Source organism: Epinephelus moara, chromosome 11 (genome assembly GCF_006386435.1).
Source record: "Epinephelus moara isolate mb chromosome 11, YSFRI_EMoa_1.0, whole genome shotgun sequence".
In the NCBI taxonomy this organism is placed as follows: Eukaryota; Metazoa; Chordata; class Actinopteri; order Perciformes; family Serranidae; genus Epinephelus; species Epinephelus moara.
The window spans coordinates 26,183,829-26,318,309 of NC_065516.1; the positions used below are offsets into that span (position 1 = coordinate 26,183,829).

The 134,481-nt window shown below is 40.6% G+C and overlaps 12 protein-coding genes and 1 long non-coding RNA gene across 22 annotated transcripts in view; 5 read left to right on the forward strand and 8 right to left on the reverse strand.

The window, feature by feature from the left end:
* Window positions 1-1,782: 1,782 nt before the first annotated feature.
* slc22a17 (solute carrier family 22 member 17) lies at window positions 1,783-22,302 on the reverse strand. The gene is made up of 10 exons (XM_050056359.1): window positions 21,808-22,302; window positions 18,780-19,334; window positions 13,336-13,439; window positions 11,549-11,703; window positions 10,426-10,591; window positions 9,682-9,806; window positions 7,210-7,315; window positions 6,775-6,998; window positions 5,928-6,039; window positions 1,783-3,981 (listed from the first exon to the last, which is right to left on the reverse strand). Exons 2-10 carry the CDS (start codon window positions 19,254-19,256, stop codon window positions 3,705-3,707), a joined length of 1,746 nt encoding a protein of 581 aa, XP_049912316.1. The 5' UTR covers window positions 19,257-19,334; window positions 21,808-22,302; the 3' UTR covers window positions 1,783-3,704.
* Window positions 22,303-28,936: 6,634 nt separating this feature from the next.
* On the reverse strand, window positions 28,937-33,221 carry cebp1 (CCAAT/enhancer binding protein (C/EBP) 1). The gene is made up of 3 exons (XM_050056391.1): window positions 33,092-33,221; window positions 30,880-31,164; window positions 28,937-30,749 (listed from the first exon to the last, which is right to left on the reverse strand). Exons 1-3 carry the CDS (start codon window positions 33,092-33,094, stop codon window positions 30,444-30,446), a joined length of 594 nt encoding a protein of 197 aa, XP_049912348.1. The 5' UTR covers window positions 33,095-33,221; the 3' UTR covers window positions 28,937-30,443.
* Window positions 33,222-33,550: 329 nt separating this feature from the next.
* On the forward strand, window positions 33,551-38,909 carry ngdn (neuroguidin, EIF4E binding protein). Its single transcript, XM_050056377.1, has 11 exons — window positions 33,551-33,607; window positions 33,871-33,930; window positions 34,232-34,303; window positions 34,986-35,123; window positions 35,214-35,298; window positions 35,401-35,453; window positions 35,642-35,753; window positions 35,984-36,158; window positions 36,354-36,507; window positions 38,279-38,342; window positions 38,686-38,909. The coding sequence occupies exons 1-11, from the start codon at window positions 33,587-33,589 to the stop codon at window positions 38,703-38,705; spliced, it is 954 nt and encodes a 317-aa protein (XP_049912334.1). The 5' UTR covers window positions 33,551-33,586; the 3' UTR covers window positions 38,706-38,909.
* Window positions 38,910-40,275: 1,366 nt separating this feature from the next.
* Window positions 40,276-54,630, reverse strand: pabpn1 (poly(A) binding protein, nuclear 1). 3 transcript variants are annotated; one of them, XM_050056379.1, is made up of 7 exons: window positions 54,159-54,630; window positions 50,601-50,709; window positions 49,913-49,980; window positions 48,600-48,706; window positions 47,186-47,273; window positions 45,544-45,695; window positions 40,276-40,552 (listed from the first exon to the last, which is right to left on the reverse strand). In XM_050056379.1, exons 1-7 carry the CDS (start codon window positions 54,291-54,293, stop codon window positions 40,357-40,359), a joined length of 855 nt encoding a protein of 284 aa, XP_049912336.1. In that variant the 5' UTR covers window positions 54,294-54,630; the 3' UTR covers window positions 40,276-40,356. The 3 variants fall into 3 exon arrangements, with proteins under 3 accessions (XP_049912336.1, XP_049912338.1, XP_049912337.1); XM_050056381.1 differs by lacking the exon at window positions 54,159-54,630 and adding an exon at window positions 53,738-53,889; XM_050056380.1 differs by lacking the exon at window positions 40,276-40,552 and adding an exon at window positions 41,336-41,700.
* Window positions 54,631-57,590: 2,960 nt separating this feature from the next.
* Window positions 57,591-68,255, reverse strand: zfhx2 (zinc finger homeobox 2). 2 transcript variants are annotated; one of them, XM_050056357.1, is made up of 5 exons: window positions 68,121-68,255; window positions 65,814-65,972; window positions 64,523-64,586; window positions 59,990-64,203; window positions 57,591-59,314 (listed from the first exon to the last, which is right to left on the reverse strand). In XM_050056357.1, exons 1-5 carry the CDS (start codon window positions 68,124-68,126, stop codon window positions 58,889-58,891), a joined length of 4,869 nt encoding a protein of 1,622 aa, XP_049912314.1. In that variant the 5' UTR covers window positions 68,127-68,255; the 3' UTR covers window positions 57,591-58,888. The 2 variants fall into 2 exon arrangements, with proteins under 2 accessions (XP_049912314.1, XP_049912313.1); XM_050056356.1 differs by lacking the exon at window positions 68,121-68,255 and adding an exon at window positions 67,553-68,062.
* Window positions 68,256-68,828: 573 nt separating this feature from the next.
* Window positions 68,829-73,185, forward strand: thtpa (thiamine triphosphatase). 6 transcript variants are annotated; one of them, XM_050056388.1, is made up of 5 exons: window positions 68,829-68,939; window positions 70,804-70,869; window positions 71,259-71,328; window positions 71,602-72,096; window positions 72,252-73,185. In XM_050056388.1, the coding sequence occupies exons 2-5, from the start codon at window positions 70,819-70,821 to the stop codon at window positions 72,350-72,352; spliced, it is 717 nt and encodes a 238-aa protein (XP_049912345.1). In that variant the 5' UTR covers window positions 68,829-68,939; window positions 70,804-70,818; the 3' UTR covers window positions 72,353-73,185. The 6 variants fall into 6 exon arrangements, with proteins under 6 accessions (XP_049912345.1, XP_049912346.1, XP_049912347.1 ...); XM_050056384.1 differs by having other exon boundaries at window positions 68,836-68,939; window positions 71,599-72,096; XM_050056385.1 differs by having other exon boundaries at window positions 68,840-68,939; window positions 70,809-70,869; window positions 71,599-72,096.
* Window positions 73,186-74,109: 924 nt separating this feature from the next.
* Window positions 74,110-78,129, reverse strand: LOC126397535 (uncharacterized). The gene is made up of 3 exons (XR_007570669.1): window positions 77,991-78,129; window positions 74,746-74,905; window positions 74,110-74,637 (listed from the first exon to the last, which is right to left on the reverse strand). It is a non-coding gene; the product is annotated as an uncharacterized LOC126397535 (long non-coding RNA).
* On the forward strand, window positions 77,568-90,577 carry dcaf11 (ddb1 and cul4 associated factor 11). The gene is made up of 15 exons (XM_050056361.1): window positions 77,568-77,787; window positions 78,114-78,330; window positions 79,879-80,006; window positions 81,546-81,664; window positions 81,941-82,005; window positions 82,234-82,334; window positions 82,535-82,681; window positions 83,664-83,718; window positions 84,144-84,212; window positions 84,486-84,543; window positions 86,654-86,839; window positions 87,070-87,223; window positions 87,665-87,817; window positions 88,023-88,129; window positions 89,352-90,577. Exons 2-15 carry the CDS (start codon window positions 78,128-78,130, stop codon window positions 89,427-89,429), a joined length of 1,623 nt encoding a protein of 540 aa, XP_049912318.1. The 5' UTR covers window positions 77,568-77,787; window positions 78,114-78,127; the 3' UTR covers window positions 89,430-90,577.
* Window positions 90,578-91,975: 1,398 nt separating this feature from the next.
* LOC126397527 (fat storage-inducing transmembrane protein 1) lies at window positions 91,976-94,797 on the forward strand. The gene is made up of 2 exons (XM_050056378.1): window positions 91,976-92,448; window positions 94,035-94,797. The coding sequence occupies exons 1-2, from the start codon at window positions 92,162-92,164 to the stop codon at window positions 94,696-94,698; spliced, it is 951 nt and encodes a 316-aa protein (XP_049912335.1). The 5' UTR covers window positions 91,976-92,161; the 3' UTR covers window positions 94,699-94,797.
* A 144-nt stretch (window positions 94,798-94,941) lies between these two features.
* On the reverse strand, window positions 94,942-105,205 carry psme1 (proteasome activator subunit 1). Its single transcript, XM_050056383.1, has 11 exons — window positions 104,999-105,205; window positions 104,669-104,701; window positions 104,509-104,571; window positions 103,117-103,218; window positions 99,808-99,865; window positions 97,922-98,019; window positions 97,561-97,629; window positions 97,363-97,430; window positions 96,172-96,226; window positions 95,801-95,887; window positions 94,942-95,172 (listed from the first exon to the last, which is right to left on the reverse strand). Exons 1-11 carry the CDS (start codon window positions 105,029-105,031, stop codon window positions 95,092-95,094), a joined length of 747 nt encoding a protein of 248 aa, XP_049912340.1. The 5' UTR covers window positions 105,032-105,205; the 3' UTR covers window positions 94,942-95,091.
* Window positions 105,206-114,115: 8,910 nt separating this feature from the next.
* Window positions 114,116-128,366, forward strand: pck2 (phosphoenolpyruvate carboxykinase 2 (mitochondrial)). Its single transcript, XM_050056358.1, has 11 exons — window positions 114,116-114,630; window positions 121,169-121,381; window positions 121,535-121,719; window positions 123,111-123,181; window positions 123,406-123,541; window positions 123,639-123,826; window positions 124,787-124,949; window positions 125,046-125,261; window positions 125,757-125,894; window positions 126,606-126,701; window positions 126,865-128,366. The coding sequence occupies exons 1-11, from the start codon at window positions 114,599-114,601 to the stop codon at window positions 127,329-127,331; spliced, it is 1,905 nt and encodes a 634-aa protein (XP_049912315.1). The 5' UTR covers window positions 114,116-114,598; the 3' UTR covers window positions 127,332-128,366.
* On the reverse strand, window positions 128,127-131,399 carry LOC126397534 (B-cell receptor CD22-like). Its single transcript, XM_050056392.1, has 2 exons — window positions 131,342-131,399; window positions 128,127-129,725 (listed from the first exon to the last, which is right to left on the reverse strand). The coding sequence occupies exons 1-2, from the start codon at window positions 131,382-131,384 to the stop codon at window positions 129,487-129,489; spliced, it is 282 nt and encodes a 93-aa protein (XP_049912349.1). The 5' UTR covers window positions 131,385-131,399; the 3' UTR covers window positions 128,127-129,486.
* A 1,559-nt stretch (window positions 131,400-132,958) lies between these two features.
* LOC126397524 (vascular cell adhesion protein 1-like) overlaps window positions 132,959-134,481 on the reverse strand; it is a 60,203-nt gene continuing 58,680 nt past the window's right edge. The window contains exons 5-8 of one of the 2 annotated variants that reach the window (XM_050056375.1): window positions 134,073-134,333; window positions 133,725-133,812; window positions 133,571-133,607; window positions 132,959-133,438 (exon numbers count right to left, since the gene is read on the reverse strand). In XM_050056375.1, coding sequence (XP_049912332.1) covers window positions 133,385-133,438; window positions 133,571-133,607; window positions 133,725-133,812; window positions 134,073-134,333 — 440 coding nt within the window. In that variant the 3' untranslated portion in view covers window positions 132,959-133,384. The remainder of the gene's footprint in view (window positions 133,439-133,570; window positions 133,608-133,724; window positions 133,813-134,072; window positions 134,334-134,481) is intronic. The other variant, XM_050056374.1, reaches the window with a different exon arrangement.

Below are 134,481 nucleotides of genomic sequence, written 5' to 3' on the forward strand. Positions count from 1 at the left end.
CTCCCAGTTATTATTTTATCAGTGTTCACTGATTAAGAGGTTTTAGCGTTAGCTGAATTATCCGCAGAGGTCCCCTCATCTCCTAAACAAAGTGACTCAGTGATTTAGACCAGTATAAACACTGAATAAAGCAGTTTCAGGTTACAAGTCAGTGTTTCTCTGACACCGTTTGGCGTGTGGCAGACATGACACTAGCCAATAAATAGGATCCAGACGTTCAGGTAGTGTGAATGCTGATGCCAGTCCCTGCAGGTGCTGGGCCCACAAGGTGGTGGCTCCATGTCATTCATTCAGGTATGGCTCCACAGGGGGGGCCCCATACTCTTTCCCCAAATGTGCTGTTTCATCGTGGTCTTCTTGAACCGCTCTTAGTCTGGCCCCTCAGCTGGGAGCACTTTATCTTGGGAGACCCTACCAGGGGCTATTAGCCCCATACATATGGAACGCCGAATGGAGCAAAACATCTAATTTGACATCCGTCTGAAGATGTTAAATTTGTACCTCTTAAGATGACAGAAAATGCCGTGTTAAAACGTCAGTTTTTAACGTCTTAAGATGTTGTACTTCTTAAGACTACAGAAAATGCTGTGTTAATATGTCAGTTTAATTGGGTGCTACCACTTCGTCCAGGGAGACCCATCTGAGGGCCTAAATAGTCAGTTAGCTAAGTAACTTTGCTTGTTCACGCTGCTAACTGATAGCCAGTTGTTGGTCATCCGATGGTACATTCAGTAAATGTACGACCACAGTTGTTGACAAAGATTCTGGACGCCACTCCTTGCTCTCCTCAGCCACCAGAGTTCAAAATTACAGGCACACCACCCTCATAGAAATGGACTGTCCCAAATACTAATCATAAGACATGTCACAGGTATGTAGGCAAAACGCACTCTCTACCAAGAGACCACGTGACCACAACAAAGGCATACGTACAGCTCAATGCAGCCGCTACGTCAAAAGGAGGATGAAGCATGGAAGCCTTACGTCAAAAGGGGGTGGGTACGTTGATGCAAACCAATAGGAACTGACCAAACATCCTAAGACGTTAAAAACTGCCGTTTTAACTCGGCATTTTCTGTCGTCTTAAGAGGTACAAAATTTGACGTTTTAAGATTGATGTCGAATTAGACGTTTTGGTCCATTCGGCGTTCCACACATACAACACAGCTCCCAGGACCCGGGGACACGCACACCCCTCCGCCAGGTAAACGTGGCAATTCTTGGAGGGGAATAAATAAATAAATAAATAAATAAAGCAGTCTGCGCTTTGCCAATGCTCTCATCGAGGAGGGGCTTCTTACTACGGTGGCTGACATGAAAATGCGAACGGCCCTATCTAGAGCCAGTATTTGGTTTGTCTATTCTGGGCTACTGTAGAAACATGGCGTAGCAACATAGCAACCTCCTTGAAGCTTATTCTAAGATAATGATTCTTATTTTCAGGTGAATAAACACTAAAGAAAACATACTTGTTATATTATATTTCCTTTCTGCCAATATATCCCCCTAAAGCCGACACACTGAACCTTTAATATTAAATACAGGTCTCATGTAGATAAACTTACCTGCTGTTTCTGAGGTTAAGTTTTACTCCACATCTAAAAGTAAATCCATCTTAAAACCTAAAAAACACACACACAAAAAACACATAAATTACAACTAATGAAGCTGAAATTATGTTTCATTACGCTGAAACATGCATGTCAAAGTCCACGTCAGCACCTCACAATAATTCATACCATGACAACTTAAAAAAAAACCTGCACATGTCTTGGTAATTTAACCAGTTTTATTTTACATTAAATCAGGGTATAGAGTTAACTGCATCACACTCATCATTGAACAGATCATCAGTGTTGTCAGACATAATACTACTCGAGCCAAGTTAACCATAGTGATAATAATTGTCAGTGTACAAGTGTTAGGACTTGTTGAGTGCAACATACAGAGGAAAGAACAGAGGAAGTAGCTGTCGACAAAACTGAGTGTCATAATTTCTTTAGTGAATCCTCAACGTCAGAGTCCAAATTAAACACCTCCCACTTCCTCTTAATATCACGCACCCACAAATACATGAGAAAAAGAATTACTGAGCATGTAAACAAACACTGGGTTTTTTTAAGCACTGAAACTGACATGCTTTGGTAATTCTCCATCAAGATTTAACCGTATGCAACATGGAACACTCAAAATAAAACAGCCATGGATAAAAATAATATCCTTGGTGCGTGGTTGAGGAAGTCGGGGGTTAATTTGGAGCTCTGGGGCCCTCTTCAGCTCCCATACAAACCTCATGGAGCATAATCACCGGGCCCTTTCCTCCAGCATCAATAATAACATTCAGGCAAAATAACAAATGACCTCTTTCAAAACCTCCACATTTAACTGCTGACAAAAAATATATGTGCCTGGTTATACAAGTCACCATTTAAAATTCTACTGTAGTTTGTTCGTACCCGTCTATTCTCATACAGCTGAGACTGGTCTTCTAGAGAGGTATTGAGTAACTATAAGCTTCTGAGGAAATACAGAAAAAACAAGCCCTTCAGTGCTTCCAAACATGCAGATAGGAATGTTGTGACAGTTATTCAAGAGTCAGAGTCATCTCCAATTTAACAATATTTAGCTTCATACTTAAAAAATGCTAGGCCTCTGAGTAATTCTCTGATTATGCTTAATAACAACATAAATAAGACATAAATATTGCTGGCTCCAGGCCAGAGTCAGTAACTGGATTTAAACAGTTTGAACGTGAACACATTTTTGTTTGTTTCCTTTTTAGCCTCTGATCCCATTATCATTAATGGTAGATAAAACTGTCCCTTACTTTTTAAGATCTTGGTCAAATTAATCTCCATCATCTTTACAAAAGAATGTTTCAAAGTGCTCTGCATCTGCTTCTCCACTGCATAGCGTAACTAAACCGTACAATTTCCAGCCACAGGGTCTGCTTTAGCAAAACTCAGATGCCCCAAAAAAGTTAAAGAAACTAAGTCTAGATTATTTACAAGGCACCCACACTCCATGGAGTCTTACAATATGTGTTCAAGAGCTGTGGTCCATCCCTGTTTGGAGTGCCACATGGGAGAGTTTTACCACAGGTGTCACAGAAAAGTATACAAAGCTGAGTTTGCTTTGATTTTGCACACCTCTGAGCACTTCTAGTGTTGTCGCACACAGCAAACACGACAAAAAACGTTCTATGCAGGTTAAGACAAATGCTAGGAATAACTTTGCAACTACTCTCTGAGCCACATCTGGTCTGGAGTGTCAGTAGTAAGCAGCTAACATCTCTACGACAGACGCACGGGAGGACGGCGTGCAGCAGTGTATGCTGGTGTGTCACATGGTGGGGATCACCTGCCTTCTGGTCAGGAGGAAATGGAGTTGAAGACGTGTCTGTGAACACTGTGTGTCAGATCTACACACAACTGAATGGCAGGAAATGGAGGATGGTGGAGAAACATGATAGCTCGACCAAACCGCCTGCGTTTGGAATGACTAGAGGATGATATGTTAGGAAGCTTAGAGTGTCCAATCACGTTTATCACCGCCCTTCATCGTCCGTCCACAATCATCCGTGCAGCCCTTGTCTCTATATTGTTCTGTCTTTCTCCTCCTCTGCATGAACATGATGGGTGTAAATGTTCTGGCTGCAAAGAGGGTGATTTGAGCACAGTCCATCCAACGCTTTCAGGGCTCTTTTAGGTCTCTGGGTTGGGCGTGGCGAGCAGCGGCACATTGTCCCTCCTCCTCCTGCCCAGTGGGGGGCGTCTGTACTGCTCCCCGTCGGCCAAAGTCTGGGGCAGCGGCTTTCTCTTGCTCTCTGGCAGCAGCAGGATGGACAGCACAGCCAGCAGGGCCAGAGAGGAGTAGACCACGTGGTGCAGGAAGTAACCGTAGTGGTTCCTCAGATCCATGAGTGGGGAGCTGAGGCGGCCCACGCAGCCCAGGGCCAACACTGCGCCCACAACACTGCCCCTGAAGACACAAAAAAAACCTCAGATTTCACACAAACACAACTTTCACACATATATGGGACTCAGTTTTTCCGATTTAAATCCCCATCTCTCAAAAACAATACTCCCATTAATTGGCGCCTTGCTCATATGTGATTACCACTGATAACACCGTAGTGACCCATGATGTGGAAGCATAGCACCCACAATGTGGCTCCCGTCAGGCTATCACCATTAGACTGTCAGCACTGTTGCTATTGTTAGCACTGTTCCCTCTGTCAGCAACATTAGCTGCTAGCTTTTTTTCTTAAGTGTAAAAATGCCTTCTGTTGCTTTGTCCAAATGTAAAAAAACAAAAAAAAAACAAGCAAACAACACGCTATTATCACGATGCTTTTGTCATAATACAATATTATTGCAGTTTTAAATGTGTTACGATACGTTGAGCATTGCTATAACATATCCTGCGATACACTGCAATTTATCACCTTTTGACAACTGCAAATTATGTCCAAAAACTGTTCAGTCTGTGTATCTCGCTTAATGTCAATTTGTCTATGTACTATGTCGTATGTTGTATTTCTAAGGCTGCAGTATGGGTGTAGGGCCCAAGACAAATGTCTCACTCTGTAGGACAATAAATAAATAAATAATCTTGATCTCAATTGAATCATTTTTTATACAGCAAATTGTACCAAGTGGACTGAAAAAGCCATTGATTTTATTATTAGTTTAATTTGTATTTGTTATATTAACAATTTATGTGGTAAAAAATTGACACAATCCGTGTATCAATACGATACTGCCACACAAAATATATCGCGATACTATGCTGTATCGATCCCCCCACCCCCTACAGCCTACCTTCACCTCCAAAGCTGACTAATTAAAAGGCGTTGTGTCTCAGGATTTTCCCTTAAAAATAATGTAGAGACTCATACAACAGTAATCCCTCTCAATCATCACTCATAACCCACTAGAAGTGTGTGGCAGTGCATTTATCTGCAGAAACCCCTCCCTCTGCCTCTACTTTCTTATTTTTTGCTTGGCGTGTAGCCACCAGGCAATAACAACATGCAGATGATGTCGAGACCTTCTAAAAAAGGTAGCAACCAGGTGGTAGCAGCACACAGTTAAAAGGAAACTACGAAAACGTGCCCAAAACAAGAGTGAATCTGGGATTCAATTTTACTAGCAGACACACACAGATGGCCTGTTTTCTGTTAGATAAATAGATGTCGATGGTTAGCTTAGTTAGCTTGCTCGATTGTCACCTTTTCCAATACAACAAATGTAACATTCCTGCAATAGTACAGTAGACTGCAGTGTACATACAAGCTGTGTGGAGAGGAGGGGCCAAGTTTAAATGCTGTGTTTACAAAACTAACCGACCATTCCTCCACAGTACACCTTCAACATGTTATATCTCAAGTGTAAACCTTTCTTTACCTTTAGTCAAAGCCAGGCTAGCTGCTTCTCTGTTAACAGACTTTATGCTAAGCTACGCAAACTGTCCACATATTTATTGTGCAGACATGAGTGGCATCGATCATGATCTTGATCTCATGCGTATTTCCAAAAGTGTTGAACTATTCCTTTAAGTATAAATTAATAACATTTGTTTGAGAAACATTAGGTGTTACATAGAACTGTAAATAACCTGAAATTCCCTCAACATGAGGCTTTTTATTCCTTCATCTCCAAAAGAATATAAGCTGAGCTGTCATGTAATTTTAAGAGTGATCCCAGTTATTCAGGATTTTTTTCAGATGTCAGGAAACGTCTCTTCATTACTAATAGATATTGATGGAAATGTCCTCTCTCTTCCCTCCTGATTCACTGCATTTTTCATGTCCTGATTCATTTCATCAAATATTGACACATCTTACAGTTTAATATATGAGCACAAAGATAAATAAATAAAGACCTCTTTAACTTTTTAAATCAGTGCTGCTGTGTTAGTGTTACCTGATGATGGTGGGCATGATCTCTGCAGTGAAGAGGATGCAGAGAGAGGCGGTGGCCTGGGAGGAGAAGAGACCCAGCACTGAGAAAACTGTGATGGCCGTCTCACTGAGATCTAAAGAGACAGAGGAAGGAAGGACAAGCATCAGAATCACATTTTCTGATGATATATCATGATGCCCTATTGATATAAACTGATTTCCAATGTAGATTTCTGAATAATCCTTTCTCTGAAACTTCCAGACTTGTGTCATGAACAGTGAACACAGAGAGCAGTGCCTTTAAGAGGTCAGCAGGAACACCATCACCCCCCAGTGATACTGCCCCCTCAGCCTTTGATGCATGATTAAAGCACAGCACCTGACACAGCTTTGACTTTGCTGCCACTGCAGTGTCCTACATAAACCTAGTGTCATACTTAATTTCAGCCACAAGGGGGAGACTGAGACTGAGGCAACTGTGTGTTTCTACACCATGCTGTGGAGAGACAAAGACACCTGAAACATGGTTTGTCATCAACACCGCTGCTTTTAATCTGTTTCATATTGCATGATGCACAAGCCAAACATGAGGTCATAGGTGTATAGATGATCTAATATGACCAAAACTGAGCTTAAAATCACATAAACTAACTTTTACTTCCATTCCAGTTGGGATTTGAGGAAGCAAGGCCTTTAATCCTCATACAAGCCTCACATAATGGTTCTGTACAACAACAGGGGGTGACCTCTGGGGAGATGAAGGGAGACTGTTTCCACCTTGTTGGCAAAGTCTATTAATAGCTTTCTTGATTTGACTCTAGATTTACTCGGAGAGAAAAAAACATATCCCGCAAGTAAAGCCTGCTTACACTCCATGAGTCCCAGGAGGATCAAAGAGGCCAGCCCCGTCATCGTCATGGAGAGGAGCAGGATGCCACGGCGACCGCACCTGTCCACAGTCGCCCAGAGTAACAGCCAGGCACCGCCCCCCGCGCACACTGACAGCAGGTACGTCCAGTAGAAGCTGGGGGCCGTGCCTCTGACATCACCTCGGAAAGAGCTGTAACAGTGACTAATGCCGTGCGAGATGAATCTGAAGGAGGGGGGACAGAATAACAAAGAGTCCGGTTTTAAATAGCGAAGTAGTTCAGCGTAGAACAACGAGTAAGAATCAGTCAGAGCACTCTGAGGATGAAATATGAGACTGCAGCAGCGACCGGTTCCTGTAAATAAAGTGCAAATGAAAGGGCTGACTCAAAACTGCAGCGTTGCTAAATTAATGCCAAGAGTGTGGGATGACTTACGAGGTGAAGCCGAGCACACACATGTTCTTCCAGATGTTCCTGCTGTGGAAGAGCTCGGGGAAGGACAGGTGGGGGCGTGAAGAGGGGGCCGGCTCTGAATCCAGCTCTGCAGAAGGCAAAGAGGACAAAACAGGCTCTTTAATTCACAGCTCCACAGCACAGAGAGTGATGACCTGGTTGTTCCTTTAATCAATAGCTCACTAACTATTTTTTTTATCTGAAAAAAGACATATACAGGAGGACTCCAGTTAAATCGATGATATTGCAGGTCCTATTGGTCAAAGAGAAGATGTTTAACAGGCACTCATAATACTGCAGCTGTACCAGGATTAATAAAAATAGATTTTACGATAACATTTTTGGTTAACCTTCCAATTTAGCATTTATTAGCAGTTCATGGGCAATTAATAAATTACCAGTGACCACCATATATGAAGGTCATAATTACTATGGATAGGTGCAACCTGCTGACCTGCGAACATGGAGCAAACAAAAGTTATTTTAGGTGAAGTGGGGTCGAGAAAAACATTTTACTTTTTCAGTTAGTAGTAGTGTGACAGGGACAGGTAAATAAAAGGCCTGGAAGGAGGTAACGGATGCTGTGTCTTCTGTTGTAAGGACCATTCAAAGAAGTCAACAAAAATGGTTCGATATGAAATGTGATGCAAAATAAAAACACTTAGGTACACACAAAAACCACAACAGCTACAGGAGGCCCTTCCCAGTCTCAGCTCTCTGCTGCAGACGAGCGCATTGCTTGTATCATCAGAGAGACTTCTCTGTCAGGGGAGACAGCGACATGCCTCAACTGGACCAGTCAACAGCAAACTCAGAAGGTTAAGTGATGTACGTGTTATATTAAATGTTAAATGACTGTACATTCTGACAGCCATCACTGATAGTGTTTGGTCAGTAACGTGGGTCTCACAGTCTCACCTCTCAAACAGAAGATACATTTGTAGAGTTCTCTGTCCTGATTCAATTAAGTGAGAATGGGATGCAAGAAATGTAGGAAACGCATGTATTAAGTCGATTTAAAAAGGCATCTGTGTATTGTGAAGATGACAGAGTGTATATCCGAGCTAGTAACATATTGATGAATGCCAAAATACATGTAAATTTCCTTCTGAGAACAGTTTATATACAAATTTGAGACGAATGAGACGATGCAAACAACCTTAACTTAAGGTGTAGAGAACAGAGATTTTAATAAATAACCGTTAACTGAGAATAAGAATTTCAACATATTAACACTATCCGTTAAAGAGTTAAAAATAATTATTAAATAGAATGGCTGGAGTCGTACGCAGCCACCTGGGCAGTGCTATGATGTTGCTACTGTCTTGGGAGACGACTACAGCATGTCAGAGCAGTTAGTCCAAAGTCTGCTGGGTTAGCACGAGCTAACAAAGCAGCAGCAGCTAACATTCAACACTGAGCTGTTAAAGGGCCCCAACAAAGTCGCACTGACACCGATACGGCTTGACTCTGTGTTACACCCATTAGGTAACATAAGCTGTATGATGCCAACGTCACTGAGTGTGTGCAGGACTCTTAACGTCCCTGGTGCAGAGCTTACACTCCCACAGCAGTAGTGTCAAGATGGAGAGAGACAGAGCAGGGCATAGAGGGGTGAAGCAATACACTATGCGCAGCTCTACAGAGAAATAATATTCTACTCATCTTAAAAGTTACAAACAAAAGTAATGTTCAGTCCAGGCCCTCAACTTGTCAGTTAACTGTTAATGATCAGTTAACGAGGGTCAGCTATTGCTCCCAAAAAAAATTCTAAATTAGCATCCCTATTAGAGTGGCAATGACATCACTACACTTAAATTTAATGACTTTTAAGACCTTATCAAGATTTTAAACCAAATTTAAGGCTGATTTTTGGACAAATTCTTACTCAAGCATTGCAGGTAAGTTTATCTGTGGTCACAAGCATTCGTAGGTTTTATGTAGGAATATGGTTATTAGAGTAAGTTAGGTTAATCTACATTTTGCGATTTAATGCGAAATACCTCGACTCATTTTGACAAAAAGGAATTAACAGATGGATTCATTAAATTAGATAAAACGTTTGTGGCAATTAAGACGTCACAAATTCAAATTGAAGACCATTTAATGACTTTTAAGGCCTGATATTTATAAACTCCTCTCTACCTGGGAAACACGTTGAGTGTCAACTTATCCAGCTCAGATGATTTTGTAGCTGCAGGTCGTTATGCTTTATTATAATTTGATGTGTCTTTAATAAATCATGAATCATAATTGAGCATTATTACCTGCTCTTGGTAGAGGTGAGTGATACGTACTCCTGTTTTGAAATGCATTGCTATGAGTAACCCATAAATAATGCAGACTTCAGGAACTGAACCCAGCAGCAGTGATGCAGAAAAACCTGAGCTGTTCTCATCTTGAGGGAGACAATAAGTATCTACAATATGCACACACATGCTCGTAGGCACACACCTGTGAAGCTCTCGTCATCCCTCACGTCTCTGTTGGAGTTTCTTCTCTCGGTGAAGGAGTTCATGTCTGCGGATCTCTCTGACAGAAGGAGCCAGCGAGGAGACTCTGGAAACACCCCGGGAATGCTGCAGAACAGACAAAACATAAGTCCGGCTCACTCTTTGATCTTTGCTGACCTTTACCCAGCACCAAAACTACGAAGCCCATATTTGATCCTTCAGCATGGAAAATAACCCATGTGGGTCACAAGGTAGCACATTTCTTTATTTCTTAATCCAGCTTTTCTTCCAAACCTGCAACTCACTGCTGGTAATCATACTTTAATCTCTGTTAATTTGGCTTTGAAACTGCAATGAAAGCTTATCTTGTAACAGAGGTCTTACAGGGACTGGGGACCTTAAACAAAGTGGTCCTAATGCATCCTGACATGAACTAAAAGGCTCAGTGTGACGAGGGGATTGGAATCAATACGATCCAACAAAGCTTTCAGCAAGTCAGTTGGCATCAAGACACTTTATCAAAAGACTATCAGGTTCCTTCACTCTCGTGTCCCTGCAGTTCCGCAGAAAAATAAACACATGTTCATACTCGTGACCGTACAGGAAGAATATCTAAACAAAAAGAAAATGCCAATGATGAAGTCCTTAAATGGAAATCAAGCTGAAAATTAAATTAAAAAAATAAAAACCATACGAACAAATAAACACACTGTGGCTGTGCAACCAAATACACACACACTCATACCCGTAACTGAGGAAGAGTGTCAGCGGGGCAGCGCCGGCTCCCAGCAGGCCCCTCCAGGACTGGCAGCCCAGTGCGACGGCCAGCAGCAGGAGTTCTCCAGCTACAGTCATCAGCCCAGCTAGCATGGTCACCACCAGCCTCAGAGACGGTTCACACAGCTCCAGACCTGACAGTCAAACACAACATCAATCCTGACAAATCTGGTTTCATCAGCCTCAGCTGTACTTTGTGTTTAGTGCCAGTTAGCAGCATGCTAACACGCTAAACTAAGAGGGTGAACATCGTGAACATAATGCTTTTTATTGTGAAGCATGCTGACGTTAGCATGAAGTTCAAAGTATTGCTGCGCCTAACTACATTCTTTAAGGGACAGTTCACCCCAAAATTGAAAATTCATATTTTCCCTCTTACCAGTGTTGCGTTTTATCAGTCTAGACTGTTTTGGTGCGAGTTGTGGAGTGTTGGGGACATCGGCCATAGATACATCTGCCTTCTTTCTAGCATTATGGAACCAGATGGCACTTGACTCGTGGTGCCCAATGCGCCAAAAATCATGACCCAGTTACTTCATCATGTAGGAACTATTTTCTGTCAACCGAACTACATCTGCCAACCATATCACTGCCCAGAAGGAAGCGTTCATCTACTCATGGATGAAAGGCTCATGAGATGTAAACATTAATGGAATCCTCTTCGGGTGAGCTGTGACCTTAGCTAGCTCAGTGGTGCTAGGTGAGCTAGCAGGAGATGCACACTTCCTTCTGTGCAGTGATATGGTTGGCGGGTGTAGTTCGGTAGAGAGAAAATAGTTCCTACATGAAACTGCTGACAACAAGGTCTGTGGATTATCTTGAGTAACCGGGTCATGATTTCTGAAAGGAGACATTGCTGTTGAGTTTTTCAAATGTATTTTTTGGCCACAAACTGAGTGCCATCTAGTGCCATTGTTTAACAGAGAAGACAGACATCTCTACAGCTGATATCTCAGACACTCGGCAACTTGCACCAAATCAATCTTGTTTGATAAATGGCACTACAGGTAAGAGAAAAAATATGTTTTTGATTTTGGGTGAACTGTTCCTTTAAAAGCAAAAACAAACATGGCAACAAAAAAAATACTCACGAGTGATGTACAGAGTGAGGTAGACTCCCGCACTAGCTGCCGCCAAACAGAAGCGCATGACGATGAAGATGGAGGGGTACGGAGAGACACACACCAGCACCCCAAACACCACGGACAGGGTCAGAGAGGTCAGCAAAGTCTTGAACCTGCCCAGCCTGCAGAGAAACAGAGACATGTACTGTAAACCCCCTGACTGGCACATCATCACACCTGTGTTATTACATCCCCCAAAAAGATCACTTGCACTTTCAGCTTTTAATAAAACTACTACAATATACAGAGAAATAAATTGGGGATATCATTGAGCTACTATTCCAAAACTCTCTTTAGTCATTTTTATCATACATAAACATCAAATTAAATGTAAATCCAAATCAAGATAAAAACATAAAACCACAATGTATAACAGCAATAAATGATAAAGTAAGTGCTGATAATGCAAGAGCAAAAAAAAAACACTACTTCACATCTTTAAATATTAACAGCAAGAGAGTCGAGAACAGAAAATAGGACAATGGTCTACTGTGAATATAGAGAGATAAGATACAACACAGAACCACAGTGGGACCTCTGCACTTTTACAGCACTGTGAACTACTAATGTTGCTCCTACATCACTGGTTTCATGCAATTTACAAATAATTCAAAATTACTAATTAAATTTAATGAAACAAGAGCCCATCACTTCGAAGTTGACACAATTTTAAGGCCTGATTTCACTGATTTACATTTTTAAGAAGGACATGTAGACACTGTTCAAATATATAACTGAAATGTATTATCAAAACCTTGAAAATGAAATGTTTTAATCACAAAGAAAGAAATATAAATAGAACATATAAATGCACCCTGGAAGCAGCTCAAGGCTGAAGCATCACTGATCACTAAATGTGATGATTAGCCAATATTCAGCTGTGTGCGGGTGAAGCACTTTTGTTTCCAACCTGCAGATTAGCACTGTTCCCTTTTCTTTTTGCACATTCCCAGGAGGCAGCACTAATTCACTAGTCTTAACAAACAGATGCTATGCTCAATTGGTCAGCAAATTAATGAAGGCTGTTAGCTGATTAAACTGGCATCATCTCCCTCACAATTCTCCCCAAAACTACTGCTCCCCCTGTGTGATTTCCAATCCGACAACAGAGCACACGCAGGCTGGATCCATTATGCCAATTACTGGAGGTGCTTGGGTTGTGCCTAATGCAGTCTGCTTAGCATGAGGTCCTGAGATCCAGTAGAATAAATGCACACGCAAAAAAGGCGTACACTCTCTAATGTTGATGTCATGCATTGTTGATGTGTGGAAAACTGTAGATTGTGACACAGTCTCTGGTTTATCTTGCAGATCTGTATGTCTTACTGTGATAGAGAGTACTATGAAATGACATTTAGGCTGCCTGGTGTTAAATATTTCCTCCTTTCTGACTGAACTTTGCATTTTTTGTGTTTAAGTGTTTACGTCTCTGTGTGTGGCATGGGAGGGTGTGAGGTAGTGAAACTGCAATGTAAGGATAAAAGACTGAAGATTGAGGAACACAGTGATTTAACAGCACAGATGTCTGCTGATGGATGGACTACTTGTACTGGCAGACGTTAACGCGTGCGTCTGTGTCCTGCATGACACATAAGTTATTTGTGGCATGCCATGACAGGAAAACCTCAAACAAGCTTTCCATATTGGCAGAGTAACCATTTAACAGAATTTGTTGGGTTGCGTGTTTCATCTGTTCTGCAGATGACTGTCTCAGCCATTTCAGCCTGCAAGAAACACATGCGTACATGCTTTACCTGTCAGCAGCATAGCCCAGGCCGAGACAGCCAGTCAGGACTCCCAGGATGAAACACACCTCCTCCACTGGGACCAACCAGTACTGACCACACACCAGATCCCACTGGACAGCACAGACACAAGAGAAAGAGGGAGGGGGGCAGACCTGTTAGTTGTTATCTGTTAAGGTTAGTATAATAACATAAATGTTAGAGAACAGGAAATCATCAGGCAGACATCGCCACATATATGAAGCAACGGGAGGGTTAGGAAGTGATAGACAGGTTGGCGGATACAAGGCACAGAGGGAACACCTTACCAAACAGATTCAGATGTGGACACACTGGAATATTGTTTCAATTATAAAATGTTAACCAACCTACACTTAAACAATAACTTTTGGACCCCAGTGTCTACCCAAATTACATATTAGGGCTGCATCTTAACAACATTATGAATTCTTCTGGCCATTATCTTTTTTTTTTAATTCATCGATTTGTCAGTTAAAGGTGAGGAAAACATAAAAAGAAAAACTACAGGATAGGTCAGTGAGACACTGGGAACGTGTCTGCTGAATGTGCTGAAGCTACGCCCACTTGTGAGAAAGCTGCACCCACTTTTAATTGTAGCACTACAATGGATGCTCCATCTAACAGCTTTATTGGATTTGTAAAGCCAGACATGTTTGAGCCACCAGAGGCAGAATCACATTTGGAGCCAGAGGACACTGACCTGCCCGAAAATACACCTCATTCTTCTAAGTCTGCAGGTAATTTTTATTGAGTTTTTCAAATAACTGAAAAACTAAATGGATTAAGATTTTATATAATGAAGGGAGAGGGCTCATGCTTTGCGTTGCTCAAATGCATCATTAGCAGGTTTTTAGCCCCGCCCCAAAAATCCTGGACACAGAAATACGGTCTCCATAATTCAGTATTATATAGTCCCCAGTCTTTTCACGTTTTCAACAAGTATTTTCTAACATGTATAATGTGTTTAGATGTAAATCTCAGGTTTTACTTTACCCAACTTTAACTGGGATCAGTATGACTATCACTATCAGTAATAAGATATGTCACAAGTGGCACATATATTACAGTTTTCTAAACTCTAAATGAAAAGTGTTTAAAAAAAATCACATTATTTTTACCCTGACTGAAGAGCAGACCATGTGACAAACTGGTTCACTGTAAATAAACTCATTAATGATATTAGTGTACACAAAAGAAAGTGGAAAGCTCACACCTCACTAACACCTGGCTGCCAGGACTTCAGATGTATCTAGTTCTGAAGATGACAAAAAGACAAAAGGCTCTTTGCTTACAAAGAGAGCTTCAAAGAGAGAGTTTGAAATGTGTTGCCTTCCCGTCTGCATCTCTTAAAGCCCTGAGGAAAAATTTATAACATCACTGAGCATTCACATTGATTGCTAGTTTGACTTACTCATGAAGAAAGATGCCTTTGGCAAATTAAAGTGCTTACTTAATTAATTAATTACTTGCTTGGATTCAAGAGGCAGCCCAGTTTTATTTATTCACAGAACAAATTATTATTATTATTATTCAGTTACTTCACAGAGATGGTGCCAGAGAATCAGCTTCTGGTCCTCGGTGGATGTAATAACAGTCGTGCTTTTATTAATGTGAACACCTGGATTACAAAACAGGTGCAGTACAGAGACTATAGGATCATTTAGACTCACAGTGCAAACACAGGAGGATGTACCCTCATAATACTACCATGTATGTGGTGATAACGATGCATTACTTTTATTAGTAGTGAACATCGTGCTCGCATGTATTTACTGTGTGAAGGTACATAACAGTGCATCCACATGGAAAGTCAGCACATCTGTTAAAAAACAACAGATATCTGCTCTCAGATCTGAGTTTTAATCACATTAAGCCGACCCACTGATTTGCATTAACAGCTGAGCTCTGCTAACGTCGCTGTCTGCTGGCCGCTGAAAGCAAAAATGATTTTAATGATCTAGAGAGGGAGAGCAGAGGGCCGGTGATAAAAAGAGCCTTACATAATTGGAGCCCGTGCGCAGAAACATAAAAGCCTGTCACATAACATCAGCTGTCCTGTTGCTGAGGCACAGAGCCACAACAGTGCACACCAGTCGAGTAAAGGGCAGCATAGCAACCCATAGTGCTCATACGGGTGGAATGCTTTGGACAACACAAGGAGGGTAAAATGCAAACAAACGAGTTCCTAAACTCCCCTGACTGGTTTTAGGAATGACTCTCAGACAACAATCAGATATGTTCCTGTTGCAAACATTCCCTCCTTTTACACGTCTGACTGAACAAAGCCTCACTGCTGCTGTGTGATGAACTCAACTGAGACTTTGCTTTTTCAGGTTTTCTCAGTTTTACTGTCAGTCAGACCCAGGACAAGACATAACGCTGCTGCCACTACTAATAAAAATGCAAACTAACTTTAATATTGACAGTTTAATTGCATGAAAACAATGTGGGGAAACACAAAATATTTGAGGATGTCATCATGGTTTTTGGGGAACTCTAAATTACATTTTTCACCATTTCCTGACATCACAAAGAAAAATAATCAACAGATTAATTTTAAAATGAAATCATCTTAGAATTTGGATATCATAACATGGCACAAGTGTTGCCTTTTCTTGGTTTTAAAGGCTGCATTAGAGTAACGTGATGTAATTTTCTGAACGATGAAGAGGTACTTGAGTTCATCTGATAGGGCTGCGGGAAAACCACTGGCCTAACACACTCAGATATTTTAAAAGTATAGCTACTACTTTATCAATGCTATGACAACATGGTTGACAAATGTATGAACTCTGATGACATATTATCACCATATAGCCCAACCCTGGTAACAACAGGAAGTGTCTGTGCATTAGGCCGCAGATAGCCCACCACAAGCATAGAGATGTTAAGTGGAGTTTGCCTCTGGTGAAGTGACACAGTATTTATTGATTGGTGGCAGAGGCGAAGCTGATCAGAGGCCCTCCTGCTTCCTGCTCACCCGACTGCCAGCTCAGCAAAGCGAGGCTGCCTGCAGGAACAGATCATCATGACAGCAAAAAATACTCTCTGAGCTAAACCTGACCTAAAGGGACAAAATACGTCCGTCTCTGTGTGTAAAACGAGCGCCGGAGGTGGAGGAGACTTGAAGCATGCTACTTAGTGCATGTCTATAAGAATGCATTTGCACACATGCTCCTGCTAAATGCTTCCCTTGGCAGCGTTTATGTATCCTCAGCTCGCTGCAGTGGTGTGGGTGGATTACCAGCGAACTGCCCTAATGCCACGGACTGGAGGGCTGGGTGTGGTTCCCACAGTCAGTAGGCACCAGAAATGAAAACAGACACACACGCCACAGAGTGACCAGCCTGAGTGGAAAGCTGAGAGCAGCTGGCTGGGCTCTGTTAAAGACATTAACAGGAGCAGCTCAGTGTTTTCTAGATGACATCCAGCTCTGAGAGGACATGCATGTTCCTCCCCATTGATCATGCATGTCAAACAAGCAGTGTATATAGTGACACATTAACGCATTGACACAGCATTTACCTGCTGCTTTGGCCACCTGTTAAAACATGTTTAACACTGACGCTGGTTGCTTTCATAAATATGAGCAGCATGGAAGAGCCAGGAGCAGGTTTTTCATACAGACCTAAAATCTATAATTTCATTGACAGACACGAGCTCCACTGGCAACCTGAATAGATTGTTCTTCTCTCTTTTGGTGTAATCCTCTAAGAGCATTGATTGTGCAGTTATGAGCATAACAGGAAAAGAAACCACCTGAAACTATTGATACAGGGCTATTTTTCAAACCTGTCAATATTACTGGTGTTTTTGGGAGAGATAATGCGATTTAAAGGCGAGCTAATATCATGGTGACAAAATATTCCCTCCTCCACTGTAGCTTATCGTCAACCTGCCTGTCTGTTGTTTAAATACAGTGATCAAGGCAAGAAGTGTGTTACGGTTTAAAGGTTACAGATGCAAAGTTGTGGCAAGCAGGTTTAAATCCTCTGAGCAGAGAGACAGATTATTTAAGTTTTCAAATTCCTGCTTTGCTGTCCTGTGGTGCCCATTAGCAAGGATTTGAGGGAACCATTTTCATATTTGTGCATGTTTTATCCCATTAACAACAAATTGCTGCCAATCATATCAAAAATATGTCTTGTAAAATAAAGATATTTATGTCTGTGGTAATCTGGTTGTGAGCAGGGAGTGATGTATGTAAGGAAACTCTGAACTCTGACGTTAGTAGATCACATATTTCTGAATGAGTCACCGCACATTATCTAGCCTGGCCTCACCTCCTGTCATGGTTGAATGGAAGTCTAATGAACAACTTACAGGAGTAGTGCAAGAGTCACAGTGGACAGTTTAAAAAAAAGGAGCAAAACTGATGCAGCAGAATCAAAAATATCATGTTCTTCTTGTCAAAACCTGATGCGAGTGTAGTGGCTAGTCTTTGAACAATGGTATGATATTTGCTGATATCACAGAGCCTGCCAGGATAAAATCTTGATTCAATTCAGTTCAGGGTCCTGCAATCAATTCGAGACGATATCAGTAAATATTCTTATTGTCTTTCTCATGGCTGCCTACCATTATCTGCCTGCTGCTCAGCCGCTAGCACTGTTTGAGTGCTTAGAAAGAAGGTGTGCTCAGATGGAAATGGTGACACAGACGTGCCATGGAAATTTCAAAATACAGGTGTATGTTAAAGATGCTGATGTCAATGATATTGGATCATTGAATTGATTTATCTATCTAGATCAATGTATTGTTACACCTCTAGTGGCAACCAATGTAGCCTCGAGCCTGAAGCAGAGATGAGGAGCAGATTACAGAGGTCAGGTAAACGTACTTGCTAACACCGCATGAAGACACAGAGAGTGAGTGGGTGAACATGAGTAAAACACTAAACTTAAACTTAACAGAACTTTGTTTGTTGTTTTATCGGATCATGTGTAACTCTGTGGTTTAGCAGAGGTGTGTATGGAACAACTGCATCAGACTGTCTTGAGATTAACCTCATCATCAGTCTCATGTGACAACCTTCTACGTACGTACTGCGCACGCTCATTATCTACATCAAACAGGTTTGTGTAGGAAAACGGTATCAGGATCTCTGACGTTGGGAGATTTCTTGATTGCGCCAACAAGGAAGTGTTTTCACAACAACTCCTGTCCAACACACTGTTTATCCACCTCACAGGTATAAATATGTGCAGCTGTATTATAGTTTAGCATGGCATTGCAGAAAGCGAGGCTGCATGCTCAGCAAGACCCTCCTGTGGATGAATACAGGATGAAAAAAGAAACAAACGTTTCAGCATTTTAAGGCCCTAAATCCATACATAAACAAAAAAAGTAGCACTCGCATAGAAAGCCAAAACAATGAAGTAGGCAGGGACCGTAATTAGAGAGCTCAGGAGGATCCTGGACCGGAGCTTTACCTCAGTAACGATGTTGTTCCTCAACCCCTCTGTTACGTTGTAGTCCCAGCCGGCCTCGCAGTCCACCACTGCTGACTGGCTGCCGTTGGCGTACTGCTTACACTGGGACAAGTCCCCGTTGTCCCCGGCCCTCTCCCCCTTCTCCCACGGCAGGGAGGCGTTCAGCACCTCGGGCGACGGTAAGGGCCCCGGCAGGTGGCAGTGATGGGGTGGGGAGAGGGTGATGAGGGGGTCGGAAGAGAGTAGGAAGGCCAGGAAGAGGTTGGGCAGGATGGAGAGAGCGATCAGCACCCTCTGTTTCTTCCTGCCCAGAGCCAGCACCATCACCTCTCCCGTGGGAGGCAGCGACGGCGGGGCGGGGAGGGAGGAGGAAGACGGGGCTGGGGAGGAGGGAACCGGGGAGGAGGGGAGGGATGGAGGGGGTGCAGGGCATGGGGAAGGGGAGACAAGAGGAGGGGAGTCTGGGGATGTCATCATTGGGAGGTTAAAGGTGGAGGTGGAGGTGGGGGGAGGTTGTCGTGATGGTGGGAAGAAGGGAAGAGATGTGGGAGAGCTCTGTGGAAGAGAAGACATACAGAGCATTATTCCACAGTTTAAACACCCAACACAGGACTGACAGGGAGCAGCCTAAACCTTTAAGAAGACAACAGAAAACAGTTTGACATGTCACTGGAGGAAAAGTGGGTGTAAATAATCAAATTAACAAAGGCTGAATTCCATTTTGCTGCTTCAGTATCAGGGTCCTGGTATTGTGAGCACTAGACACGTGAGTTCACCACACATATCATCTATGTGGTGCCTGCTGGACCACATGTTGACACTGATGTGAAAGTTCACAGTAAAGGTGCACTTTGTCCAGCAGCTCCACAGTAGGCGGGGACACAGTGGGACATTTCACAGTGAGACTACACTATTTTAAATACTGAGCAAATATCTGTCCAGAGAGTATTTACATACTCGGCATACAGGCTTATACCTCTACACTTATGTATGGATCCACAAGAAAGAGTGACCTAATTCAGACTAGAGAACGAGAGCTTAAAGTATTAATTAAAATATTTGATAGCCTTATTCATATTCCCTGATTATAGCCTTTCAAATGTGAGGATGTGCTGCTTTTCTTTGCCTTATGTGAAGTTAAAGGAATCTTTGGGTTTTGGACAGTTGTCTGGACAAATTTGATGACATCACCACCGACATTTTTCACCATATCCTGATCATTTCATAGACCAAGCAATCCATAAAGATTATTTTTAGTTTTAGCCCTACTTCAGACCCACTGATCTTTTATAACACTGTTTATAAAGCACAAGCTGTCGGTTATAGGCCTAACACAATGCTTTATTAGAGGCTTTGTCATGTAAAGACCCCCAACACAGAGAAGAGTCTCAGTAACTCCAGTCAAAGGAGGATTTGGTATTCTCTTGTTTACACAGCACATTTATGTGTGTACAATAAACAAAAATGAAAAAAATCGCCTGTCTCAATTGGATGCCTGGTCTGGTTGCCAAGGAGTTCGTTTTTTTGATAGAAGTTCTGAAATAATAAAATGATAAAAAATAAATAAATCAGCGTGGTTGGCTACCTCAGATTATGTGTGCATTCCTTGATTACTCTGTAAGTTATTCATATTCCTTTGGTCTGTGTTTTGAATAAGAATTAATCCAAGTTGTGAGTATTGTTTTACCAAGATAAAGTGGTGTTGTGCCAGGTGCCGTAATCCTCAAGCGCCATAACTCTCTCTTTATCTGATGTGTTGTCCGTCAGAGGTAGATAAAATGACTTATTCAGTCATTCATTCATTTTCCGTGACCGCTTATCCTGTTAGGGGTCGCGGGGGGGCTGGAGCCTAACCCAGCTGACACTGGGGGAGAGGTGGGGTACACCCTGGACAGGTCACCAGACTATCACTGACACATGAAGACAGACAACCATTCACACCTACGGGCAATTTAGAGTCACCAGCTAACCTGACCTGCATGTCTTTGGACTGTGGGAGGAAGCCGGAGTACCCAGAGGAAACCCACGCTGACTTAGGGCCAATATGCAAACTCTGCACAGAAGGCCTCCCCCACCCTGGATTCAAACCAGGAACCCTCTTGCTGTGAGGCAACAATGCTAACCACTGCACCACCGTACCATGCTAGTCTAATCAATATGTTATCTGACACCTAATTTTGCAGCAAGGGATATTCATACTGGTTTAAATAAACAATTTGATTGTATTTCCTGATCTTTGCTGAGCGAAGGTTTTGTGTGAAAGGAATTAAAGGCCTGTCCCAAATATAGGCCTGTTGATTTCAATGATTTAAGCAAATGAATGCCCGGGCTATTAAATTAAGTTTTACAGTATGTTGCTGCCTGTGTCGGCCAGGACACTCTTCAAAAATTTTTCTGGTTAAATAAAGGTTATATTTTGTTGTCAAGTGTGTAGCGGTCAGTAGCCTTGCGGGCACATGGGGAGGTGGAAAAATGTTATAAATAACAGGAAAAGTTAAAAAAAGGTTGTGGGTTGAAATCCAAACATTAGAGCCTGAAATGATGGGTGTTTTTGGAGAAGAGGGAGCCATTCCCTCTCTGTATTACAGACTGCTCTCTGTGTGTTCCCAGTTGAGGGCTGGAATGTGAACAGCCTGTGCTTTCCTCAGCAGCCTCCTCTCTGTGTCGGTGCACATGGTGCTCCTCTAGCAGCCTGTATTGCCGTGTTTTCCTTACACAGGGCCAGGAAGTCTTGCACAAAAAAAGGAATCCCACAGGGTTACATAAGAGCGTTTACACGAGAGGGGAAAGGACGTGGAGGGAATGTTACACACGGGAGCTGAGTGGCCTCTGTGGAAGTACTGACACAATGAAAGAGGGAGCAGTGTGAGGAGAATAAAATGACAGTGTTGGGGTGAAGCAGCAGCAGCTGGGCCAGGCGGGTCCTACAGGACTGACAGGACTCACACCTGCCCCGGCACACTGGCTACACACAGCTGCTATCACAACATCTGCATGGCTTCAAAACCACATGCACACTGTTACTTACCTTTTTAATATGTAGTTAAATGTGAGTCTCAGTCCTACAGTCTGGTGTCTCTCCCAAACATCCAAAACATGACGGGGTGAGAGGGGGGACAGAGTACAGAGTACTTTCACCGCATTCACCGTGTCTCTTCTGCGCCTCGATGCCTGTCTCCTTTGTCTGCTCCAGAAAAAGACATGTCTGTCCCGGAGAAGTGTTGCAGCCTCTGATAAACACCAGTCCTGCCTTTGACACAGGCAAGGACACCGGACTCGTGTTAGTCCTGAGCACAGCTAGCCCTCCGCCACTTTGAGATGAGATGATGCTACACTCCTCTCCTACCGTCGCTGACTGTTAACGTTACTGTTCAGTCCGTGTTTGTGCCTGCCGACATTACACAAAATAATTAAATAAGGCATAATTGTGTCCGACATCATCTTAAAGGGAAACGCGTCGTCACACAGCCGGTGACGGACAAAGAGCGGGTGGAAAGCTGCATTGGGAGAAGCCTGTTTATAGAGACGAGCAGCTCCACCGGCGGCGGCTCACTTCGGCACAACTCGGCTAACATCGTCAAAGAGACGTCCCCTCGTCTCACTGCTGTCAGAGATCGTGTATGATGACAGGATACATCACTCACCTGTAAATTCAATTATTTATTGTCTGTTCCAACAGGGCTACATTGATCATTCTCATTTATATTATTAAAACAAAATATTGTTGATTTGCATGATATTGGATAAAGACGCTAAATGTTAATTTAACTTTTATGCTCCCCAAATTATGAAAGCAATAATGACTCTGCTCATGGGCGATTATGAGACAATGGAGCCCTGGTCACAGATATGCAAAAGGCCCCACCACCTTTCCCACAAGGGTGCAAGACCAGCAGACTTTGAGGTGAGATTGCATGTCTTTGTCATCATTATGCAGCTTTTTGTGGTTTCCTGTCTCTGTTTAATCATTATGTGTCTCTGTTTAGTCATTATGTGCCACCCTGTGGTCATTGTTTGTCGCTTTGTGGTAATATTGTGTCTCCTTGTCATTGTTTTGTCTTTCTTTAAAGGTATTTTGTGTCTTATTGAGGACATTTTGTGTCTCTTTAAGATATTCTTGTGTCTTTTTGGTCATTTTTGTCTCCTTGTGGTTGTTTTGTGTTTCTTTGGTTTTGTTTTGTGTTTCCTTTTGGTCATTTTGTGTCGCTTAATGGTCATTTTGGGTTCTCTTCCTGGTGGGTGCATGTTAATTTGAGTGACATATCGCAGGTAACCTGTGCAGGCCTGTTCAGTAATCCATCCATGACTCTGTTGACTCTGCTTCAAAGTCAGGGGTGAAGCGAGTGGTTTGACTCTGGGGCTCCTGTGAATGTTCTTCTGTTGGGCTAATATTCATTTCAGAGTATTGAAGACCATATTAACTTGGCATTTTCAGGGATCCTTTGCATTAGAGCGGCCAAGATTTTTATGGCATGGATTCAAATGTAGCAGATTTGTGAGCAAAACATTAATTCTGTGAACTCTACTCCAGCAGAAACATGTTTCAAGATTACGAATGCTGTTTCTGCCAAATTCCTACCCTACCTGTATTATATAACTTAAAAATAATAACATCAGACAATTTTTGCATCCTTCCACATGTCAGGAGTGAAAATTATATTTTTAGACACTATCTCAAATGTCTGTAAAAGAAAAAGTCTATACAGCTGCCGCGAATGGGAAAAAATCTCACTGGGGGAACATGCCCCTGGACCCCTCCGTCCCCTCAACATCTGGCTCCACCCCTGTACAGAGTTAACTGAAAGTAGTGACATGCAGTATGAATTATTGTATGAACAAGTAGTACATTTTTACCAAAACACTATGTACATTCAGCTATCTCTCCTCTTTCCATTGTCTTAAATGAAATTTAAAAGCTATATTCACAGATTCGCACATTTAATTTTATTTCATAAGCCTTGGCAAATTCTAGCTATAACATACATTATTTTACTATTATTTCCTGCTAGTGTCTGGCTATATATCATTAGATATAAAGATCATTATTAGATTAGTATTAAAAACGTATTCTAAATGATTAAATCCCACCACTTTCACAATATTTTGGCTTACACTATGACCTACCATATGATATGTATATATGATATGTTAATTATTTAGGTTTAACTCACATTTTATGTTGGTCAAGCATTTGATTTTATACTCTTAAGAGTCCTAATTCAGCAGGCCTTACAAGGGTTTTTGAGAGCTTTTGCTAAAATAAACAAAAAAACATTTTATTTCTCTGCCAATCTAAGAAGAAAAACTATTTGCAGTTATAGTTTTGTACAAGCTTAAATATGTCACAGACACAAACTGAAAATTGCACAGCGAACAAAGTGATGCAGCAGAAGAAGTACACTAAATCAAGGGTGGAGTGAGACATCTGTTCAGTATCAAATATCTTTACAGAAGGCCTACATGTAGTTGTCTGCCGCATGGTGGAGCCATAAATCACAGGCCACCACAAGAGACAGGTTTCGGATACTGTACTTCCATGATCCAGGCTGATACTGGCTTGTTCTTTTGATTGAATATGTAGAAATTAAAATGTCATTATCACAGATAAGACATGTCACATGTCATCTGCTTGGACAACATCACCAGCCCTTTGTTTATCCTCTAACATACTTATTCTATCCTCCTCTGTATACATTCACAAGCTTTGCCAGGACCATCAATACTAATTCTGCACTAAAGGTTTTTTGATATACTTTTTCTCTTCCAGTACACCAGTCCTGAGCATAACAAGCATATCCACCTTGTTCTTAGGGTGGAAAACAACAAGAGATTTGATGGACACAATATAATGTCCATTATCATCGTAAAAGACCTGACCACTGGTTTCAGCCGACCAGTTGGCAATGACTCCTAAGCTACACTTGATGGCACTAACACGGATGTAACAGCAGCCATAGTGAAAAGCTTCAGCCAGACAACATAGACACTGCAGCAAATTTGAATGTTGTTAGTGATCAAGCATTTTAACATTAAGAGGCCTAAAAAATAAATGTTTTAAAGGGAAAATCACCACTGCATTGTGTTTTTAATGGTAATGTCTGCTGCTATGACAGTTTGTTTGTGTTACTCACACAGTGTGACCATGATGGCTGCCACTTCCCCTCTAAACACCAAGATAATATCTTTCTATTACAGCTAATGAACATCTGTGGTAAATTATCTGTTGCATCAGACAGTTGGATTTTTAAAGTTTCTACCCGCAAAAAAAAAAGAAAAGAAAAATGAATAATGCCAAGCTTTTAAGACGAAGAATTACCCTCAGTTTGTCGAGCGTGCCATGAAAAGCACTTTACAGCACTGCAGATTTTCTGTCACTGCAAGACTCTTTCTTATTTATTATGCTGGTGCGATCAGTGGAAAGTTTTATGAAGGTGTGGTGGGAACATGTTGAAAAGAAAGCCAGGCGTCTGACCGCAGAGTTGTATCTCTAGCTGTGAGCATGTGAGTGCGGAAGTGCTGTAATAGAGGTAAAAAGTTTATGTTTCCCATATTTGGTCTGTGTTGTTTGTTGATATGTTGTTCGCTGCTCTGAAGATAAAAGTCAAATTAACCTCTGCCATAAAAAAAAAACCTTCAATGAGCAGGGGCTCTAAGGTTGGTGCAGCTTCACTGGGGCCATGGTGGGGTTCATATGGTCTGCTGCTATTGAGTAACTCGGTAGGGATTAGGTGAAATACAGTCTTTCTTCACTCTGTGGAGATGTTGCAGTCCTGGGACCACAGATTGCCCCACACGACGCTGCGGGACATTTCAACAGACATGGTCACACAAGAAGTCAACACATGACAAGCTCTAAGTAGCCTGTGTCACACTTTCACTCTCCTTTGTAAATGAGTTTGTTAACAAAATCACAAAATCAATATTTAGATCAACTCATCATGAAAACAGGTGATCAAAATGTTCATGTTTAGCTTAAGTCTTTTAGGAGGAATTTAAGTTTGACTACTAATGAATAATGAATGATTTTACCTCCTATAGGCCTAAGAAACAAACAAGGGAAAAACATTAACATGAAATACCTCTGGGGAAGTAAAACAGGAGAAAAAGACGTTTGTATATCTCATCTGTTCAGTTCCATTGATGATTTTTGACTTAAAGGGGCAGTATGCCTATTTTCATTTGTTGTTCACATGGTCTAAAACAGTCTGAAAACATTAGTAAACATAAACAACTCCTCCCAAATCCAAAAAACTAGAGCACTAGAGTTCTAGATGACACTGAGAGCCTCTTATATCTTATATTAAAATGCAGTTTGGTGACAAGCGGACATCTGAGAAACATTACTGTCCACACCTGTGTCTATCACGCGTCTCCAGCTGACCACTTTTGCTATATTTCATTCCTGCCTGCGTCACTTACACTAGGAAGTCATGGTCACCACACATAGTTAGTACATCTACTCTATTGTTAGCTGCAGCTGTTGTGTCGGTGACGTTGGAGATATCGCTAACTAGCAGAATTCAACATGCCACCTTCCATGGGCCAGAATGGGGGATGGTCATGCAACACTTTGTCCAACATGTTGTAAAGTTATATAGCGCTTTTCTAGACTTCCAACCACTCAAAGCACTACATGTCACATTCATCCACACAGTCACACACTGTTCGCCGAGGCTACCATACACCGATGGTACAGCCATCTGGTGCAATTTGGGGTTCAGTATCTTGCCCAAGGATCCTTCAACATGTAGACTGAAGGAGCCAGGGATTGAAACTATGATCTTGCAATTAATGGACAACCTGCTTTACCTCTGAGCCACAGCTGCCTGTAAAATTGGGCAGGCTATAGAGTGTTAATGCAAAGTCACCAAAAAACCACCACATCCTGCACTGATGACACAGTCCTTGTCAGGGACACATCAGGACACATTAGTGTTTAGACTACAGAAGATGTGTGGTTAAATGCATCTCAGACCACCTCGGCAAGTGGTTTGAGTGATCGGATCACACTGCACCTTGGTGGTCGTTTATACTTGTATTTAGTGTTGTCCATTTGTGATCGGGTCACCCAAGATGCACGATGATACCAGGTGTAAACAGGCTCTGAGAGCACCCAGGGGAATGTTCTGAGTACTAAGAACACTACAATAGAATAAAGCTCATTTGGGTATAAAGAAGAAAACACACAGTCTGTTGGTCCACTTAATCAAGCTCCTATTTCCCAGCCAACATTTGTATGTGTGGCCCATGGGGGTTGTAAATAGACATAAAAATGGACCCTATATGGGTTTGTCCACAGGTTCCACATTGGCTCCATGCTAGTTGCCCACATGGGTTTACCCAAGTGAGCTCCAGATAAGATGCTCATTTTGGGCCAATACCCACTATGTGGGCAACTGGCATGGGGCTATTATGGAACCATTGGACGCCCATGTGTGTAGCCCATTTACTACCTACAGGGGCCCCACATACAGATGTTGGCTGGGTAATTTACTTTAGAGCAGCTCCAGACTCTATTCCTCATGACATCTCAAGTTTGAGACTGACTTCTCTGGTTTCTGGCTTTGAGAGAGAGTAGCTCATGTTCACTAATATTGATTGAAATATACAGGCCATGGAAATAACATACTGGAGTTCTTAATTTAGGTGGTGTGACCTTTAATACACATTTTGTGGCTCTGGACAAGTAGAGTGTAAAGTGACACAATCAAAACTGAGTTACTGCCCAGTCCCACACTCTCATTCATACAATACACAAACAAACAATACCATAAATAAACTACAGATATTCTTAGCTAATATGTGTCAATGTCTTGAAATGGCTTTCTGTCAAACATGTTACTATAATCTGTCTTCCCATCATAACACTGGTATGACTCAAACATGCTACAGCAGATTTGTGGTCCTCTAACACAAAAATGAGCCCAACTTTCCCATCTTTCTGTACATACTGAGTATTGTGTTTTCTGATGTTTTTGAGCATCCTCATTCCCCCTGTGTTTGTAGCATCTAACATTACAGACACTGATTATATGTGCAGAGCTACACTGCCTAATGAAAGCTAATGAAACCCTCAGTGACTGGATGTGATTAGTTTTAGGTCCTGTTGGATTAATCAAACTGCACAGTTAACAGTGTATGTGTGGATCAAAGTAGTGTTGTAATTATTATCAGTTCAGGTTAGTGAGTTGGAAAATTGAATACTTACATAATTTAACAACACAGACAGCCCTAAAGGAATTTAATATAATTTTTAATCACTTGTATGTTTCTAGTAAAACCAGGAAGTGTTGAGTTTTGGTTTGTGTGTATAATGATAACAAATGACAAAAAGGTGAACATCTGTATCTACGTACATTGCCTCGCTTGGTCTTTGTTGCCATACCAGCAATAAAATAAAGCTAGGATTAAATCCCTGAAAGACTTTATGAACTAATTTACTTGTTATATTTTTTGACATTTTAGTCAACAAAGAAAATAGACATGGAAAAGAACTGCACATGTGCTTTCTTTATTTTTAATATTGTACCAAGACCAGATGCAAAGAATCCAGTACTGCTTTTGCTTATCTAATAGTGTTGAAAATATTTTTACCAAATGTTATAACTATTGTTCTGGACAAAGGTTTAAAGAAAAAAAATGTCTGGCTTGTTGCCCCAGACCCCCTCCTCTCTGTCTCCCTATCTCTATATCCCTTCACTACCATCACAGCCACAGGAAGGCCCTGGCAGCCCGAAACACTGATACTATCTCTGCGCTCCTCATCTCCGTCCTCCGCTGTGTCGAAATCTTGCCCATCCCACAAAGGGAAACCGCTGGTGTACAACGGTCCACGGCATGACGTCCGTTTCTGTGGGTAGACAACTTATGGTAAATGATGTGGCAGGTGCACGCCATGTTCCCTGATGAAGGATGTTATGGAGAATTAATGAGAGTACAACTGGGGGTTGTATCACACCATTTTCTGTGAGAAAGATGTGTTGTTTAGAGGTGCAGTGCACTCTAATCAAGGCTTGTAAAGGCCATTTGAGGACACACTGATGCTGCTCTAATGTCCAAAGGCATATCTTTTATATATTTTGATATCAAATTAGGATAATTTCTCAGAATTTTAAAACATCAGTGATTGGAGGATATAAAACATGTTTCATTCAAGCTTAAGCAATTATTTGTTTATTTCAAGAAATTATTTGACAAAGGATTGCTTTAACAGTGCATTGCTATCATAAAACAAACATAACAAGAATGCGTATAATTTAAAACTGCATCAACATTATTTCAAGTAATCCCACACTCACTTAGTGACAAAAGAGTAATACACAGAGAGAGACACTTAGATTTCATTGAATCCCCTGCAAAAACCACACGAGCTTGTGTAACGTTGTTGGGCAACAACACTTACAATCATCTCTGACAATGACAAGAAGTGTCAGGTAGATGATTAAGCAATGTTTGTAAAATCAAATCAAATCTGTCTAATGCACAGTGGTCTTATTTTTGAAGGGTTTAGGAGAATTACACATGCACGTGAAGATGCTGTCTTCAGAAATTTTCAGGAAAGTTCATTTAGAATTGGTTAAATTTAAGCATATACAGATTTAAACCTTTGGGACTTTTTGTTTCTGCATCCATTTGTGCAGTGTTTAGGATCTTTAAATCTACGGTACAACAAGTTCTCCTTAAAATCCTTTTCCCGTCTCACAAAGCTGAGTGCAAATCTTATTATGCACAGGCTTGCTTAAGGTTTCTGTGTGCGCTTCAGTCTATTCACTCACAGTTTAGACTATACAATGACTTCAGAGCATCTACATTCAAACCCACTACACGTCTTCTGACTTTATATTGAGTTTTCAAGATCTCTTTTTCAGGTGTTAAGTACATTTATTCAAAGGTCCAGTGAGCAGAGCCGTAGCCACAACTTTAGAAATACTGAAGCCATAAGTAAGTCCCCCCTCACCCAGAAAAGTCTGACCACATAGGCCTACCAAAAATTAAGTCTCAAATTTGAAATTAACTATCCTCAGCCCCCCAACAGTGATTGTTCAATACAGCTTCACAACTGTTATAGCAACCTGTCAAGCTTTGGATGTCACTACATGCTGAAGATGCGCATATGGGGCTATAGTGATACAGCTGCAAACATTAGCATAGCTAGCTGACTAGCTGACTACCAACAGTAGAAACTTTGCACTATCTTCAAAGACATGGGGTTAACGACATTCTTCAGTGGGGTCAAAGGTTAGGTCAAAAAATCTGCTGTAGACAGGGGTTAGCAGTAACATTAGCTTGCACCAACTAGTTACAGCTGATAAAAAGTGGTAGAGACAGTTGTTATTTCAGCCGGCTAAAGTCCCAAGATGTCTGCCAGAGGTGAGAAGCTGCTTTTTAGGAGAAACCAAGAGGATATGACCTCAGTGTCCTCAAAGGTAGCTACAGCCCTGCCAGTGTTTTATACTTTCCCCCTTCACAATTTTACAGTGTGAAACTATAAAAAAAAAACCCTAACACTTCATTTGCAAATGTTCTAAATGTGACTTTTTTCACAAATGGTAACCTTTTTAGCCAATTTTTGAATCAACAAGGAGGCATTTGACTTTGTGTATTTAAGGCCCGCCTAGATGCTGATAATGAATCTGATGCCCAAAATGAGACACAAACGTGGTTCTAGATACTGGACTCCCCAGGTGCTCCCTCCTCAGCTCCCTGCAGGTGCCGCTGTGACAGGATGTGTTTGAGAGTGTCTAACTCCTGTGTCAGCTGCCCTATCCTCATCTGCAGCTTCTGGTTTTCCTCCTGCAGCTGCATGGCCCTCTGCTGGGTCAGCAGGATCCTCCTGCGGGCCTTGTCTCGGCTCTTTCTCACAGCGATGTTGTTCCTCTCACGTCGCTGGCGGTACTCATCACTGTCCTTGCTGATGCTCCTCTTGTTTACCGGGGCACGCAGAGTTGGCAGGAGGAAGGAGGAGAAGTCCTGAAGGTCAGACACACAAGTGTGTTTAGGTTGTGGGGAAGCAGGATGAGAGGGGTGTCAGAAAATGTTGAAGAATTACTTATAATCTAACCACAAATGAAAGATGGATCACAAACACATTAACACACACCTGCTGAGTGTTGGCGTGGCTCTGATGGTGGTTTGTGCTCCCAGCACTGGAGGTGTTGCTGAGACAGGAAGACGTGTACGGCAGGTAAGGCAGACCCATCATCTGCTCAGCCACTCTGTCGTCACTGCCCCCTCTCATCATTCCCTGAGACTGGCTGTACAGTATCATGTCCATCTGAGACATCTGATTGGTCGATGTGGTAGGGTTCAGGGTCTGGGTGTGGGCCTGACCCGGGTATGAGGTTGCCCACTCCTGGATGACAGACGACACCCTGGAATCAGACATCTGGAGGGGTTCGGATACAGAAAAAGATAAGGTTTATATTAAGTTTAATTTTGTTGTTTTAAATTGAAAAGGTGCACACAAAGAACCACACATACAACACGCAAACAAACAACTCTGACGGCTACAAAAGTAACATACAGGGAAAAGAAATATATAAAGAACAACCAGTGTTGGAAAGGTTTTTTTGAAATGTAATAGGCTACAGATGAATAGTTTCCCTGTTAAAAATATAATATGTAACTATTATATTTACTTCATCACAGTAAGGTGAATTATTACATTTAATAGTTTTAGATTTTTTTTATTACTTTTCTAACAAATGTTTTAAACTGGGCTAAAAAATGTCACAAAAAGCCACAAAACCACAGAATGAATGTTCAGTCTACATGCAAGCATTTTACTGAAATAATATATTTGGATGTAACCTCTTTGTAATCACCAATGTTTTATTTAGTTACTGTAACTTATTACATATTATTTTTCAGTAACTTTAACCAATTACAATTACATTATTAAGCAATTTAATTACATGTAACTAGTAACTTCCCAATATTGAGAACAACAGCAGTGAAGAAGTACTTTGATCCTATACTTCAGTAAAAGTAGAAATACTGTTACAAATAAAAGTCCTTCATTCAAAAGCTTACTCAAGTAAAAGTTCATAAGTATTCGCAACAACATATACTTGAAGTACCACAAGTAAAAGTACTCATCATGCAGAATGCCTCATTTCAGAATAAAATAAGATAGTTATTATATGACTGGATCATAATCAGTGATGCATTGATGTGTAAATGTCACTAATGGTGCAGCTGGTAAAGATATGTACTGCTGGGTATCTTAATTCATAAAAGTAAATTATAATTTATTAATTGATTTATATTTTGTACTAATAATCTGATGCTGCAATGTAACAAGTAACTAATACTGTCAAATAAATGCAGTGGAGTAAAAAGTACAATATTAACCTCCAAAATGTAAATGTAGTAGAGTAACAGTATAAAACAGCTTTAAATGGAAATACTAGAAAAAGTATCTCAAAGTCATAACTGAGTACAATACTTAAGTAAATGTATTTAGTTACATTCTACCACTAAGTAAACAAGACACAAAAGGCCAACATATTAAACTAACAACATAATTAGTGCTAATTCCACCACTAACAACAACAGTAAAAGGCTGTTTACATGTTATTGTCCTGGTAATTATAATTAAAAATCATATATCCTAATTTAACCTCCTGAAAAACCTCATTATATTGTATAGTGTGTACTTTTACTTTTCTAACTTCTACTTGAGTAAGAATGCAGGACTTTTATTCATAACAGAGTATTGTTAATTGAAATAACACAAAATGAAACGTTACAATTTAAGTGACGAGCATAGTAACAGCACATTAGAGCTGAGACAATTAGACGATTCATCAATCAGTCAGTTGAGAGAAATTGAATCAGCAACATTTTTGTTTATTAATTAATCGCTGAAGTCGTTTCATGATGAAAAATAAAAATATTTACTGGCTCCAGCCTCACAAATGTCAATATTTGCTGGTTTTGTTAGTCTCCTCTGATAGTAAACTTCAGGTTTTTAGGTTTTGGACTGTTGCTCAAACAAAACAAGCTATCCAAAATCAAACAAGCATGCCTGGAGTGTGAGGTACATTTTTATTACTTTCTGACATTTTACAGACCATACAATTAATTAATTGAGACAATAATCAGCAGATTAATCGACTATTAACGTAATTGTTAGATGTAGCCCCAAGATAACACAAAATATACCATGTACAGCAAAGTTAAAAAATAAATTGCAGGCTACTGGAAAATGATTTCTAATGATCTGCAGTTTCACACACACACACACACGCGCGCGCGCGCACACACACACACACACACACACACAAAAATTAAGTTATGATGTGACTCACCATTATTTAGCTCTACTCAAACTCTCTGAATATTCTTCAGGTTCCTCTGAAAGTTTGACTGAAAATGGTCTGAGAGACAGGAGACAGACAGGTACCACCTCTGTCTGATCTCACCATCACTTCTTCTTCCTCTCTCTCTCTCACCCACACACACACACACACACACACACACACAGAAAAGACAGAAAAGTGACAAAGAAAGCTCAAGGAAAATGAGATAGAGTTAATAAATCTACGGATTATGTGTGGTTTCACAACTATAAAATTGTCATCTTAATTATTTTTAAGACTAATTCTGGGACAAGAAAAGTTATTAGTATCATGTCACATTAGATAATAAAGTATTTAATTATTTAATAGCTTCCCGTCTTTTCTTTTAGCTCTTTTTATTAGTTTAACCATTGACTGAATTTAACGCTGCTACATTGTCGCAAACTGAACAAGCTGTATGCCGTTTGTCCCTCTGCGACTTCCGTACGTTACACTGAAATCGAAATGGCTGCCCCTGTTGACAACGTGAGTTTAGCTTCGCTAGCTGCTAGTTAATATAACAGTTATTAAATCTTTCTGCATTGTATTTTAATATAAACAAACTATTCCGTCGAATTAACGTGTATTCTGAAACTGTGTTTTATAAGTGAAATTGATGAAAGCGAGTAATAATAGTATGTTTTTAATTACTTAAGCTAGCCTGTTAGCCACTAGCTAACTTTACTTATTTTACTGTAGGTGAATGGTGTTAGCAGTTTTGCAATGTATTTATGTTTCTTTTCCGACAGGATTTAATTGAAAGGGATTTGCCCACAGCTGTACAGCTGCTGAGTAATCTCACAGAGCAGGTAAGAAATATGTGTCATATATTATTGTTGTATTTGTATTGTAAATGTATAGTTGTATTGTAATAATATTAAGCTACTTCTGTAGATATGACTATGCAGAAATATTCATAAGAGCACTTACATCTCATGGTGACATATTACAGAATAATATCATAATCCTGTTGTTGTATTATGTATCTTTGGTGATTGATCATCAAATGATTATGTTTCTCGTGTTGGTGAATGTGTCATGCTCACTTTAATCACAGCTTGTGTGGATGTGAGTCTTCACAGCTGAAACCTTTTGTGCTCTTCTGTTCAGGTGGCCTCTGTTACAAGTCATGTCCATGAGCTGATAACAAAAGTCAAAGATGGAGCATTCAAGACATCAAAGGTGAGTCAGGACTTGATTATGGTTGTTATTAAAAAGGCTGAGTTAAGAAAACGTTGGGGAAGCACATGTTCACTGCATGTCTGCAGATTTCGGTCCTTTGATTAACTACAAATTTAATAGTGAATTTCCACAACTCAAGAACAAAATTCACCAAGGCAGGTCCTGGCTACTACTTAAATTCCTTGCCCCTGTTTTGTTTCACTATTTCAGATAGTAGCTGAACCTTTCATTGTCTGCTAAACGTCCCAGTCTGCCTGTCATTACTGATAAATATCGAGCACAGTATGAGTTTGCAAAGAAGGTGTTTGTTAAAGGCTTTTAAACAACATATGAGAGTGTTGTTATCTGTCAATCTATGTTCTGACACATATGGATGCAGCACAATGTGTTGCTTGCTTTGCACTTTTCTCCTGCCTCTGTGTAACATAAATTGTGGCCAGGTGATCCAGATTTCTAATTTTTATGATATTTCATGTTTTATTTTGTGCATTTGTTACATTAAGATGGGCTACTTGAAACTAAATAACAGAAGGCATGTATAACTGACAACTTGAAATTAATAAAAATGTCTAATGTAAAAAAAAATCTTTTCTAGTTTGAAACAAACTAAGGAATCATTGTTCCAGGTGTGGTTTAGACAAACAGCCCTTTCTGAATCACTCTCCATCTTCTCTCCTTGCAGGGTTTGTCTTTCCTGGATCTTCGCTATCACCTGCTGCTCTTCTACCTTCAAGACCTCACTCACCTGATCAGCATTAAAACAGAAGGAGGCAAAATAAAAGACAGTGAAGCCTTGAACAGACTGGTCACAATCAGGACGGTGAGATGATTACAGAAACAGGCCACTAATAATAAACCTTTTTATCCCACATGAGGTAACATCTCATTGCTTTTTTCTTCCTGTTTTAAGGTCTTGGAGAAAATGCGACCGCTAGACCACAAACTGAAGTACCAGATTGATAAACTGGTGCGCACAGCTGTCACCGGCAGTTTAGGTAAAACTGGTTTTGTGTTGATTGCGATGAATGCATCCACCAATGGTCTGACTTCCTACCCGTCATGTCTCAGTGTATAACAATGTCTTTTGTTGATTTCAGCTGAGAATGATCCACTGCAGCTGCGTCCTAATCCTGAGAATCTCATCAGCAAAGTAATGTTGTCATTTTAACCACTTTTTTATGTGGGTGGTACAGTTTATCATGATTTATCCTTACTGATTGCTGTAAGACATTTAATAAGTGAGGTCATCTTTGATTTTATTCATGAAGGGTAAAAAATACTGCACATGCAGTATTTATAACTGTCTGACTGACTTTCCTTCTTTGCTTCATCAACCAGTTGAGTGAATCTGAGGAGTCTGAGGGTGAAGCTGACAAACAGACAGAAAAGAAAGCAGCCCACTCTAGTGGCAGGAAATATGTACCGCCAAAGATTGCCCCAGTGCATTATGGTAATGTCATTTGTCTTTTTAATCAGGTTTTGTTTCATTGCCTGTCCTGAACATACTGAACAAGTCCACCATTAGTCATTTGATTAAACAGAATAGATTTTCTTTTTTGGTGTTTTTGTGAAAGTTAATTACAACAGTTTATTTTGGTGCAGGTAGTTGCTTCCCATGTGGCTCATGTGTATCAAAATAAAGATCCCCACATATTCCCATCTCACCCCTGTGTCCTCCAGACGGTGACATGACAGAAGCAGACAGGAAGAAGGCTCAGTCAGAGCGTCAGCGGCGAGCTGCCCTCAGAAGCTCTGTGATCCAGGAGCTGAGACAGCAGTACAGCGACGCTCCAGAGGAGATCAGGGACAGACGAGACTTCCAGAGCGAGCGGGAGAGCCGCGAAGAGCTACACAGGTGTTTACTTTGTTTGAACAGGGAGACACATGAAGGCTGATTGGATGATATGCAGGATGATAAGATGTAGTGAAAGACTGGGATTACATCCATTGCTTAAATATCTGATGAGGATATAAAGGAGTGTGTAACATGCTGCGTGGGATAAGTTTTACAGATATCAGTTTCCATCAACAACTTTATTCGTCTTTATAGGAAAAACTATGAGGAGTCGATGATGGTGCGTCTTAACATGCCACAACGTCAGAAGAACTCAAAGAAAAGAGGCATGATGTCCATGTCCAACCAGCTGAGCGGTATCACACACTTCAGTGACATCTCAGCACTGACAGGCGGCGAGGGTGGACAGGTGAGCTTATAGTGACATCTTTTCAACAGGACCCCATCTCAACCAAATTAGCTCTGGATCTTGAACCAGTTTCTTTCAGGATACTTGGATTTCCACTAGTTTTAAGCAGACTTATTGTAATCAAGGATGTGTCATTCATGGAGGTGTTGCACAGTTCACACCAGAATTAAACAATCATAGCATAGTCAAAGTTTTTAAGTTGTGCCATATATTTATGCAGGCAACAAAATGTTAACATGGAGGCTCTGTAGTCTGAATCAGTATGAACCAAGATGGCAGCACACTTTATTATTTTTTATTTTGTCCATGGCAGTGCATCACAGCTTTATACATTCCATTTTTACCTTTCACAATAAATGCACAACTTGAATTTACTCAGAGCACCTTACTAAGAGGCAAGATGGCAGATTGCACTGATTGTATTGAAGAGGCTTTGGCACACCAGGATAATCAGCTTCTGTCACCAGGTGCGTTGGCACAGCAGAAAGTGCCTAACATGGAAAGAAGGATTGCCCGCACACTGACTTGCACCTACACAGCAATGGTTTTTAAGGAAGCAACCTTTCAGCCCACTGGACCTTTATCAAGCATGAAGCAGTAGTCAAAATGACTTACTTAAATAGGGGGAGTAGGTCAGAGTTGACCAATCGCAGTTTAGTATGTGTCATTAACAGAAAGAGGTTACAGCTTGTGACAATTAGTAAATGAACACACCCCAATGGAGCAGTACAAGCACCTCGAACACCTAAGTCATCATTGTAGGTGTAAGATAAGAATACAAAATTGAACTGATTACCTGAGAGCAGGGTTTTTTTAGTCCAAAAATGGACCAACAGTTAATGATAAGAGGATGTAGAAAACTATTATGTACAAGATATCCTCTCTTTGCAACTTATAGAATATCACACACCCACTGATGTCGTCATGGTTCACACTTAAGGTCCAGGAAAACTTGCAATTTTTTGGTTCCAGCAGGGAAGCAACAATTTGTGGTGGAAATGCTCTGAAAGGTTCAAAATTAGATGTAAAAATTGGAATGGGACCTGTTCCATGTCGGTGGAAAGGGGGTATCACTGAGTTACAGGAGAGGCCGAGGTTGAAACACTGCTGTTGGCAGAAATCTGAGTTTCTAGTCCAGATATGAAGATCTATGTAAATCCCCCTTCAGAATGTCTTTGGAGATTAATCTGGTTCAGATAAAGCAGGAATTTGGACTCTAATCAAGCAATAGACACTAGCAGAGTCTGGACTCAACAGAACACAGTGATTTATATTGACTATTATTCAATTTGGGCTGCCACCAGCACCTAATTAATGTTGCACACAACACTTCTGTTGAGTTTTGAAGGCGTCTGGCATGTTGCACCTGAAGTGCTCATACGTTTGTGTATCTTGGTGACTCATTTGTCTGGTCCTGCGCTGCAGTGCTGTTGGCGACAGCTATACTTATATTAATGTCTACACAGGTTTGGCATGTCATCCCTCTCTGTTTCCTGTCTCAATTCACTGCTGTCATAAAGAGTACTAATGAGTTTGAGTAATGACCGGCCAACCTCACGCTGCTCGCAGATGTGGAAAATTCATTCAGCTCCATGTATTTGGAAAATCCATGTGCTATGTTTAGATTTTGAACTGGACAACATGAGAAGCCACTAAGCGGTGTGGCTAACACGCTCATCTCTGTCAGCTGTGAATGGGAGCATTGTGTTGTTTTTATTTAGATCACATTCATGTGGTCTCTGGTTCTGACACATTGTTTTTATTGGTGCAGGACGGGGATCACTCTCGCCCCAAGAAAAAGAAGAAACTCATGAAGAAGAAAACCAAAAGAAGAGGTGAGGACATCCAAATACACCTAACAGTACAAATTAATTTCCTGACATGTCTTAAAAAAGCAAACAGAAAAACACATTAGGGTCAATTAACTTAAAGTCCTACTTTGTCATAAAACTACTTCAGTATTAACTGTGTCTTGAATGTGCGCTTGGCGTGACGCAACTGTGTAATTGATGTAGATTTGTCAGTTTGCAGAAAACTTTTTCGAACCATATGTTCATAAAATATAATTCAGTTGTGATTTTAAAAAAAAATCACCTATATGTTGTGAAATTGAAAAGCAGCAGTCGGTGTATTTGAATCCTGTTTCATATGAATAATCGTTCATATTCTTCTCTGCAGCTTTTAAGAAGCACAGATAGACCTCAAACTTGACGTGCCCCAATGTGAGACCAGATGATGACATAACGAGGATTTCTCACCAACAGCCATCTTTGTTTTCATTTTTACTTCAATGTTATGAGGATTTTGTCACCAGTTGTACTACAGTAATAAATCCACCACCGTGTCTGCATCGTACTGTGTAACTTTGTCATTCAGTTTGTGGAATAAACATTTATTGTTGACTCATGTCAAGTTTTATTTATCTCCATTAGAGGGCAGTCACAATGCCTCCTCGCCAAACAGACCATAAATTTTGAATGAGTTTCAAAATTCCCCGTGCCATCTAATGAACCCTCTGCTGGCAGAGGCTTGGAAATGTAGAGGACATTTAAGGACACACTAACAGATATTAGTAGATGACAAACAGTTGCTTGAGAAGCAGCCAGATGCTGATTCAGGGCCTAATCACAACCTCATGCACAATGCAAATGAATGTTTAGGTAGTGTGACTGGCTTAGATACATACAGTATGTTGCACATGTATTCCTATAGACCTTTTTCACATCACAGTAGGAAAAATGAGTGGCTGACTTTTACTTACCTAGAAACCTAAGTGATTATACAGTTTGATCAGTATGTCATACAGCATTAAACCTGAGTTTACCTCCCAGAAAGAAGTTCTCGTGTCAAGACATTAAAATATTAACAGCTTGGCCAGTGTTACAGATCAATACAATTTGCTCTGGAGCATTTATTCCATTAGGATAGTCAGTGATTGACTACTTTGCTGATATATGATTCATTCTGAAATTATAAACCCCAACCACATGATACTGCCACTTAGGCATACAGTACATTTTTTGATTTTATTAGACCATCACTTAACCTGTATAATAAATAAATATAAATATCACTCGATGCATATAATAAATATGTGAAATATCACTTAGCCTTTATTATAAATAATCACTTAACTTGTATTAAAAAAAACATCACTTTAGCTGTACGTTAAGTAAATATAACCTGTATAGTAAATAAACAAAAAATAAACATCACTTGGCCAGATCAGAGGGAGCAGGACAGGATAAGCCAGAACAAACTCACACAGACACCGTCTCATTTTTACACAATGTCTTTATTTTTTTTTTTTCTCTAATTACAGACTCATGGGTTAAAAATAAAAATAAAAAAAGCAAAACATTTGATCAAACCCACTCCCCCTTTCAAAAAAAAAAAAAAAAAAAAAAAAAAAAAAAAAAAAAAAAGTCTCCACACAAACCCCACCCTTGACTTTCCCCACCCTAAAATAACAGCTCCGGCCCACTCCATTTATTAAATTAATAATCAATGCCGTTAGCTCATCAGCCTTCCTCAGACAAGCCGTGACTGCACTGCGCGTAGTCAGAGAAAGGGGGCGCATTAAGGTCCGCACTGTACACCCCAAAAAACACCCTCATCTCTGGTCCTGCCTTCCTCACTCTCACGCAAACTTGCCTGCCTGCCACTCAGCTATGTTGGCTTCAGCTCTCTGTATATAAATCATGTGTTGGATTGGCTGCCTGTTAAGTGCCGTGTGTACTGCAGTGTGCTGTGGTGTATGTTGAACAGGTGTGTGTGTGTGTGTGTGTGTGTATGTGTCGTACATGTGTGTGTGAGTGAGTTGAAGTGTGAAAGGGACTAAAAGCATCATCAGCGTTTGCTGTTGTAGTAAATGCCCCCTGTGGCGGGCCTGTGGTCACCCTGCCCCCCTCCCCCGCCCCCCCACACGGACAGGATGGGGTGAGTGTGCATAGCGGGAGCAGAGAGAGAGAGAGACGCTGCGGAGACAGTGGGGGGGGCCGGCGCCACCTGGGGAGGGGTCGTCAGCCTCCACTGGTCCTGAAACCTGAAACGACAAGAAGTGGTCTAATATACAGAGAGAGGACGGGGGAGGGGAGGGGGAGAGACGGGAGACAAGGAGCACAGAGGAAGAGAGGGGAGGGAGGGGGGTTAAGGGGGTGGGAGGGAGGGGGGTAAAGGGGGGTGGGAGGGGAAGGGGGTATGGAGGGGTTGCACGAAATAAAAACATTGATGCCTGTCAAAAGAACAAAACGAGCTGTGGCCATGCCTGAGTTGGAGGTGACAGGTATGGACGAGCGGCGGGGAGGTGGCAGCAGGAAGAACCCCGCCCACGAGAAACAAAAAGAAAAATCTATGCATGTACAATCCCACTGAACACTGAAGGTCCATCACTGTCCAGAAAAAAAGAAACACAATCCATGGTGTGATGAGCCAAAGAGGAGGAGGGGAGGGGAGAAAAAGCATGAGTTATAAAATGCAGCGAGGGTAGGGGTGGGAGGCAGAGAACGGCGGACACAAAAGGGGTTGAGGGAGGGGTGGGGAGGTAATGATATACTCCAAACCACAAACTTAAAACACAACAAATACTCTGGCTAGTGGAAGTTTCACATATGTACGGTACATTAAAAACAAAACAAAAAAATTAAACAGTATCTTTTCTTGTTGCCGTTTCCCCTCACGTTTTTTTTTTCTTGTTTAGGTGGTGGTGGAGGGTGAGTGGGTGGGCTGTGTTGGTGATGGTGTGAAAGCAGGAGGTCACAGCCAGACCAAAGGAGACACATCTGCAGCCTGAGATACCACCATCCTTTCTCTTTTTTTTTTTTGCCCCCTTCCCGCCCTCAGAACCAACAAAAAAACAAATCTGCCACCGTATTCTTTCCCCAATGGCCAACTTATACCTTACCAGGGGTGACCGCATCAACCTCCGCACACGCACGCTCACACACACACTGCGGCCAGTCAGTCTCTCTGTCCAGGAGAAGTTTTTTTTTTTTTTTTTTTCCTTTTTTGTCTTTTTTCTCTCTTCTGGGGTTCTCTTCTTTTATTGTTGGGGAAGGGGAGGACTTTTTTCATTGTGTGTTTTTTTTTTTTTAAAATGGGAACAGAGAGGGGAGAGGGTTGATAGTAAGGGAGTGTTGGGGAGGGAGGGGTGTTTAGTAAGGGGAATACCACGATGTTGTTCGCCCTCGGCCCCTGGAAAAGAGAGAGAAAAAGAGGGTGAGTTTTTTTTCTGGTTGGCTTAAGAAGACACCAATTTCCTGGTGTGATATAATATATGTGTGTGATTGTGGCCACTGAGAAAGGGTCTGCAAACTGAAGGGGAAAGAATGTGTTTATATATATATATATATATATATCAAAATGAATGACAGTGCGTTTAGGACAGTGTTCACAGATAACTAAATCGACATACCATCTTAACGGTATTGGGCCTTTGATCTCACAAGGTGTTGTGTTGCAACAAATCAATCTGGAAGAATAGACTACAGTGCTGAAAGAAGCTGAAAGCAGCTTTGTCAAGACAGGAAAAGTGTTTCATTTCCAGATATTGGAATAATGATTAGTGTGTGGGTGTGAGGGGACAGCAAAGGCACTCTCTCTCCCTCTTTCTCTCTCTCTGTCTCTCTCTGTGAGAGCCGCCTCTGGGGTCACTGTGGGGAAAGACCTTGAGGACAAACAGCACCACACATATACCCCCAGCAAGACAGTGCAATGACACACACACACACACTTGACAGTTTGGGGGACAGGACTCACAACTGCACCGTTATTATACACTCAAACACTGCCTGACAAATACACAAAGCCAGACAGCAGCAAACCTTCCACACATCATCGTCTCCTCTTCCTCACATACACACATCGTTCAGTGGCAACAAACACAAAAAAAAAATGTCACACTGGGACTGAAGCCAGTGGTTGTCAGGCTAGATGCTGAGGTCAGGCTGCAGTAATGAACCCTCGTTTCTGGGAGTGAGCGCTGTAGAGGCGAATCTGGGTTGGAGTATGTTTGTGTGTGTTTGTGGGAGTTCATGTACATGCAAGGACATACACTCTACGTAAGCACAGAAAAGCAAAAAGGTTCTTCCACATCACGAGTACAGTGTGTGTGTGTGTGTGTGTGTGTCTTCTGGCTCACATCAAAATCTTGGCTTTTCACCATGCCAACTTGGGAAGATGATGATAACAATGTTAATGGATGCAATACCAGAGAAAATACTTTCTGCAGCCAGAGGCCAATTTCTTAAGTGCATGTAAACATGAATGACTCTTTGTTCACAGGCTTTCAGTCAGGGTGCAAGGATTTGAGTGCAAGACAAATGCCACTGTTTGGCTGTGTTGTCCTTTAATACTATTAAATCCTGGCAGACGGCGTACTGTAGCCTGCACAGAAAACACTCGCTGTGGCCTTGATGAATCTTAACTTCTTATAAACAAAGCCAAGCAACACTTTTAATGAAACATATCTCTTGGACTGTGATTGCATGGCCACAGCCAAGCGTGGAAATCTTCCCAAGCACACAACGGGTCAATGCAAAGATCTTGTGTTTTTCTTCACCATGGATGTGTTCCAACGACAAGACAAGGCACGAGTGAAAAGTGTTTTTTGGTTCAGATCTGAGCCTGATTCTGTTCAACTGTAGCAGACTTAAGTATACTAGTGATGAATTCCTGATGTAGCAGCCCTTCTGCTCTCCTCTGTGAGAAGTGATCAAGGCTGTTTCATGTGGAACAACTCTCTGCAGGCTATTCTCTGTGGCTGATTAGAACATATTAACCAATGCTGTTAGATAATGGGAAGATACACTATGCGGATATCAGGAATACTCAAGAGGGTGTTTTCTATGATTACAAGCAGTCAGAGTGAAATTACTATTGGCAACAAAAATAAATTTCATGACCTTGGAACAGGCAGGTTCAGTCCGACTGACTGCAAATTACATTCACTACATGTAACTGGTACTTTGTGTGTGTGTGTGTGGGGGGGGGGGGTGTGTGTGTGTTTTTTGCTATTGTGTTGAATGGGGTGTCAACAGAATTCATTATCGCCACATCACTGCAAATCAGTCAGAGAACTTAAAAGTTAAAGGATCACAACAAGTCTTACCTACGCACACAAACAACTTAAAGGCTTTAAAGTCAAATGCAAATAATGTTCAGTCTTTAAGCTAATAAACTACCCATTACTATATTTTCAGCTTCTGCAGGCTTTATTTAATGTCAACAACCCCTCAGCTTCTCCCCAAGTCTTTGTGTGCCTTGTCCTGCAGCTCAGGCCAAAACCCAGTGAGTAAACTGGCAGGGTTAGGGTTTCTTGGTATGTGTGGGAGTGGCTGGGGTAAGCACACAGAGTGATTAGAGAGATTCTGACCTTGAGGTTCAGACACTTTCTCACACAAAGGAATGAATAGAGATGTAACCCTTTCTTGTGGTTATTTAAAGGGAGCCTTGATGAAATGGGAATTCACTGCACAAATACTCTAGTCAAGAGCAAGGGCAAAAATGAAACAAGAGAAACACACAAGATAAAATGGAAAAAATGGGGGCTTGTCAGAGAAACTTGGCAAACTGTTGAATCGCTGAAATAGAGGCCTCTGTATGAAGGTTTTTAGACTCTTTCCAAAATAAGTTCTGCAACATCTTTCTTCTGAAAAATGTTCTTTGTTGAACATTAAGTATTAAGCAACAGTCGAGGCCTAAAGGTTCCAGATGCTTTGCGGGGATGATCAAATCAGAATCTCTCGTACTCAAAGCTCAGTGCGTGTGTGGGGAAGTTGGCATGCTGATCAACACGTTTGGCACCACACCTCCTTTGTCAGTCTCAACAGAAAAAAAACCAAGATGGCTCCACGGGGCTTATATGGAGTTACCAGTGAGATTCTTTGTAGCCTTGATGTCTCACTGCCTACAAGAGCTAGCCACAGTTTACACAAAGGGACAGTAGACTCGGTTGTTCAATTATGCTCAAATCAACCTCTCAGGTTGTTTTGTTGCATCATCTTATTTATTTATAAAAACTGTGCAGCTTTTCTTAATAATGAACTGCCTAGAGCATTTAACATTTTAATTTATAGTGACAAACCCCATGTGGCCTTGCAGTAGAAACTAGACTACAAAAGACTCACTGGGCCCCACTGCAGAGCTCCGAATTAAAGCCCATCAAAACACCGTATGTAGAAAGCCACCACAATCCCAGTGCACAACACTCTGATCAACACCAGGCTTATTCTCTTTCTTAATATGGGTTACAGTAATAAGACAGGAGATGGAGCATCAAACACAACTGCCACAATGCCGCAGTAGAGCGACGCAATGCTCCAGGTCACTGTACTGACCACCAAAAAGCCCATAACACTACGTTATGCAAAGTGGTTTGCACTTTCCCCCCGCCATAAGAGGTCCAATTAAAAATGACACCCCAATCTTTCCAATGAACAACATTTAGAACAGATGCTGGAGCTTTGCACCAGTACCGTTCTGTTATCATTAAGTTGCAGGAGAGTGCATTGGCACTGACCTTAACATGGGTCTAATTAATGCCTGGGAAGAACAAACTGATGTGCACCAAGTATGTCTGCCCCAGTTGAAATGGTTATATGTGATGTGGCATGCAATGAGCCCCTCAGTCCAACAACTGATGTGATTTCTGACCCAACAACATGGCTTGTTTGAGTGACATGTACCTGAGGTTCTAATACAGTTTCTAAATCTTAATAAAGTAAATAGCAGGATGCAATATAATTTGAGTTCTAACAAATTTCAAATTCATTGTTTATATCATGATTTAAGGAACTGGCTGTACCATTTTCACTGCACACAAAATTCACTCCAATACAACAAAGACCGATAAAATTTATAACAACTGGAGGACTACGTAATTCTTTAAGAACAGCTGCTAAGTCTGGCTGGTCATCACAGTCTGCCTTGTTTGTCCTGTCCTTTCCATTTCAGAGCAAACACTGAGTGAGGTGCAGTGCATGCAGGTGCAGTGTTCTCCCACGGTGTCAGAAATGAGGCGTCTTGGCGTCAGCTCACCTGAAGGCCCGTCCTCTGCCTCTGGGTGGTGTGTAGCCACTGTAGTAGCGTGCACGCGATGAGAAGCTTCCTCCCCGTGACCGGAACCGAGCCCGTGGAAAGCCGCGGTCTGTGGTGCTGATGCCTGGTCTGTTTGTTCTCTTAGCGCCCACCTGAGGAGCGGGAATCACACAAGGGACACGTACATAAACTAACACCCAGTCTTGTGGCACTCCTCTAAAAAGCTTTTGTGTTTTAAAGAAAACTGCTTAAATTCTTAGTTTTAAGTCTGAGATTTTGTGAACTCATCCATCCCATATCTGTAACCTCTTATCCTATTCAAGGTCGTGGGGGGTGGAGCCTATTCCGCAGACTATCACAGGGCGGACAAATCAAGTGCATTCCATTTGCACTGGGGAGTCTGAACTTCTGATTTCCCAGTCAGCCCTTTTGTCTTACTTTTATCTCATTAAAACAGTCATAAGGCCAAGACGCCTCACAGTTCAACATCTATCTGTAGACATGTTGCCAGTGTTTGTATGCACAAATTACAGCTTAACACGTTATCAACTGGTATTGCTAACAATGGCTAAGCTGGCTTGAGTCAGTGTTGCTAACAAAATCTTGATTTGCAACCTGTTTTACCGGAATGAAGTCAACGCGGGTGTGATGATTTGATGATTGTGAAGACACACAACCATTCGCACTTGCGGGCAGTTAGAGTCAAAAGTTAACCAGCATGTCTTTGAATGGTGGGAGGAAGCCAAACTTGGAAAACTCCACACAGAAAGGCCCAAGCAAACTTGGTAACCACTTGCTGTGAAGCGACAGTGCTCAGCCCGCACCACCGTGCTGCCAGATTGAGTGAATCATATATTTCAGTTAAGAAATACACTTATCATTTAGGTTTCTGTGAATGAGATTGTATCAGTGGTTATAGTCCTTTGCCACATTGACAAAAGCCTACCGAACCCAACTGCACCCGTGTCAATATTAGGAAAACTTTGACCAGAGAACAAGAAATAATCTTTAAACAAACTAGAGAGCGCCTTGTTGAAACACAAAACAGCTCTGTAAAGCAACAACAAAGATGTTAAGACATGTAACCATATTTCTCAAGAGGCACAAAGGAGACTGTACCCATTCAGACAATCGAGACAAACCCACCACACTTTCCCAGAACTGTCAGAGTGATCAAAGTAGTTTCTGCCACTCCTAGCATCAGCTAAATTAAGCCAACAGTGCTTATTCTAAAACTAGTTTGTTGCGGTAGTCACAATGATTATTTTGGTTCTTTTCAGTTCATTTTGTAAATGCACCAATATTCTGGGTTCAATGGTCATGAGGAATAATCTTGGTTATACTTCTGACTGAAGCCTCCTGCCCACTGGACAAAAAAAAAAAAAAAAAAACAGCAATTGGAGAGGAGCCTACTGCCTACTTTTAGCAGGTTTTCCGATGTTTTCAAAAACCTAAAAATAGGTGCCTAATTTTTTATGAGAAAAGGGCATAAGAAAAAATTTAACAGGCAGGTAATCTTTGTCTTATTTCCTCTCACACTGATGTTACCTTTCTTGTCTTTCTAACCTACGTCTGCTGAAGTGTCATTTTAAGAACCCTTCTGTTGAAAAACTGGAGGAAAATAAAAAGAAACACATCTTACCTTTATCTGCCTTCCTCTGAAAAGGGACTCGTCCAAAGCCATGGCTGTCCTAACAGACTCTTTGTCTGCAAACTCAATATAGGCAAACCTGAACAAGAAAAACAAAACAAAACAAAAAAGAATCAGTCAAGTAAATGTTGAAAACTTACTTCTGCCCAATCTTCTCTATGATGAACAGCAGAACAAATTCAATGAGCCTCAAGTGTCCATACTTGAATATATGTCTATTACAACACCAATCCTACATCAGAGAAGATCTTGGTACAGTATGTATGTACTGACACAGTCAAGACAAAAACTTAAAGTCTCCTTAAATCTCACTACATTTATATGGTACCAAACTTCTTGTATAAATCACGCTATGAGGGAAGGGGAGAGAGAAGAAAGACAATGTGTGTAACCCTAGGTCTATATCATGGGAGTCAGAACATCTCAAAGGTCTCATCTTTACATCCTCACACAAACAAACTAGGTTTGGAGGACTCTGAGGATCCTTAGGTTACTTACCCAGGGTTAAGACTGGTCAATATATCAAAAGTGTATACAGCAGAAGTGTTTCCTTTTCCTGGTATTAAAGGCAGCGTTACAGTAACGTGATGTAGTTTTGTGAACCTTTACCTTTACCCTCTAGGTTAATATATCTATATTACTAATGATTATTTATCAAAATCTCATTGTGTAAATATTTTGTCAAAGCACCAATAGTCAACGCTATAATATCATCACAATATATGGTCAAAAATATTGTGATGTTTAATTTTCTTCACATCGCCGAGCCCTACCCAGGGTTAATGCACAATTCGTTTATGTCCGATACATTTCTATCACACAATTACAGCTGTACTCAAATGCAAATAAAAAGCAGTTGCACACAGACAATGATAGCACCAGCATCTCGATTGACATACTAATTAAATATTTTAAGAGGATCACTTATCTAAATGGTTTTAAAAAATCTCTTCCCCTAAAGGTGAATAATTTAGCCTGCAAAATGTTGAAAGCCATTTCTGGTGGGATTTAAGGCCACATTTATTTAGCTATACAGAAGATTATGTGCTGACAGTAACGGATACCAGCCTTTTTTTTTTAATCTGGAAAAATGAAACCAGAAATCAATTACAGTTCAAATCTGGTCCAAGGCAACCATTACTGTTGAGCCCTGTACTTTTTTTTTTTTTTTTTTTTTTAAAACAACAGCAACTGAAAGCAAGCATTCAGCTTTAGTGAATTTTCATCATTTTTAATGATGCTTAATAAAAATCTGTCCACCCACAGTTCCATTTTGTCTTATTTCTCTGCCAACAGTATCACTGTGGTATATTTGCTAAACAAGACATTGATAACTTGCCATCCACCCCTTCACTGATTCATCCATTGCATAGTGAAAAGACACAGTATAATGATGGTTTATTACCCTTTGGGATGCCCTGTGTATTTGTCACATAGGATAGTGACTCTGTTTACTGAACCGCAGCCATGAAAGTGGGCCTCAAGCTCTTCTGCCGTGGCACCATAGTCCACCTGAAGACAAGAGAGGATAAAACATTAGACATCAAGAGAACTGCATCACTAATACCAGAGCATTTAAAAAAAAACATAAATAAAAAAATCAAGATTTCATTTTTCATCCGCTTAAACTTTTACTATGACATTGTGTTTGTCTATGAGGCACATCCACACATCATGCACCAGGAACTGAAGTTAGATTTTTATGTCACTTAGAATGTGCTAAATTAGACAGACTGAAAAGAAAACAGCATTGCATATATTTTACGAATGGGCACATTAAAAAAATGTAAAAAAGAAAAATTATAGACACAGGCAGAACTAGAAACAAAATTGTTAAGTGCAGTGGCTATAAGAAGTATTTACCTCCTTGGAGTCTCACAACATTTAATCACAGAACATGCAGATGAACTAGGACAAAATGATTTAAAATCTTTCAACACATTGTTCTAAATGGAGCCCAAATATAAAACAGGGCCTGGTACAACAATGTAATACAAATGTAAGTAAAACTGTATGCCCTATAGAGTTCTGTAAGGTTGATCCTAAAAATATGCCACAGCTTCTATTTTTTCCTTTGACAGCTGTCCTAAAAAAAGTGTCTGTGTGAAAAGGGCACAAGTGTGAGCGTGAGGCAACTCTGAAGGAGCAACCAAGCTCCGTGGCTGAGCCTAAAGACACTAAGAATAAAACAATTGCTGCGCAGGTGCTTCACCATTCACAGCTTTATTGCAGAACAGCAGAGAGAAAGCCATTGCTTGCCAATAGACCCACAGGAGACTCAGAGTGGAAGACCCAAACGATGCACTCGGGACCCATTTGCCAGCAAGACCACAACCCAAACATAATGGCGAAGCTACAAAGTAATGAAACTGTTAAGTTAAGTATCTTTAAAAGGGGCTCTAAATACTGAAAAATAACATTATTATATTCCTGGAAAGACCACATGTGCAATCAAGCATTTGTTGCAGGAAACATTACTTTTAACTAACAGCCAACGTGTTAGTTCACAGAGCCTGGGTGGTATTGCAAAGAAGAATAGGGGAACTGCAGTGTCCAGCTGCACAACGCTGATACTAACCCAGACTAAGTTTTTACGGGTACTTCGCGGTTCTGTTTCAAACTTTTCTTAAAGATTTATTTTCTCTGACGCCATCCCAAAACTTGTAACAAGAAACGACACAACATGGCCACAATGACATCTATGAGACAAGTACTCACGTTTCCGACATAAATAGATCTGCCATCTGCTTCCATCTTTTCCTCGATGGACATGATGACGGGGCCAACTGCGCAGGGGGAGAGAGAAAACACATCTCAATGAGCAACAAAATATTTCAACCAAAAACAGAATATTCCAAACTGTTATTTTTCAAACAGCATGTTGTAAAATAAAGTGTATCCATCTACATTTGAAGCTGAGCTGAGAGAGGGTGCCTTGGTGTTGGATAATTTTTCAATTAAAAATGGATTAACTGAATTTTTATGCGTGCTTCAAAATTACTATTATAATTTCATAATTATTATTGTTGTATTGTTAAATTAACTGTAAAGTCATAACACAAACCTGCATTTTTTTAAACTAATGACCAACTTTAGAATTATATGACTTATTCTAACCTCTAACTAACTTTTAAAGCAACTGTGTATTTTTAGAACACCAGCACAAGGATTCACTATTGACAAAGATGTAGATGGTTTTCCAAGCACTACACCTGAACTCATATTAATGTACACTTTAGTAATAAAATTGTTGGTTGTTGTGTCTCTTTTTTTTTTTACTTTGTGAGGTTAAACTTGTTTACATTCTTCCTTGATTATATGATCTGAGAATAGAAAGAGAGAGGGAGAGATGGGCAATGTTGACAGATGGGGAGAAAGGAGAGGTCTCCCCTTCATAAAAACGTACCTGGTGGGGGGCTGAGATTCATCTGTTTCTCCACCTCGTTCTGGAGCTCCTTCAGCTTCTCTGCCTCTTCCTCCATCTCTCTCACCCGCGCTTTGATTGCCTCCAGCTCCTGTGACACAGACACAAATTCCATTAGAGGTGTCACTCCATCATGAGCACAATACAACTCACTGAAACATTAACAGGGTTCCTGCAGCTCAAGGCAAGCTAGACTTTCTGATGCCACCTGGAATTAAATCTAAGACCGATTTTACACTTAACAGAGACACAGGGGGAGGGAGAAAAACATAAATCAACATTAATTACAGGGGGTTGGGATAGTTATGCACAAATGCTTACTGTAACAAAAAACATGAGTTTTTTGTCTTGTGGTGGAGACAAGGACTGAATAGTACTGTGAAATACCTGGTGTTTGTTGGCAAGCTTTCTGGGCGATTTTGTGTTTCTCACTCTGCATAACGGGTTCGACTGCCTTGATTTTCATCGTGTTGGGTATGCAAACTTTTTGCATAAAATACACAGAGCCTCATATGCATTGCCTTGGACTGCTTTCAGCCATGCCACAAAACATTGGTTACATAGCCAATCTTTGATGAATTTCACTTCCCCCTGTTGTCCTGGGTACAGTGACAGCTAGCTAGCAGGCAGTTGATCCTCTGTTTTGAGCATCCCAGCCAGAAACAAAATGACTGTTGCTGGTTCTGAATCTGTGTGATGTTAATGCGAGAGGCATTTGCTAAGTTATTGAAAAAACAAATGTGAAAGGATTTTGAGATTTTACAATGCAACGTTGTAAAAAAGTATGAAACCCTACTTCCCATGTCTTACCATTTATAAGATACTTTTAGAAAGATTGATTCAAGACATTTTAATACCACTTAGGGTGTAAAATTAACTTCTTTTGTCCATCAGCCAAATGGCAAATGGGTTTTTTCAACCCCTCCGCAGATTACCATTGTTCTTCCGGCTGGTAAATGAAGCAAATCTACCATCCATTTGCATATTTACCAGCATTTGATTAGTGGACAAATAGTGATAACTTTGTAACCTGATACCAATTAAGGCCTTATTTTTAAATTGATTTATTTAATGCCTTTTAAGAGATTTTAAGGATCCACAGAACCCTGATTAATCAACGGCGTCAAATCTAGCCACGAAAATGTAATCAAACAATTCTGGCCAAAACACCCTTCTGACAACACCAGGGAAGATGGCAGAGTAGCAAGGAGATGCCGAGCCTGTGAAAGTGATGGTGCCGTCATAACATGACCTCTATCCAAAGAGAAGCATGTGTGTGTTGTTTCTGCCCATATATATAAAACAAAAAAAAAACACACACACACTGGGACTACTTCCATCTCAAACTGTCTTGTCTGTCTGGTCCTGAACCTGCATCCTAGTTGCAATGCCTTTCATCCCCCACATTTGTACACAGTGTTTTCTAACATACAGCCCAGATTTGGCCGTAAATGCCTCCTACAACTCTAACACTGACCTTAAAGCTATTTAAAATGTGCCTCAGCAGGCCATGATATGCTTGAGTAGTATTCACAATATAACGGATACAAACAAAACTGATGAATCAGTAAGGCACAATAAGTTCACGTTTCCTGTCACGTCTCAATGACTATAAAGCCAATGCTTGGAGAAAACATTAAAAACAGATACAAGAGAGAATGCACATGAAAAGTAAAAACATTTGTAACACAAGTAGCCTAATTTCAAGACATAACAGCAAACCCTAACCATGTACATACACTCATGACACAAATGTAAATATAATGTGCATATTTCTCTGTTATTAGTACAATATTTCTGGCTGCCATCACTATGGGCCCATGCACCTGATAGGCATTTGCTATTAATTTATTTTGACACTGAACATGTCAATAAATAATCTGTAAAATAATCAATGAGGAAATTGATTTGCTGCAGCTCTACTACAGCTGAAATTCAATTAAGAGCCTTTTTGGAAACACAACTGGAAATGTATCTGGGGCAGTGATGAAGAACAGGTCTGAGGACAGACGACACAGTGAAACCCACAAAACAATCACTGCAAAATTAAATATTCCCATAGTGAACAGAGATGGCTGTGTCCTCACGTGGGAGCGGACCCTCCTGTCTGACAGTGGTGCACTGCAGCACAGTGGGAGTCATTCCAGCTCCATCCAGGGCTGTTGCCCGTGCTGACAGGATTTGTAATGTAAAGGCTCTTTGTACAACTGGGTGCAGTGACACAGACACACCATATTAAATTCAGGTCTTCTCACCAGGGAGATAGAGGGGGTGGGGGTACTGCACAGTGACATACTGCATGTGATAATGATGGCACCATCATTTCTCAGCCCTACAACCTTAAGCTACATGCATCGTGGTGCATGTCGAGATCATGTCAAGAGAAAGCAATCCACGTTCACAGCAACACCGTTAAAAAACAAGTCATCCGTCACGTTGTAGCTCTTTTTTGTCGCATATTCAGTGCATGCTCTTCCACTCCCCTCCCTTCTCTCATTCTCCTTGCTCTAACAAAACATTTAAGGATGCAAACCCAGCCCCTCAAATACCGCAACCCCCAGCTTCTGCGTTGTATGCCGCGCTCTCACTGCCCGGCAGACAGTACTACAACCTAAAAACCCACCTGGGCATGCTGCATTGACATTATCAGGAATATGCACGAGTGTGCAGGTGATGGGAAATTAAAATTAGGCCGAGTAAAGCTGGTTGTGCATCTTGAACCATCATACAGCAAATCCTATGTCCCACCGATGAGCGATACCAACCGTCGTCCAACATAAATGACAAAGATGATCAGGTGTACATCTGCCATCTCCACCCTAGCTTTGTTAAAACCAGCTAGCTTGTTAGCATGTCGAATGCCTAATATGGCGTTGTATCAATCTAGCTAGCAGGCTAATCGTAGTTTATGGTGCAAATTTTACATCTTATCTCGTGACTGGTGATTACGGCTGACATATCCTCTGGTCATTTTAGCTGCAGCCATTGATGCTGGTGGTGTCGATTAGCTAACGTTAGCCTGCCGAGGCTCGGTCATTTACATGTCCACACACCGGTGCTTTAAATGCAGCAGCAGCCAGCATAACGGTGGAGGTAAATGTAATAAAACGTGTAATTACCGTAAGTAGGTCGCCTTCTCAAGTAGGTAGACTCGCACAGCGGCGGCTAATGGCGGCGGCCTGTCCTACCCTCGCCCCTGACTGTCTCCTGCATCTCCGTCTCGCATTTTTTTGAGACGAGGATTTTCCCCCCCAACAGCTCGTGCTGCTCCCTGGCGCAGAGAAACTGGCGCCGCTGTTGCGCCAAGATGGCTGCCGACACCACGCATGTCACCACCCATTTCTACTGCACTGCGTGAACCACAATGGCGGTTAATATCGACCTGGCGATAGCAGTAACGCACACGGCATGTGACTCAAGATTTGTGTGGAAAATAATCAACACACAGTTTGCCTGCTTCAACTAACTACTCCGCTTTAGCCATAACGTATCCTGGTATTCATATTGGCTCTCACAGCTGAAACAATGCCCTTCACTTACCGGGTCTTCAATTGCGGCCTCTCCTTCTTCTAACCCCGGTTCCTCGTCACCGACACCCGGGTCTTCCAGCTCAGGATGTCCGGGGTCTGAATCTAGTAGGGATTCCTCCGCCAGTCCGTTACCGAACTCCGCCATCGCCCTGTTCCAACTGTACCGACGCGCCTCGTGGCCAAACCAACGTTGCAGGCCCCTACTCACACACAAGGGGGTAGAGTGAGCGGGGCGGCGAAAAGAAAAAAACGGCGGAAAACGCCGCTTACTAAAGTTAAAATGGGGAATAAAATGCTAGCTACAGTTCCAGCCACTACTCAAACAGCATACCGCGATGAACAAGAACTGCTGTTTCACTCGCTACCTTTAAGCAATGGTCCAAATGTACGACAGGGAACCTAGTTTATTTACTTAAATGAGTGTATAAAAAAGGCGAGGACTCTACGCGAGAGCGGCGGCGTCCCTTCAGTTCAGAAATGGAAGCTGGGGGCGGAGTCATGTAGCACTGCGGGCGTAAAACTCGCAATCCTATTCGTCAACGGATGATTCTAGACAAACCTCTTCGGTGTCTCCTGCGTTCCTATTGGATGATAGTGCAGGACTTTCCGGTTCCCAAATCGCATGTGTGCTTTTGATTGGATTGCCTTCCTGTCAATCATATCCCTGTCAGTGGTAAGTAAACTGGCAAAGCCAATTGTTTAGCAAATTAATTCCAGGCACATTTGAGTGTGTTGTATAAATTGTCTCCCACAGTGTGACCTGAGTGACCTTTATTTAAAACATGCCACTCAAGTAAAACCTTAGATTTATATAGTGTTCATATTAATAATATAAACCCTTGTTACACACAAAGAAAGTACACACAAATGCCCCAGTGTCACTGCAATCAGACACATATCGTTCAATTGGTAAATAAATTTATTTGACACATGAAATCATAAAAACGTTTTCAGTGAAATATAGTGGCTGTCAATTCTGTCAGTTTTTAGTAGTAGTAATAATAAATAACAGGGTGTCTACATGTATCAGTTAAATGTAATGCTTTTCAACACCCTTTCAAAACACATTTAACCAAGTTTAGGAAAGATTTTCATACAAATCATGTTTTACTTATTTAAGCATAGCAGGTAAGCATTGCAGGTAAGTAGTGGTCTTGTGCAGAGGTAGATGTTATGCATGAATATGGTTATTAGAGTGAGTTAAGTCAATCTACATTTTGCCAACAGGTAAGTGCAAGTATGAAGTAAAATGACCGTGTTATAGTTTTTTAAAGATTTGTAACGTTAGAATTGTGGACTTTTACAAAGAAAAGCTTCACTCATTTTCACAAAAAGAAATTAAAAGATGCATAAATGAAATTAGACAAAATGTTTGTAGCAGTTAAGACCTCACAACTTCAAGTATAAGACAATTTAATGACATTTAAGGCTTTATTCTTAAAAGATGTTTCAAGACTTTTTTAAGGACCTGCAGACACTGAATAAATGTCAATGTTTAGAATAAGGCAGGATCATCATTAAGTATCCTTGTGGCTTGAGGGTAGACGTTCCTCTGAGCCTCTTGGTGTAACTGGTACCTTCTCCCTGATCTCAACAGGATGAAAAGACAGTTATCCAGGTGGCTGAGATTTTTTTAATTTTATTCTCCTGGCCTTATTTTTGCAGTGTCTGGTATAAACATCCTTTATGCAGGGTAGAGCAGCGGCTATGGTGTGTTCAGCTGAACAAACCACTCTTTGCAGGGCCTTGCAGTCCTGTTTCTGTACCAGGCAGTGATGTTCCCTGTCAGGAAGCTCTCCATGATGGAGGAGTAGGAATTCCTAAGTATTTGAGGGGATACCGGGGAATGTCCTCAGCTCCCAAGTCAGGCCCTCTGTGACGTGGAGACCAAGGTATTTGAAGCAATCCACCCTCTCCACTGAGGACCTATTGATATTAAGGGGGGCGTAGTTCCTTTGCTGCTTCTTCCCAAAGCCCATTATCATCTCCTAAGTTTTGCTGACGTTCAGGAGTACGTATGATAAAATAAAGACGTACAACAGATATGCTTTGTTGTTCAATTGATTTTATTTCTTTTTCTGTATATCAAAGAAAGCATAATGGAGACCAAACACAAAAAGGCAGATACAAGTGAGGAGGAAAAAATAAGCTTAATCAAAAATCTAACAATTCATAACAACACTGCCATTATTATTGTTCAATATTCATAGGAATACCATACTATTTTTGAGCAGAGAGGTGGCATTTAAAACCATGATGGATCAATAATAATCAAAAACAGTGATGGGTAGTAATGATAAATCGTATAAGTAGTAGTACAGTTATAACAATAGTGATAATCAAAGTGACAATGAAACATAAGAGAATAAAAAGCAGATCTCCATAAAAACCTATCTAGTTTGGACAGTGCAACACCGTGTCTGTGTGTGTGCGTGTGTGTAATCCCAGTCTTGAAGTTAAAGCACTCCAGTCCTTGCTTTACACACAAGATACAGTTTCCAACAGGAGTACAAGTTATTACTCATGAAAGGACATAGTTAGCCTCCTTGTTTCAAAATCCACACCAAGTGACTCTTAATGTCGTGTTAATGGCTGTATTCGTTTGAAATGTCTGTAGCTTGTGCAAAAATTGTGGACTAGTGCAAGTGTCAAGCCGTGGGATGTCCTTTACAGTTTGCATTTACCTCTCCTGCTCTCTGTCGACCTCAAGATTGCTTTTTGGTTTTTGAATGACAGAAAGCAAAGGGAGGATTACTTTGGAATATCAGTTATTTTTAATATATTTCTTTACAAAAGTTCATGTTTTTAGTTTTGCATTTTGTTAAAACTATCAATAGTAACATTAATATACAACTTAAATTGAAGGAAAACATCTTTAGTATGTTATGTGTCCTTCAACACAGCACCATCTTATTAGCTCTCAGTCAACACATTTAATGTTTCCCAATTTGCTTTCAAGATTTGAGTATCCATTAGTCCCTTAAGGATACTAGTAATACCCAACTCTCTCCCTTGTCATGATTTCCAGATATTAGATCTCATTTCACAGCACGTACATTACCAGAATTAGTAACTCTGTATCAAAACGGAACAAAACGAGGGGGAAAGAGTATGGGAAACAGCCCATTTCAAGCCCTGTTCTCTTTAATATTTCTAGTGGCTTGGCTTTTGACCTAAATAAAAATCTGTTAGAACAGTTTTTAATTGCTTCTATTGGCGTTTATATAAATATTAAGGTAAATTAAATGAGTACTTACCTCGCTGTCTTATGCACAGTATTCATGACAAAGAAAACTGCGAGTTAAAAAAAAATCTGTCTGACCCTCTGTGCCTGGTGAGGATGAAATTAATTCACTTACATTATATGAGGATCACCTGGGCTTGAATTTCTATACCTGGTCGTGTTTCTTTTTAAGGCTGTCATATTTCTAACACACCCACAGTAGGTAAAAACATTTATTTCCCCCAACAGGTTTGAAGAGCTGCATTTCAAAATGACACATACACCATTTGGAGGGAAATGAAAATCCACAGGATCAAAGAAATTCGATTTATAAAAACAAGATAGTTGGTAATTGTGTAATTATAGTCCTTGGCCAAGAGAGTGCTGACAACTTTACAGGCAGGATTTGTGATGTTCTTGATACAGAATATGACATTCAAATATTTCCCCCAAAGATGAAAATAAAAGCATTTTGGAACAGAGCTCTTCTTCAGTTACACACCCAGGTCTGCTTCTTGCACATAATGCTCACACCTAAAGCATGTTTCATTGGACTAGCAAAAAAATCAATTTATTTCATGTGATTTATATTAAGGCATCCGACATGCATTAATGTATCTTTCCATGAAGACACTTGCATTAGAATGCTTAAAAACATTTCAAACAAGGTAAAAATGTGTCAAAGTGCGGTATGCCAAGATTCTACCTTCCTCCGCCTCTCTTTTTGCCCCGTCTATTTGGATTGTCGTGAAAACTATGAATATGTAAATGGGTACAATTCAACAGCCCTATTCTCTCTTAAAGTACCTCTTTTTTTTTATCCCAAATGAGTGGACACAACACTCTTCAGATCACACTCCTGTAGCAAATAAAAAGGTGACAATTAATACCAGTTCTTCCTCTCCCAATGGTTCAGTCCAGTCATATTAGATCCAAGAAATCTTTGCCCTAAAAGTGAAAGTAGGCATGAGAAGAAAAAAAAACAATTCCACAGGAGAAAACTGGAGTTATTTATGCGAGTATTTCATGTTATTATCCCAAAAAGTATTTCCGGGCCTACTGTCAAATGGCCACTTCCAAAGAGGAAACGCTTTTGCATCAGTCTTTAGGGTAGCACAGTTCAAGCATGGCAAGTAGAGAGCCTTTACAAATTATAGGAAGGTCATTGAAGTAAGATAATATATAACCACAGGCTTAGGACCAAAAATGTTGGGATAAAGTGTGTGAGGATTGAGGGAGACTTGAGATGTGTGCATCAATTATCAGACAGCAACTGAGTGAGTGTGAAGCAGCATGGGATCAGTCTGCTGTTGTATTGGATTCCAGGTAACTCTATAGATTAACGGAGTGAGTCTGTGAGGGTTGAGCAAGGGATAGCGGATGTAGGGGGAGCCAACTTCAAAAACTAAAGAATATTAGCTTTTGAGTATTAGTGCTCAAATTTGTTTATTAAAATCTGAGGAGCCCAAATGGGTCCGAGAATAGTCAGTGTGCAGACCAATCCTGATCTGAGTCTTTTAACTGTTGCTGGTGGCCGTCGGTGGAGGCGACTCAATAACCATCTCCCCTACCGAACTGGTTACCGGAGTAGAGTGAGGGACCTGTGAGACCGACACAATGCTGCCAGGTCCAACGCTACCGGTTCCATTCTTGTTCACGAGTGTCGTCGGCTGGCCAAAGTTAGTGGTTCTCAGGGTTGCCAGATGACGTGGGGAGAAGACGTGGGCCCTTGCTGCAGCCCGGGATTCAAAGGAGATGTTGCAGGCATCACAGCGGCCTGTCAGGGTCTCCTTTGGCACAGGCTGGCCGGCCACTGGGGAAGCTGAAGGTTCGGTAATTGTCAGCTGAACAGGTTTGGGCAGGATGGGACGATTGGCTTTGAAAGCGTTGTACTGCAGGTAGCTTGCTGAGCTCATGTCCACCTTCCCACCTGAAAGAGGAGACTGGGAATTGGAGAGTAGGGTGGAGAGACAGGACCAGAAATGGAAAAAGTTTAATGTCATATAATATTAAGTTCAAATTTTGTTACAGGTTTCGACTGAACCATCTGACTAAAATTCAAGCCCTCTATAAACTGCTATACGCACAATTTAGCAATTCTGTATTTTGACATCAATATTTGTTTAGATGTTTGTTTTTGTAGTCAGCAACACGTGTGTGTTCTTGAGCAAAAGGTTGAGTGCTCAAAACTAAGCAATATTTGTACTCCAAAAACTCAATATATACTATATTATTTTGAGTAATACCACAAACTATGGTAAAAACACTGAATGTCAACTGCAGTGTATACTGCAGAAAAAAATTAATACGTAAAACAAAAACATAAATGACCTGAATTACTATTTGCTTGAAATAATTTAATTTCAAAAAATCTTGTAAAACAAAAACAAGAAGTGAATCACAATATTTTTCCTTTTAAAGTCAATATACGAAATAAAAGCCCAGCCCTAGAATCAAAAAGGTGCAAAGCAGCAATAATGTGTCAAAGAGGAAAGGTTTCCTCATCAACATACCTTGCTATAAATTTAATTACTCTTTATTACTGTACAAACAATAATGAGTTTTTGTACCAAAGTCTTTAAAATATACTATGTATGCAAGTCTACTTGCCAACTTACCATTTTCTCTTGCTGCAGCCTCCAGCGCTTCTCCTTGGCTCTGGTGTTTTGGAACCAGATCTGCACCACCTTGAGTGGCAGGCTGAGCTCCGTGCCGATCGCCTCGCACTCCATGGCATTAGGGTGAGCGCAGGTCTCGTAACAGGACTGCAGAATGGACAGCTGTAGGCAGGACAAGTGTGTGCGTGGTCTACGGCTGGATGAATGGGGCAGAAAGCTGCTTTCTGTTGGACTTGATTTAGCTATGATCGGGGTGGTGGGGCTGGCCACTTTGGCAGAAGTGGGGGTATTCGGGCTAACTGGTGCGATACTGGGAGTGGGGGGCGGGGGGATGGTACGAGGAGGTGTGTGCGTTGGAAGAGCCAATTGTTCTCTTGACAGAGTGTTAATCTTAATGGGGATCTTGGGGGTCCAGTAGTTGAGCCCGTTCTGTTTTTGTGGCACCACGGTTGTGGCAGGGGGCCTGTTGTTGATGGGAGTTGTGGGCAGCTTGGGAACCATGCGGTTAGTGGTCCCTGGTCCAGGACCCATCTCATTTTCATTGTCTTTCTCCTCATCAGTCTTTTCTTCCTCGCTTTCCTCTTCTAGCTTTCGTTTTTGGGCTGGTCGCGGGGCAATGGGGATTGGATCCTTGGGTGGTGCTAAAAGGACAGGGGTGTTGACTTTGGGTGCAACTTTGACCATAGTGACGTTGCTGGTGGTTTCGAGCTTGGTCTTTGGCACTGCAGAAGCACTGCTGCTCACAGAAGAGACTGTGGTAGAGGAAAGAACCTCCTTGGGCTTGATAGGAACTGGGGCTATTTTTTTCACCGCGACAGGTTTGCCCAGCTCCTTTACAGGCTCTCTCTCTGTTTTTATGAGGGTGCGCACAATTGGAGTAGTTGTAATGCACCCAGTGTTATTTGGAGCAGGCTTGTTGGAGAAAATGGGCTTGGAAAGAGGCCAGGTAAATTTGATGAGAGGTTTGCCAACCGCTGCCAGGGTCCCATCACTGATGAATCTGACTTCACCCTTTCGTTCCCTTGCCCTCATGTTCTGGAACCAAATCTGAACAACCTTCTTTGGAAGGTGGACCCACTCTGAAATCTGTTCAAACTCATGTTTCCCAGGATTTGGGTCTTTGAAATAGCAGCCATACAGAATGTCAAGTTGTTCAGCTTGAATGATGGTCCTTGACCGTCGCATATCCCGATACCTTTTTCCTTTGGATTTCCTCTGCTGCTGCTCCTGCTGCTCCCTCTCCTTTACCTTCTCTCTTTCCTTTTCTCGCTCCCTTTCCAATAGTGTGGCGTTCATTTTCTCTGCAGCCCTCATGTAAATACTGGACTTTGTCATGTTGTTACAGTTCACCAAATTAAAACTGCTGTTGGTAGAGGGCATGGAAGTAACAGGTTCAGGCTTCACCTGGACGACTACCAAACCTTTGGATGTGGGCCTCAAGCCAAGCCCATCCAGCAACTGTCCCTTCTGTGCTGCAATTTTATCAGCCAGAGATGATGAGGATGAAGCAGATTTTGAGTTGTTTTTTCCCATGCTGAGATCCAGAGCGGACTCACAGTCACCACCGTTGGGCAGGTAGTGGGAAGTTTGGCTGTGGGAGGAGAGAGACTGTGAGAGAAGAGAGCTGGAGAAGCGTGTGATCGTTGGTGGGTTAGAAAAGACGGGTACTTTGCTTCCATCAATCACTGAAGGAGTAAGAGAGAGAACATAGGGGCTTAGGAACTGAGTAGAAAAAGGAGCAAGGGACAGGGGAAGCGTGTGGAGAGCGCTGGTTGGAATCTCAGTGTGGGTCTGTGAACTTGGAGGATCCCCTTGGGCCTCCAACTCTAGATCCACATCTGGGTCCTGTCTCTCCTTTTTCACTTCCACCTCATCGCGCTCAAACTCCCCCTTTCGTTTTTTCCTCTTGGCTCCCTGACCCCCTCCGCCCTCCTCGTCTTCATACTCGTCCTCTGCATCAGAGAGAAACACAGTTGTGGAGCGCAAGACCTTTCCTCCACCTGGCCCTTTATCACCGTGGACTTCCCACTGAGCTTCATCTTTAGCAGGGCTCTCAGGACCCTCCCTCAAAGACCCATTCTGACTTTCCTCGTCAGACACAATGACAGAGGTGTACACCTCATTTTCTGAATCAGAAGTGAGACAGGAATCTCCCTGACCCTTCCTTCTCAAATCCCTCTGTCTGCGTTTCCCTCTTGTACTAGACAAATCCATCGCCTGACTACCTGATGCTTCAACATCATCCTCACCTTCTGCTATAACCAGTGAGCTTTCCTCATCATCATAGTCAATGTCAGAATTTTGGGCATGTCTTGTAAATCCTGCCAAGCTTTGCAAGTGTTCTACCTCTGTTGCCCTCTGCCTCTGTTTTGCATGTCGGGCTTGGCTCAACCACCTACGTACCTCCTCCTCAGAAAGCCCTACCTCTCTGCCCAGCGCCTCACAGTCCTCATGGGGAGGACTTGCAGCATCAGCCTCACTACGTGACTCAAAGAAGGCCCAGAGCACTTCTGACTGGAACTCTGACAGCACTGGAAGGTCTGGATAAATTGATCCCATTGCATTACAATGGGGTCGAGTTTGGTTGTTAGTTAAGGCATTTGTACTCGGGCTGGATTTTGGGGTGCCAAATGAGCCACAAGGGCTATTGCCTGATTGTGATTTTTGAGGAGTTGAATCAGGGCTAAGTGTAAGGTTTAAATTTAAAGGACTGAGGCTTGAGTTGCTGGGCACAGATGCAGAAGGCGAGAGATTCTTATTGCGGAGGCTCTTCTCTGTGCCCGCTGGGGAGAGATTGAGGCTAGCTGCTTTATCACCTTCCAGGTCCAACTGATTAGTCGAGCTGTCTCCATCTGTTGTGCTATCTCTATGTGCCTTCGCATTGTCTTCATTATTCTCAACCTTCACTTTGCCTTCTATATTAGGACACTGTGCAGATTCTTTACTGTCCTCCTCCTTAAGTTTTTCTGTTTTATTGTTCTCTGTAGTCCAGTTATTCCTGTCCTTGATCTGATCTGAGACCTCCTCTTCAACAGTCTCACTATCCTGCCTTTCTTGTTCTTTCTCACACTTCATAGTCTGTTTTTGCTCCTCCAGGCAGGGCTGTATGTTTGTTGGAACTCCTGCAGAGGGCCACTGGTTCTGTAAGCTGTTAAGTCTTTGGGTTAGGAGGGCTTGCTGAGCTGTGCTGAGACCTACGAATGGCACACACTGGGTTAGGAGCTGGCCCTGCTGGTTCTCTTGGTGCTGCTGGGTTTGGGCTTGGAGCCCATTCAAGATCAAGGGCATGACCATTTGAGGCTGAGGCACAAGCTGAGGCACGGCGGCACCAGGAGCAGCACCGGCCGTGAACAGGGAGGGGAGGAGGGAGTGTGAGAGGGTGTTGGGACTGGATGTGAGGAGGGTGAGAAAGGCTGAGACCGCCTGAGCTGAGGCCACAGGGGAGGTGAGGAGGGAGGGAGCCACTTGTGAAGTTTGGATCTGCTCTCCGTCCTTTGTAGGAGTAACCATCAATGTCCCAGGAGCAGCACTGTTGGTGGTGGTAACTAACTGACTGGTTCCACTTCCAGATGTGGTCACTACAGTGTTTAGAGCACTGGTGGTGGTACCTCCCAAACTAGCAGTGGCAGCTGTGCTGTTTGCAGCATGTGCGGCAATTCCAGCATTTCTGCTGCGGGTCTGGTGCAAGACAGATTTCATATGGCTCTCAAGGGTGATGGCATGATTGTAAGAGACTCTACATATAGCACACTGGTAGGGCTTGTTTGATATATATGGCCGAGACAGGACAGGAACTGAGGGAGATGGGGGATCAATGTCCCCACCTTGTTTTGCAGAGCCTGTTGTCATCCTCTGAATGTGGGATGCAGAGTTGTAATGAACTTTCAAGGCAGTTCTGCCGGGAAAAGTTTCCAAGCAGGCATTGCATTTGAATGACTGGGTGTTATTTTCAGCTGGCACACCATTTTTACCAACTGACTTTTCACTAGCGTCTGGGCTTTCTGTGTTTTCAGTTGCATTTTGCTGTTTGGCTCCTGTGAGTTGATTTCCCTCCTCATCTGGCTCTGGCTCAGCTTCACCTCCCTCCTGTTCCATTATTCTCTCTTCCTCCATCTCTTTGTCTCCAAGCGTCTGGGTAGCGTCTGAACTCTCACTAGATTGGCAGGGATCTGAACTGACGTCTTCAGCGTGCTCCAGTTGTGAAGATTCAGCACCTGATAAAACAAATACACAGGTTTAACTTTTATGTTTGAGTAGATGGAATTCTAACTGATAACAGAAGTGAACATTTGCATACTGAAAGTAATAGTTTACACAATTTTAGAGCTACAAACAGATCCACACTATAATAATTCCTTTTATGGAGTAAATCAGGTTTGGTTGGGTAAAATATATCAGTAATTACACACTGCATCAGAGTCATTATGAGAACATAAAGAAATGCATGAATGTGTTTTTTTACAGTCCTCAATTTTGTGATTTTCTTCTCATGACTTAAATACTTTTTTTTTAAAAAGTATTTTTCACACTCACCTGTAGACTTTAGAGCACTTTTGTCCTCTTCTCCTCTTCCACTGGCACCCTGTTTTATAACAGCCTGTTAACAGAAAATGAAAGGAGAGGATCAGCAACATTCCCATTGCAAACTTAACTCTGCAACGTCTCCATTCAGATGAGCTGAATGCTATGTAGCTTTTGAACGGCTCAGCATTTGGGCGTGACTCATTGATGTGTGGTTATATTACACATAGTATGCTTGGCAAGCCTTTAATTTACAAATTACCCTAAAGGCATAAATTAGGCAGTCTTTGATCAATTCATCCACCAATAAAATTCCCTCTATTTCTTAACACTTGACATACTAAATTGTCATCGACCCATTACAAACAGTGTGTTCATGTAGGTGCTTAGTTTTGTTTTTGCTTTGTTTTTTTTCCTTCTCAGGAAATACTTTCACACTGACATATCTGGTAACTGGTTAGTCCAAACAATGAAGTATTAAAACTATCCAATTAATGAATACTAAACTGCCGACTGCCAAACGTTAATCTGCACAAAAAGTCATGAACAGAAACATCCTCAACATTCATAATTCAAAATACTAATTACTAATGTATTAACAGATTCTGCATAAGTAAGTGTATATGTTCCGCAGTTGTGTTAAAACTAATTCAAATTACTTTAAGCTTGGGTTCTCTAGATAATAATTTTATTAAGACACATATTAGACCATCTATGTTAAGACAGACATAAGTGCAATGTATTACACCATGATATGAATTTCAACGAGTGCTCACCTACAATACTACCTATTATTACCTACCACTAATGTCTTATTAACCAATAATTACACATTAGAACATCAAAGGATAAATATTTTGTCTCACTTGTGTTTATTTTTTATGGTGTATGGGTGACTAACCTAGGGGATTAATAATGTTATCCATCATTGAATGGTTCCTCTCTCACATACTATAATATATATAACAGAGGGTGGACAGAGTAATAAAAACAAATTATAACACAGTAGCCTAGCAGTGAATACTGATTTGGTGAAGTCTGTATGTTTTCAAGAGACATTTTAAATGTTGGTAAAAGTTGTGACCACTTTGAAAATGCAGTTTTTCCTGCCACATCACATAATTTGTATTTACTGCAGAGCTACAGCATTACAACACATTTGATATTTTGTCCAATCCCTGTATATCAGCCAGCAACAAGTGGGCTCATTAAACATTACGGTCATAATTGATGCACTACCAAAAGTAATTAAGTTCTGCCTTTCAGGGAGTATAGACTAGCCATACCGCCCAGCTGTACTTACAATGTCCAGCAGTTTGTCGACACAAGATGGAAGTACGCTGTGTTGCTCAGTGAGATGCAGAGATAGGGAGGATCTGTTGGGTTGCCTTTTTTGGCACAGGGGGCATAGCCACGCTGCCACCCCATTACTTTCACTGCTCACTGTCTCACCAGCCTCCTCCTAACCAAAAACAACAACAACAACAACAACAAAAACAAATGTAAAAATGCTAGAGAATACTTCTCTTTCTGGAGCGGTTACCATTTATCACAAATGCAGAATAGAAAAGAGGATATAAAGTCAAATGTGATGTGAGGAAGTAATTTAAGCAAGATCAAAAGGGGAGCTGCACCCACCAAGACAAAAGTATACACACCTTAGGTAGGTGACCAACATTTATCATGCATTGTCATGTTTAACTATTTGAACCTACAATCAGAGGCCAGTCACCATATCCTTATATAGGCATATCTTGTTTAACAATAAAACTAATCCCAGATCAGTATCTCATTCTTACAGGTCTCTGAAGTTCCATTCAACATTAGCCATGCTTTGTAGGTAGGCTCCCAACATTATGTCTGTTTAGACTGTATCAAACAACACAATAATGCAGTTATTGAAATTACGCCTTTAAAGAAGCATGCATGTAGTGCCTTTAGTAGGTTTGACATTGCAGTGTTGTTAACTCCAAAAAAAAGATTCACTGTTTTATACATCTTTGCAATCAATCCAACTTCCACAAACTGATCTGGCATCACATGTGCAAATGAAATGTATTAAATGCAGAATATAGTGCAGCAACAATCACAATCATAACATGCACTGCTTAATAATTTACAATACAGCCTGTAAAACCACTTATTTCTCCCAGTTTTGACCACCACAAGGAATGTGGTCGATATATTAAATATGATCTGAAATCATACTGCATAAGCCTCAACGTGCATGATCAAATAACTGTAACTCCCACGCAGTTTTAAGCAAGTCAAAATAGACCACTAGTCTGGATTTTACCACACGGCTTTGATGTATTTTTCCTGCAAGCATTCATGATCCAAAACGCAACGAAGAGAGCAAACCATGCCCATGAGGAGAAATACCAACACAGCCACAATCCTCACTTCCTCGTCATGCCAATTAGCAAGCTAGCAGGGTTATATGAGCAGATAATGTTCCGACAAGTCCATATCTGCAGATTATATCATGTTTAAGAGCTCCTCATCAAGAGTTTCATAATTAAAAGCTAAGATATAACCAGACTGACGTCTCTCTGCTCATAGTTGGCTAATTAATGAGCAGTCTAATTAGCTATGCCGACCAGAGACGAATCAATTAGCTAGCAAGCTAGGTTGAGAAGCCCCCCCTGTAACGTCGCATTACAGTCGTGTTTCTGGAAATGCTGGTTAGCTGTTAGTTTACAGAAAATAACCCCGCAGTGATAGCCAGACACTTCTCCGAAACTGCAAAACACAGGGCAGACGTGTGCATTATCTCGCAGCTGGCTCTCTGGACGTTAAGCAAATTAATAAACAAAAAGGGGTTGAGCTAATAACAGTCGTGTCACTTTGCTAGCTAGCCTGTTAGCAAGATAATTAACCGCTCCTCAAACTGTCTCCAACTGGCTAGTCTCCACTCCCTACAAACTCTGCCTGGTCCAGGTGGGAACTGCAGCTTCAATACACCGACCGAGTTCACGCAGGATAGAAAATAGTCTCACTAGGCTTCAGATCAAAAACCTCGGCCTCGAGTTATATCCTTACCCCTCTGATTGTGGGCTGCCAATCGGGCATCTAGTGTTGCACCGCCCGCCGCCTGCTGCTCAACAGCGCAAATTGAGGCCTAGCCGGACTAAAGCCATTTAATTAATGAACGTGGGCTCCGTTTACAGATGTGTTAGAAAACACTCGCACCCCCTCCTCCCTCGCCGCCCAGCAGACCCCCTTTTGACGCGTCCTAGCGCTAAAATCCATACCTTAAACACTCACGGTGCAACACATGGCCATTTAAACTATCATTTTAACAGCTTCAAGCCGTAATTGGCGAAAGAATTAAACGCTAAAAAGCTACTTGAAGCGGAGTACGTGCGCCGCGGTCGCCTCGACGATGGGGGTGGTGTAGGGAGAGCAGGCGAAAGAGAGACGAGAGGCAGAAAAAGTTTGGGATTTAATGTTGGATTTCTATAAGGGATCGGATTAGTATGGGGCACAATCCGTCGTTTGCTCGATCCTCTATCAGTCGCAGGCCACTCTCCGCGCTCAAATCAGCACAATTAACCGATCGCGAATGACGTTTAATTAAGTTCAGAGCAATTAGCTAATGCGTTTTTACCTGCATGGTCGCCGCTCCAGCACGCACACACACACACGCTTCCTCCGTGGCTCCTCAGAAGTGAAAAGTTTTCTTGCCTGCCCTCCCTCTCTCTGTGTCTCTCCTCTCTCTCTCCTGTTCTCCCCCTCCCTTCATTCGCCCTATCCCTCTCTCCTTCCCCTCTTCCCTCTAGTAAACAGACCACAGCTCCCCCCAAGGCTGATTGCTGACATTCAGAAGGGACAGGCACGGCTATCAAATCCCTTATGTAACCCCGCAGATATTAGAGATTATTAATGTATGTTGAAACACCCAGTACTTATTGAGCCATACAGATAAGTCAGTATACAAAAAATGCATGAGATAGTTTAAAAAAAAAAAGTGTGCCGATGTCTAGATTACACGGAATCCCCTTTAATGTGAAACCTCGTTTTTACATTAAAGGTGAATAAAAAGCGAGTCCCCATTCTGCCAACTTGGATTGTCACAAAGAGTGTGACGAGTTAATTAAGGCTGAATAATAAAGATATGACCGCGGAGCCTCATCTCGGCAGCGCGCGTGCGAATTATGACATGTTTTCAATCAAATGATAGGTGTGGCGCACATCAACAGTCGAGTATGTGGAATAAATATTTATGAAGCAGAGGGGATTAAAACTGCACCATCTGTATGCCCCTGCGTTACTGGGACAGGAAGTGATGTTCCTGAATACCCTGATAGGTGGCTCTAATTGCGCCTGTGCAAAATGAATTTCGCTGACGTGTAGGGGCAACTAGGATTGATGTGTCGCGCACTTTTTGGTGCCGAATTGTTTGGATACGAGGACGTGACCTGTGAAGGTGTGTGAGAGTGCGGTTTGATACGCGGGTGGTGATTTTAAAAACTCTTTGTTTCAGTTTGGTGATTTTGAATTGGAATTCATGCATGAGTCTGCAGCAGCAGCTCGGACTGAATAATCCGAGCCTGATTATAATGACACCGGTGCGGCTACAGGAGCTGCTGTGCTGCTGTATCACTGCTTTACTGAAAATAAAAATAATACTAAACAGGATGTGAACTGTACAAAACGTAAAACTACGCAGACAACCCAGAGAAAATAATGATTAGGCTACATGTTTTGGTGGGAGGAGTAAGCTGATCCTTTACTTAGGTAATACCACCATGCATAAATACTTACGTATTCAAATATTTACCACTGTTAAAGTACAGAGGGTGCTGAAAGAGTTTATATTATTATAGTAATATTAATACATTAAATATAGCATTGTTGTTAGATGATTATTACTGGTGCATAACTGTGTAAGATGCATTTTTATTGAAGCAAGTTGAAGTGAGGGTCAATAAAAACAATATTTTTGGTAGCTTTCTCTATAAAAGTGCATCATGTTTCAGATTTTCAAATTTTATATGTAATATCCTAAAATGCAAATAAACTACCATAAAACTTAAATTAACAGCCCGGGGCTATTATTTGCTTAAATCACTGTAATCAACAAGCCTATATTTGGGACAGGTGTCTATATGGGATAGGACTTTAATTCCTTTCATACAAAACTGTTGCTCAGCAAAGATCAGGAATTGCAATTGAATTGTTTATTTAAAACAGTCTGAATATTACTCATTTAAAAATTAGGTTTCAGATAATATATCAGTTACGAATCATTTGATCTAGCTCTGACACACAGCGCATCAGAGCGATGTAGAGTTCCTGCGCCTGGCGTATCGACACAACACCACTTTTTTATCCTGTTAAAACAATACTCACAACTTAAATAGATTTTTCTCAAAAACCTTTTATATTGTTTTGATCTGAGGACCCTTATGGACTAAAGGAATATGAAGAACTTACAGGGTAATCGAGGAATGGACCCAACAACCCGGTTTTATACATTTGAAGAACTTCTATAAAAAAAAAAATGAACTGCTTGGCAACCAGACCATTCCTCTAATTGAGACAGGCCCTTATTTGTCAAGATGTGTCGCCACACCGGGCTAGTAAAAGGGACTGGGCATTTAATTGGGACTAGGCTTTTGACTGACGTTTTACGGTAGTTACTAAAGCTGTTCAATAAATATAAAAAGTACAATATTTCCATCTGAAATGTAGTTAAAACTGAAATGCCAAAGGTTCCTCAAAACTGCACTGTTCCTCCTGCACTACTTGAGTGAATGTACTTTCCACCATTGGTTCATGTATGATTAATCAAAAAAAAAGTATGTAAAAGAGCTTTTAACTTGTGACTTGATTTTGGCATTGTTATTGTTAAAACTTAGTGTTTGGGGTAAACTTATGGTGTTTCTAAAAAAAACTGTCAAACAACAAAATAACAGTTAATACTACAATACTAATGATTGTTTGTTTGTTTTTTTGGCAGAAATGGAATATAACAAAATAAGAGGGGTTTTTTTTTGTGTGTGGAAAAATCGCAAAAAAGTGTGTTTTCATTACCCTAGAATGATTTGTTTATATCAGCATATGGAGCGATTCCTTGTCTACAGAGATCACTATGTTGCACCAACATGTTTCTACAGTAGCCCATAGCAGACAAACCAAACACTGGCTGTAGATATAGAGCTATTCCCATTTTCACACTGGCCACCTCCGCAACGAGTAGCATTGGAAAAACACTAATTTGTAACATGAAACTGCTTTATTCAGAATTTTTACCCATTTAAATCATTGGTCTGTTTGTTTTGGAGAAGAGAAGAGCTCTGCAGATGATCCGGCTCATGGTCAAAAACCTCCTGAACATCTGGGTCAGGAAAAAGGTGAGCACACATTAGCAGGCACTGGGTGAGCAGCCTGTCTGTGATGTGCCAAACAGCAAAGGAGAAGCGCTGATTTGTGACTAAAAACTGCTTTGCTCTGTGTTTTTACCAGTTTTAACCACCTGGTCCGTTTTGGCTTTCATTAACAACCTCCTGAACATTGAGGGAAATCTAACCGAGAGAAGTTGATGCTGGTTGCTGTTTGCAATCCTCACCACTAGATGCCACTAAATCTCCCTATATCTTGAACATTGGACCTTTAATGAAAAAAAACACATTCTTATACACAACTTAACCTGCCTATTAGTTAACTTACTTAAAAGATAGTCAGCCCTAAAGCTTGTAGTCTTTAGCTGGATTTCATTCAGTATTGTTGTTTCTCATTTCAGATGAGTGTGGAAGTGGAAAGAAAATTTGTGTGCAATGCTGACACTCTGAAAACTCTGGAGGAGATCGGGGGTACGTGTTTAATTTGTCTCCAACACATCTACACATGGATGACTTTAAAACTGAGGCATTTAACCGATGCTGTGATCCAAGTCAACTTCTAAATGGTCACTGAAGGACTTCATTGAATGGCACTAATTGCTGTGGTTTGCACTGTAACTGTAGTGACCCCGGCCATCTGTCTCTTGTTAATAATGAAGTTAAATTATCTGTATCAGCCTCGTTAGTATTTCAATATTTATTTATCCATTTATCTTTCTTCCTCCCTCTTCTTTTATTCAGCAGTGTGTGTTGGTCAACACCAGTTTTGTGACCAGTACTTTGACACCTCAAAGTTTGACTTGACTTTGAAAGACATTTGGCTGCGTAAACGTACAGGATGCTGCGAGCTCAAGTGCCCAGTGGCAGTCAACGGGACAGAAGAGAAGTCTGGAGAACAATCTAAAGCGGCAGCACTGTGTTCCCGCTACAAGGAGATAACCAATCTGCCTGAAATTCAGCTGAGAGTGAAAGAGGTCATTAAAGCTGTTTGTGAGGATGGAGAGACAGAGACAAGCCCCCCACAGGAGGATGAGTCTTGGCTGAGCAAAATGAATCTGATGTGCTTCGCAGAATATACAACAGTGCGGCGGTCATTCACTTTAGAGGAGGAGGGGGTGAAGATAGATCTCGACCAAGCTGACTTTGGCTACCATGTGGGAGAGATAGAGGTCCTGGTTCCAGAGGGAGGAGATATGCAGTCTGCCTTGGGGAAGATTGAAAGAACGGCTAGGAAACTGGGTGAGCTCAAAGCTGTCAAACTGCCCAACCCTTTAGATAAATACAGCACATTCAGTATCATTAATTATATTTATCAGTGTCAATATCAATGTGTCACTCTGTGACCTGCTTTCCTTAAAACATTTTAAATACTTTGTTTTCCTTCTCCTTCACAGGTCTGACTGGAGATCAGCAAGTTGAAGGAAAAATGCATGTTTACCTTAAAAAAAAAAACCCAGAACACTATGCAAAGCTACTGAGTGCACTTGTTTTGTAAGACATATTATACATGATCTCTAACTGTTAGGATTAAAGCTGGGGTAGGCAGAATGTTTTCTCTCCATCTCTGAAATTCTTTGCCAATATTAACATGAGTTTTATTTTGTTTATTGTCAGACTCTTTTTGATAAGTTTATCATCCTGATGGGTTGCTTTGCAGTGTTTGCAGTTGTTGCCAATGCTGAAATAGCATCTTTCTCTGCAGGAGGATTCTCCGTCATTGAAACAGGGTTTCACCAAAGGGATGTGCATAGCACACTCATCTACATTTGTAAACAGCAGAAAGGAACGCCCTCTCTCTGACAGACAGTTGAGCTATCCAATCATTCATTCAACCCAAATGAAATGATTGGATGGCCATATTACAAGCCTGCGACTTTTTCTTTTTTTTCTCATTTCATTTATTGATTGCTGTCGGGATGTAAAGAGAGTTTTAAAGAATGTGAAAAAAAGCTTCTAAAATAAGTTGCTTTTAAGATGTACATAATCATATCTACAATACTGAGGTATTGTTTATTAGAATCCTAATTTTATTAAAATTTAGAAAATTTAAAAAGACTAATTCACTGACTTCACACTGTATTCACTGCACAGACCTGAATCTCTCAAGACATTCCCTGAATTAGTTAGCCTACTTTAGAAAACAGCAATAGGCCCTTAGAATTTACACTTGCAGGATGCTCAACGGCTGCGTCCTATACATATGGGGCGAGTGAGATGAAGTGTGAATACTGGAAGTAAATTGGGTACCATACTCTAAGTTAACTATTACTGATGATTGTTTGTTGTGTGTTGTATTAAAAAGACGATGATTAAACATCTTAGACACTCTCAGATGAAGAGCAGGTAACTTTGTGTTTCACCCACAGCACAGGATGAAGGTCAGAAACTTCTGCTTCTCATGCTGACTTCAGCAGCTGGATTTTTCTTGTTGTATAACAAATGATTTGGCTGTGCAAATATGGCTTCCCTGGTCTTACATCATCAAGCCTCCTGTGTGATCTCATTTTCTGCAACAATCACTCTTTGCTAGTTTTCAGAAATGTAAAAATCTTAACATTCATGGGAATGTTTCAACAATTTGTACCATCAGGGTTTGTGCTGATCCTTAAAAAGCTTTAAAAGGGGATTAATTAATAATCTAAATGTCTGAAATCATTCTTTAATAAGTCTTAAAAATGCTGAACCATGGGAAGCAGGATTTTCTGAATCTTTTTGTCAGCATTACATTGTAAAATCTCAAAATAACTGGTAACATCTATTTTTTTTAAATAATTTACCAAATGCCTCTTGCACTAACTTTAACTTAAAAAAGTGATTGATGTCATATTTCTTTTTTCATTCCGAGTGTCACTAAAAAAAAGTCTGAAAAAGTCTTGAATTTAACTTACCTTGCACTGTAGCATACTCCCCAACTATGAAATTAGTTAAACTGGGTTATATGTCAGCTTTATGCCATAGAAACATGCATGAATTAATTGAATTATAGTGTGTGTATGATTTAATATTGAATAAAAGTCAGCAAAGTGTTCAATGTAAAAAAATATTTAAAGTTAAATATGTTTTGCGCTTAATTATAATTTTTAATTTTATAAATGTTTTTAATTTTGCAGTACAAAGCAAAAATTAAGTTACTTTTGCATTGCCAGTAACAAAAGCAGCACTTTATTTTGATGACAGTATAATAGTTAAAAAAACTTTTTGACTATCATTTCTCTACAAATACTCTTTGTTTGTATTTGCTGTTACCTCCAACAGAGCATCTAGTTAAAATAAGAGAATAATTGGTTAAATTGACAAACTTTTTTTTTTTTTACAATAACAACAGATGTTTTCTCACTACAATGAGCAGTGTTGCCACTGGTAAACAGAAATAGATGAGCAGAGGCACTAAATGAACTGATTTCATTTTTGCAGCATGCTCTTGTTAAGCAAGATAGATTAAATTGTAATTAGTATGCAGACACTGCAGGATTTAGTCTACTGCTGTGTTTTCATCTAAAAAAGAGGACTCGGTCAGTATTCAATCCCTCACACATCCATTTCTACAGTACTGTCACAACAACATTACTTGATTCCTCCATGAGAAAGAGACATGCAACAAAGGATAGGTTACCACTGTCACGCACTGATCATCTTCAATTTCAGGCTGTGACCAGTCAGTCGGAGGAAATAGAGGAGGTTTTTGAGAGCTCAAAATCAGCCCTCTGACGGATTGCTCTGCTGGTCTCATCTCTGCTGTACCAACACCAGCACCTGTTGTGGGCAGCTTTGTCTGGACACCTGTGATGAACACACACACAACAGATTGTATACAATACAGAGTAATTTGACACATGGGTAAGCATTCTCACACAGAGAGCAATCATCAGTCATTTGAGAGACGCATACCCAAGCTTTTCCTGTATATCAGTCTGCGTTGTGACAGCTGGGTCCCAACAGTCCTCATCCTGATCATAGGAAGACGACACTGGAGGCCAGCGTCATGCATGACCACCAAGTTACACTGACAGGCCACATCTGCTCTGTTTAAACATGATGCAGCTGCACCCTTCATGAAAGATAGAAACAAAACAATACTGTAGTTACATTGGGTTTGTTGCATGACATTTACAGGAAAAGCACAGTAATTACAAGTCACAAACATAAAGCATGCATGAATACAGATGTTAGCAAGAGGAGATTCTAACAATTGGAACCATTTAACTCCATGTTTACCTGTTTAATCCACCTTTAGCTTTGCTGTAGAAGGGACTGCGTAGATCATGGCAGAGTTAATACTAAACTGTGTGTGGGCTACACAGCCAGACCTGAATGAATTATTACAGCTTACAGGAATAACAGGCGTTAAGAGGAATTATTACTCTTGAGTGAGTCAAATTTCATCTGTAGGTTCAAGGTCCAATATGTAATGACTCTCTACAACACCTCACCTCTGTCTAACAGAGAACTCACCTCTGTTTTGTTCTTCAGTGACCTTGCACACGGTGAACTGCACATTTTATTCTCCCGCTCTACCTCACTGTATTCTGAAGACTCAAAATTCTACAGATGTGTTTGTGTGTGTGTGTGTGTGTGTGTGTGTAACAGAGTGAAAAATGGATTAATAAAATGTACCTTCTTCTTATATATATATATATATATATATATATATATATATACATATATATTTTCCCACGATATTTGAATGTCTGCTTATGCATTGTCTATAAATAACGTCCATCCACCTCTGCTTTAGCACAGGATTCCTTGGCAAATAGAGGCTCCAGGCTGTGGTTTGAACCCCCAAACAACACAGTCTGACATATTTACAGTAAATAACAAAGTATGTCAACTCCAACAAAGCTCCACTCTAACTGCTTTTACAGTCTCTTTACAATGTGCTGCACATTTCATATTTCCACATTGACATTTGTAATATGTATGTATGGTGCTTACATATCGAATGATTGGCTTCATGTTTTCTGATGTCACAAATATCTGCAGGTGGACATCCCAACTTATGTCTACAGCAGAGGAAACCCCTCCAACATTAACAATAGTAGTCGATAGGGTTGTCAAAGTTAATGTGTGCACACTTCAATGTCAAACACCAGACAGGAGGAAGTTACCTTAGTGAAGAGGGCCTTAAGAGTGAGTCACTGTCCAGCAACATTATTCCATAATCATAATGGTTATTACTATAGGCCACTGATGTTTGTTCTATAGACTACAGGTTACATTGTTCTGTTATTGTATTTGCTGTTTTGATTAAAACAAACAAAAATAACCCTTCACATTTATTTAAGAATGTGCACCATTTACAGAAACTACAACAACAATAATAAATTGCTTAAAACGGGATTTTGACCAAGGGCCCCTCTTCAAGTCAGAAGCCAGATGAGGTGACAATGCAGAAGCATCATGACGCCCTTTACGGTCATTTATTGTCATGCTGTTGTGGAGCATACTCTAAAATTTGGAGGAGAAATTTAACAACAAAAGACACAGCGAATCTGGATCTTGGGCCTGGCATGTCAGAGGAACTGTGGCCCATCAGATTGTTTTGTAGGAGCTGCATAATGAAGGTATGGGGCAGCAGCGCAATCCATAGGGATCTGGTTTGGGAACCAGAGGGTAGACGACTCAAGTCCGGACCGTGCATGAAGTGGGGACTGGCAGCTGGAGATGTGCCCTTGAGCAAGGAACTGAATTCCCAACTACCTGGGGCACCTGTCCAAGGCAGCCCCATTGCTCTGACATCTCTCCACCTTATACATGTATAGGTCCTGTTTGTGCATGTGCGTGCCTGTGTATGTAGCTATCCTCTGCTTCTTCTTCTTCTTCTTCTTTTTCTGTATATGTCAGACATGTATGGATTATGAGATTATGGACATCTGGGCAGAGGTGCCTCAGACAACAACTGCTCAACCAAGTGCAGACCCAGACAAGGTATCACAATGGCCTCTTAGGTGTGACATCCTCAAAGTCATGACAAGAAGAAGATCACTTTCCCTCAGAGTAAAATGCATTAAATTTTAATAGCCCATGAATTTTGTTTGACATTTTATTATGTGTTCTGTCTGTCTTGCTTGTTTATGCCTTTCTTTAACTCTTGAATGTATATATCTATTAAACATACAATGCACATAACTGTACATATTTCTTATGTTTACCCTTATTCTATTCTTGTTTTATTCTACTGATGTATATATTGTAGTTTAATTTTCACACCTACAGCCTCAGCACGTGACAATATATATTTTACTTTAATATTTTTAATATCTTAAGTTCTAGTGATAAACAGTGTGGCATAATGCAAAATTTCTTTTTATTCTTAATGCACTTTTTTTCTATTCTACTGTATTACTTTATATTTACATACTTCTATTTCATACTCTCATTCTTACTCCTTATAATTCTCTATTCTTTACATCGGAGCGACTGTAACGAGTCATAATTTTCCCTTGGGGATCAATAAAGTATTTCTGATTGTGATTCTGATTTGTTTTTATTTTTTGCTTTGTGCAAAGCATGTTTTTACATTGGTCTTTATTTAGTTTTGTTTATGTGTGTGTTAAACAGTAAATAGCAGCCATAGTTCACTGTTAAATAAAACTGCCAGCCTGTGTTTTGAACTGTGTTATTGATTTCCAGTTACATTTGGTCAGTGGAGCTGGCAGGAGCGTCAGCGCGGCTGGTCACGTGACGGCGAAAGGGCAGGGGCACGCGCAGGGTTTTTTCACACTTTTGTAAACAACATGGCGATTCACGGACTGACACTGCTAGCAGACTGAGCAAACACTGCGCTGTCAAACTTAAGTTGTTTTGTGTTACAAGCGCTGTACGTTAGATATCGCGGAAGTTAAGTGTCGAGGAAACTGTGAAGTTCACACCGGAACGACAAAGAGCTGGACCGACGAGCTGTCAAGAAGACCGTTTGAGAGTCAAACGGTAATGTTGCCGTAAAGTCGTTAGCATTAGCTAGCTCAACAATATCAACCTCTGCATCTTGATCATGATGAGCTGACGTAACGTTACAGCGCAAATATGCTGTCGGGATTTCTTCGCAGAACACCCTGTTTGTTAATTTGATGTAGTGAAAGTAAAATGGCTCGAGCGAATGTCAGTTTAGCTAACACTGTAGCCATTATTACCTTACTTATGCTTTCCCTTTTCCTTTCTGTTCATCGTCAAAACACACTGCATTTGTGTCCACCTGGCTCCCCCCAGGTAAATCCAAAACTGCCATTTAACTTGCACATTGCTCCCCCTGCCAGGCCCTCTTCAGTCTATGGGCTCTCAGTCCAGTTCTGGGATGTCTGGTGGAAGGGGCTCTTCCAGTGGCAACCCAGCAGAGCAGTCTGAGGCAGCAGACACGAACCAGAGCAGCAGCAGCCGAGGCCGCAGGACGGCTGACAGGCAGCAAGGAGACAGACAGACAGCATCAGAGGAGGACGTTGACTTAGCTGAAGTGCTGGCTTACCTACTGAGGAGGTGAGCTGGGAGGAATTTGGTGTTAAGTTTCACACTTTTATTTGCCATTTGCCTAAGAGCAAGCGTGGAAGTCTTGTGCAGAACTCCCAGTCAAGTAAAAATTAAAATATAGTAAAAAAATATGCACACTCAAAAGAGAAATACACAGAATTGACACATAATAAATTTGTACATAGTGGATAGCGTCACAAATCCAGTTGTCTCAGACATCAAAGATAAAACAGTCTTTTCTGTGTCAATGTCAGTCCCTATGAAGATAGCTGAGACACTAAGTGATTATCACTAAAAGAAGCAGAAATGCACCAAGAGACCAGGACAATAGAAACACCCAGTTGGATGCAGTGCAATACAATAGCTGAGCAATATGCTGTATATCACCTAACATAAGTGTAATGGAATTTCTATTTTTCTGGCAACATATGGTGAATCAAATCATGTTACACAACATTAACTCCTCACTTTAAATCTCTTGAAATCTACATATGATCATAAATTGATTGATCTAATTTAGATTATTGGTGTACAGACACACTGTAGTGCAGTGGTTAGCATTGTCACCTCACAGCAAGAGGGTTCCTGGTACACACCCAGGGTGGGGAGCCCTTCTGTGCGGAGTTTGCATGTTCTCCCCATGTCAGCGTGGGTTTTCTACAGGTACTACGGCTTCCTCCCACAGTCCGCAGGTTAACTGGTGACTCCGTCTCTGTGTGTCAGCCCTATGATAGTCTGGCGACCTGTCCAGGGTGTACCCCCGCCTTTTGCCCAATGTCAGTTTGGATAGGCTCCAGCCCCCCTTGACCCCTAACAGGATAACTAGCTATGGAAAATGAATAAATGAATGAATATTTCAAACATGAGACCACTTACACTGGAAAGAAGTAACACTTGTCACATCAACATGAGCTGCTGTGAAGGTGCCTTGTATCTGGACACTATTCAAATGGCACAAAGCAGAGGAAAAGCTTGCAGAGTTTTTACCTCTGTGGCAAGAGAGCATACATCTTATTACATTCCAGTGCTGGTAAAGCTAAGTGGAGGTTGGGAAATTCCTATCCTCATTCCAGTTTGATTTTTGTGCCGTTAAAGTGGCTGGGAAACTTTTTAATATTCCTCCGAACACTTCTAAAAAATGTTTTCAGCTCTTGTTAGTGATCCATGACAGCAGCGGGGCCTCTAGTAATAACACAGCAGCAACATTAGAACTAGAAAATATCAGGATCTGGAAGAGTTTAAATGAGTAAGCAGCATTCTTACTTCTCACTTCAGTTAACATTCAACTACCCTGAAGGAACCACCGATCCCCTTGTTAATGGAGCTGCTCATTGGAAAAACATTACATGAATGTAGCTTTAATCGCAGCACAGGAGCCTGTTTGCAGGCTGGTGTCTCACCGTCAGGCTTCTGCTGGACTACTTTGTTTTCCAAATAAGTATTTCACATATTAGTGAAGTAAGATCTTTCTCCACTGTAGAGAGTTAGATTCATTTAACCATGGATCACCATTTAGACTGATTGGTTGTTTAACTAACGTGGTGTTTGTATGTGCAGGGGCCAGGTCCGACTGGTCCATGGCAGTGGAGCCACAGGGCTGCAGCTGGTCCAGTCATACTCTGACTCTGATGAGGACAGCGATGGTGCCTGGGAGGGCCGGCTGGGTGACCGCTATAATCCACCAGGTAACTTCCTATTGGCACTGTTCACTGTCAAGACAAAGAGATAAAAAAATAAATTGTATCTTGCTTAATCTTGCGCTGAAACAAATCAGCTACAACATCCATACACACTTGATGACGGTCTGTTAAAACAAAACATTTACTTGCTGTATTAATTAGCAGTGTTTTGGCTGTTGTGTGCTTCTGGGTGTTTGTATTCTGCATAGTTGGAATCCACCCAAAACCCAGTAGCAGTACACAGGATGAATCTATGCCAGTAATGTGTCAGTATTGCTCTATTAAAGACGTAAATCATGTAAGAGTGATGCTATTGTCTTGTATTCAGTAAGATTCAAAATAAATGTTCTTTGTTTCAGATAAAATTAAAATGTGACTGGTATATTTCAACCTAGACTGTATTTCCCCATGTTTTTGTGTCTAAGTTAGTAATGGAAACAACATTTTTAGCAGTCTCCAGCCATGAATCAGGCTGCAATGTAACCACTCCGGGCATTTGCGCAATGTTAATGTATGTCCAGTAAAAGTGCTTGTTTTTGTCACTGACAGACTCAGATTATTATTCTATGTGTCTGACACCGTTATGTAAATGATCCTGACAGAGATAGAATTTTTTTTATTTAAGAGTAAGCTCCTTTTGTTTAACCACAAAGGGCCTTGAAATCACTATCAAGAAAGCCACCAGACTCCATTTAAATATAAACAGTAATTTTAGCATGCATAGAGCCAACATATTGTCACATTTAACTTGGTGAATTAAGGGTTTATTTGAACCAAACCAGAGTTGGTGAAAGTTGGAACAGTGAAAATATGAAACAAGATGTTTTTTGTGAGTTTTATTGTGTTTCTGTCGAGCTGGAAGGTGTGTTTTACAATGATAAAATTACTGTTTATTTAAATGGAGCCTGGTAGGTTTGGCAGTGTTGATATTTGAGGCAAAAAGGTTTATTTCTGCAGGGATTGTTTCCAAAATATTGGCAGACACTTAGAGTAATAATCTGAGCCTGTCAGTAGCAAAAACAAGCACTTTCTATGGACGCAAATTGATGACTGTCTGCACATCCTCGAGTGGTTACATTGCAGCCACTGACGGCTGCGGTGCTCTGGCTCAGTATTGGACCAGTTTTAAAAGTTGTTCCCATTGGTCATTTAGACACAAAATCTGAAAAAATAAAGGGATTTTCTCAACCAAAATTATAAGGGGCTTTTAATTTGGAACAGATACAGGAAGTATTGAGTTTGAAATGACGGAGCGATGCATTCACTTTAGTAAAAATATAAAAACACAGAGGGAATAATAAACAATGGCCCGTTTATACTGTATTCTGTTTCAAATGAAGCTGTTAGCCTCTGCAGTCGCCACTATTTTTTAAATTTTCTTACTTTATGTCCGTCTCCATTATGAAGAAGGAACATTGTTTGCTAGTTTTCACACGCTGGGCTTTTGAATCAACATATACCGTAAGCAACAAGTTCTTAAAGTTTGATATCTTAGTAATTTATACCAAGACTTCTTTCTTGTGTGTTTGTGTGTTATCTTCCTAGTGGATGCCCAACCTGACACACATGAAGTGGACCAAAGTGAGATCCGAACACAGATCCTGCTGGCCACTGGCTCCACTTGCCTGAAAGGCCGACACAGTTTCACCCACATGCTTACAGAGGTCAGACCACAGAGATACAAATTAAAAGCCAGCAGTAGACTAGAATGCAATTGGCTAATTTGGAGGAGTAAGAATGGAGCAAGATGATGATAATAATTAAGTGTCATCAGTTTCATCCACAAATTTGTGAAATAATTAAGAGCTCTACTTTAACATCAACCCAGTATGTCCAAATATTAAAATATTGTGAGTCATTTGTGTGTGTTTCTCAGTTTCATTCCCAATTAATGTTGACCGGTTTGATGTTTTTTTTCTGATGAACTCTTTGCTTTTTAGAGAGAACAAGGCAGATGTAGAGGCTCCAGTTTTTCTCACGGAGAGTGCAGTCGTATCCGCACACAGTAAGCGTTGCTTAAATTCCACACATTTCCAATATCATTTAGCAGATTACCAGAAAGTGACTCAGAGAAAGAATAAAATTCAATCAGTTCAGAAAAGTGGTGCATTCAAAAAATGGTCCTGATGAAGATTGGACTCCATGTGACTGATTACTGTATATTTTCTGTGATGTTTGTGAGAAGATTCATGCTGTTGTCCGTCAAATGATACCGACCCTTGTTCCTTCGCAGTTTTCTGCCAAACTATGTATCCCACAAGGATACGTACCAGCAGAAAGCCTTCTGTGGAGTGTACAGCGAGGATGGCAACATGTTCCTTTCCGCCTGCCAAGGTAAATAACCCGAGATCCAACATGAGAGCCCAGGGGAACTGAATCAGGTCTGATTGGTAGTGTTTGTTTAAAACTGTGTAGACCACCAAATCATCAGGGCCATTCATGTAGTGTCATATACAGAATGTGGTCATTAACAGACAAGTATTGCTGACGTTGGAATTCCTCATACATCACATTTGTTCTGTTGCTCGCTGCAGACCAGAACATTCGCTTGTACGACACCAGCAGGGGCCGCTTTAACTTACGGCGTACAGTGAAGGCTCGTGATGTGGGCTGGAGTGTGCTGGACGTCTGCTTCACCCCCGACGCGCAGAATGTGCTCTACTCCAGCTGGTCTGACTACAGTAAGGCTAATGAACCTTTAAGATGCTATACAATGAAATCAGCATATTATGCAGTTTTTTAGATTATTTTGTAGGTTCAGTTTGTTTTTCTGTTTGTCAGCAGGATTACGGAAAAAGTACTGGTCCGATTTTCATGACACTTGGTGGACGGGTGTAGCATGGGCCAAGTGGGAACCTATTTAATTTCAGAGTGGATTCGAATCATGGGGTGGATACATGAATTATTATTCACTTTCGTTAACATTGTGAGATAGGACATTTTGCCTTGGCAGAGTTCTGTGCTCTTTGAGTGACAGTGTAGAGTTTTCTTAACGAGTCATTGCCTGGACAAGAGCCAATTCTATGTTATCCATATTTGAATTTTACTACTGCTGTAGTGGGAACAAAAAAAATGGGACTCCACTTACTGTAACTACACCTTAGCACAGTTTAGTTATTTAAGTATGTGTCATAAACATGCCTTTTATAAACACTTATGTTATGGGCTTGTTTCCTATATTTAGTTTGAAATGTCTTCTCTCTACTAATAAACCGCACCACAGTTCACTTGGAAGGTGACAAAGATCATCTGTGCTTATCGGCATCTCACAGGGCTCAACATTAATTTTAAAAGTTGTTTCCAGGTTGGCAACCAGGCATCAGCTTTTGGTTGAAGAAACTTCAAAATATGGTTTACCTTTTTAGCTACCTTTTAATTTGATATATATATGTGATATATTATATTAGCTAAACTACATCGTCCCCAGCGAGCAGCAGAAATTCAGACATATATCGAAAATATGTCTTTTTGTTTTGGGGGTGAACTGCCCCTTTAATGGTTAGGGGGTTTTTTTTTACTTAATGTTCTCAAGAATTTAATTTCCTTTTGAAAATTCCTGCCCACACATTGGAAAAGTAATTGTCCCAGATACTTATAATAGATACTGTAGCACCTGAGTGTTGTTTTATTCACCTGTTCTCTGTCTCTGTGTCTTCCCCACAGTTCATTTGTGCAGTATAGATGGAGACAGTGAAAACCACACCGCCTTGGACCTCAAGTTAGTGTTTCCCTCATAGTAACTTATAACATTGCGGAGCAGGTAATCTATCATTCCCTACCAGCCGGCCCTCCTCTCCCTTCATTACCACCTGGATGAATGATGCTGTCAGAACCTGTCACCTCAACATCCATCCTCTCGCGCCGTGTGTGTGTGTGTGTGTGTGTGTGTGTGTGTGTGTGTGTGTGTGTGTGTGTGTGTGTTACGTTGTGAAGTGGAGAGATCATTATTTCAACAAAGCGCCACCATTAAACTCACAGCACTCCTAACAATAGCATTGTTTAAGAGGTGATGCGTGCCTTCATCAAGCTTTTTGGTGTGGGATGACATACAGTAGACTGTGTAGTTGTGATTCAATAATGGTGCTATTGCTGCAGTGTCAACTTGCTTGTGTGTGTGTGTGTGTGTGCTGTTGTGCTTTGTAGTCCAGATGAGAGGAGGTTCTGTGTGTTCTCACTGGCTGCGTCCACAGATGGCAACGAGATCCTGGGAGGGTGAGTACAATTTGCTTTTATGTTTCAAGGCAGTGACTGACAGAGTTGAAACCAGGACTGAAGTCTCTCTCAGAAATGTTAATTCAAGCACTCCTTTCTCCCTGGGTGGAAGTTGAATACACTTTTTCGTCATATAGCCGGTTTTGTGAACACTTGAATGAGATAGAAGATAAAACACTTTTATTTAATATAAAGCATGCTCAGACCAGCGAGATCAGTTGCATTTAACCTATTAATTAGAATGTGTTCTGTCTTTCTCCTCTCTCCATTCAGAGCAAATGATGGCTGCCTTTACGTTTTTGATCTTGAGCAGAATAAACGAACGTTGAAGGTTAGTGTTTGCTGTTTGTGTTTTTGCTTGTGGGCCCACTTGTACCTTTACCGTTTCTGAGTCACGTCCACTCCTGTCTGTTTTGTGCACCATCCTGCGATCAAGGTGAGCCAGACATTAGCAGACCTGAAAGTGTGCCTGCTTGCGCAAAGTTTCACACCCACCCTGCCGTCTGTAGTGTCCACCTCCACCCTGCATTGGGACAGGGGGGTTAAACCCTCCTCCCTCCTCCTCCTCCTCCCACAACCCCCTTCTGTGTAGAAGTCAGTCGCTGGCCTCTACCATCTGCTTCACCGCTGTCTTATGCACTTTCTCATTCTGTCCCTCTTATTACCTCTGCGTCAGTGTATCTGTGCTTAATGTCTGAACTTGTGCCTTTTGCCCATTTTTGGTATTTTTTCACCTAATGGACACATCTGATGGTGGTCTACTTTTTTTTTTGTTAACAAATCTAAGAAGACCAAACCCAACTATGAACTGACATTGACATGTATCCCCTGTGGCCACAGCTTTATATATCTTACACTTTTGTGCCATAAAGCTCCACTGTTGTGTGGAACAAATACTAAAAACATACTGATGAGCCACACAGTAGATAGGGTGACATACTCCTTTATTACAGCAGACATTGGCGCTGTAGTTTATCTTGAGTCGATCCCACATACACCGTTCTGCTGCTGTAAATAGTCACTAGAGCACCAAATTAGTGGGTGAAAGTAGTCCCCAACAAATGCTCTATTTAAAGCAGCTCTCTGTGCATCTACCAGCAGCATGCAGCTAAATCATGTGCCTCTCAGCTCAAGGACAGAGAACTTCCGCGGGGAAAAAAGGGACTGTAGCACACTGACTGACTTGCAGCCTCTAGTTGCGCAAACAGACTAACCTTTCTATACTTCTGTGTCTTTATCAGAGTCAAAATGGACAAAGATATATGGCAAACGCTCATAATGTCAATCATGAATGGGTGCACATGTGTAATTGGATAATTGGTTGAAAATTATTATTATTTTTTTTTTCAAACTTTGGTTCGGTCGAAATTAATCTCTACAAACAGATTCTGCATATGTAGAGTCTGTAGGCAAGGAGACAAGCTTTTGCTATCAGAAGTGTTCAGGTTTATGGTTGTAGTCCGAGTAGTACCAACAAATTATGTTTGAACAGCAGGTACACAGTCTGTGTGGAGAGGCAGAACGCATTGGCCTAATGCAATCTGAGAACCCATCGGCTATTGTCTGGCGATGAGTTAGCTTTATGTAAGCTTTTTTCAAATGCATCTGCAGTCATATGCAGATATCTGTTTCTAACCGGCGCACAGAAGAAAAAGTCTTGATCCAGATATCCTCTAACTACACTGGATCAGCCCTAAATATTGGCCCCTTACCCCCAGAGGCTTTATCGTCGTCACATGGAAGCCAATGGGTTCCAAGATGGGGGGTCAAAAATAAACTGTTAATTCACAGAGTTAGATGTGAAAATAAGCTGTTTTTCCCAGCCGTCTCTCTGCTGTTTACAGTCCTCTTAAGTTATCCCCACCATTTGCAGCTCAGATACCTGTTCCACCGGTAGACACTGACCTGTGGTGGCATACACTGCATCACTTAAATACAGCATCTATGTATCAGTTTAATAGAAAGAGGAGTGTCTGTATTTTGGATGGTATTGGAAAGCATACCTTAGGGACCCAACCCTACAGTGAAGTCATGCATCATGTGAAGCAACACTTGTAAAGCTTGTTTGTCGCAGTGCTTTGCTCATCTGCTGCAGCACTGTATTGATTTGATAATGTAATTGTCTGAGCTTCAGTGTTTTTCAATCTTGCAGAAAAATGTGTCTGCCAATAAATCAAACAGGAAATATACAGTATAACATTGGACTAGCTTTCTGATTCTACTAATGCTCTACACTCCACAGCATTTTTTGTTTCAGTCACGACTTTGACATACACACAAACATGCACAAGCACAGAGACAAAGACACTTTCACACAAGCATGTATATTACACACTATGTCTCACAAAGGAAATCACACAGTCTACCACACACCCTCACTGGCTTGCACACACACCACACAGAAACACTGACTCTCTTTCTTTTGCGTCTCTGCTCGTCAGATTGATGCCCACGAGGACGACGTGAATGCGGTGGCGTTCGCCGACAGCTCGTCCCAGCTGCTCTTCTCTGGCAGCGACGACGCGCTGTGCAAGGTGTGGGACAGACGGACGCTGCGGGAGGACAGACCGCAGCCTGTCGGACAGCTGGCCGGCCACCGAGACGGCATCACCTTCATCCACAGCAAGGTGGGGGGCGAGGAGAGGAATGCTGCTGGTATTTTATCAATCTGTCAATGACAAGTTACCCAAAGCCTCATGGGTAGTTGGATTTGACTGATGATTGGTTGGAAGTTGATTAATTAAATGCTGAAATAAGCCCTTTGCAGTGTTTCTTTAGTGCAGTGTATTGGTCTAACCCTGAGGTTTGTTTTCTTTTTTAAATATGGTCCTCCTTACCTTTGTCATGACTGCGCCAGGGTGATGCACGCTACCTGATCAGCAACTCGAAAGACCAGTCCATCAAGCTCTGGGACGTCAGGAAGTTCTCACCCAAAGAAGGTTTGGCAGCTTCCCGCCTGGCTGTCACCCAACAAAACTGGGATTACCGCTGGCAGCAGGTTCCCCAGAGAGGTGAGGAGGAGAGAGGGAGTCAGGAGGGAGGAGAGGAGAAGTTAGAGGACAAGAGGAGGAGAGGTCTCATGGAGGAAGAAAAGAGGAGGAGATAAAGATGAAATGACGTTATAAAAGAAGGGAGAGAAGGCCAATGACAGAGAGGTGAATTGTGGGTGTGGGTGTGTGGGTGTCGAGGGTAAGGGGATATGACAGTATTAAAACCATGCATAGAGAAATGAGTGATTAGCATTACAAGTCAAAGAGGAGGGACGGCATAGAGGAGAGATGAAGGATAGGAGCTCGGATAATGAAATGGAGCCGAGAATAAAAGATTTTCACCTGATTATAGATGTTAAAGATGTAATCTAGCTCTGTATGTCTTAGTAAACTGTACCAAACTAATGTAAGGTAAAAAATTCTTCTGTAAATGATCTCTCTCTCTCTTTCTGTCTCTTTCAGCCCTGAAGAGACACAAGTTGACAGGCGACACCTCAGTGATGACCTACCGTGGTCACGGCGTTCTGCACACCCTCATCCGCTGCCGTTTTTCTCCAGAGTTCAGCACTGGACAGAGGTTCATCTACTCTGGCTGCTCCACTGGCAAAATCATCAGTGAGTATGCAATGTGTAGTTATTTTGTGTCTTCCACTCAGGGTGTCGGCCCCATGTTGTGTAACTGCGTCGCAACGTGCCAGCACCAATTAACTCTGTGTAGTTATTTATATGTGGAAAGTTAACGCAGTTCGGATGCAGACAAGAGTGATTAAACGGATATGATATACAGTATCTAAAAATATTGAATTCTTTGTGTGTCCAGTTTACGACGTCCTGACGGGCACAGTGGTCTCCAGACTGTCGGGCCATGAGGCGTGTGTGAGGGACGTCAGTTGGCACCCGTACGAGGACAACATCGTCAGCAGCTCTGTGAGTGCTGTTAGTGCAAACTGTTCAACTGGAGTCGTCGTGTAAAAGCTTGTGCTCATAAATAATACATTGAAGTGTTTTTTAAAAAAATGTAAAAAGGTTTTTATTGAGGGGTATTAAACCAGACAGTGTTTCCTCCAGTAATGTGGTACTGTGGAATTAAAAGAATTTTATGTGTGTTCTGGTAATTGAAGAGAAACAAATGAATCATTTACAGAAATATATGAGCGTATTTTATATATCTTGCTCCAAATGTATATTGTATTAAATTGTACTTTAAGCAGTTTCTCTCTCCGCTGAAGAGAAAACCAGACTGTTTACTCGTAGCTGGAGAAAGCATTAAAGCTGGATCCCAATGTCCTGAGTTTCAAAATTCTCTGCCCTCTACAGCAGCAATATCTAAGATGTTGAAAGTTTGCAGTGTACTGAGACACTCTTGTGACATCATCTTCTTGGCTTTTTCAGTGAATTTATATGCAAATGCCTGATTGGAAAACTTCAGCCACTAATTGATTATGTTGATGATTTTCAAAGGATGAAAGTACAAAAATGGCAACAAATATGTAAAGGCATTTTCAGACACAAAGTTCAGAGCAAAGTGCCTGAATAGTACAGCTGCAACTAATGATTATTGTCATCATTGATTATTTTCACCATGAATTGATTAATCGTTTAGTCTAGAAAAATGTGGAAAAATTTCGCAGAGCCCAAAGTGACATCTACAGATTACTTCTTTTGCCAAACCAACAGTCCAAAATCCAAAGTCTCTTTACTTACTTTCAAAAAAACAGTAATTTCTCACATATAAGGAGCTACAATCAGCAGGAGTTTGACATTTTTGCTTGAAAAATGACTGAAGCGATTAATTAATTAATTAATTATCAACAAAGTTGGAGAATAATTTTCTTTCGATTGACTAATCGATTAATCGACTGATTGTTGCAGCTGTACTGAATAGTGTTAAATTAGTGTTTAGTTTAAATTTGAACCTATTTTTCATTTTTTAAAAAGTTACAGATTTTTTTTATTTTTTTAAATAAAAAAGAAATTTTTTATGTAAATATGAAAGTGTAACTGGCTTTTGAGAAGACGCTTTTACTTTGTAATATTGGAAACTTCAAATCAGAGCTGTGGGAGGCCAGTAGCAGCAGCAGCAGCTAACAACTCTTTAAAAGCATCAGGTCATTGTTGTTCTCATCATTCTCCTCATCCTCCTCCACAGTGGGACGGAGCCATACGAATGTGGGAGCACAGACAGACCCATCCACTAGAGGAGGAGAGAGAGCGCGAGAGAGACTGACAATGGGAGAGAGACCTTTTAGACAGCGAGAGAAGAAGAGAGGCAAAGGAAAAGATGTCGGAGGAAGTGACATCATCACAGAATGGTCGAGGCTGGCCCTAACACAGGAAGGCAATAACCTCAGAAGGACTGGGAGAGACTTCAATATCTTTTAAATTAAATGCTGGATTTTAATAATTTACAGTTATAGCTTGGTTGTGAAGTGTTCGTTTGGAAGGTATTATAAGCCTCACGTTGTCAGATTGTGCAGATGAGGGCACAGATGGACAGCCTATTTCTGTTTTTCTTTTGTTTTTGCCTCACTGTCTTGCGCAAAGTCAACAGGCCAGAGCTTTTGAATCTGGCCTGAAGCACTTCACCCAAATGTGCTGAAGCTGGAAACGCCCAGCACTGCACTTACTTAATGAGCTATTGGAATTTAATGGTAAGTTAGATATAGAGAAATCAATGTTCGATATTGCAGGGATAAAGTGACGATGATAATTCTGTATAAATGTATAGTACTTTAATGGTATGTGCATTCAGGGAGTGTATTTAGATAGTTATCAGTGTGCTGATTTGGACTTTGCTGTTATGAATTACCTGAGCTAGTTCCTGTTTAAGGGACTGTCACATTTCAAAGTCACATTTAAAGACTGGTTAAAGTGTAATAATCCAGTATATTATTTACCAGTTGCCCTAAATCATGACTCCTAAACCTGGCAAGCATGTCACTTTCCTGAGTTTACCATTGGGCCACCAGAAAGTGCGGCTTTCTGGTGGTTAATTTCTTGTGTCGCACATTTCCAGCACACCAAGATGACCTTCAAGTCTAAAGGCACGCTCTGTATTTAGACACAGAGATAGTCTGAGGTCTTATTAATGATCCTTGGTCAGCACATAACTCTGTAAACACAAGCCCTGAGTCGATCGAAAAAAGAAAAAAAAAGAGTAATTTTGTCGGTTAATATAAACCTGTGATCTGTTGAAAAGATTTGAATGTGTGTGATAATATGTTGAGGTCAAGACTCAGTGAAAGGACTGAGGATGTGTGCGTGGATAAAAAACACACACTGATCTGAATATGCAATTTTCAGGTGTTTATATCAAAACCCGTATTTCACTCTCAGACTGCTGTTTTACAGTAACAATAAAACCTTTCAATGTAACACTGCGTGCTGACGCTTTTTACTGAGTGTTTGCTGCTGCTATTGAGAGAAAATTACTTTGTTAGACGTTTTAAATTTTGGCCCATCAGGCTTCAAACGTGCAGAAGTGGGGCATGGAGAAAATGCGGCAATTTCATATCCTGTTAACAGTGAACTAAACAGAGATAAGTGTCCATTTGCACTTATCTGAAATGCCGTCACACTGAACAACCACCACATGAAAAGTTTCTTTGTCCTGAAAATGTCATTTGCCAGTTAGCACATAACCGACAACTGACAATTAGCTGCTACGGGAACCATAGCAGAATCGCTAGAAGGTCATTGTAATGACAGCAGTGCAGTTAAGTGGTCTAAAATTAGACAGATTCTTTGGCACGTCTGGTTTCATTTACACTTAGTGTTCGTACTTAATACAATACTTAATACACCAACACAGTGGTGGTGGTGATAATATATCATCTCAGCTACGGAAAGGAGCAGGTCTTAAGATAATTTATTGGGAAAAGAAGCTCATAGCTCAGGAGAACTCAGCTGAATCCAACATTTGAGTAACTGAAAAGGCAAATGGAAGAAAATAAGATGTCAGAGCTACTCCCCTGACGTGTTATTATGTTGTGGGTGTTTCTTTAGCACACAGAATATCCTTACACTGTAAAAACTGTCACTTAAAGAAAACAAAAAACTTCTCACATATGGACTCCAGCAGTACTTCTGTCAGTATGGATTTGGAGTCTATATTAGTAGTGGGACGGGATGTCCTGGCTTGTGAAAACAGTTCTAGTATGTTTTATTAAGCATAAATCCCACGGAAAGACTAAATTTACTCAATTTGGCACTGAGAGTTGAAGAGGTTTAAGAGGCTCTGGCCCGAGGACTGGGCCTGGAAATAAAGAGGACTCAAAGTGCTGTGAGAAACGCAGCTGTTCATGGCGCCAAATGCAGACTGGCAACAGTTTATAACTTAAATTAGTTTTGGCTCCAACAGCTGATTCTAAGAATGGAGAGACTAAAGGAGAACTAAAGAAGGAGCCAAGTGATCCATTTAATGTCAGAATGATTCTTTACGCAGGAATAGACAGGACTTTTTTTGATGCTAAATGCATATGTAATTGCAGCACACCAGTTGGTCTGATTGCAAAGTAGTTGCTTTAAGCCATCAGGCAAAATTTGTTTCAAATTTAGTTTTCAAAGTTCAGAGTTTTGGATCATCAGTCGCCGTCTAATGGGATTAAATTCCTGAAGTGTTGGATCATTGTTTTTAGAATAATGGGGTCAGTTACAGCAGCAGCCATTACCAAGCCCACACTCTGAGTCTGTGTTGTAGAGGGGGGAGGGGTTCTGGGGGTAAAGGGGACAGATGGGTTGTATTTTTATAAACCATGTGCTCTCCTGCACGCTGACAGCGATAAAGTGGAAGGGCTCCCAGAGCAGGACGGGTGTGCCTTTCAAAGACAAAAGAAAGTGAGGCAGACTCCACAACAGGGCTCTAATTGGACACAAAGAGAGAAGAAGAGGGAAACACTCTTTAAATTCAATCTGAAACTACAAAACATATCATCAAGAGGACAAACGGAGCAGATAAACATGGATCTAAAGACTGAAAACTCCTCAAATGGCTCCACACCAGAGATCAACTTGCAGAAGCTACACAAGATGGCTGCAGAGGTGATTCTGCTGGGAAAATTCATCCTCAGGCTGCTGAATGCTGCTCTGGTGTTAGTTACAAACTTACTGGCCAGGATTTTAGGAAGTGACCTGGTCAGACAACATTTCCACCTGATGCTGTCTGCTTTGGTTCTGTTTGGTCCTGTGCTGAGTTTCTGGGTGTCGAAGTACAGCATCTTCGCTAACAGCAACCACTACCTGTACAGGTATGGTTGTGTCTCTGCTTTTAAATGGAAATCTCATATTATTACTAGGTGCTGTTGCTGAAAATTAATGAAATGTCTGCATGACTTTAACTTTGACCCTGCATGCTCCTTTAAAACCTGCCCCAAGCTGGTGTCATTAGAAGCCCAAAGGTCATTAAACTCACCTGGCACATTAAAGTATGGATAAATGTAAAAGTTAAAAATTTAAATTGCACTTAAATATCAAATACAGTTAGCATAATCACTGATGTGTGTCATGGCTGAACAAGGTCGTCAAGAAGAAACCAGGAAAAGCTCGCACACTGATCAGATAAATGGAATGTCCACTCCAGAGGTTGATGGATGTCAAAGTTCCATGTTTAATGGTCCATCAAATATATACAAAAAAGATAACAGGTGCTACCATATAGTGAAAAAACAAAAGAAACAAAAGAAAACTGCACAGAAACGTTTTGGCTACACAGCCATCCTACTAACATAATATAATACTAATAGTATGTATACTGGTGCTCAGAGATGTGGACATTAGTCACATGACTTGGAATTGAGTCAGACTCGAGTTACAAATTTGATGTCTTTAGCCCCGACCTGACACATTCAAAAGACTTGCAACTTGACGTGGACTTTAACACCAGTGACTCCTAACTTCCTTTTGACTTGAGCCTTTTGACTTGAAAATACTCTATCTTCCCCCAAAGATTATTTAAAAACTGTGCCACAAATCAATTAATTTACCTCAATTTTCTTAAAGTCATCACTGGATTCCCCAGATTTACTTGATTCGAACCAGTCCGACAGCATCAAAGCAGGGGCAGGAGAGAACCATGTGAAGAACTAACGTTACATTACTGAGCACCAGTTGGAAAAAAGATACTAAAGATACTTTTGTGCATGTACAAAAACAATGTAAATTGTGCATATTACAGTATGAAAAGCACTGAAAATTACAGACAGAGACACAACCAGTTTAATATAATATTACTCTGTTGTTAAAATAGTATTATATTTGGTGAAGAGCACATTATGACTTGTTCGGGACTCAAAACTCAAAGTTTAGGACTTGGGGCTTGTCAATCTTGACTTGGGGCTCGACATTGGACTTGAGTGCAAAGACTTGAGACTTGTTAAACATCAACTTGGTGCCACCTCTGCTGGTACCTATCCAAGTGCTCACTTTAAAGGACAGGTTAATAAAGGTAATACGAGTTTATACATGAACTGAATGCCCATGAGGCTTTTTTGTGAGGTTATTTAGTGCGCTCTGATCTTATATAACTCATGATGTGAAGCCATTAGCGGAGCAATCATTCAGCCTTTGGCAACACAATAAATTTAAGTGGATTCAAAAAGATGAATGTACGTGCTGAACTTGTATTTACCCTCAACTACAACATATCCAGTGCTGTGCTGTGTGAAATACAGCATGTGTTGAAATGCATGAACTCTGCCCACCTTGTGAAGTTCTATTAGCTTTGACTGGATGGAGCAATAAGCGTTGATTTTTAATTCTTTTTTTTACAGTATTATTGTGTTGTGTTCTGACGACAGTGTCTTTTCAAGTAACGCTGATCTCTGCTCTCTTGAAGGAAGTTCCTTAGATCCACTTGGGGTTGGACCTGTATATTCACAGCTTCCTTCATCCTCCTCCTCTCCATCTCAGCCCGTCGCCCCCTGTCTCTCCTCCTCCGCCACCTCTCTAGGATAGGGGTCGTGGGGTTGCTCTGGTGGGGCTGTCAGCGTCTCCTGAACCTGCTGGATGATGCAACAGGAACCTGTTATGAACCTATGACCCCTGCCCAGGACATCCAAGATGCTGCCTCCTCGGTGCAGCCCCTGCTCCTCCTACATGAAGACCAAACCAAGGCCTCCTGCCTCAAAGCCCACATGGTGTGGAGGGGTTACGAAGTGTCCCAGGACGTCCTCATCGTCTGCTTGTGTTGCCTGCTGCTTGTGGAGGAAATGTCTGTCTTTGGTCTTCATCTGGCTCAAACCAAGCCTCTGCAGAGGTCGCCCGGCACCCCTCTAAGGTTCATCTTCCTCCTGTGTGTGGCTCTGCTTGCTGTTTGGATGTTCCTGCTGCTGTGTTTGCTCGCACACTTCCCTAAGTTCCCCTCCCAGCAGTTAGGAGGAGCTCTGGGCTACCTGGGATGGAGGGGACTTTATCAGGGATGGTACAGACTAAAAACAAGCTGGGGCTGTCCTGGTTTGCCGGGAGATGGACTTTTCACCACCACAGACATCAACAAGTAGTGTGACACCCTCAGTAGATGATGTTTTGGGCATGTGCTTGTGACCCTGAAAGCTCAAGCTGAAGTTTTGGAAAGTGAAAATGACTTCTCTTCAGGGTTGTGGAGAGAATCTAGGTATAGTATATCACCTGTAAAAACACCTGACAACACTACATAACTCTGGCATCATATGAATATGAAAGTGATTTTACTTTAAAACCCAATTTTAAATTCTGAATTAGGACAAAAAAAGAGCAGAGAGAAATACCGGAATCATGTTGCTTTATTTTGTAATCTTTCCAAAAATGAATGCACCGTATGAAAAAGAAGACGTTTATGTCAGAACGGGTGTATTGTTATGAGAGTGTCATACTACACTGGTAGTATCTCTTTGGAAGGTGAGTGTGCTGGAGTCTCAGTAGATGAGAGCCTTGCCGTCTCCTCTGGGCTTCTTAATCTTGTCATAGTTCTTAGTAATGATATCAAACAACACAGCCTGGGGGGAGAGAGATACAGAGAGAGATATCAGTGGAAATGTAGAAAGATACGAGGAAGATCGACAGCATGTGAGACACAAAGGTTAGAGGCAGTAATAAAAGAGAGAGAGGGGACGCTCAGATCCGGAGCCGTAATCGTGTCAAACAGCTCCTTTCATCATCACCTGTACCGCCTTGTTCATTAACAGCATCAAACACAGGAGGACAATAGCCAGAGGAAGGAGACAAACAGTGATTAATGGATAGGAGACGGAGCGCCAATCAATTTAACACAAGCACAGCAATTAGTTTAATTACCCTCCTATTAAGAAGGAATGGATTCCATTTAGCCACCGTCCCTGCTGCTGGGACACGGCTGGAATATTTTATAGATGTGTGGGTCGTTGTATTCAAAGCACAGGGCATGACTGCAACAGATGGTATATTAATTTGATTTATAATTATCATATGACATGTTCCCAGAATGTAATGCAGCCAAAATGTCCTTATCAGTTGTGTGTTGACAGTTTTTATGCAGTTTGCTTTGGATCCATTTTCAGATTTTTCAACACAAACATATATGATATAACACAGAACAATTTTTTAAAGTGCAACCTAACAGTTAACAACAGGGCGTAGGTGTCTTACATATGTGTTACGGATTTCCAGGACCACAAGGCGGAGCTCCATGTACTGGACCTGGTCCAGCTCATGAACCAGCTGTCTGTAGTCTCCCTGCAGCAGAAAACACACAGCACACAGTTTATATGCAAAAACATACAGGACACTGAACACCCAGTGTGTACCCAATTTGCACAGAGCAGAACATTGTCATAATAAATCATTATTGTACACATACAAATAGAGCATGCAGTGTGTAGGTGGCACACAATGAACATTCATATGTTTTATCTTAATTTATTCTATCGCTGAGTGTGTGATAACGAATACCCAGAAACACACAATACATGTATTACAATGTGCCCCTCTGATTATGCTGCACAACATGAGATACTGACCACGTGGGACTGTTTGGCAGCTTTGGCTACAGCATCACCTCTCTCGCTGAAATATCTAACAAACAGAAGAAAGAGAAGTGATTTGTCATTCATTTCTAGCAGTCATCAAAAGCATACATTACAGCCTTATATATCAGTCAAATTTCTGTTGTAAATGTGTGTTCATCTTATTAAAATCGTTTTATTTGCAGCATAAATGTATGCAGTTGACTAAAAAAGCAATTGATTTTATTATTCAAGTAGGCTACCTAAAGTTTGATTTGAAATATAAATTATTAATATGATAAAAAAACCGATACTTTGCACTGTGTGATGATACAATATTACCACACAGAAATATCGTGATATTGTGCTATATCGATCTGTTTGGGACGTACTGAGCATACGACTGGATAACTGAGACTTGGATTATACTGCACGAGCTGTGAGAGCAGCTGTTGTTGAATGTGGATCCCTATAACTTCAATTCATTAAGCATTTCCTCTGTTTCTGGATTCCACGTTTACAAGAGGCATGCAAGAAGTTTTCAGTGTAACACAGAGTGAGTAACTAGTCTCTGGGGGTGAAGTGTTCCTGTAAGTTTACTAACATCAGCTAATATTAGCCACCATAAGCTACCACACCCCCTGAGTGTACTGAATTCAACTTTTTCAGTAGTAAGGGGAAAGGCTGTACTGTTTCTTTTTTTTTTAAAAAGTGACTTTGTTTTGCTTTAAAATGACGGGGTTCTTACATGTCACACGGAGTGCACTGATGCATAAACTCATTACGCAGATTTTCCTGAAAGGAGATGTGAATAATAGTCAATATTTCAAACTGAGAAGTCTGAAAGGCCCTGCAGCCGTTAGTAAAGATGGTTTCAGTTATTATGTCTACTTGTATGTCTTTTCAGAACAGTGTGTGGCTAACAACTCCCTGACACTTGTATTTTATTTGCATCTATTTGAGCTGACCAGCTAACACATTTATGATGCTGATAATTGTTTCTGGTGTTTAATAAGCTCAGCAAATTGGTAACATGAATGTGCCCAACTGCAAACTGAGCAGAGCCTATAAACAGCCAAAACAACTAATACTTGTGTGGGTGCACTGATGAAAGAGATGATGCATCTTGTTAGTGTGACTGCATCTTTTGTTTATCACTTAAATAAAATAAATCTACATATTAAAAGCATTGGTTTGGGCTCTTACTTTGCGATCTGCGTTTGGAAGCCCTCGATCTTGGTGCGTGTGTTGGTCAGCAGCTCAAACACTTTTTCCTGTTGGACAAAAGCGAAGATATTAAACCTAACTCAATGCATTTCACATGAGAGATGAGCAACACATTAGGCAAATGTCCAAACAAGAGAATCATTTCACTGCTTCACCAAATCATCATGGGTTACCAACCTGTACAGCCACTCCAAAGTTGTTCCCATCTTCAATTTTAGGGATTTGGAGCTGCACCCACATTGACACCTGCCAGGGAAATCTGAATTTTTAATATCTAATGTGAAATAGGAGTTTGTCATAGAGTTCACACTTATTCCCTTTTATTAAAGTTCCAAGACAGCTCAATTTAAAACACAGTCAAGAGAGAAGATCATTTGTCATAATTATTTATGTAACAACTGTTGGCATACAAGCTCCTGTCTTTGTTACATAAAATCATTTGCACTCAAAGGCACTCAGAAGCATGTGGTAATAACCACATTTGCACTGATTTCCTGGTATAAATGAAGCTAAGAGACTATGTAGGAGACTGACTGACCGTGTTGAGCTTCTCCTTCAGTGTCTGGATCTCAGGCTTTACCACCTGTAGGAGACTTTCCACATGCTCGTTGCTGGAGATGGGACCACAAGGAGGCCCTGGTGGACAAAAAAACATCCCCAAACATTGTTTCACAATAGGCACAATATCAGAAAATTCTGGTTCAGATGGGCCTTCCCTTGGGCTCTCACAGGATTTCCTTTTTAATTTAGAAAAGGCATATAAAAATTTCATGAACAATGATGCTTCACCTGCTCTCTGCTAACCACTTATTAATCCTGGTGAATCAATCGGTAAATCATGACTGGTTTTGTTTTCGAATAGTTATAGTTGGACTCAATAGATGGACTTCAAAATTATTGGTTAGGGAGTGGGTAGACAGGTTTGTAATTGAATATGTTTTTAATATTTATTCCATGTTTTTAGGATCACAATTGTCATAGTTCACCAAAATATGCAATGAGATTTACAAAATGAAACTTTGCAAATCCCAATCCTGGCATATAAATATATTCATACATCAGTCTCCATTCATATTTTCCTCAGCCCATCACCTTAACCTCATAACAAATATGCTCATGCACAGAAAACTGCAATCACAGAGGAATAAAAAGTCAAGTTGCAGTTACAGTTTACACCCATGTCTATACTGTATATTAATAATAATACGTAGCCATGGCAGTAGACAATGCTTCAAATATAAATGTTGCTACAAAGAAGATATAAATCCTAAAACATGTATGCTTCACCACATCTTCAACCCGCCAGCACAGAAGATCTATATCAGGGTTAGGCAACCGCATGTGGTAGCCCCTCTCCAGTGGCTTTGACCAAAGATTATATGTAAATGAATAACAACTATTTTTTACACTTTAATTTTCACTTATCATTGTTGTAGGGCAAAAGTGATTCTTACATTTTCCAGTTGTAAAAATGTGTAGCCTATACACTCAATAAAAAAATGTTTTAACATTCTGTCAACTAAAATGTGCGACATACATCACAGCCTAGCCCTTCTTCCTAAATTTGTTGAACCTTAACAGTGGGACAAGTTTTGAGTTTCCTTAGTGAGGCTAGCAACAGATCCAAATCCAAAAACAAAAAGTCTCAGAGGAAAATCCAGAATTTAACAGTGCTTGGATAGATTTGTTTAGCTCCCACCACCAAAGCTGTAACATTAAAAGTACCAGAGTCCACTGGAGAGTAAAAACTTTGTGGTGAAAGATATTAATGAATGCTCATTTAGATCTATTGGTAATGGCTAATTTAGACTTAATAGACTGTGTTAGCTTTATTGTAAGCAACAAATACATACTGTGGCTCCAGACAGATAAAAAAAAGACCAAAATGGCTCTTTTGATATTAAAGGTTGCTGACCCCTGACCTACACAATCAGCACAGTATGAGGATTAATGTCACCAATTCAGTATCTGACCAAATGTCTCCCCCTGAGATGTGACATTAAGTAATACCCAGAAGTGTTTTTTGGAGAAAATTATGATGTCACAGAGAAGTCAACCTTTGACCTTTTGGATATAAAATGTCATCACTTCATACTTTTATTTTATTAGACATTTTATTTCAAGTTTTGTCATAATTAGTGTATGAATTCTTGAGTAATGGCCAAAAACATGTTTTGTGAGGTCATGGTGACCTTGAAATCTGACCATCAAATTGTAATAAGCTCATTGTGGAGTCCCAGCGGACGTTTGTGCCATATTTGAAGAAATTATTTTAAGGCATCCTTGAGATATCAAGGTGAGACACAGCTTTCACTGGCGTGGAGACATTAAAAAAAGGGCTATCCTTGTTTAATAGTTACTGTGTTGTCACCACTGACAACCACTGCAGTATATTGATTTATCACTTGTCATCATCATCTCTACCTGAATCTTCGTCCTCTTTATCGCTGTCCTTGTCTTCCTTCCCCTTCTTCGCCTCCTTCTGCAACATAAGAACAGAAGGCAGCAGGTCAAAGAGTTTTCACTGCCTATTAATCTCTCAGACAGCTCTCCCACATGCTTTTTTCTGTAGCTAAATGAAGATGTCAAATGTTGGGATTTTTTTCTTTGTATAAGAAACATAACCCAGTTCCAGCAGTGCCTGCTCCTTGCATACAGCTTCTGAATGCACTCCAACAGCCTCAAGTTATGATCCCAAATACTCTTTCAACCCATTTTTCCCCACATAAAACTACTGACACTGGCAGCGTTACACTTTTTCCTCCTCTAAATCCACGGGTGCAATATGGCAGCAACTGCTAAAATAGAAGTAACCTCTGTATAAATAAGGGTACAATAAAAGGTGAAAAAATCCTTATCCTTTAGTGAATTCTCTGCTTTCACCTTTAAGTCAATGATCAGTTTGCGCCGCATACGGCATGAGCAGGATACTTTTATCCCTTAAACGGGGATTCTTTGAGTTCTCGCCTCATCAAAAATAACCGTAACATGATTTGAAGCCAAAGAAAACACATTCATTCAGGTCAATTTAGATTCTTTAAAGATCATCCTAAATAAAGGACCAACTCACTGCCAATTTGTAAAGCAGTCCTTGGAAAATTGCACGGCGATTGGTTGCCATGGTAACAAAGGACTCAGTGTTGTGTCTAATGTGAGATGCTAAATATAAACCCCTGACTGAGGATTCCAGTTGAGAAGCTTCATGCAGCGCTGCTGAAAAAAAAATCTGTGGTTAGGAAAATAAAATATTTAACTAAGACTCCTTAATATGAAGCCTGATACATTTATATAATATGCCACTGGTGTTTACTTTCCATTCAACCTTTTAAACCCTTAATTCAGGAATTACTTCGTAACAAATTGCAGGTAATGGCAAAATTGAACTTTGTGGCAATTATTGTAGACAAAAAAAGAAATGTCTTAAGTCTTAAAATGTCTTGAAAGGAATACTTCAGTCCCCATTTGATTGTTTGCATATCAACTACTCACCTCATGTCACCTTAAATTTTTGAGTAGAACTCGCGCATGCCTCTACGGTGAATGAAGAATCCAAAAACTGAGATAATTAAGTCATAGGCAACCACGTTTCACAACAGCAAAATTGTATTAAAACATCCGTTTACAAACTCACACAACTCCTGGAGCGTTATCCAAGTCTTAATTACCCGGTCGTGTGCTCAGTACTTTCCAAACCGGCAGCTCCTCTGATGGGGCACTAAACTGAAAGTGAAACTTGTCTAAGCTCTCTTCAAAGCCAGACTCCACTGACAAAGACAGTAATTTTACCTCACTAAACACGGGAGCTGCTGGTCTACCACTGCCTCAATTGTTAGATTGTTTTTGTTACTGTGTGACTTTGCTAAATGCAAACTAACCCTTAAAACACCAAACTTCATGTAGTGGTTAGTCTGAGAGGGCGGAAGTTCGCTACAGAGATCAGCCTCTCATTGGGCGGAACGAGCCACCCGCTGAAGTCCCGCCCTACCACCTCTGGTTGTGTAGCAGTTTTGAACCGTTTTCAACACGTCCTTTACTAACTTTTGCGGTGTTTGATCTTGCGGGGGTGTAGCCATTTTTCTGCCATGGTTCGCGTCCTGTAGGCGATATTTTTGTGGGCGTGTTAGACCAAAACCTGTTTCCCCCCAGCAATATTTTTGCAAGCGCACCGTTGCTGTGGCACTGCCCAGAACGACTGTGATTGGTTATAAGAAATACAAGCAGCCGGGGCGTTTTTTCCTCCAATCTTAAAGTGAGAGTCGGCCCAGCCAGACCTTTCTTTTCTTGAGAAAGGTCTGGTGAGCGAGACTATGTAGTGGTAGACCAGCAACTCCCATGAGGTAAAAATTACTGTTTTTGTCAATGAAGTCTGGCTTTCAAGAGAGCACAGATATATTTCACTTTTAGTTTAGTTCCCCATCAGAGAGGGCTGTCTGATTACGCTAGGGTAGGCAACCTGAGGCTCCAGAGCCACATGCAGCACTTTAGCCCCTCCCCAATGGCTCCCTGTGGCTTTGACAAAAAATGACATGTCATAGTCTGTGCCTTTTTCTTAATTCCTCATGTGTCAGCTGTTTCCCCCCTCCCCTTTGTTTCTTGAGGTTCCTTGTTTGTCTCTCTCTCTGTCTGCGTGTCTGGACGTGGCTCTCATCAGTCCTGCTACCAATCTACCTGCTGAAACCTGAAAACCTACCTGAAAGCCATCCACTAATCAGCCCCAGCAGTACAAATTCCCCGGCTTTACAGTCCAGTCTCTGCCAGATCGTTCAGTCTACCTTGCGGTATTAACTAGAGCCCATTTGTCCTTTTTTCCAAATTCTATGGCCTGGCATCTTTTCCTCTAAATTTTGCTGAACTTTAACAGCAGCAGCTTGTCTATGTTTTCCTAACTAAACTAACTATGAATTCAAAATCCAAAAATTGAAGAGTCTCGGAGGAAAACAGAGAATTCATTAGTGTGTGGACAGATTTGTTTTCTTTCACCACTAATGCTGCAAAGTTAAAGTAGCAAATTTCTATAAATAGGCCACTGCAGAGTAGCCACCTTGAAGTAAAACATATCAATGAATGCCCATTTAGATCTATTAGCAGTGTTTACAGGCTAATTTAGACTTAACAGGCTGTGGTACTGACACTGTAAGGCTCAAATATGTTTTGTGGCTTCAGACAGATTTTTTAAAAGGTTGCCAACCTCTGGTTAAGGAAGCACCGAGCATATGGCTGGATAACTGAGATTTGGATTATACTGCTACTGATTATACTGAGTTTTGTGAGAGTTTGTAAACTGATCTTTTGATGCAGGTTAGCTGTTGCGCAATGTGGTGGCCTATTACTTCAATTCATAAAGAATTCAGCAAGGTAAAATGACTGCGTTAACTCTGCTGACAACCGAATCCTCTTACTGGGTGATTTTAATAAACAACTGCCACTTAAGAATCTGTACAACCAGTCCATACCCACAGAGGCAACCCAGGTCTAGAATGACCCCACCAACCCTCTTCACTCATCATTCCAGTTGTTGCCATGTGGCAGGAGACTTAAGGTCCCATTACCCAGATAAAAATGGGTACAAGAGGTAATTTGTGCCCTCTGCTGTGACTATCCTAAACAGAGACAATAATACATGGACATTTGGGGGGTGAAATATTCCTTTAACCCTCTGAAGCTTAAAAACATTTCAACCAGCATGCTTCCTTCAGACAATGCAGCCTCAAACCTACTGAGTGTGGGACATACCTCCTCTTTCTTCTTGCGCTTGGCCTCCTCTTTTGCTGGGTCTGGTATTGGGATGTCTAGTGGAGCCCTCAGAAATTCCAGGTCACTGCGGCTGAAAGATGTCTGACAGAAAACAGAAATGCCCTGTTACATCTGACATATTTTCAGTAATTGACACCCCATAGTCTCTCAAACAGCCCATGATTTGATGCAGTTTTGCAGAGGTGTGGACTAGAGTCACATGTGTTAGATTCAAGTCAGACTCGAGTCACAAATTTGATGACTTTAGACTCAACTTGACAAAATAAAAAATGACCTTCAACTCGAGTTGGACTTTAACATTCATGACTTGTGACTTAACTTGGACTTGAGCCTTTGGACTCAAGAACACTTGATACCTTCCCCCAAGCCCAAACATGAATAAGTATGTTATAGGAGGATATTGGTGTGGTATCATATTAGATTGTTATAATATAAAATCCTCCCACCCAGGAAAAGACATAAAATGAACCCCCAAGTTTCACCTCTGTGTCTAAAATGTACAATCTCGGTGGGAACTTTCACACATTGAGTCCAGCTCTGTTCTACAATTCAAGTTACTGGGTAGACATTCTGCAGGATATGGAAAAAAAATCTACTGCCTGATCCTTGAAATTTTGCTGAGCCTCGCTAGCAGTGGTTATCGTCTCCCTAGCTGGTTAGCTATGGATGCCAAATCCAAAAAAGTTAGTCTTGGAATAAGAATTTAAAGTGCATGTTTGCTTTCACTGCCACCTCTGCCAAGTTTATGTACCAAATAATCATAAATAGTGCCCTGCACACTAGCCACCTTTTGGGAAAATATATTAATGAATGTTCAGTTTAACTATTAGTGCAGGCTCAATAATTACCTTCATTATAAGGCTTAAGTATGTTTTGCAGTAATTATTTTTGGTCAAAAATGGCTCTTTTGATAGTAAAGGTGGCTAACACCTGAGTAAACCTAACCTGCATATCCTTGACTGTGGGAGGACGCTGGAGTACCTGAAGAAAACCCACCATGACACGGGGAGAACATGCAGGCTCTGCATGGAGGGGCTCCCCCACTCGATGATCAATGAATTTTGTATGTTCAACATATTATTACTATGTTGTTAAAATAGCATTATATTTGTTGATAAGTGCATTTTGACTGGTTTAGGACTTGAAACTCAAGGTTAAAGACCTGGGACTTAAGTACAAAGACCTAAGACTTACTTGCAAAACGGTGACTTAGTCCCACCTCTGCAATTTTGTCTCAAGAAACGTCTCCATAATTTTCTTTTCTTTTTTTGTTAAAGAAAATTACAGGAAGTCCCCATATTTTGCTGTAGAAACCCCAAGACCCCCTGCAGGGACCCCGGTGTGGCTAATAATACAGTGACAGATTGATACCTGCAACAGCTTCTGCAGCTCTTCAATCTTCTGAGGGAAAAATACAGAAACCAGCTGCTCTGCCTGTTATTAAAAACAAAAGAAACACTGTTCATATCAATGTGACAAAACATAAATTCACGGGAAAGCCGGGGGAGATTTATAACTACTGGATGATTACCTCCTTGGTGAGCTTTACGCAGAAGTCGTCCACCTGCAATTAAGAGATTATAGTTATTATCGTTTTCCTTTATGTTTTGACACTGTTGCTGTATGAAGGATACTTTCAGAAACAGCTATGGACACATCTATACAGGCCGTTTTGCAGCTAATTACCTGCCCACGTAATCAGACCCCTGCTATCTGTCTGGTTATCAGAGCAAACACTTACCTGAACTGCTGCTCACCTGTCAGCGTCACTGACCCACCAGTCAAGAGTTTGGTGGGAAAGTGGGTTTAAAATGTCGGTACATTGCTCTTTTAAATCAGGCTAGCAGACAGTTGTGCTCACCTGTTTCTTTGAGGCAGGATCGTGAAAAGCCATGTCGACTCTGCAGATGAAAACTTGTTTGACTAAGTTTATAAAAGCGTTGAGGCTTTAAAAAAAGCAGCCAGACACAAAAATACACTTTTTATTTGTGTAATTCAATACCGCGCACGACACGGAGCTGTACTCACAGTTACTCAGCACAAAAAGCGAAAATGAAAGTAGAGAGAGTTCCGTACTTTCCCAGTTCAGTGCCGAGTGATCATGATGCATTGTGTGATTTGTAGTTTTCAGCAAGCGCTGGCATTTCATTTCCCATAACAAGAGCTGCTGATGAGAAATACACCAGACAGACTCACAAACCTACTCATAGAAACACTCACTGATCCTTTAGTAATCAATTAAAAATGGATGATTAATACACATGTAAGCACCAAACTCCTTTCTGCTGCTGCTGCTAATAATGTGTCCTGTTAGTGCTGCAGTGTTGTTCTATATGGAAATATGTCACTACTGCCTCTGGTGCTTTTACAAATTGTATGTTCTTTTATATTGCATCAACTTTGCCTCAGGTTTCAGCACTGAATCACACTTTTGACGACTTTTTGATGACTAAAAAATCATGTTAAAATCATTTCTTGTTGATGTGTTCAAAGAAGCTTTTTATTATGTGCATCTTGGCCAAGGGACTACAGAAGAAAAATAGCCTTCTGACTAACTCTGGCATTTTTATACCATGTGTATTTATTAATTTGCACTGTCCCTTCTTAACTAAAGTAAAGTAAAGTAAAGTAAAGTAAAGTAAAGTAAATGGGTCTGTGTGTGAAATGGCAGGTTGTTTCTCTAATTCTAGGTGATTGTTATTTATTTTATATTGTGTACAGTGGTAAAGAGGAGTCCAGTCCTTAGGAATTAAAAAGTGAAATCAACACTATTTTTTTTTTAAATGAATACTTATACACAATAATTCTATATCATATCTATAATATCTAAAAAAAATTTTTTTAGAATTATTACTCATGATTTTGCTCACTAAAATATATTAAGAAATTCTTGGGCTTCATAACCCTATTAAAACAAAAGGTGTCCAGTCCTAGACAAGTGAAATTAACATTGTTTATTTTTTTAATTGATAATTATACACAATAATTCTCTATCTTATATATAATATCCAAAATAATAATAATTTTATTTACTAAAATATGTTAAGAAATTCTTGGGCTTCATAACCCTATTTAATAAATAAATAAATAAAATGGTTACTCGTATTTAGCATGACCTACATGTATGAAAGATATGTGGGAGCACAATATTATTATAATATTATTTTTTCTGTAAGTATTCATGTTAATCTTAAAGCGACCCTCTCAAAATAACTGAGAATTCAAATCTTAAATTAAAATGTCTCAACTCTGTTCTTTAACCATACTGATGTGACACTCACAGGATAGTGTTGCTTAACAACAACAAAAAAATTAAATCTGTAAAACTTATAAACATATTCTTTGAAAAAAAAAAAAAAAACAGGGGAAAAACTGCATAAATTGCAAACAACTGTATCATGACACTCAATACATTTTGACATGTCTTTGCTTCAGCAGTGTGCACAAACACCTGTTTTCCATCTCGGAATGATTAGCTGATTACCACCAGCTGCGCAGAACCAAATACTATGTAAAATAGTAACAGTGTTTGGGTAATTCTATATATACATATATATATGTACAAGTGATCATATTAGGAACTTTTTTCACAAGTTATTACATACAGTATATTGCATGTCATTATTTTTTTCTTCTGTAACTTCTGACTCTGTCCACTAGGTGTCGCTGCTGTTCTAAGTGAAGTAAACCAAAGGGACCTGTGACAACCCACAAAAAGACACACTGATTAAAGGCACTTGATATGTGTCATTCGTGTGCGTGTGTGTGTGTGTGTGTTTATTTAAAGTTAAATCATATGCTTATATCAAAAGGAGTTAGCCTCAATCACATAAGGATTATCTTGTCAAATATATATTAAAATGATTCAAGTGTAAAATGTAATGAAGCTTCCCTCTGTTAAAGCAGCCCATGTAAAGCACAATATGGACTTATTACAAGAAGACACATGACATAAACAGCCAACAAAGTCAAATAAAGAAAAATCTCCACTGGTATTTTCAGGAGGCGCAAGAGAGCACAACTTTATCTCAATATTGATCACTGAGGCCAAAGTGTGTCTGCTATTGCAACCAGTGTTCCTGGGATCTGCTGTCGTACATCTGCTATTGCATGAGCTATTTCATCAGGAGCTGTGTGGACAGAGCCGGGGGATCACGCAGTCAGGTTAAAGCCTAAAACAAATACGTGATCCTGAGTGGACAGAGAGGACGTCAGAGCCTCCCATTGTAAACACAGTCTGGGTCATCTATACTGTTGCGTGCCATCAATATGCCAAAACAGATCCAAAGGGCAAAGGGTGCACGTTATTACAGTGCCAGATCCATTAGTTATTGATTCTTTGATTTGATTGAGTGAGTGATTAAAAATCACAGCAGTGTGTTGTTCAGCTCAGGGAGGCTGTTGAGTAATACTGCGGACAAAGGTTGTGTTGCTACAAAAAAACTTGGTGCAAAGCTTTAGGATTTGAGGCCATGTCAGTAAATTATTTCTTTGTACAATGTTCACACAGGACTTCATTATCCCCTTCCATAGTTACACACTGACCATACTAACTCAATGCACTGTGACTGTACGTATAGTTTCATGTCTGAATGCTCACCTTGCACTGAAATGTTCTGCACAAAGTGATTAAAGTGATGAGAATTTGTCAAACAGTCATTTTTTTGTTTATTTGGGGCTGTTGTGTGTGATATTTTGAAATAGAATGGCATTAAGCCCAAGATTCTTATTTTGCTTTTTTCCCTTTTGTGTCAGGATACTCCTTGCTAAATTTCATACTTGTATGACTATCTATACCATTGTAATGCCCTAATATTTGCATTTACATCATTTTGCCAGTTTGGTCTTAGGGGGTTTGGGCCCCCTGAGACCAAACGGCCCCAAGTTGGGAGTGTTTGTTATCCACTTATAATAGCCCAAGGTATAGGCTAACAGGAAACAATAATGCAAAAAACATCAGGAGGGCCTGACCTGGCCCCCGGCCTATATATTTTATATGCATATACATATATATGAAATTGCTCTAGACAAAAGCAGCTGCTAAATGAACGTGATATGATGTAAAGTTTCTCGGCTGCTACTTTATCTTTGTGAAACACAAGAAGAAAACTTCATTAATATAACTCACTAAGACCTAAATGGTGACAATGAGTCCACAGTCTAGCTTGTTAGAAATAAACAGCTCGAGTTTCTCATCACGCTGATTAATAATTTCTAATAAAGCGAATATTGAAAATAGCTGATGGGAACCACACTGGATAAAGAATCAAAAATTCAAGAAGTTGCTTGATTAATCAGTAAATCACTGACAGGAAAAATAACGACTTACTATTGATAGTAACTATCAATAGTAAAAGTTCTTTAATAAGAATTATCTCTGTTCATTTACCATCAGATTTGTACTGTGAGATTAAACCCTTTCTTTGCGTGTGTCATTTAGATTGTGTTAGACTGTAATAGGATGAGACTTAAAGCAGCAATAGATGTGTGATCGGCAATTGTGATTTTTAACGGTAAAATAAGATTCTAAAAGCCACAAGTCACACCTGTGGATGCTAAAATTATTTACTCAAAGGCTCAAAGAGACAGGCACTAAAACAAAGTGTTTCAGACAGACGGTGAATACAGGTAGCCTATATTCAGGCAGACAGTATGAGAAAGATAATGTGTTGTTTGAACATTAAACCATGTGAATGTGTTCCAGCAGAAACCCAAAATACTAGCATGAACCTGAAAATAAGCATAACATGGGACCTTTAAAGCATGTTGCAGCTTTTAGTTTTTGCCAGTTGCTGCATCTCTGAATGTTCCCTTTTATAATCATGGACTGCAGCTGTGGCTGTAAAGCATGCATGCATTAATTCACTGTGAATATGTGTGTGTGTGTGTTCTCCATGTGCTCTGGAATTCTCTTTGGTTGGCTGCTGACTCTGCAGGAGAGAGCTGAAGTTTAACCAGACATGTTGTATCTCTGTTTATCTCTTATCTACAGTATATTCTTCTGTGCAGCCCCCAGCCCTTTACTTCCCCTTTTGCTCACAGCTCATACTGTATATGTGTGTGTGTGTGTGTGTGTGTGTGTGTGTGTGTGTGTGTGTGTGTGTGTGTGTGTGTGTGACTCCCCTCCTCCAGGTCCCAGAGAGAGAAACATTAACAGGAAACTCACGATTTAAGACAGACGCCCTATACTGTTAGTATACAGACTAATCCCCCTGCTGTCTCATGTCTGACAGTCAGTACTGATTCACTCATACAGCAGGCTTATCAACAGTAGGGTTGCAGTGATATACTGGTTTAAGGTATACCATGATATAAAAGTTGATGTTATCATACTGTGGACATTTGCTCATCTATGACATTGAAAAAAAATGCAACTGGACAGCTAATCTCCCCTTTATATTAGCTATTTTCAAAGGGGAGACTTTTTACACATACTGTCATTAACAAAATATTTTTGAGTTTCAATTGTAGTAATAAAAAAAAGAAAATCTCATACCGTTGTAACCCTAATCAACAGTGGTGTAGTGGAGGGTATACACAGGTATACAGGGTATACCCACCTTTTTTTGGCTGTTTATCAGCCAAAAAGCCATTAGAATATTTAGGAGAGTATACCCTCTTCCTTCTCAATGAAACTACCCTTGTACGTAGTACAGGGCTCGGCAACTTTTACTAATAAAAGAGCCATTATTGGCCAAAAAAAGATAAAACAAAATCTGTCTGGAGCTGCGAATAGGTCGAAATGAGCATTCATTAATATGATTTACTACAAGGTGGCTACTCTGCAATGGGCTACATATAGTACTTTAACTTTGCAGTGTTGGTAGTGAAAGCAAATGAATCTGTCCACACACTATTAAATCCTCTATTTTCCTCCAAGAATTTTCCTTTTTTGGATTTGGAATCCATGGCTACCCAACTAGAGAGACTCCAGGCTAGCCCCTGCTACTGATGTTCAGCAAAATTAAGAGGAAAAGGCACCAGGTCGCAGATGTATGAAGCACATTTTAGTTGATGAAATACACAACATTTTTACAATTAATCTTTTGCTATGCCCCGCCCCTTTGTGATGGTCCGTCAAGCTGTCAGACTAAGCATGGAGCCTTCACTGTAACTAACTGCATTCCCTGAAGAAATATTATCATATTTTTGGAGAAATGAAAGAGTGATTCCAGAGGGAAGCAGACAGAGGGGTCTACAGTCTGTGTTTGAAGGATATATCCAGGATGTCAAACTGACTCAGCAGCAACAACAGGTTAAAAAGACAAAGATAGTTAGACGCTAAAGCCGAACTATAGGCTACAGATCACAGTGTAAAAGTGAACCACCACATCACTGCTGATCGCCACACAAGACAATGAATATAAAGGGAAACTTTGCTAATATTGAACCAGCTGTGTGGCATCGCAGTGTGTGCAGATGAACCGTGTGTTAAAAAATAACCATTATTAATTTCCAGATATTTTAATATCAAAGCCACTGGGAGCAAAGAACCGCATGTGGCTCCAGAGCCGCAGATTGCTGACTCCTGACCTAGTAGTACACCTATCACTGCTTATCAATGTTGTAAAAGTGACAGTTACAACAATATTCTCCTACAGAATTTACTATAAACCCTCAGTGAGCACCTTAACAGCCTCCAACAGCAGCACAAGAGAACTGCTTGAAATCTGAGCTTCAGCTTTCAAACATTATGTAACATGATGTCCAGAATTGCAAAGTCCCAGGATGAACAGAGGGGAAGATTTTCAGCTCTGCAGAATTTACAGTTAAGAGCAAATTTTCCATCTTATGTCTTGTTCATTTTAGGTTGATTCTTTAAAATGCCTTTTGCTATTTGTATTTACTACAGCTACAACAATTAGTTGATTAATCTGTTAACAGAAAATGAACTATTTCACACTTCTCAAATGTGAAGATCTGCTGTTTTTCAATGATGGGAAACTGAATCTTAAAAGTTCTTTTTTTCAGATGGTCAAGCAAAATGTCAACTTTTTTAAAAAAATTACAGGCAAATAATAATACACAAAGCATAGATCACAACCTGTTATGACAATATGGTCTCACAGAGAAAAACGAAACAAACAAAAACAAACCAAAAAAGTTAGACTTACATGGGTTGTGGGCGGTGGGTGGGAAGGGAGTTGACATTCATATGTGACAATCAATGTTTTGTCTGTTTTTTTCTTTACCTGATGCTGTATATCACACTGTCTTGTCTAAAATGTTCAAAATGTTCTATAAATAAAGTTGGAAAAAAAAAAGTTAGACTTACACAGACCAACGTGGATAAAATAAATGACATATAAAAGTTAGTAGGATCACATTGGTAATTCAAATGATTACATTGACAGCACTGGTAACATAATTAAATTAACATGTATTAAAATAATAATCAGCTGGAGCATTTTTTCTCCCATTTCATGTTATGTTGTGCTAAATGTTAACTTGGGCTCTGAGATATTGTGAGGGGCATTTTTCCACTAACCAATGTATCAGTTAATCAGCAAATTAATAGATACTAGAATTAATAGAAAATCAAAATCAAAATATACACTGAAAACAAATTACCGGTACAACTTTAAACAAACTTGGTTTGTTTGGACAGTCATTTGTTGCACAGTTAAAAAAACAAACAAACGGACAACTGGTTATGTGCAAATATTAGTAGGCTATTAGTTTAAGTGAAAGTAAAGGTTTGTTCAGTAAAATGAGCTGTAAACAAACATTTTTTTCTCGTATTCTGTCACTTGAAAAACCTCTAATTCAGTTTTTTTGGGAAGTTTCCTTTTTGTACCATAGATACACGTATAGAAAGACAAAGACAAAAGTGAGTGAATTCATAACATCACATAAAAGGTTAATACAGGGAGCTCTTTTCATTCAGATTGAAATTAAGGGGGCACTACACTTATTTTACTGATGAAGTTTAGTGTATTGTTTGTGAGGAGCACTGCTCAGCCTGTGTAAACAGTTGTATAAAGTGATGTGTGACTCTGAAGGGGGCTTTATAAAGTTTGGAAAAATAACAGTAATAAGTTCAGAGACCTAAATTTTAACAGTCTTGTGAAGGTGTGCTCACACTAAAGGCAAAGCATATTTTCACCTCATGTTACTCATGCTGCTGGAGTGTTTTTTTGGAGTATGTTCCAACTGGCACATATTTGCCCTTAACAGCTGTGCTAACTAACTGGGGAGGGCAGGTAACAGCTAACTTGATGGTAGATTGGTAGATTGGCCCACATCAGGGGTGTCAAACTCATTTTAGTTCATAGGCCTTATTCAGCAGTATTTGATCTCAAGTGGGACGGACGAGTAAAACCACTGTAGAATAACCTATAAATAACAACAACCTTTACATTTTTTCATTTTCATCTAGTGTAAACAAGTACAAGTACCTTTTTAAAAACATTTATCCATTCAGATAACAGATGATGATCAGCCTGAGATATTTCAAGAAAAAAAGTGCAATGTCAGCAATATGTCTCAGTTTTTTGTCTTTACATTTTTCCATACATTTCCACTCTTTTGCAGTAATGTTGGCATCACCACACCGAACTAAAGTGGAAGCTATTGAGGAAGCAGGTTAAGTTATCCGTGCCTTACAAACCATTTACATACCTATATTAATATAGGCCTAGTCTGCCGGGGGAACCTCCTATGATACACTGAGCCCCTTCTCTCCTTCTCTTCTTCTCTCTCTCTCTTGCTCTTAGATTCTGAAAAGTGGGTTTTTCTTCATTTGCTAACATTCATGTCCTATTACTGCATGTCACTAACTCGGCTTCTTCTCTGAAGCCTTTTTGCTCCACTGTCTCGCAGGTTCCCTTGAATTGCAGCTACGCCTGGATCATGTGTTGTGGTTACACTGCTGCCGTGATCCTGCCTGATGCCTCCTACTACTGCTATTATGATTAATCATACTTCTACAATTATTATACACGTATGATTATTATTGTCACAGATGTACGATCATATATCAATATATACTTATAACAATACTATTATTATCATTATTATATTATCACTAAAATCAGTGTTTTGTAGTTGTTGTCATCACTGTTTGCTGTGCATCTCTCTCTGTCTCTGTCTGTCTCTCTTTCTGTATCGTTTTGTCATATGGATTACTATAGATTTATTATGATGATCTCTTCTGTATACACAGCATCTATTGCACTTCAGTTGCTCTTCCTGAGGTTTCCACCATTTTTTTCCAGGTAAAATGTTAAACGGCATGGGATTTTGTGGTTACCACACATTATTATTGCAATATTCAGAATTACAGTTACAAAGTGCTTTACATGTCAATAATTAAAACAGACAAGACATTAAAACAATGACTTTTAAGAGAACTGATAAAAACACTTTACCGGTAAAAACAGAGGAAATCAAAGACAATTTAAATAACTTAAAACTCAGGTAAAATAAGGAAAGGCTTTCCGATAAAAGAATGTTTTTAGGAGGGATTTAAAAGAGATCACTGATTTGGCTGACCTGATTTCCTCGGGCAGACTGTTTGAGAGCTTCGGGGCCATGACAGCAAATGCTCTGTCCCCTTTAGTTTTCAGCCGAACCTCTGGAACAGACAAAAGACCTCTGCCCAATGACCTCAAAGATCAATCAGTGAAATCTTAAAATCTATTCCAAATAACACACTTCATAGAGGCTATTGTGCACCGATATATACAGGTGTGCCTTGAGATTTTGGCTTGCGCTGGTGTGGCTTAGGCACAAAAAGATTGAAAACCGCTGATCTAGTGATTGCACCCTTTGGCGGCCGGTTCTGGCCCCCGGACCACATGTTTGACACCCCTGCTCTACATGCAAAAAGTGTCCATCTGAGTTTTGATGACACTGCTGTGATTCTGTAACTAAAATCCTCTTTGACACTTTATGTTTTTAGGAGGGAGTTTAATGTGAGATCTATTTCCGTGCGGTTGCTCGTATTTCCGGGTTGTGTTTTCACATGGTTGTAAAGGCGGTGCAAAGATACTGGCGGTGTTCGTGTTGCAGGAACTGTGGGAGCTTGCGTCAGCCAGGAGGGACAACCACCCGCCGGTCGGTCCGTGGTTCCGAGCAGACAGAACATAACAATATGGACCCAAGCTGCGAAGAATAAAACTACTTTATATTTATATTTTAAACCAGAAGCGCCTTCTCCTCTCCAGAGCCGAGCCGGAGAGCAGGTTTAAAACTTTGTAGAGCAGTGAAGTGTGTGAGGCGTTTGTGGACTCTCAGGGAAATTATCTGTACACTGTAGTCGTGCAGAAGGACAGCAGCCAGATTACATCAAAGTGTATGTGTGAATGTCCACACTGAGCAAAGTGCAAGGTCTCCTCAGAGCTCAGATATGAGCTGCGACCAGCTCTAACCACTGCTCCTCTCTTTACCTCTGCAGCTAACTTAATGTGCCTTTTTACGCTTCTACTTTTTATAAGCTAGTTTTATTTTTGCACCAAAGATGTCGTGCCTGTTGCTGGGTGTCATACGAAGGTGAGTCATTGGGACTTTTTTTTGTGATTTTTAAATCGTGTTTTAGCTTCGTGATCAATACATTTCATTGTACTCGAGAAAGTTTAAAGAGAATATATACGTCTGAATACACAACATGGCTACATGGTTGTGCCATTCATTCAAAATCTGTTATTCAAATGTAAGTTAAGTTATTTAGTAAATGCAATTATGTAGCCTGTTTTTTTATATAACATATAGGTCCTACATACATAAAGTATTTAAGTATTGTGGACAACCAATTAATGTCGTCTGTTTTTTTATTTCATACACATACATACAATATTTAAGTTTTTTGGATACAGGGTGTCTGCAGGTCCCTTAAAATGCTTAAAATAAATTAACTGTTACAACATTAAAAGCCATTAAATAGTCTTAAATTTGAATTTGCAAGGTCTTTACTGCTACTAACATTTAATCTAATTTCATTTATACATCTTTTTTATGTAAAAGCCCACATTTCTAATGTTGCAAATCTTAAAAAAAAACCAACCTATAACACTGTCATTATACTTCATACTTGCACATACCTGTTTGCAAAATGTAGATTGACTTAACTCACTCTAATAACCATATTCCTACATTATACTTACCTCTGCACATACCACATATATACTACTTACCTGCAATGCTGCGATACTTAAATAAGTAAAACATGATTTGTCCAAAAATTGGTCCTAAATTTGGTTTAAAGGTGTTTTGAAAGGGTCTTAAGAAGCATTAAATTTAACTGTCTGATACCTGCAGACACCCTGGGACAACCAATTAATGGAACCTGGTTTTTATTACACATAGGCCTACATCAAATGTATAACTATTGTGGACACTTTTCCTGTCCTACCTTTTTAATGTGAACCTCTCTGAAGCACATTTTTTCAGGCACAGTTTGCACAAAATTGCCTCCATCTTGACCATTTGGATTCACTGTATTCTCATATTGTTGATGCTACCTATGTCTTTCACATAGAAATTTGCCATATGGGCTAAAAACCTGTAATCGCCAATTGTTAATACATCGTTGAATAGGAATGCATGATTGATATATATGTTTCCAATGAGAAAAGACCTGTGGCACTATACAGTCTTGTTAAATCTTCAGTTACTTTGCTGACAGCTGCCATAAACTTGTCCAACTTGATCTCAGAGACAAGCCTCAGATCAGATGACATTGAGCAAAGACTTGCTAGTATCTCTGTAGATTAAACAACATTCCACATTTCATCTGATTTTTTTTAAAAAAAAAGGCTGTCTTTCTGCATGCTTTCACCTCACTACTTTCCCCCTTCCAGGCTTTGTGATGACACCTCATCACACAGGGACTCTGGAGTCAATGTGAGCACTCCATGGCATTGTGTGTTTGTTCTTATTTTGTCGTTAGGGATGCATGTGAGTGAGTAAGCGACTGACACCATGGTCGGGCATGTGTGTTAGTGACAGGGAGGCTCGTGCTGCTGTGCATTTTGTTTGTATTTCTGCTTGAGAGTGAGTTAATGGCTGGAGTCATCACTCCTCTATTTGCCTGAATGTCCTGGTGCGTGTTCTGTGTGTTTTTCCCTGAGTACTCGCTGTACCATGTGGGAGGAGAATGCATGCAGCACGTGGGCATGTTCTAAGTGATACTCCGGCTTGTCATTGCTTCATGTGTAGACTCTGCCCTAAAGAGGCTATTGACCAGGATCAGCATGAAGGGGGGAGTGTAGGCGTGTCTGGCTGTGGTGTGTGTGGATTGGCTTGCTGACTTAGAGGTGTGTTATCTGTTTCTTGACACCCCCTCCCCCCATCTGGATGACGTCCCTAATTTCAAAATTTGCACCCTTAAAAACATGGAGGCATCAGGAATGGGGGATGGGGTGAGGAATGGGGATGCACAGACAAAAGCAGGAGAGACTGAATGACTGCGTAGGGAAATTGGGAGCAAAGGTCATCCCAGTCTGAAAGTGCGTCTTTTCTGTTGTGAAGAAGAAGAACCAGAGCTGCTAATCCCTTCCAGCTGCTTTTACCTTTATCTTCTGTCTCAAGTCAGCCAATACCTTTGCTTCAGCAAGCAAAGTCAGCAAATACTTTCTTTTAATTAATTTCAAATTTAGCCTAACTCATCTGCTTTCCTAATCCTAATCACATTGGAGATAATGTTCAGCAACACCCAAATGGTTACAGGAATTAGTGGCATAACAGAGTGGATTATTGGAAGCATACATAATTGATTTACTGCACGAGGAGAGGAGAGTAAAGTTCTACAAGGACATTGGTTCATCTAATATCTTCAAATAGGACTGACAAAGTGACATTTGTATTTTCTGTGGCTAAAGTCAGTAGGGTGCTGTCATACAATGGCCCTATTGTTGTTTTAGCTCTCCCTCATTCATTCATCTGTCCTTTGTCAAAAAGTCAAAAGATCCTCTGAAAGCTGACAGTTTCTGCCACACATCAGCCATATTTCTTTGACTAAGAAGAGACATTAAAGTGTTAAAGTGTGTTTGATGATGATGATGATGATGATGTGGGGATACAACAATCCTCAAGGATGATATTTGTGGTTTGGAGTAGAATGTCTCGACATGTATTTGGTGGATTGCCATTTGAAACAAAGACAGTCCTCTCTTCTTTCTGATCATTTTGTACTTCTACCTTTACAACAAAGAGCTGTGCTTAACTTTCTTATCTCTGACTGATGTGCAGTCCTTCTTACTTCACTCAAAAAATGAACATTTGTAAACCATTTAGTCATACCGTGTTACCTTGTATTCATGTAGAAAAGTTTTTCTTGCATGCATTCACAAAAAATGGCCAACATATTGTTTGATTAAGGAAGGGTAGCAAAACTATATCAAAACATCTGTTTACAAACTCTCACACAACTCAAGCAGTAAAATCCAAGATTCATTTATCCAGTCGAATGCTCATTGCTTCCCTAACACATGCATTTTTGCTATAAATAAAAAAAAGCAGCAGTATTATTGGAGTCTGGCCTTGAAGAGAGCGCAAATAAGATTCATTTTAAATATTACGGTTTTAGTGAAAATGCATTTGTGAAGTACTTAGAATACAACTGGATAAATGAGACTTGGATTATACTGATTGAGTTGTGTGAGAGAGTGTAAGCAGAAGTTTTGATATAGTTCTGCTGTTGTTTAACGTGGTCCCAAATCAATCCATAAATCAATATCATCACTGTTTTCCATGAAAGCATGCAAGAAAAACAATGTTCCTTCGCCAGTTCGAGGTAATAAAGCATTAGTAACTTTTTAAAATCCAAAAAAAAACCACATTTGGGAGTTGGCTACTTTGGTGGCATACACCTCAACAACCTCAATCATAAAGGTGGATTAGCCTGTAAGTAGCCTGAGAGGCTAAACCTGGGGCTGCTTATTTAACTTATTGCTTTGAGTAACTGATGAGGGCAGCTCAGATGAACATTTTTATCTATTTAAATCTTCTCTCATCTGGTGGGTGAACAGGAAGAGGACACAGTCAAGAGACACTGCAGGCTAAGATTGAGGAGGATATGTCTCCCTTATTCCTGATGGAAATTCGGCTACATCTATTACAACCACCACCTAAGCAACGGCCATCCCCACGTTGAGCACCTTTTTTTTTAATAACAGATGTCTTAATTAAATAAACTATTTTCGCATTGATCTCAGCCTGTAGACCTTCTTGCTGCTTTCTAGCCCAGTTATATTGGTGTGCGGGTATCTCCTCTGCCTTTCTTGTTTGTCTGTTATACCGATGTATCCAATATAAACCCCAAGTAGGTGCAGTTTCACAGCAGCCCTAAGCCTGAACAGGAAAAGGACACAGTCCAGAGACACTGCAGGCTAAAAGTGAATGTGGGATATATCTCCCTGATCCCTGATGGAAACTACACTTTTAACAACTACCATCTCAGCAACAGCCATCCCAAAAATAGTAGATTATTAGATTAGATTACAGGATTCAAGATAGACAGTTTAAAAAATTGTAACAGCTGCCAATCTGTCACTTGCTGTAAGGTCAGCCTGCATTTTAGCACAAACTGGAACCTGTTCATGATTAATTGCCCTCACATCAATGGTTAAACAACTGGCGAGGTACATGTTGCCTGCTCAGAGGGAATTTGAACCCTGAGGCTGGCATTACACTGCTCTCAGCTCTTTGCCCTGTCAAGCTGCACGTTATCGTCTCTCTTGCTGTGAGCATGTCTACGTTCCTGCTGCTCGTGGCCTTTGTACACTCCAACCAGATTTACTTGTGTGTCTGCATGCAGTGTGTCTGCATGCACGTAGAATGACGCACTAAGTGCAGCCAATGGGGTGATGGGACAACCCTGTTGTCTTTGAAACAACAAAGAGGAGTATTATTTGTATTTCCAGTCAATGTGGGTCAATTCATGGTTGAAACCAGTTTTAGAGCACTTGGGCTAAAATGTCTATTTGTTTATTAGTTCCTCTGGGCTTCTCATTTGAGGATACAGGGCTAATTTAATTTTTTCACATTTCTAAAGAGGTCATCTGGGGTCATTCACACTGTTCACAGTCAGAAAACAAAGTACAAACACACATCGTCTATTTTATTGTCTGACCATTCTATTGAAAAACAATAGGCCGGCCACCCGCATGCCTCTCTTTATGTGGAGAAGTGTGTGTGAGGCTCTCAGGTTGCACTAATAACTGCAGCAAAGGCATCTTGCTCTCACTGCTGTCACATGAAAAGCACACAACTCCAATTTGTGGCTTTTTTTAAACTTGTGTTAAAAGTGTTTGTGCTCTTCCAACTCCATCAGTATCAGCTGGAATAAATATTGAAATTAAAAATGAAACAGCAGTGAATTAGACCAGAGCAATCTCAAAGATAATGCAGACAGAAAAAGTCACATCTGGAGCGAAACTTACTGGGAAAGACCTAACTTGTCTGAACCTTTAAACCAGGTGTGTTCACTTGAGCCAATAAGGATGCTCTCTCTGCATTATATCCTGGTCAGAGTCAGGTCATTCAGTTAATCTGCATGTGTATCTCTTGGCTTTGGTAATGTCAACATCCTGTAGATGACTGAATATGATTTGACAGAATGTGTTTGTTTTCTTACTCATAATAGATTGTTGAAGTCTGTCTCCGTAAATTCAACAATGCATTGTAGATAGATGAACAGTCTTTCAAGGTCACAGGTAAATGGGTCGATATCTGGTTTTGCCAGTCTGGTCCAGTGTACGAGCTTAAACTGGTTTGATTTTATGCAAACTGGCTGTGCTGGCATCTGTCATCATGACTTGTAATGGTAAATTAAAAAGCACTCTACATCAGCAGCCTGTGCTGACAGCATCACAGTGCTAACCTGTATTGTATTAGTAATAAACAATATGACAACGTGATTAACATAATATTCTCTTTGTTTATCAACAGACCAATAAGTCACTAGTGTCTGACAGGTCGTGCACAATTTACTGCTGAGCCAAACCAACATCTTAAAGGAGTTCAACTGGTGGTGGAGGTGGGAGGGGGGATGGTACACATGGTGTACATTGTTTTGTTTACTAGAAAGTTCATGTGTTGTTTGAGGTGACAAGACATGGCAGAGTTAGTCTCTCAAGAAAACTAAAAATGCATTATATAGCAACATTTTTGGATTGAAAGCCAACAGAAGAGGGGAGCAGAGGACGGTAAACCAGATTGTGATGCTGCTTCACTCTCTGATTTACCTTGGGGGCTGACAAAACAGCTTAGAGATGCGTTACAACAACCAAGTGGACTGGAGTCACTACACTCTCATTCATGGGCTCGCTCAGTCTCATCAGGCCCCGAGGAAGTGGTGCAGACTTTGAAGCCAATTTTAGTAGTGGCCAGACAGTGGAATTACAACTTCAGGGTCCGTCACGTGTTGCCAGTGGACCCTTTTTCCCATAGACTTACATTGTGAAAGAGACATTTGTAAATCAGTGGCTACATTTTTTTGAGCATCACAGCCCCCGCAAAATGACTTGTTTCACTATCGGGATTTGGCAATAACATTTTAAAAGTCTAGAAGAGCCGCACAATTAAATTATTTGATTCCCATTCGAGTTAGCGGAGGGCTAAACCGGATGTCAGCCGCTCGGCTCATGAAAGTTTGTAGCACGCTTCCTCTATGGGCCCAATGATGCAGAAGATCTGGGTATTTTAAACCTGGGAAGTCAATTTTTTTTGGCTTCATGCACCACTGAGCAATGACATCTTGTGGTAAATTTCAGTATATTAGTCCAGTCCAGTGTTTGACTCAATATCAAACCAGTTTGAAAATTTTTCCACCAGCCCAACCGTAGTCAGAGGCCACTGCAGCATTACCTATATGACAGATCACAGGACTGTCAGGCTGTTGACATCAGTATCCCACACGTAACAAGTCCATCAAATGCTTCTGCTCATGTTCTCATCATTTGAAAAAAAATGAAAAATTATATTTAATATATAGAAGTCAAGTAACATTTGATCAGTGCAGGAATTTCCCCTAGTCACAAGTGAAAAGTCAAAGAAGTAATGTATTGCTTAAATTCCTGCTCTCTTTTAGACATGGTGGTGTTGGGGCGAGTGTCGGGGTTCGGTCCCTGGCCTCCATCCCCTCACTGCCCCCGGCGGTAGCTGAGTTTGTGAAGGGAGCGGTTGATGAATGTAAGCCCTCTGGTGTGCATGTGGTGACGGGGACACCGGAGGAAACGGCCAACATCCTGGCAGGTCTGGAGAAGGAGGGGATGGTCAAGAGGCTTCCTAAATATCAGAACTGGTAAGGACTTCAAATTTGTATACTCGCATACATACACAAATGCATACATTCAGTGGCGTGCTTTTATTAAACCACCAAGTGCTTGTATGTAATTCTCTTCTAAATTTCCTCAGTTTTTCTGCGTCATGCTCTGATTCCTACTCTGTTTTTCAGTTGGCTGGCACGTACAGACCCAAAGGACGTAGCTCGGGTGGAAAGCAAGACTGTGATTGTGACCAAGAACCAGAGGGACACCATCCCCATCCCTGCTGACGGAGTGAAGAGTCAGCTGGGCAGCTGGATGAGCGAGTCTGACTGGGCGAAAGCCAGACAGGATCGTTTCCCCGGCTGCATGGCAGGTATGAGTTGGATGGAACAAGACTTTTGACCCTCGTTGACAGGAGGTGTGTTTTCAACAGCTCTCTGAAACTTTTATAGTTTTAAATGGTAGGGCTAGGGTTGGGCTTCTGTAAAAAATTTCAGATTTGTTTGATATTAAAGAGGAAGTACAGCCATTGTCAAAATTCATACACATTATTTCTGTGGTCTAAAAATATTAGTAAACATGAACAACTCTCTCCCAAATCCCAAAGTCAAAGTGCTAAAACTTAAATTTGTGATGTCAAGTATAGAGTCTGGAGCTGCTCCATAGACAATGAAAGGTGAAAGGTATTAAAGATGAAACAGAGCATCCAGGGGCATGTTCTGAGTATATGGGTACATTTTCTGTTTCAGATCTGAGAACACTACCATAGAATAAGGCTCATTTACAAAAAAGAAAAACATTTTGTGGGTCCACAACATCACAAAATCCTATTCATTATCTATGGAACAGCTCCAGACTTTATTCCCTGTGACAAAGTAAGTCTGAGACTTACCTCTCTCGTTTCATGCTGAGAGAGTAGCTCATGTTCACAAATATTTATTGAGCTTTCCAAGGCCATCGAAATATGTAATGGAATTCTGAATTTAGGTGGTACTCCCCTTTAAGCCAAACCCTGGACTGGACCTATAATGAACTCAGCAGCTTCTCCTAAGTCAAACGTAATGACACTCGGCTCTGTTACTACCTCAGCTGCCAACTTAACGGTGGACCAACTATGCCCATCCATGCCGTGTTTGCAGATTTTAGACAGAGCAGCAAGGCGGAATAATTGTGCAACATTACTGCCTTGAATATGCTGTTTGTAAGGGTCTCACCAGAGAGAACGAGAGACGTCTAGTCTCGTCTCATCTCGTCACCCAAAAAAAACCACACGCATTCTAGTAAACAAACACAACATGCACTCTTGTACATCTGGATCGGCAAAACCCGAAAATGGCCCAACCCTATTGAATTGTATTATTGTAACTGAACTGTGTAAATCCTTGATTTCTAACAAATGCTGCACTGCTTACTTCCATGTGCCAGTAGTGTTTTACTTCACTACGTTATATTTCTATGCTGTTTTTGTATCTTACCTCCAGCAACTGTAGGTTAAACAGTGAAATGTTTTAACAGGAACATGTGTCAAGTTGCCCTTGTCTTTGCGTACATTACATTCAAATTGTGGACACTCTGGTAAATATATTGCTCCGTAATGCTACTAGTGGTCAAAAAATCCACAGGGCACGTTTTAAGAGAAGGACATGGTATCTCCCGTCCAATATACCACCTTTTCAACATTTGCCAATATTGAAACAATGTTGTCTGTAGTGGAAAAATAAACTGCATTACTATGTTGTTCATGCTTCTGTGTCCTCTCTGTAGGTCGGACCATGTATGTGATTCCCTTCAGTATGGGTCCTGTAGGCTCGACTCTGACTAAATATGGTGTCCAGGTATTGACTCCTCAGCACTTTATACTATGGAAAAAAGCATGCAATAAAGCAATTAGCCTGCTGTGTTGTACTGATCAATGGTTTGCTTTGTTGCTGTAAAATGATGTGATTTATTGTAGTAATTCATCACGCAGTGTATTCTAATGAATTGCTGTAGCGCTTTATGGTTATTACTCCCGGAATCATAGTAGATCAGGATCATAAACAGTTTGTTCTGCTTGAAGGTGACAGACTCACCATACGTTGTGGCCAGTATGGGGATCATGACGCGCATGGGCACTCCTGTCCTGAAGAAACTGGCTGACGGAACGGAGTTTGTCCGCTGTCAGCACTCTTTGGGACGACCTTTACCACTCAAAGGTACAATTAAAGGAGCCTGAAACAAGTCGTTTTAGTGCTTTGTGTTGATTAAAACTTGAAAGATTTCATGACATCCCCCTCTCTGTGTTCTCTCCAGCCCCTCTGGTCAATGCATGGCCCTGTAATCCAGACAAGGTGCTGATATCTCACCTGCCAGACACCAGGCAGATCTTGTCCTTTGGCAGTGGCTATGGAGGAAACTCTCTCCTGGGGAAGAAGTGTTTCGCCCTTCGCATCGCCTCCCGCATCGCCAAGGATGAAGGCTGGCTGGCTGAACACATGTTGGTGAGCGTGCCTCTGAAAGTCTGAGCTACATGCTTCACACACAGTTCTCCATAGTAACTTTTATATGCTCTAATTTCTGTGAGGAATTATTTCATGCTGGAAAATGCAGTTTTATCAGTTGTCAAAAAGTATCTGCGGGCTTGTATTAAAGCCATAGTTCAGATCTTTTGAAGCAGGGTTGTATGAGGTAGCTATCCATAGTCAGTTTATTACATACAGTAGATGTCAGTGAGCATGCCTACAGTTTGGATAACCAGCCTGGAGTCCGACATGCAAACTAAACGATGTACTGCTGTAGACGGGGTTAGCAACAAAACGTATCTTAGCCAAATAAAAAAGGCCCACCTAAAAATACTAATATCAGTTTAAATGTTTATTATATTGATAATATTTCCAGCGCTTTACTTTGCCGTCAGACAGCATTTTCAGACGGGGAAATGAAGCTGTTGTATCACTCTCTTCAACACCAGACTCCATAGAGAAAAACAGTGATTTAAAACTGCTAAACGCAGCTGCTGGTCTACTGCAGCCTCAAACAGTTGGTTTGATTGTGATATTGTGTGACTTTGGCGTTTAAAAGGGTTAGTTCAGATTCACCAAAGTCACACAGTAACACAAACTAAATAACAGATTGTGAAGTGAATTCAAAATGACTGTTTTTGTCAACGGAATCTGGTGGCTTTGACAAGAGCATAGATGGGGAAGAGAAGCTGTTAATGGCTTTCCGGTTGGAAAGGGGTTATCTGACAGAAATGTGAAGCGCTCAAAATTCTCTCATTACAACATACAGGAACTATTAGAGATCTTTTTTAGGTGGCTAAAATACTTTTTGTCGCTGCCCCCCTTCCACAGCAGTACATTGCTCAGCTTCTGCTCTGCCTTGATGCTTTGTCAGTTTTAATTGTTGACTTTTCATGAAAGGCTGATTAAAATCACTTCATCACTGTCTCCCCTCCTCAGATTCTGGGTATTACCAACCCTCAGGGAGTGAAGCGTTATGTCGCAGCAGCCTTCCCCAGCGCCTGTGGTAAAACTAACTTGGCCATGATGAAACCAAGTCTGCCGGGCTGGAAGGTTGAGTGTGTGGGCGATGACATTGCATGGATGAAGTTTGACAGCCAAGGTGAGGGCGGAGGATGACTCACATGAACATAATCTCCTTGTTACTCCATAGGTGGTGGATTAAATCCTCATGTTACTTACACGTCTGTCTCTGCAGGGAAACTGAGAGCCATCAACCCAGAGAACGGTTTCTTTGGTGTGGCTCCCGGCACCTCAGACAAGACCAACCCCTACGCCATGGCCACCATCGCCAAAAACACCGTGTTTACCAATGTAGGCGAGACCAGCGACGGAGGAGTGTGGTGGGAGGGCCTCGACCCCCCTGCAGCTGGGATCACACTCACAGACTGGCACGGCAAAAGCTGGAAGCACGGTAACATCAGCCACGACTGCCTGGTTTTTATAAAGACATTAATCTAAAGTGCTGCTGTAGTTCAGCAGCTCTAGAGAAGATGAATTATCTTTAGCACTTAGTTTCTAATGAACATCGATGAATATTCAGCAGTTTTACTGATATAATTTCAGCTTGAATCATGTGTTTTGTTTCTTTGCCAACAAAGACATCAGAAGTTCAGATTACTGATCGGCTCTAGACCAAGAGAACTCACTGCAGTATCACACAGAGCAGACATGGCTCAGATAAAACCCCAAGAATTTGTCATGACACATCATACTGTATATTGGTATCACTGTCATCACATATTTTCTGCTTTCTGGATAAATCAAACTCACACATGAAGAGTAAACTGAACAGCTGTAGTGTATACAGTGCCATCTAGTGGTATGTGTTTGAAAATGACTGTGACAACAAATGACATGAACAACATTCAAGGTAGAATAAACTGTTGTTTCCTCTTTATAAAAAAAGGAAGCTCGACTCAGTGCGCCCACCCCAATTCCCGCTTCTGTGCCCCGGCGGCTCAGTGTCCCATCATCGACCCCATGTGGGAGAGTGAGGAGGGTGTTCCGATTGACGCCATCATCTTCGGTGGCAGGAGGCCGGAGGGTTGGTGCTGCTTTCATCTAACATGGAGAGATTCTTTCTCCAGCATAGCATTTTCATAGATGTATTTTTGACATTTTAAAGGGGACATATTATGCCTTTCCTCATTTTATGTCATATATATAAATATACAGTGCTTGATACTCATGTCAAACTTGGCAGTAATTTCAAATAATGAGGTGAGCGTATGTGAAAGTAATCTCTGTGAGCAAAAACCTCAGGCTTCAGACTGTTGCGAATACTTTTCAACATTTTTTTTTCTACTTTTAGGACAAGTTGATGTCAGCCCGTGACAGATTTCTTTATATAGTCATCTGCTCCAAGCATGCTACTACAAGTCTTAGCATAAGACTTGGCTAAAGCATTTACAGAATGTAATCTTAGTAGAAACCCAAAATACAAGTATGAACCTGATACTAACCATAATAGATCCCTTTTAAGCATTTAGTTGTTAGTCCTCTGTGATGTGACTGTCAAAGTTAATCTGTCAAAGTTAGTCTTAAATTAATCTGCAAGTCTATCTCACATTGCAACCAGAAAAGGAAGCCTAGAAACGTGATATAAAATGACACAGTGATTGTGTTGTCTTCCTCTTAAAGATGTTTGAGTCATTCCAGCTGCAATTTGTGTTACATATCAACACAAGAAGTTCAGTAACATTTACAGCACACATGTAGCTCTGCATTAAACATGATGAAATGTTGGTGTTGTCAGGAGTCCCTCTGGTCTACGAGTCTTTCAACTGGCAACACGGGGTCTTTGTTGGAGCTGCCATGAGGTCTGAGGCCACAGCAGCTGCTGAGCATAAAGGTACACACCCACACACCTGATTTTCCTGTGCTCTAAATTCCTGTAACTACATCTGTTGTCCTATTGACGAGGTGGTGTAAGATAAAGGGATGATAAGATAGTAACTCTATCACTAAAGTTAATTCTTTGTAAGAATTACAAAACATTTCATGTCTCTCTGCAGGCAAGGTCATTATGCACGATCCCTTTGCCATGCGACCATTCTTTGGTTATAACTTTGGTGACTACCTCGCTCACTGGCTGAGCATGGAGAGACGAAAGACCCCCACTCAGCTGCCCAAGATCTTCCACGTCAACTGGTTCAGAAAGGACCCCGCGACCGGTGCCTTCCTCTGGCCTGGCTTTGGTGAAAACGCCCGCGCACTGGAGTGGATTTTCAAGCGCTGCAGCCGGGAGAGGGAGGACGAGGCAGCCAAGAAGAGCATTATCGGCTGGCTGCCAGAAGATGGCGCCATCGACACTAAAGGTCTGGGCAAGGTGGATATGGGTGCCTTGTTCGATGTGCCCAAGTCTTTCTGGCAGAAGGAGACGAAGGAGTTGAGAGCCTACTTCACCCAGCAAGTTGGAGCTGATCTGCCAGCACAGGTGGAGACTGAGCTGAAGGCACTAGAGGACAGAGTGCACAATTAAAAAACCCTACTGACAGGAAGTTCATCCAGAAACGGAGGCAGTCACAGGATTCAGATCATCAGGGTGCGATCAGAGTCACTGGCTGGGTTTACATACACAGAGAACTTAGTTCTGAAAACAAAGTTTAAGTTTTATCCACATACACATAAAAACTGAGACTGGAGAGCCTGGTTGAGATGTTTGGCTGACAGGTCACTGCAGCTTGGAAACATCCCTCCTCCTCTTTGGTTTTCACAAAAGAGAATATGTACTGAAATTCAGTATAAGAGAGTTCTGGTACTTGCTGCTCAGTCAAAGTAGAGCTGCAATGATCAATCGATTAGATATTGATTTTATTAAATGAATCACCAACTAGTAGTAATTAATGTAAGTGTAACCTAGGTTATTTTCTGTAGCTACAAATTACAGATGCCCCCTAAACACCTCATATGCAGACTGTCAGCAGACAATACAATTTACTGATTTTCCCTAAACACCTCAGATAATACTGGTAACAATAGACGATTATATCCAGCATCTCCACATTCAGCCTTTAACAACGTTACATAAGGCTACTGTCAAAAAGCACTCATTATTAGTGGAAAATTAATGTCCATGTACACACACCTAAAGACAGTAAACTGAATATCTCTGGGTTGTGGACAAAACAAGACATTTGAGGACATCATTGTGGGCTTTGGGAAACACTGATCAACAGTTTTCCCCTTTTTTTTATTTTTTTATTTTTTATTTTACATTTTTTTAGACCAAATAACTAATTGATTGATTGAGAAAATAATTGACAGAGCGATCAACAATGAAAATAATGTTTAGTTGCAGCTCAGAGTCAAAGATGGTTTATGGCAGCCACATTTTGAGATCTTTTTGCTGGCAAAACATGTTAAATGTTAAGAATCCAGAAAAGGCAGACTTGTTCAACCACTGATTGATAAAAAAGCTTTGCCTCAAAAAGACTAATAGCCAGGCTGGTAGCTAACTTTCTCTGTGTATGAAAACACAGCCAGTGACTCTTCCCTTTCTCTTTTATGAAGAGAATTAAATGTCAAAGATAAAAAAGTTAATAATCTACAATGCAATACCTTTGGACATGACTTCACACTTATGCTGCAACACTGAAGGACTGGTGCCGGGTTGGTGGTAGGAGGGAGGTTTGACTCTCAACATGAAGGTTAGATTTCTGTGATTTCTGTCAAACCTATCATGTGGAGAAGCTCATGTCACTACCTCCATTCACTCACAAATCCTGGCATGGTACTAAAGAACAACGCACATGACCTAATGGTGCCTTTAGAGACATTTAACAATACAGTGTCTAGGCTGCTGATGTTTACAAGCTGAAGCCCAAAGATTGTTTTTGGCAACATTCTGACAAAAAGTAGAAACAGTTTTAATATTTTTTACTAATAAAAAGGTTTTAAATGAATTTAAGCACCAGATCTTTCAATACAATATTGACTGGATCTCATGAAATGCCCTTTATTTTGAATTGAGCTGATACTCAAATACATATCAGAAGTCAATTAACTACTCAAAGCATTGTAGCACAGTTCCAGTGGGAATTACTATGCATCATTCATCTTGCCACTTTTGTAATGTTTGTGATTCAACTGTCTGATTTCAGGTGATGTTTACACACAATATGTGAAATGTTGGACCAATAAATGCAACTGAGATTATTAGGTAGTTTTAGGAATTGTATGCCAAGGTTTTTATTACAGTGCAATGAATAAATGACTTAAAATGCAGAAACAATGTTTTATGTTCATTTTTGAAAGTCGTTCAAATACAAATAAAAATAAAAATGTAGACACAACACAGTAGATAAGTACACGAGATTAAACTTGCTTTGTAAAAAATGATCTGCAACATATAAAATAATAAATTACACAAACATTTCCAGATTAAACACAATCTTGTCCTACACTGGTAATGTGTGCACAGAACTGCCCTTGTATTAAGGTCACTATAATTCTTTCTCGTGTTGTTATTTATAATACTGTTAAGAGGTGTAGGGCTTCTATTGGCACTTATCTGATATGCAGATTACTAATCACACAGCAACAGCCGGATGAGGTCATTCACAAGTATGAAGTGTGATATTAAAATGGCTGACAACACCATCTGAGCTGCAGGGCGTGGAAGTTTTGAGTTCCCCTTAACTGTGTGAAATGAAGATGCTTTTACTGTCCACACAGTAATAAAATCCTCCACCTGTCACATTAAAGCTGTAAAAGTCTCCTTCAGACTCATTGATGGGTCCATCTTTGCTGGTCTTGAACCAGGTGAAGCGGCTGACGGGAGGATTGGCTCTGCTGGAGCAGGTCAGGTTCACCCAGCTACTGGCTGACACCAAACCTGATGGACTGATGGACACTGAGGTGTCCTTGGGAGCATCTGAGGAAAATGTAACAAACAAAATAAGAGGTGATAGATACATCAGAGCCTGAATAAGATCATTGAGAAAAGAGAGTCATGGGAGATCTGAAAGTCTATCAGGAACTAATACTAATACAACTAATACAATGTGTTGTATGGTTTCCTCCATCCACAGGATATGTGGCAGAACAGGTGATGGTGACTCCATCATGTTTGTCTGACAGAGTGATGGTCTCCTGGATTTTAGTTGTGAAGATTTGATCTGTTTTTTCCTCTATTGTGTTGTGAGGGTCTTGTGTGAGATTCCAGGTGAGTTTAGGAGGGGAGTGTGGACATGGAGTGGAAGCTGAGCAGGTTATAGTGACAGACTCCTTCTCCTTCAGATCACCCGAGATCTTAATTCTGGGGCTCGTCGGAGAATCTGTGGTTTCAAATCAAACACAGATTTTACTCTAAGATGATTGAAACTCATTTATTCTCTGAGGATTATTTGATAAATAAACTAAACTAATTTTCAATTGAATACAGAATTATTAAAATAAATAATAATGCTAAGTAGAGTTTGTCCCTCACTGCTGATAAATGTCTAAGAGTGAAAACAAATCAATACATGAGTTTTTCCCTTTTCAAGTACTGACATTTTGTCTGATTTGACAGTTTTGTAGTGCAGACATTGTAAGATAGAAAAGAAAGATGTTAACATATAGTTATATAGGTTTGAACTCTGACAGATACTGATAATCATACATCAGATATTTAACTTCACAGTGAAGGTTCGAATCATGGAGTGTGATGTTTAGGCAAAAACTGATTTGGAAAACAATAAGTAAAATCAGACTGATGAAAAACGCTCTTACCTTTAACTGTTATTTGAAGAGGATCACAAGAAGCTGTTGCCATGACTGGATTGTTCTCAATTCTGAAGTAGTATGTGTCTGTGTAACTTGTGATTAAACTGGAAAATAAAGTGGTGCAGTTTTTCTGACTCAGGTTTCCAGTGATATTCATTGGGTAGGTGTTAACTGTCTTACTACTGTTGAAAATCACATTGTTTGGATAGGAGTTAAATCTGGAGTCACTTTTAATCCACACTCCGAAAACTGATCTTGTGGTGCTGAAGTTTTTGTCTGGTTTAGGTGTAAAGGTACATGGGATTTGCAAACAACATCCACTCAGTGCTTCCATGTTCTTTGTTGCAGCAATGAATAGGGCTGAATAAGCAGGACAATCAGCCAAAGCACCTGTAAAAATGAATCCTGATAAACAACTTGTGAAGCAAAAATCAGCATGAAGAGAAACTTGATGATACACAAATTATAGTTCAGCAGCAGGTTTGGTCCTTTTTCCTTTTTTTTTTTTAAATATTTTTTTGGGCATTTTGCCTTTAATGGACAGGACAGGTAAGTGTGAAGGGGGGAGAGAGAGAAGGGGGGATGACATGCAGCAAAGGGCCACAGGCTGGATTCGAGCCTGGGCCGCTGCGGCAACAGCCTTGTACATGGGGCGCCTGCTCTACCACTAAGCCACCGACACCCCCGTCCTTTTTCCTTTTAACATTGTCAGTATAAAACATTTCACTGAACAGTTGGAAAAGATAACGTCTCCAAATAAAAGTGACTGAACAAACAGCTCACCTGAAACAAAGAAGACACTCAGTAACATGTTGGCTGTCACCATTTTCACACACTGGACTGTAATGACACTCATCACCTGGAGTTGACAAAAACTCACTTTCTCAGTATATTGATTAAAACATATTTTAAATGAAACATTCATGTTCTTTTAAAGCCACCTCAGATTCACTCTTTCAAAGCAGGAACTCTCCCTGTACAACCAGATGTTACTGTGTTATAATAGTGATTAATGATCTCTGTAGAGCTGCACTGAAAACAGATTAAATGTAAAATTAAAATGATGCAGCATGAGATATTTCTGCTAAACCAAAACACAACTAATAAAATGTGTCTATATATATTTGTTTTTTTAAAGTGGAGTTCAAGAAAAGCTGCAAAATATAAAACATAAAGCATTAAAAAAAGAAGAAAAAAAAGTACAAAAAGCAGAAACATTTTACCTCACCAAATGAGCCTGCAGTCAGAGCGGAGAAACAATTAGTTTTAAAATCAGACAATTTGTGAGTTTCAGCCGAGCTGCTACAGACCCAGTACCTGACTTTGCTGCTAAGCTGTTGATTTAAAAGCAAACAGAGTTACTGTTTCAAGCTGGATATGAAATGACTGAAATACTGCAGAGAGACAAGAAGTCGTCACTCTTCCTGCTCACAGCCTGAGAGTGAGGAAGTCAGTTTTTGAGGCAGCTTGAGCTCATCAGGACTCAAATAACTTTATTATTCTTAAATATTAATTTTGTCACGACTCACTGCAAGCCTGTATGCCTTATCTTTTTTGTAGCATGCTGTATTAATCACAGTAGTGCCATGTTAAACAAATATAAAAATATGAACCATGTATTGCACAGATGTAGTTAAGTGGATATAGAATTTTGACATGTAATATATAGAGTGAGTTTCATTACAAGTAGTTAGTTGTGCTGTGGGCGAATTATAAGACAATGGGCCCGTGGGCACAGACATGCAAAAGGCCCCACCACCTCTCCTAAATAGGAGCAAGACAGACTTCATGGTAGCTCGGCCTCTTTTTGTTGTCGTTTTGTGCGTCTTAGTAGTCGTTACACATCTGTCTGTGATGGTTTTGTGTCTCTGTGATGGTTTTTTGTGTCTTTGTGGTGGCTTTGCCCTATTTCATATACGTTGTGAGTCTCTTTGCAGCCATTCTGTATCTCTTTATAATCATTTTGAGTAAACACAACTCTGGACTGATGAAGGCATCTGGTTTCACAGAGCTGTGTGACTACAGTTGCTCTGACGATCCTGCAGGTGGACCCTTAGACAAAACCCAGCCGAACAACTTCCCCTGTTTACTTATAGTTCTCAGGTTTTTCTCAGAGCTCTGGTCATGACTTCATCAGTTTATATCTCACCACTCCTCTCTGGTGTTCTTATTCTGGTCTATCAGCCTCACACAGTTGCATTTCCTCACATTTATACCATCAAAACAACGTGAAATACAATAACTATAATGTGTGTTAGTGGCAATTAAATACTGAACTGTGAGATGTCTCAGTGCTCTTGTCAAACTGAAAAGGATATTTAATAATGCCACCTGATGCCTGATTCTTTAACTTATTCTAAAGTGTTATCAACCAAAGACTATTTGTCACATGTAGTTACCACAGAGTTTATTGAACTGACTTGTGCACAGTCTGTATCACTGCTGCTCTGCAATACAGCACTGAGGAGAGAACAGTCATCTACACATGTACTGCATATACAAAGTGAACTGTAACAACAAAAGATAAATATCCACACTTTCTGCTTCCTCATCACAACAAAAATCTGGCTTTAACTATTTAAACTTCTGTTTGAAAAATATATTCATGCATGCAATGAAAACACAGTTGAATCAAAGAAAAAAATAGCGCAATATTAAACAATTAATAATGAAGCTACAGTATATTATCTTCTGTCTTGTTTGCACTTGAACTTTTGATCATCTCCCTGATCTGCTGCAAAGAAAAATATTTAATATTTAAGAATGAGATGAATAAGAAACAGAAATATTCCATAAAAGGTGAACAAGACATTTTCCTCTTTTCCTTTATGATGCTTGAATCTCAATCACACAGTTGACGTAGTCTGCTTCAGCTGTGTCCTGTGGAAATAAATCAATTATCATTGTTTCAAAGATGTCTACAAACAAATCTTTGCTCATTCATAAGAGGAGCTTTTGTCCCTTTCTTCAAAGACAGTTTATTGTTGAAAGGATAATGTGCCTGTAGCTTACCTTCACTGGTTTGTTGCAGCATCTTGATCTAAACCACCTGAAAGGAATATAAATAAACCTGAATTAAAGGCATTAACATTAACTTCAAACATTTCAAAGAGTACCAGTAAGTCTTTAGCTGCAAATGATCAAATCATAGAAAAGTTCCTCTCACCACTCAAAGATGATGATTGTGCTGTAGAGTGCTACGATTCCCAGGATCTTCACTGTAACGCAGACATCAACCCCAAACTCTGGATTGGCTGTAACAAGACAGCCTGGTCACATTCTCCTTAGTAAAACATTTTATGACTCTAAAATTGCATCCCATCGTATTAAGCTACCTTCTGCTCATTACAGAAAACAAAATAAGTGACTAAAAGGAGACGAGTGTTGAATGTGGAAATGCAACAATATTGATGGTAATCAAAGTGCTCTACAGGGTACTACAACACAATAACAAAAACATACAGCAGATAAGATTTATGTCTGTGGATTCAGTAACTGTACTGACTATTTTTACCTTTAACAGTCAGATGGATCTTTGATGATGTTCCATTACCAAGATCATTTGTGGCCACACAGTAATAAACTTCTCCATCAGTGACATTAAAGCTGTAAAAGTCTCTGTCAGACACTTTGATGGGTCCATCATTGCTGGTCTTGAACCAGGTGAAGCTGCTGATGGGAGGATTGGCTCTGCTGGAGCAGGTCAGGTTCACCCAGCTACCTGCTGACACCAAACCTGATGGACTGATGAACACTGAGGTGTTCTTGGGAGCATCTGAGGAAAATGTAACAAACAATTTAACAAATGATAGATACATCAGAGCCTGAATAAGATCACTGAGAAAAGAGAGTCATGAGAAATCAGAAAGTTCTATCAGGAAGTAATACAATGTGTTGTCTTACATGAAACACTGAGAGTCTTT

Excerpts from the sequence above, each read along its gene's own strand:
- slc22a17 (XM_050056359.1), bottom strand. The coding sequence starts at position 19,256 with ATGATGACATCCCCAGACTCCCCTCCTCTTGTCTCCCCTTCCCCATGC. Across the intron at positions 11,704-13,335 it reads CTGGGCTATGCTGCTGACAG|GCTGGGCAGGTTCAAGACTT; the intron begins GTAAAGCATGTA and ends GTTTCTCTGCAG. Across the intron at positions 9,807-10,425 it reads ACACTCTTCCTCAGTTACGG|CATTCCCGGGGTGTTTCCAG; the intron begins GTATGAGTGTGT and ends TCTGTTCTGCAG.
- cebp1 (XM_050056391.1), bottom strand. Across the intron at positions 30,750-30,879 it reads GCCACGCCAACACTCAGCAG|GACTTCTCCTCCTTCCTCCT; the intron begins GTGTGTGTTAAT and ends TCTGACCTTCAG.
- ngdn (XM_050056377.1), top strand. The coding sequence starts at position 33,587 with ATGGCTGCCCCTGTTGACAAC. Across the intron at positions 33,608-33,870 it reads TGGCTGCCCCTGTTGACAAC|GATTTAATTGAAAGGGATTT; the intron begins GTGAGTTTAGCT and ends CTTTTCCGACAG. Across the intron at positions 35,754-35,983 it reads GATTGCCCCAGTGCATTATG|ACGGTGACATGACAGAAGCA; the intron begins GTAATGTCATTT and ends TGTGTCCTCCAG.
- pabpn1 (XM_050056379.1), bottom strand. The coding sequence starts at position 54,293 with ATGGCGGAGTTCGGTAACGGACTGGCGGAGGAATCCCTACTAGATTCA. Across the intron at positions 50,710-54,158 it reads AGGCCGCAATTGAAGACCCG|GAGCTGGAGGCAATCAAAGC; the intron begins GTAAGTGAAGGG and ends TCTGTGTCACAG. Across the intron at positions 49,981-50,600 it reads GAATCTCAGCCCCCCACCAG|TTGGCCCCGTCATCATGTCC; the intron begins GTACGTTTTTAT and ends CCCCCTGCGCAG.
- zfhx2 (XM_050056356.1), bottom strand. The coding sequence starts at position 67,582 with ATGCCCGATTGGCAGCCCACAATCAGAGGG. Across the intron at positions 64,204-64,522 it reads AAGTGCTCTAAAGTCTACAG|GTGCTGAATCTTCACAACTG; the intron begins GTGAGTGTGAAA and ends TTGTTTTATCAG. Across the intron at positions 59,315-59,989 it reads GGCTGCAGCAAGAGAAAATG|TCTCCTCTTTCAGGTGGGAA; the intron begins GTAAGTTGGCAA and ends TCCAATTCCCAG.
- thtpa (XM_050056384.1), top strand. The coding sequence starts at position 70,819 with ATGATCCGGCTCATGGTCAAAAACCTCCTGAACATCTGGGTCAGGAAA. Across the intron at positions 70,870-71,258 it reads ACATCTGGGTCAGGAAAAAG|ATGAGTGTGGAAGTGGAAAG; the intron begins GTGAGCACACAT and ends TTCTCATTTCAG. Across the intron at positions 71,329-71,598 it reads AACTCTGGAGGAGATCGGGG|CAGTGTGTGTTGGTCAACAC; the intron begins GTACGTGTTTAA and ends TCTTTTATTCAG.
- dcaf11 (XM_050056361.1), top strand. The coding sequence starts at position 78,128 with ATGGGCTCTCAGTCCAGTTCTGGGATGTCTGGTGGAAGGGGCTCTTCC. Across the intron at positions 82,335-82,534 it reads GTTCCTTTCCGCCTGCCAAG|ACCAGAACATTCGCTTGTAC; the intron begins GTAAATAACCCG and ends TGCTCGCTGCAG. Across the intron at positions 84,213-84,485 it reads GGCAACGAGATCCTGGGAGG|AGCAAATGATGGCTGCCTTT; the intron begins GTGAGTACAATT and ends CTCTCCATTCAG.
- LOC126397527 (XM_050056378.1), top strand. The coding sequence starts at position 92,162 with ATGGATCTAAAGACTGAAAACTCCTCAAATGGCTCCACACCAGAGATC. Across the intron at positions 92,449-94,034 it reads AGCAACCACTACCTGTACAG|GAAGTTCCTTAGATCCACTT; the intron begins GTATGGTTGTGT and ends GCTCTCTTGAAG.
- psme1 (XM_050056383.1), bottom strand. The coding sequence starts at position 105,031 with ATGGCTTTTCACGATCCTGCCTCAAAGAAACAG. Across the intron at positions 104,702-104,998 it reads ATCCTGCCTCAAAGAAACAG|GTGGACGACTTCTGCGTAAA; the intron begins GTGAGCACAACT and ends TCTTAATTGCAG. Across the intron at positions 98,020-99,807 it reads TAAAGAGGACGAAGATTCAG|GGCCTCCTTGTGGTCCCATC; the intron begins GTAGAGATGATG and ends TTTGTCCACCAG.
- pck2 (XM_050056358.1), top strand. The coding sequence starts at position 114,599 with ATGTCGTGCCTGTTGCTGGGTGTCATACGAAG. Across the intron at positions 114,631-121,168 it reads TTGCTGGGTGTCATACGAAG|ACATGGTGGTGTTGGGGCGA; the intron begins GTGAGTCATTGG and ends GCTCTCTTTTAG. Across the intron at positions 121,382-121,534 it reads CTTCCTAAATATCAGAACTG|TTGGCTGGCACGTACAGACC; the intron begins GTAAGGACTTCA and ends TCTGTTTTTCAG.
- LOC126397534 (XM_050056392.1), bottom strand. The coding sequence starts at position 131,384 with ATGGTGACAGCCAACATGTTACTGAGTGTCTTCTTTGTTTCAG. Across the intron at positions 129,726-131,341 it reads GAGTGTCTTCTTTGTTTCAG|ATGCTCCCAAGGACACCTCA; the intron begins GTGAGCTGTTTG and ends CATTTTCCTCAG.